Consider the following 118,059-nt stretch of genomic DNA (forward strand, 5'->3'; position numbering starts at 1 on the left):
GATGGATTGATAGATTGATCGATAAGATCAGGCATTAAAAATTACTGGGTAACGTGAAGACAAATATCATTGTTTGGGTTATAACACAATGGCAGCCTTGTCTTTCAAAGCTTTATCTTTCTGGTTGCCATGGTGATACCTCCCTTCTTTCTCTGCAAAAATAAAAGTGCAATTCAGACACTCAATATATTTCCTATAGAAATGAATTTCTTACACATCTGCATTCACTAACACACATACAAAAAATGTCATACTTTGTGTTTATGAACACAAAAATGTAGATTCATAATTTTGTGACTCTTCCGTGAACTGCCACGAGACCAGGCTGGGGTAAACTACATGAAAGTGAGGTAAAGCAAGTTAGAGAGTGTATTGTATCAATACGTTATTAAACTGAAATAATAATTCACACACAGTGGCATTAGTTTGGTATGAATAACAATACAATGTCTGCTGTTGATCATATTGTTCTATTAAGTATGACTGAATCACTATATTATGATGCATACATACATATACTGGGGAACCATGGGGAAAATATTGTGACGTACTTGATTAAACATGAATTATGCAAATGTTAATTCTACATTTCTTAACATAGATGAAACCAAAGAGAAACATCCCCATAAAGATATGAATGTATGTCAAGTATGTCCAACTCAGTCTAAACTCAGTGAAATGAAACCCATGATATTCATGTGTGCCAGTAATCAGCTTGTGCTGCAGCGACTTCTTTTTTTAACCAAGTCATTTACACATTACTAAAGTCTTCCCTACCTGTGGCACTTATTAAACCTGCAATATCTGATTTTTTGCCACTCTTTACAGGCTGTCATCCTAACAGTGATGTGACCTTTTCAGCTGATAATGGCGTGCTTACAAAGATTTCCTTATTTACACACCCAGGGAAACATTGCCTTTGTTTAGAGTGTCTGGACAAAGGTGAATTTCTTTGAGCTTTGTTTTTGGTTTCTAACAGTGCTGAGGGTTAGCATTTGCCTCTTTCTGAGCAGGTAGATTAAACCTGTCTCACAAATATTATTTGTTATACCTGCTGTAAAACAAAAAGTTTGAAACACGGTAAATAAAACTTGAAGTAGTGAAATGAAAAGATGATTTTACAAATAGCTGGTAAAACGCAATCCAGACTGGCCATGTCAGGGTTGGGTTTATCTATATTTTTTGCTGATTTTAAAGACAAAAAGATGCTAGATTGCATCCCCTGAAACACCGGCACCTTACTCCTTCTAACACTGAACTGATCTTAAGATTCTTCCCCTTTTGAACTTAAGCCTTTCTCATTCCTGATACAACGTCTTCCCCTGGAAGGCAAACACATGGGCACATTTTGCAACACCCACAGGTCATCACACAGGATCTATGCCTTTTGCTTGATTTTCTAATACCTCCTGGCTTTATCAAAGTGCACAGATGGTGAGCCTTAGCATCTTTTGTGTGACCTTCTACATTCTAGCCTGATGTGTATTCCTGCCTACAGTGACAAAAAATGGAGATGGATGACTTTTTACTTGTTTGCTGCCGTCTCTGTCTTTTATTAGTTTGACTTGGATCTGAAATAGAACACAAGAACTGCCAGTGCATTTGAGCTTGGTCTCACGAAAGAAGGTCATGGTTTCCTGTCCTGCTTCAAGGTAGGCCTCAAGCAGCTCTACATGCAGTTCCTTGACCCATACACTGACCTTTGGATGCAGCATGCAACAGAATTGTTCAAGAATGAGAATCTCCTCACTTTGTGTCCTCTGTGGTTCTGCTTGGCCACTTCTACTTGTGGTAGAGTTCCCCTTATGCCACAGATCTCCCAGGGGGTCTCGTCTGGTGTGATGTCAAGTTTTTGTGGGTTTCAATCTGAAGTATTTTATGCTTTCCAAACAGGACTGTGTGATATATCTCTTTTTTCACCACATAAAGGTATTTTGATTTTGCAATTACACTAATGTGATATCTTTGGATAATAAATAAACCAACTAATAATAAATAAATGAACTCAGTATTTCAGTATTGTAACAGTATACTGTTCAACCTTTAATTTAAACATTAATATGTAACTTTTTAAAGTTGCAGCAGTCTTCAGCAGTGAAGCAGTTCAGATTCAGGGTTTTGAGCTCATTGGCACGACAGCTGAGAAAGAGTTACCAACCTTGGTTTAAGCAAAGCTTCTAAACCAAATGTTCAATCATATGGGATATGAAGGGAAATATATGTAAATGAAAATCCCTGAAAATCCCTAATATATACACAACTTGATTAACTCTTTTTTTTAACAAAAAAAAGTTCTGCAAGAAAACCTTTGTAGCAACTAGAATGTTAACTAGAAATGGATCTTCAGATATGTTTCCTAGACTTGAGGTAGTATTGCAGACAAATGGTTATGGGGGTTATGTTCACACTTTGCTATCTTTTATGTAATTTATGTTGCAATTAATGGCAGCTTTCTGTGCCAATGCAATAAAAATGAAGTATATATAATGACAAGGAGTTGTTTATAGTGACGATCCCACAGAGACTTAACGCCTTGTTTTGCATCAACAAAACAATTTTTGACTTTAAGCTCATTCTTTGTATTTTCTATTCCCCAAAAGCTCTGAACACTACCCAGCCAGCAACAAACAGAAGAAAGGTAAATATATGGGTGCTTCAAGCTGCTTTAGAATTTCCCATCAAGAGTTTGTGAAATAGTCTTTGCTACCACTCAAACAGACCTTTTTTTAATTGTCAAACCCAAAACCACTGATGATAGAAGGTTATTTTCCATGACCAGTTATTACCTCACATTCATTTACTTTGTTTAAATCATTGGCAATGAATATGTTTGAAGAGGAATGTTTGTCTACTAATGGGCTGCTATAACATACTTTAGTTCTGATTCATCAGAGTATTTATTTTTCATATTATCAAACCTGTTATTAAGCTGTATATTTTAGCCTTAGGGTTGATAACTTACGGTAACAATGTTGACACCAGTTTGTTAGATCAACACTTTTTAAAATAACACTCTATTTAAACTAATGCTTTTGTATTGCAAATATGGCAAGTGCACACAATAAAATACAAGTATTTATGTGTCAAGGTGAAGATGTGTTGAGTGACAGTGATTATGAGTTCAGAGATGAGAGAAGAGTAAATGACAGCCTGCAGAGAAGGAAATGAAGGGGGAAGGAGATTGCCAGTACCTTAAATTACTCAATAGTATCTGATAGGAGACAAGAAATGAGCAGTGGTTAATTCTAACCACAAAATAACAACAATGTGGTGTTTTATTGCAGAACTGGCCCACATATCTCCAGTCTCTGCTCAGCTGCATAAAAAAACTAAGGCATCAGAAATATAATAGTTTCAGTTTTCACACATAGTTCCACAAACACATCCTTTAGAAGCAAATTGTTTTACTCACTGACAGGCAGTTCATCACACTGATGTCAGCGGATGAACAGCGGGGGTCAGGATGGGCAAAAAAACCTACCCTTATCCTTATCACAGGCTGAATGCATTTCTGTGTTCATCTAGTACAGATGTTGTGAAGATGTATGAGACTAATGGCAGTGCTGGAGAGATAAAGCTGTTCTCTTCCCATCAGCTCTCTACCACATCACCATTGTCTGGTTCCTCAAATGAGACTGTGAGGTCCAATTATGATTTGTGATCTTTCAGCACAGCATATAAAAGTCACCTCTGACTGAGGATCCCAGCTTCATAAAGGAATTCATTTTAAGTAAAAGAGCCAGGTCATAAAGTGTGTTGTGTCTCCACAGCTCTGGATTTTTTTTTTTAAGTACACAGTCTTCTCAGAGATTAGAAATGGGAGTTTTATAAAAGCAAACTTTCTTTGCATGTACTACTTTTTTACTAGTATTTTCTCTTAACATTGTTAAGTCCATTGACAATATGTGAACCTGTTTCTGTGTTTAATCTTCTATTTCATTTGTTGAGTCCCTTTCAAAATTGGCCACTGTTCTGTTAACATTTTTTTCTGCTCAGCTTTTAAAACCTTATGGTGTACAGATTTGATCAGATTTGATTGGGGTTGTGACATTTTGGTAGCAAATATTTCGAATCATAGAGCAAGATGTTAATTACAAACTTCATTGTGGATAGAGCCATCTGAATCTCTTTGTCAGCTCCAGTTTTGTCCTAATTGATGAGCTTGGTCTGCCCTTCATTTACTCACAGGTGTGTAGGTGTTCCCCAATGACTGACCCTCAAAGACTGTCTTGTATCTATTTAACCACCCCTCACCCAAAGCTTCTCAAATATGTTGTATTCATTACTTTAATGATACTTCTGCAGCTAGCCATGTAGTGGCAGATATGTCGACTAACTCTTCCTAGTATTTAGTTGTTTCTTTGTTTTAATATTTCATTTTTAACTTCAACTAGCTCGCTAGCTAGCTTAGTGCTAACTAATAATGTTACTCTCTGTTGTAACATCTGCATGACCAGCTGATCACTTTATTTGTGCTGGAAACATTTTGACCATTTCTAATTCTCAGTGGGGCCTTTGCATTTGAGAATCAAAGTTTAATTTGGAAATGGCACATATATGAGACTGGCAAGCGATTACGGTAAAGTTGCAATCTCGGAATATGAATTTTGACAAACTCAAGAACGTATGCCATTTTGCTGTGAGACCACAGTGCAGAAAGCCCTTGTGTACACAGATAAATTAAACCAATATCTCTCTTTTTCAGGATTTTTCTTCACTTCACGTGCACACACGTCTCATCCACCAATATTGTCTGCTGCAATATGTATAAAACCAAATTTGCTTACAAAAGAAAAAGAAATAATAGCATAAAATGTTCTATTTTCTGACACCAGTTACCTACAGCAAGTGAAAATTTCATTATCAATTTACTACTTCATGGTTAAAAAGGGGTCATTTTTGCCTCAATCAGAAAGTGGTCAAAAGATTCTGTGAAGCAACGACACCTCTCACAGAAACAGTATGAAATAACACTTACTGTAATTCCCAATCAAAGACTTACAAGTAAAGCTTATATCTGTGAATACTAGACACCTCATTAGGCAAGCAATGTACAAGAGTCAAGTTCAGCTGCATCAGGTCCCACGCAATGGACCTAATAGTGGTTTAGCATCATTTCCATTTTGACTAATCAACTGAGTAAGGCATCTGCTCTTGCCAGTTTGAAAATGTGTGTGATGAACAGAGTGGACTGAATTACGCCCAGCTTGTAAGTTGCAATTAATCTTGCAACATAATGCAGGCAACATCATGGAATATTCAGTCACACACTAACACACTAGCAGATTTAATGTTGTAGCCCTCAGGAAGAGAAACTGTTGTAAACAAACACATTTTAGAAGAATGGAACCAAAATATATCTGTAACATCTAATAAAGATTTATGGAACGTTGCAGCCTCCTAACGTAAGAGCTAAAGCGTGATCGGGATCAAATAAATTAGCCAATGAATATAATGTAGAATCTGTAAAACAAATTTTTTATTAATTCAGGCTATATAGGTTATATATTCCCTGCTATGCACTGTGTACAACTGTAATAGTGGTATATTAAAGTTGAATACTATTATTAACATGCAAGATATTCATGCAAATATAAGATTAATATTATAATGTTAACTTGGGAGAAGGAAAATATCATAAGGTGCCCGGGGAAAAAGCGATCCAACTTCTCAACAGCTGTAATATTCTTAGTTCAGAGTAAAATATCACATGAAGATTAAAGTGGTTTTAAAAAAAAAAACGTGATTTGCTAGTATATTGTCATCCCAAATTTATCAGGCCAGCCAACATGACAACAGCCCACCAGCAGCCTTTTCGCTGGCCAAGATGAGACATGATCGCTTCTGAAGTGTGAGAACATTTCAGCATCGGCTAATTAATTGTAATAAGGCTGGCTGGCACATACGTTGGCAATGACAACCCTTGGGTGAGAGGCGAGGCTTCCCTACTAAAGCCGGTGTGGAGTTTGAACTGTCAGGCCGCTGTGCTCCAGAGACTTGGTCTGGCACTCACCTAGATACACATCTGCTCTGATAAATCGCCTGCATCACCCAGTGCATACATTTCATTATCAGCTTTAAGTGGGCGAAAACAACAAGAATCGGGGCTTTGAGCAGAACTTGGGTGAGAGGGCGGATGAAAGGGAGGAACAGGAGCAGAATATGCTGGGTGTTTAAAGAAATGCCCTCCTCATTTTCCTGTTAGTCACATTGACCTCTATCAACCTCTATTGACAGCTATGTGCAACTACAGAATCACACAGTTTAATTGTCTTCCATTGCTATGGGTTGATATTAGTGCTAAATTATTTGAAACTGTTACATTAATATGAAAGCATAAAATAACACAGGTTCCATCCCCATTGCAGTGTGCTATATTAACTACTGCTGAGGATTAACAGCCTTGCTCAAGGGTAACTTGACAAAATGTTCTGAGGGTTTGATAAACTCTGCATGGTTTCTAGCTTTCACAGGGTGGGAAAACTGTATTCTGCAAGTAACACAGTTTAAATGAGGAGTCTTTATCCTGCACCACACACCTGATAAGGGATGATCACTCACTCTGGCTACATCCAAAGGCAATTCACCACGACTTTCTTGTCCATCAGCTCTTTCATTGATTTTATGATTGTTCATGTCCTTGCTTGTCAAGAGCAAAGCTCCTCTGAGTTTGGTCTCAAAATGTAAGAAAATCTCAAAAGCGTGTGTAAGAGCCATTTTTATTCACAAACTCTACTGCTTTTCAAGTCTACTCAATATAGAACAACACTGCCATCACTTGGCAGCTTCTGCTCATTACTCTGACTTGAACCCACACCGACAATGCTGCAGAGGGCACCAAACTTGCAAGAAAGAGCAGAGTTATGCAGTCCTGCATGGAACTTGAAATTAAATGGGTCAAGGAGATTTAGATCTAGGCCATTATTGTCAAAGAGAACAATGGGCATGGACGTAGGAGTAATTGGTAGAAAAGGGTAAGCATTTGTCATGTTAGTTCAGACTGAGTTCTGCACATACTTAATAGGGTTTCACATGATTTACAAAGGCATATTTGCTTTATTACAGCCAATGCCATACTTGCTGTCACTGAGTATAATTAATGTGTCACACTTTAGTTGCTTCCTCTTTCTATAGTTTAAAACACCGCAAACTTTAATAGTAAAAGATTTATTTATATAAATATCCAGCACTAGCAATTTCACATGCACTAATTCCATTTCAAAAGAGATTATCAATTAATCAGTCAATCTGGAACTCAATCTTTTTACAATTGCCATAACTATGAGTAATTCTGAATTAAAAATTTTAAGAAAAAATGAATAAATTGCAGTTTTTATTTCTTTCAAAAAGAAGAATGTGACAAAGTTAGATGGTGTTGTACTTCTACCTTAAAGCTCATATTAGCATGCTAACATACTAACTCTGCTAACATGCTATCACTGATATTGCCAAACTAAACAGATTGTTTACCGTGTTCACAATATTTATTTGGCACTATATTGATATATTATTTTTTGTATCCTTTTTTTTCTGTTGTTGTTGTTATACTATTTTAACATGTTCAAAATAAAGATACATTCTAACTATTACCCAGTAAAAACTGACTGAAAGTCACAGGTGTGTAACCACAACTGGGGCTGTCCCCTCAGAAGTGGTCCTGAGAGTAAATGACCCACCCTGTAATCATGTAAACGTTTGCAGTCACATGAGTCAAGTTGTAAGTCAAGGTGTGAGTTGTTAATGTCGCACAGGCCAAGGTGTGAATCCACTGTTAGACATTACCCTACCCCACCCCCATCAGAGGATTGGAGAGTGGATCAACCACTCTCAACACCACCTCCCTGGGGACAAGCCCACTAAGGGTTAAACACTTATAGTGCATCAGAACTGAAAAGCCTCTTGGATGAGAGGTGACATGCCTTCATAAACCAAAAAGAGGTCCAGTTCATTTCAAGTGCTTGAGTTTTCCAGGTCAGAAAACAAAGAAAGCAGCTTAAGAACAGACCATGAAATGCCTCAATGGAAGGAATCATGAGAGGTCATCATCGGGTAATCGAAGCACAATCCATCCAGTTTTTGAGATACTAAAAAAAATCTGTACACTTCAAGCATGCTTCAAATCCTGATGCTCATCCATCACCTTAGAGCCTGAAGTCATTAATATAGTGTCATCAGCCCACAAAACCTTTTCTCAGCAGTGTTGTAGAGGCACAAAGCGCAGTGCTGCTTGTGTTTTTGGAGCTCATACTTAATCTCAGTTGTCCTTTCATGAAAACCTCCCCAGTTTAATGATGTCCCTTTACATTTTTTAACTTAAACCAGGTTCTACAGAGCAGTGTGTACCTTAGCGAGCCCCACCCAGCCACACACACAAACAGAAAGAGAGACAGAGAACAAATAAAACTATAGATTGATTGGGATTCCCTGACTTATGCAGCGTTTCAGAAATAATTAAATGTTCAATCATAATGAATTATTAAATATTAAATATGAGCCATATTCATTTAAGCAAATTAAATTACATAAAAAAGAAATATATTTTCACTGGTGGTCTCAATCATTTTACTTTGCTGTAACCATGACCAATGTCCAACAGACACATGGTGCTTCCTAGATCTGTTCTTTTCCACCCTTGATCATACAAAATAAATCCAGTGAAAAATAGGTTTACTCATTTATTAATATTTGTCATTTAAATTGAAATGTAAGTGCATGATTGATTAAACTTACATTTTTTTGCAATTCAGTATGGTCTGATCCATCCACATAATGTACCATCATGAACTCAGATACAGCCGTGCAAATTTACACTCCAGGCACATCTCTAACTATTTCTCATATTCTGTATCTGTGTATGAGGGTTATACTTCTTTATGCGCTGCAGGTAGGTCCCTTTAGTGGAGGAATAAACCCCTGTGACTTGCACACAGCCCAGCATGGTCACCGCCCTGCACTCTACCCCTCTCTCCTTCATGCTGACAAGTGGGATCCATTCTTCTGTGTCTGGGTTGAAGCACTCACTGAGGGTGGTCTGGCCCCCTACCATGCACAGCCTGCTGTTCAAAGACACCAGGCACATCCCATACTCTGCAGGGAGCAACAGCATGACAATCATAGATTTATTTTAATAAAAAGGTTAAATTAACAGTAATGTGTGTTTTTGCACATACAGTCAAGAGCAGGCACTTAATACTAAACAAATCTCAGATAAGTTTGTCTTTTCTATTTGTTTTTTGTGACTAGATTTGCTAACACAGCTACATGGATGTGGGTAATATTATGGTGGTTGAAATCCACTGTGAAACTTTACACCTTTTCTTAGATATAGTTGCCCTTGAAACCAAAAGATCCATCTGCTACATAATTTCAACACCTGACAAAATGTTAAAGAGAGAAAAGCAGAATAGAGATTTGATCTCTGACCTGCCTGCTAGCAGCCTGTGGGCTTCTTTCACCAGCAGGAGGGTGCGCATAGAGCTGAGAGAATGCTAGCATGTTGAAGCACTTGTCCACAACCAGGAGGGCCTCTCAGGCCCCTTTCACTGCTCAAAACTGCAGTAGGTCAGCAGCCCTTAGCAAGCTTTTCACGTTCAGCAAGGTTATGTTGACTCTGGAGGAGTAGACACGAGTCACCCAAGGCCAACACAAGCGCCGCGTCTGCCCCCAGCAGCTTGGATGAGAGAAGTAAATAACATCTTTACTTTCAAACTAAAACGTTTGTACACATTTGAGAACTTCTTATGAAAGTTAACCTCTAAATGCCAATCTCATGATTACATTTTTGTGAAGAGGACCTGCCCTGTACTTCCACACATTTATATTATTTGTGGGTTTCTTTTTTGTTGTTATTGTTGTTTTTACTGCATGGTAGTTACTTTAACAGCTCCACTGTGTAGCAGTTTGCACATTCCTCTAACAACCAAACGATCCCTGCTTTGATCCTGGGAGGAGAGACTAATTTCTTTGTTTTTTTTGTCAGGAGAGGAATCCTGAAAGGTGTAAAAGGTCTCCCAACTCTAAAACATGCAAGACGACCTACTTTGGTAGTATTGCTGTGAAGGAAGAATGGGAAAGCAGGTCCATTTGCATCCAGTTTCCTTTACTATGCATACCAAATGAGTTACAGATGCAAAAATCATATGTTGGAATGAAACTGACTGCTTCCGAACAATCTTTTGCCAAACTTTCCAAGGAAAATAGTCCAAATTCAGAAAACTTGTACCCAAGTTTGACAGCTTCAGTATTCAAGATGGCTGTTTCTAAGCATCTTCGTTTAATACAAAAATCCTCATCTAAACCCTCTTGCTACTGAAGAGTGAATTCAGAGAGTAAACAAAGCCTGCTGAGTCTTGGACTGTAATACCAGGTTAGATCTTAGACAAGTGCAATTGAGTTGTTGGCCCTGATTCATACTCTAAATCTATGTTCAAACCGTGATGCATTTGTGCCAACCTACTGATGTGTGGGGGGTTTTCAGTCTTAGGAAGGAAAATCTTTGCATCTCCACAGGATGTAACTGCCTCTCTGGATAGAAATGATAAATCAGTCCTTCATTTGCCACTGATTGAAGTCTGGGTGACAACAGCCCATTTGCATTTATTCATTTGGCAGACACTATAATCCGTACTGATGTACCGCTGAGGCACAATCCAAAGCACAGCAGATCAAGAACTGAGGAAAAAAAAAAAAACCTTCCAGGTGCGATGTAATACGCAAGTGTGTTGTAATTTTCTTTTTTTCCTTCTTCTTTCTTCTTCTTCCTTTTTTTTTTTTTTTTTTTGGAGAAACTAGTGAAAAATCAAGCAAGAGAAATAGACAGAGGCAGTGCAAACTAGTCCAGTAAGTCAGAGGCTGGGCTCCAAGCAAAATTTGACAACAGCAGCCTAAATTAAATTTGGTAAATCATTCCACCAAACCAATACAGCTCTACTATGAAGTTCTAAATACCCAAGCAGCAACCTCCAGGGCTGAAAAATGAAGCCAGTGAGCCAGTACCAAACACATTTCCTTTAATTGTAACCTGAGGTTGGCTCCAGAAGTGACTCAGTCCCCATAGAGGCCCATGTTAAGGTGTCCACCTCCAGCAATGAAATGATCATGTTTTTAAAATTACCAAGGCTTATGGCTTTGGCAGTGATGGGAATAACGCCGTTACTAACGGCGTTACTTTTTTCAGTAACGAGTAATCTAACTAATTACTATTTCTATCGTTACAACGCCATTACCGTTACTAACAAGAAAATGCGGTGCAGTCACGTTACTATTTTTCAACAAACAGACGGTTGAAGCTGTGTTCAGCTTACCGTATCTCATATCAGTTGCACGGAAGTAGCTGTAAGTAATCTGGGCGCTACAGCTTTAAGCAGCTGCGTGCTCCCGCAGACGGCAATCACTTTCTGGCAAAACCTAGGGGGCAATCTAGGGGGCAAAACCATCGACTTTTATACAGTCAATGGGCAAAACAATCGCATGAGTGCTGCTGTTTGACTGAGGAACAATAAAGTAGGCATGGTAAGCCAATCACATGACCACTTCAAGATGACAAAGCAACAAGGTGATATATACCAGTTTTTAAATTGTGTTGATAGGCCACGTAAAACCAGATTCATGATAAACAATATATACGCGTGTTTTTTCTGAATAGTTTCGTCACGTTTACTGTCTAAGGACAGCGCTAGCAAGCACTCTCTGCTTATGACCAAACACACACCCCCCCCCCCAAAAAAAAAGAAAAAAAACAAAACAAAAAACTACCCTTTGGTGTTGGTGGAAAAATGCACCATGTCGACCAATCAAAATGATATGGCAGGACCTGATATAGGAGTGACATCGAGAGAGCGAAAGGAAGACAACAGAAAAAGAGAGAGAATGAGTTTCGTGATATTTTTTTGAGATTGTGAGCTTTGTGATGTTTAGCATGTTTGGAGTGTGTGTGGCATCTTATTGAATGCAGAACACCTGATTGTTGTGTAAATAGTTTGAAATGGTTATAAAAAAAGAGTAAAAGGTAAATGGCTGCAAATAACTTTGTTGTTTGCAAAACTTGTGCATATGATTTTAAAATTGATCATTTATATTTGCATTTAAATTTATGAAATATGATTCAATAAACAAGTTTGTGGTTGTTACAGTAAAAAATATAACTTTTTCTACTCGGATTGGATGATTTTTGTCTGATTTTAGATCAATTGTGTTAATACAGTATGTCAAAATGAAAACATAACTGTAAATTCAGACACGTGAGGTTGTGCTGAAAAGAATGATACCAAACAAGGGAAAGTAAATAGTTTTTAAAGGTGAAATGTAGAGGAAACATCAAAAGTAGTGAAAAATGGCCAATTATACCCTGGACTCCAGAGGGTTAAACATTTTTTTAAAGTAACGCAATAGTTACTTTTCAAGTAATTAATTACTTTTAGAATCTTGTAACTCGGTTACTAACTCAGTTACTTTTTTGAAAAGTAACTAGTATCTATAATTAATTACTTTTTCAAAGTAACTTGCCCAACACTGGGCTTTGGCCTTTACAGTTGTTTTTTTGTCTACATAACAACTGTATTTGTATGTTTCAGGTATTGATGAATTTTGGAGTATTTTAATTGAATTATATGATTTTTTTTTTTAAAGTAATAAAATGATTTGCTGACGGGGGATAGTCCATCCAAGAAGATTATGTTTTACACAGGGATCACATCAGATGTACATGTTTGATCTCTCTGATGCAGTTTTGTTCTTGTTCTTTTTTCAGATCAAACCAGGATGGTTTATAAAGTAGGGAATGTAGTCTGAACAAGGTCTTTTATTGTGAAAATAGCAATCCCTGTATGTGACTTCCTGTCCTCTTCATCCCTCCACATTGCTTGATTGAGTTTCATTAAAAAAAATAGCCCTATACACACACACACACACACGCACACACACACACACACACACACATACTTGTACAGTATCTCACAAAAGTGAGTACACCCCTCACATATATTTCATTCATATTCATATTTCAGATATATTTCATTATATCTTTTCATGGGTCAACATATATATCTATATAGATAGTCAGATGGATAGATATGTTGTCCCATGAAAACATATATAGATATGACGCATTCTGATTCAGTAAAAAGGACTAGATGTTACAGTCCCTGATAATGCATTGCTTTAAATGGCGAGAATCTTGAGGGATGGCTGTTATGAGGAAAGGCAGCACAGAAACTTTACCAGCAGCACACATCATTGTGTGCCTCAACTTTCGGTCTTTTACCCAAGCTAATCTGCCATTTTGGGTGGGGGGGGGGATTAGAGATCTGATCTAGATTATCATCGTCAGTAGTGGACCTTGGATTCATTGGGTGTTTCGCCCATTATCACTAGACACCCTCATCCAAGGAGGGTTGATCAGGCCCCGGAGTGTGTCACTGGTTTATGTTAAATTGTTATTTCTCTTCTTCTTTCTTCTGTTTATTTTCTACAGTTTATTTTCTCCTATCTATTCACTGCAACTGAGAAATAATAGAGAAATAGATATGACACTTTGATATAATGTAAAGTAGTCCGTGTACAGCTTGTATTACATATATAGATATAGATATATAGCGATATATATTGTCATTAAAATCAATTCCTTTCATCCTTTCATCTAGAGAGACTACAAGCTAGCTATTATATTTGTCACTGAGTGGTAAAATTACTTTAGATTTTAGGACAATTAATCTTAATTAGAAATAATAAAACTAATTGTCATTCTCATTTAATATTTCTGACGAGAAGCTTGTTTTCATCCATTTATGACAGTCTGTATAGTCAGCACCCCTCAAAAATCTATTGGACTGCATTTAGTATTTTTAGTATAAATGCTCATTGTGAAACATGATTTAAAGCAACACCTCACAATATAATGAAATCTCACCTCACCATCACAGTGTTACAAAACCATCTTAATTACTGCAGTGGAAAATATTTGCACTGCATTAATTTGGAAATATATTGGAGATAATACTTTAAAGAAATGGCCCCAATATTTTATCACTGCTGGTGAGACGTAAGACTTGCCTCTAGAAGGATTTGAGTAAAACCTGAGAAAAAAGAATCAGAGATAATTAATTTGATTTAATCATTGGAATTACACATTAAGAACACACAATATTATTTTATCAAACTGGCTTGTGACAGTGGCAACAGAAAGTCAATCAATGCATATGTCTCCATGAGCATTGCTGTTGAAGTTGTACATAAAAAACTGAATAGTCTATTCAGATAATACATACTGGCTACGAGAAACATGAGCAAAATCCTAAATGAGGCTGTTTGATACTTCAGAGTTAACGTGGTAAAAACAAACATGGAAGTATTGTTCATGCAGCTTATAAGGTAGTGGAGGTTTATGCAAGTCAACAGACATATTATATTTAATGTACTACACACATTAATCCAAACATGCTTTCAAAAATCAATTTAAAAGAAACAGACCTGATCTGTAAAACACAGCTGACAATACTGGAGAACAGAAAGATTCAGAACTGTAGAGCAGCACAGCTCTATTAAATGCTAAATAACATTAAACAAGTACAATCATTTAGGACCAGTTATAATAATGAGTTCATCTGCATTTTCTAACACCCCAAACAAAGAATTGCAACTGTAGAAAAACTGTTCAAACGTATTCAATCTTTCTTAACCAGATATCAGCTGAGGTAAGTTCATGTAAAAATGTTACATTCAAAATGTTGACAAAAGTACCTTATTTAAAGTATGTATTAGTTACATTATAATGTGCCTTTTACAGACGTATTTTTAGTCAGTTTAAACTAAGACAGACAACTTCATGCCATTTGGCAGTTTCAAGTTCCTGGTATTATGCATGCTGTAACACTGTCTGGAACATTTAAATATAACACATCATAATGCCATTAGTAACACCAGTGCTTTTCTTTTCATAAATCAAAATGTCTTAAGCAGAATATAGCAGGGAAGAACTGGTATAGTGTTTTTCTCAGATTCATAAAGAAAAGTTAGTAGGAGTGCTTTAGAAGCTTTCCAACTAACATTTGTAAACTATAAAGCAAATTTAATTAAATGCAATATTCAGAACCCATTGTTTGTTCATTGGTTTGGACATATTAACATATATCCAGTCAGCCAGTTTCCCAAACACAGACCGAGTCTGGTGCTCACAAAATGAATAAAATTTAGAAAAGAAAGAAAAAAATCAGTGAAGGTCTTCACTGAGTAAAGAGTTTAATCACCAGGCTTAATTCAAGGTTGGGAAATTGAGCTAGTGTGTGTTTAGACCAGGGGTGGGCAATCTCAGTCCACGAGGGCCGGTGTCCCTGCAGGTTTTAGATGTGTCCTCGAACCAACACAGCTGATTTAAATGGCTAAATTAGCTCCTCAACATGTCCTGAAGTTCTCCAGAGGCCTGGTAATGAACTAATCATGTGATTCAGGTGTGTTGACCCAAGGTGAGATCTAAAACCTGCAGGGACACCGGCCCTCGTGGACTGAGATTGCCCACCCCTGGTTTAGACCCACAAAACATGAGAATTTTTTTTATTGTTAGTGCAGTTACAAACAACAAAATGAATTGTGCAAAGGTCTTGAGCCACCACTCATTTCTTTATATTTTGCTTCCAAGGAGTCAGACTTCATTTTCATTTGATAATTTAGTCTTTGGTAATAGTTCCCCAGGCTTTCTAAAGATCTTTCAAAGCTTTTCCTTGGACACTGCTTTTTCACTCATTTTAGTTCAGTCCTTGTACCTGATCATTTTCAGAGGAACATTTTTGTTTGTTCAGCTACTTCACACTGACCTATCAATCATTCAAGCAATAAAAAAAACACCTAACTCAAGAGATGAGCAACCAGTGGTGTATCTACAGATATCAGACAATTTAGCAAAGAACGAATTACAATTTTTATCTTTTGGCACATTATTAGCACATTTTTATTAGCAGCCTGTCACAGAAACACAATGATGTCCCCACTTCTTTAGTAAAAAACACCAAAGATGACACAGTTTGACAGGCATAAATTTGTATTATAGTACCAGTGAGCTGATTTCCAAAGTGCTTTTAGAAGAAATCTACATCAGTCAGTGTGTAATACAGGAGGCTCTTTTGTGGTTTGGGGAAAATAAAAAATAAAATAAATTAATAACTTTAAAATTTTGAAAAGTAAAGGTCATATCAAATATTGACTTTTTATCTTTATAACTGTAGAAAAATGCTGTTTCTGTTATATATACTTAATTTCCATACATGTTTCCACATGTTTCAATAAACTGCTGTACCTATTTTCTATCTTTCCACCAAAATATAAAGAAATAAGAGGTGGCTCAATATTTTTGCACAGTACTTTGGCTAGATATAGTGCAGACTGCATAAAGTAGATTGATTTAATGTTTTCAGTTTAACAAAATTCCCCTAACATGAACCTTTCTAGAAACCCTAGTCCAGAAACATTTCAATGGAGACATCTTTTAATTTTTCTTGTTGTATGGGACTAAAATTAATCCATGTCTCAAATCTGCTCAGAAATTTCCCTGACTTCTACTTTGTCAGATCAAGTTAACTTGCTGGTTCATCTCTGCTTCTTGGATCAGCCCCAACAACTAAGATCTTGAATACAATACTAAATATAATCTTAACTAAATTCTTACCTAGTATCCAACATACACTGCACATGTAAAAGCTGCCCTTGTGACACACTGCCTATGTATTGTTAGTGGTTTCAGGCGCCTCTATTTTCAATCACCATGGAAAATTAGAAAAATTGTAAAGATCATGAAGATAAAAGATAAAGGTAAATTTCCCTGCAGACAAATTACCCTTTTTAAAAGACTGGTTTACATGTGCAAGTGCTGTAGTTTTAAATAAGTTAAAATGTTTATAAAATCTTCTAAATTTTTGAATTATAATATGAAAAAAGAATACAGGCAGCACAATGCATCCTGCAGTGCAGGCTCAATATTTGTAATATTTCATGTGCCACGGCTACGACTGCATGCTTGCTTTCAGCTCCCGGAGAATGTCAGCGCCACTGCTCCAGGCAATGTTTTTAGCTCTTAGAGGAAAGTTGCCCTCCTGACCTTCCAGTTTGGCTAGCAGCTTCTCCAGAGTGTATCCCTTTCTTGGCATCACAACATCACGGCCTCTCAGACAGGAAGTAGGGCAGAGATCATTCCCCCCATCCCCCGCGTAAAAGATTTGCTCATACTCCACGCCAGCATCAGATTGCTCATAAAGGTAAAGCTCCAGGACTTTTTTCTTGCAGAGGTTGACAGGGCATCGATCGCAGTCGTGAGAATGATAGCACTGCACTTCAATGTGGCCCAACTCATTGAGCTTAGCTGGGTTGGTAAAAACCTTGTCAACAGCCGCCTGGAGTCCTGCAGCATGGAGAATCCATTCTATAAACAAGGTGTTGGAATCAGAGATGACTATGCAGTCAATGGCACTTTTATTCTCTGCTATAAATGTCAGCAACTCAGTCATTCCAGCTGTAAAGGGGATGGTCTCCATCACACTGCGAACCCTGTCTGTGCTCACCTTCTGCTCCCCTGCGGGCATAGATTAAAAAATGTTGAAGACAGATTTCAGGAAGTACAAAAACAAACAGCATGACAGACTCACCTATGTAGTTCAGCACCCTGCCCATGTACTCAGTCCAGTAGCCTTTTCTGTACGAATTCTCCACAGAGCCAGGAAGTGTCTTATCAGGAAGGCACCTGAGACAAGGAATATATAAATAAGATAAATCAGGATATATCAGCCATAGTGTTTCTCTAATGATGTATTGAGGTCCTAGTATAAAACAGTAATTACAGAGTAGTGAACAGACATGAGGAACTGATATTCTGCTCAAAGAATAGGAAAATCTTTGTCAAGATAATACATACAGATGACAAGAAACCTGGAAAAAGTCCTATATGCTATCTGAACAGCGGTTTCTTGACCTACCTTACCACCCAAGTGTCACTGTTGGCATCGACCACAGTGTGGTCAAAATCAAACACCATCAGAATCTTCATTTGTCACCTTAAAAGCAAAATAGCACAAAAAACTAACTTAAAATAAATTAAGCAAGATAATAGTTACTTTTAAGCTCCACCCTTCTATCATTTCGTCTGATAACGGATACTGTTCTCAACCGGTCTATTTACGTCTTATCAGCTCAAAACACAAGTAACTGAGCCCACACTTTCGCTTCTTAAAAATTACCCTTCCCATTAAAGCCGATTGTTACTTGACATCTCAAATAACATTTATTTAACAACATTTATTACTCTTCTCTCCATCAAGATTACGTTAAAACTAACGAACTTTTAAAAGGAAGTATGGTGTAAACTCGTCCCCTTACAAGTAAACAGCCCACGGGTAGAGCTAGTCAGTCCGCTATAACGGTTCCTAACGTGCTGAAGACAAGTGACTGGGATTACATAGCTTTCTGTAATAAACTGTAGTAAACTATACCCAAGATAAATACACATAAAACACATAATAACTGCAAAATTACCGGTACGAGTCCTCCGTCAAGAATTCACCGGTCTTCCTTATCTTCCTTCTCCTTATCTTGCTTCGCCGCAAAAAGTGGAACAAATCTCAGCTCATTACCGCCACCTGCAGCTTCTTTTGGATGTTGCGTTAAAACGTAGTAGTTCCTCTACTGCCAACAATGAGCACGTAATTTATAAGACATACCATCTTTATACTTTAGGAAAGGTGTAGATCTTTCAACGTGCAACACTTTTGTGATAGTTTTTACTGATAAATACTCTTTGTTTTATTAATATAGTATCAAACCAGACCTCCCATATTTGGCCTCCGGGTGGCAGTATCGCACAACTGCACACACAAGAACGTAGAAGAAGAAGACGTCGGTTTAGTTCCTGGTTGTATAGTCAGGAGAGTCCGTGCAGATTGTTTTTCCGTATCTTTAATCTAATCGATCGGTGTTTTTCCACCAGCATGTTAAAAGGTTTAGGGACGTGGTTGGGTCTGGAGGGCCCGACCGTCACGAAGACGTCGGTTGACAAGGAAAAGCTGAACGTGGGGCAGGAAGAGAAGGTGGTAGAAGCACAAACCGAGGTAAACAAACAGCAGCCAGCTGACCAGGATGGAACACCAGAGGCGGAGCAGGAAAACTTGGAACAGTCCACAGGACTCGGCGGTGAGGAACAGCTCATATCTGGATAATTAACTCTTAATTAACTCTAAGCTACGTGCTCAAAGTTACTCAGCGTGACGTTAGTCTTTCTGTCTGTGTTGAACACTGAAGGCTTTCCTGATCATCTTTTTTGTTTGTTCTTCACTCCCAGCAAGAGCAAATGTGACTGCAGGAGTATCTGTTCTCTCATATATGTATCTTTTATTGCAGTGGCAATGGTTTTATTAACAGACTCTTTCTCCATTTGAAGGTTACATCTTCAGTTTTGCTTCCAATGCCACCAAGAAAATCTCTGAGTCAATGGTGGAGACTGCCCAGAACATCAAGAAGACAGTGGAAGAAGGAAAAATTGATGGCATCATAGACAAGGCATGTTGCTCTCAAATTCTTTTTGACTGGTTTTGCAGATTGGGGTTCATATGTGTATTTGTGGGTTTGTAGGTCAGTTTTCTGTATTTGCATACCCAAACTGGCACACAAAGCAGGTTATCAGTTCGCTAATTTAACCCAGGGTTTCTCCTAGAACTCTGAAACTTAAGATTACTGTCCGACAGTCTAATAAGAAGATGAGCATAACCTGTTCCCAACAGTTTTATTTTTGATATTCTCAGCTGCAAACTCAGTTTAAAGGTTTGAGAGTAAAGTTTTTTGGGGGTTTTTTTAAAATACAAATATAGGCTTAGTCTACATAAGTTTCATATGAGTTCAGCAAGTACAGTGTCGGTGTCCTATTTTAGGATCAGATATTAATACTTATAGAACAGTACAGTTGTTGTAAAATTGTTTATTAAAAAACCAAAAGAATAAAGTTGTGTCTAGAAATCTATAGTATTTATTACTGATTCTTATTAGGGAAACAAAGACAGTAGATGCTATAGAAGAAAACTTTAGACTCTCCTGTTTATGCACAGAAGTTTGAAGGATCTTCCAGGAATAGTGATGCTAATTTCTGGAGAATTGATTAATCAGTAGGCAGTGAGTTCATATCTGCTGATCTCTATTCTGGATCTTAACTTGCTCCGGATGGCGATTTATCCCGAGTAAGAAGTGAACCACCTTCAAAGTATAGAAAACCCAGGGGTTCAACCTGAGCTTACCTGGATAAGCAGTATTGTATTATTATTAAGTAGCATTGGCCTCTGGACTTCAAGGCTTGATTATACACATAAACACATTGTCCTGTATATAGTCTACACACCCTCTTCTTATTTTTGGCAGTTTGATCAATAAAAATATCTGGGGCAAATAAAGCTTGAGTAGATTAAACATTACTTAAAAAAGTTTTCAAAGTATTTTTAAGTCTAAAAGTGTTGAAGTTTAAAATTTGTATCAAAGTTTGCAGATTTTTTATATGCAAGTAAAATCCTGGATTTTGCTTTGTTAACACTTTCCATTTATGCATCAGCTTTTCCAATCTGTGTGTGTGTGTGTGTGTGTGTGTGTGTGTGTGTGTGTGTGTGTGTGTGTGTGTGTGTGTGTGTGTGTGTGTAGACATTTTTAGGGGATTTCCAAAAAGAGCAAGAGAAATTTGTCCAGGAGAAGAAGGCCAAGAAATCAGGTAAACCAGACTTTAAAGCATGAATGTTATTTACTAATGACCTCAAATGATCTGTACAGTCACCACATCTTAATCTGATTACACACCTTTGGGATTACAGTGACAAATCAGCAGCAGCTGTGTGGTGCTATCATGTCAATATGGATCAAAATCACTGCACGATATTTCCAGAATTTTATTGAATCTGAGCAATGAAGAATTAAACTGATGCTACAAGGTGAATGAAGTGTAGTCATAATGTTTTTCAAAGTCAATTATTGAACCACTATGAAAATAAATATATCAATCACAAAGTTCAAATATTAATTTCTGAAAGCAAGACTTACACTTTGAAATTGACACACTTCGTTTAAAATTGGAGTCTTGTGAGACCTGACTGGGATAAACTGTGTAATCTTCATTTTTACATTGCGCCTGTGAGGGGCAGCAGAAATGATGTTATCATGATTTTATCAGCATATGTCACTTACTGGCCAAGCAGCTTCTATTTACAGAGAGCCAGGTGTGTACATGTGTGCATCTGAGAGATAAGGATTGGAACTGATGACTGATGGCACATGACTGAATGTGTGTGTGCACACATGCTCTGATGTTTGTGTAGAAGCAGCAGTGCCACCCTGGGTAGGCTACAATGAAGAGGAGACAATCCAGCAACAGATTCTCGCTCTGTCCGCTGTAAGCAAAGGCATCATGCACAATATATAGTATGAATGTATGAATGGGTAGCTTTTTGTGGCTACTGTCTTACTTATTTAAATTTATAAATTATGCTTTGAGTAGAAACTGAGCTGTTTGGTTGCTGATTCTAGGACAAGAGGAACTTCCTCCGCGACCCTCCCGCTGGTGTTCAGTTCCACTTTGACATGGAACAGATGTATCCTTTAGCTGCAGTCATGCTGGAAGAAGATGAGCTCCTCAACCGCATGCGCTTTGACCTGGTTCCTAAACAGTCAGTGCTCTTCAAACATTTATGTGTGTGTGTTTATGTGTATTTAAGTGTGTGTGTGTGTGTGTGTGTGTGTGTGTGTGTGTGTGTGTGTGTGTGTGTGTGTGTGTGTGTGTGTGTGTGTGTATGCAAATGTACCTGTTTTTGCCTCCATTTATAGCAGAGTCAACCTAAAAACTGATATTTAAAAATGGATGGTGACATGTTTGTGCTTGACAGTGTGAAGGAGGAGATGTTTTGGCGGAACTATTTCTACCGGGTGTCTCTGATCAAGCAGTCGGCTCAGCTCACAGCCCTGGCAGCCCAGCAGCAGCGGAAGGATAGTGTGGACAAAGGAGCCAGTGTTTCACCTGAAGACATCGTCCTAACAGGTCTGAATTTTTAGCTCTGCTAGAGAGGCAGAGATCATCAAGCAAACTTCGTGGTATCACAGCTGCAGGAAGGCAGGGCAGATTTACAACCCCAATTCCACAGTGGAAAAATTAAATGTAGTGATTTGAAAATCTCTTTTCAAAATCTTTGGTCATGGCTTTATAAAAGTGGTTTATACAGTCAAAGACCTTCACAATCCTGCAACTTAGGCTGTGTTATTTTACAGTTTGCAGGCACCTAAACATCATGTAAGAAAGAAAGGGCCACAGCTCTCTTAAAGTTGGAAAGATATCAGTTTAAAATGTAAAAGCAGATACTGTGAAAGGAGCTAAAAGCTATATTTATTTTGCTCTCTAGGAAAAGTTGGCATCCCTCTGCCAGATGGTCTGAGAATTCAAGAGGACTTGTACAATAAAGATTACTCAGTCAGGTCTTTTGTGGTCTAGAGCCACAGAGAGCTTTATATCCAAACAGCAGTACTTTAAATTGTTCTCTGACACACTGGAATCGATGGCAGAAATTGCTGCAATGTGTTCTTTTCTTGGGCTTTATTGATACTCTGGCAACAGCATTCGGAATAAAAGGAAGGTGTCTATTTGATGTGAAATAATAATGAAGGAAATGGAAAAACCCAATCCTCTTAATGCATCGCTGAAATCTCTTTTCCTCCCTTATTTAAATGGGCACATAGAGTGTTTGTTAAGACTGATGTGGAATTCATTGTCCTTGTCTGTTTGAGTAGCTCATTGGCTACAGCGAGAGAGAGATTGTAAGAATCCAGCAAACACAAAGGCTTTCAGAGGCGCTGAGGGCAGTTGTCCAAAAAGCCAAGAACAAGTTACCCAACAGTGATGGTTTATGTAGATAGAATGCTGATTGGTCGATAAGCTAAAGGAACCAGGAAAAGGATGATCACCAGGAAGAAGTATGTTATGTAATGAAGGCTTTCTCTCTAAGCTAAAGGATCAAAACCAGTGGAAACATAAAGAGCAGCCCACATTACCAGTTGCTCCACATATTTTTAACACTACCCCCAAGTCACAGTACTTTGCTACAATGTATAAAATGGAGCTGAGTACTATGTTAGTACTGTTTGGGAAGCTCTGTGGACTTCCAACACAATATCTGAATGTGTGATTCAATTAGTTTAATTAGGGAACGAAATCTGTCTTTTTTAATTATTCAACATAAACATGTAAAACGTCATTTCTTTTTTTATTTTTTGCTTGGTTCAACTGGGAAACAAATTAGATATTTTATTTAAGGACTGAAAGGTAAAGAAGTCATATCATATAGTATTATAGTTACCTAAATGGATCAGGCGGCATCCATGGTAAAAGCTAATAAGAAGGTTTGTGCTCATATTTTGATAAATGACCTCAGACACCGTCCAAAGGTCAGAGGTTAAAGAGTAAGTCCATTGTAATAACAATGTGTTATTTCTTTGTAGACAATGTCAGACCAAAAACGCCGCCAGTTTCCATCAGTGACATACAGAAGGTAAAAGCACTACACACGTTGAACTTTTCCAATCACCTTTTGAGAAGTTAAGAAAAAAAAAAACAAGAGTCGCTCTCCTCTTTCTCTGCTGCCTGTTTTCCTCCTAGCCAACGCATGAGGAAGAGGAGGAGATTTCAACAAGTCCCGGAGTGTCCGAGTTTGTTAGTGATGCTTTTGACTCAACGGCCATAAACCAGGAGGACCTAAGGAAAGAGATGGAGCAGCTGGTGCTGGACAAGAAGGACAGTCCTTCTCCTGATGGTTGGCTTTGGAAGAGTTCCTATCCTTTTTTTTAAGCTCACAGTATTTCTTGTTCTGTAAGAGAATGGCTTTGCTTATAATATTTCCTCCCTTTTATATCCAGACGAATCAGCAGATTGGGAAAAGGAGCTGCAGCAAGAACTTCAGGAGTATGAGGTGGTGACGGAATCGGACAACAAAGATGACCAGTGGGATCAAGAGATCGAGAAGATGCTCCAGTCTGACGACAGCTAGTGTGTTTGATGCATTTACAGTCACTTATCTGGGCTGAAATTAATGAATCGTGACCAGTGATGCACGAGGGGAGGAACTTTACACGACTCTCATTTCTATCTCGTATCTGATGAAGTGTCGTAGATCCAATTATAGCAAGAATGTGTCACCTCTGCTGGAGGCAGCAGTCATTTTCTGCCATATTAGTGAGTTCATTGTTCCCTCCTAAATGAGTTTGCTCTATTTGGTTCTCCTAATCAGCTGTGTTTTTGAAGAGAAATATCACTAGATGATACTCCAGTACAAGTACTATAAATTTTATAATGGAGGGAAATGGTCTTTATTATGTTTTGTTTGTTTGTTTTTTAATCTTTGTTTTTCACTGCTGGTTCCTGGTGGGTTGGATAGTCGTATATACGTCTTGCTGTAATCTTAGTACAGAGAAGTCAAATGTAAAGTAACATGTATGTAAATAAAGAAGACTGTAACACTAAACTGCCAGGTGCATTTCTCTCTAATTATATCTGTCGGTGTGTTTCGCTGCTACTGCTGTGTCATTCTGTTTTATATGTCAGCCTTTAATAAAAATGTATCTGTTATGGATAATTATGCCTCATGTTCAAGGTGGACACAAAGTCAAGGAAAGCTGATAACCTGAAAACCTTCCTCTAACGTGCTACATATAACGTTATTCTACCTTAAAATATTTATGTGTAATGACTATTTTTTTTATTTTTATGTTTTGTGACTGTCTGCACAGTCGGAGGTATGTTTGGTGACTTTCAGTGAGGATTTAGTGCCCCCTCGCCCAGATCGAGCACTGGTGACAGTTTTCAGTGTCAGGTAATGGATTCATTTCTATATACATTCCTACTGCTTTTCACACAAGTGGTCACGCTTTATAATCCAGTTCCAAAATCACTGGTACAGTCTTTAGAATATAAATGAAAGAAAACGGCAATTTGCAAATCATTATCAATATTTAATCCCGTGTGCAGCTTGAAAACGGTAGTTTCAGTACTGTGTGTTGAAACAATGGAATTATATCTCAGAGTTTATCAGGCATCTAAAGTGATATTGTTTGTGGTTGTCATGTGCTACTCTATAAAAAGCTTTGAAATGAGTGCTCATTGAAAAAACAAAGCAGTCCTGCATATTAAACAGTTTTGAAATACCGTATACTCTCAGCACTTTTTGTCTACAGCTGAAGAGTATCCAAAGCAGATAACACAGTTCAGCCTCAGGGTGGAGCCAGAGCTACAACAATGGTGTTAGCAACCATATATCAGTTTATCTCATGCTCATTAACTGAAAGTAAAGTCTAGATATTCTATTGAGACTAATCTCAGGTTGCTGGATTACGAAAAAGGAAAGAAAATACTCAATACATCAAAGGCCAAGGCTTTATCAGTTAACTGCATGAATATTACAGCCATGACAGTCATTCCTGCCTCAACAGTAATTTAATATTCGATGCTTAAAAAAATGCAGTTTTCTTTAAATGTTTGCTTAAAGAAAGTTATGAAACATTAAAAATAATAAATAAACAATAATAATTTTTGGTTAAACTGGGGGGAGGAACACAAGTATTTCAGCAGAAAAAAACAGGCATTCATAATAGTCATCAGTCTAAAACAGCAAGAGATGTATAAAAAACGAGCACACAGACAAATGAAGACAAAGACTGCAGACAGGAAAGTTTTGTAACCGACACAGTCATGTTACCTATGTTGTAAACATCAAACTCACATGATCGGTGTGCTTTACACGTCCTATTATCATTTTCAGCTTTCAGCCTAATTTTTGAAATGTTTCGAAATATTTCATACAGTCATGCCACTTATGAAGTCACTAACATAGAGGTTTTGGGGGGAGTTTTTAAATGATGAGGAATAAAATCCACTAAATCCATTCTGACAAAAATGTGAAAAGTTTTATTTTCTACTGTCAGTGACGGGAAATCTTTTTTGTTTCTTTGTTTTGTTTTGTTTTACTAACAGTTGGCAGTAGAGTCTTAAAAAGTCAAGAGAACCCTCCAGCAAACTAAATGAACATTCAAGTATATCATTACTACTGGAGGCCAGCCTCTGCTTTCATACAGTGTCTGACTTTTCAATCCTATAGTACACTTAATGCTGTATTTGTTGTCACTGATGCCTGTTCTTTTCTATGCTATATTTGTGTAGAAGACAGGGAGTTTCCCAAACAGAAGCATGCCACCAAATATTAATTATTGCAGATGAATGGATTGTTTTCAGTCTCTTGTGAGATCCTAACGAATAATAATTTCATTTGTCTCAAGTACTAAATGTCGTGTGAGAAACATGGCAATTCAATTCAAATTTCTCATCTAACATTTTGGCATCAGGGCAAGCGTATATTCTCAAATGTGCTTTTCTTCCACTTCGATATAATTTCTGGAAAGTCCTGAGGTTTCAGAGGTCCACAGTGTTGACCTTGCAATTATGCCTCATTCTTACATTCTTCCTACAAGAATAAAATGGCAGCTCTGAAGCCCTTTGAATTCCCAGAAATGCCCATACATGTACCACCTCAAAACTGAGTTAAAGTACTTGCAATATAATGTGTTGTTTCTATGTACAAGCAACGCTTGTCCTAGCCAAATGTGAAGTGGAATTCGGAGTAGGGTGCAGATGTGTGAGAAAAGAAAGTCCTTCAAAAGAGTGATTCAGTCAGCATGGAATGATGTCCTGGATGTTTGGTAGTAGAAAGTCTGTAATCATGGGAAATGAGACAAACACATATCTCTGCTTGTGCCAACCAGACAACAGACCTGCCCCAGCACGCTCCTTGCAGTCTATATGAGACTGGAAGGAACAGATGCCACACTGTCTGTAGTGTTAATGCTACTCCTACCACTTTAAGGATACTGAAATGAATTGCAAAATAAATGCTCATTGGGACTAGCAATCAATACAAGAATCAATAAACCGTGTATGTGAGCTGTGCCTTGTGTTTGAGGTGTTTCCAGGCAGTTTTATGGGTAGGCTAATTCTCAGTGCTGCTGTGTGATGTCTTCTCTCTTTGTTCTGTCTCTCATTCTAATTCACATACATGTCACTCATATCACATCATCACAGCTAGACTCCACCAGCTGGCCTCAAGTCAGCTGCACAACCATCACCATGGTGATAAAGCCCAGCAGATGAGGACCCATGTGTGTGGTTTACTGCTTGTGTGCGACGCTGCTTTAATAGTGTTTTAATAATGCATAGGGGCAGACTTGTCTGTGCGTATGTGTGTTGTTGTGTGTCTAGCCCCCATAGCCTGCAGATCTTCTGTCTGACTTCAAGATAAAGAGGATGAAGAAGAAACAGAAATGAAGAAAAATCCCATTGAACTGTCTGAACTGCACTTCACACTTCATGTGCAGCACATAATATGCTGTTATTACGTTTTACTGCTGGTGTTCAGACATCCTAGGTGAGGACTGCAGAAGAAACAAACATAAAGAGGAGAAACTACACCAGATAATTTCAGCATTAATGATGATGAACAGTGGGCTGTAATAAACAAAACAGTGCAGTTCAAAGTGAAATGAGAGAGCAGAAATAAGGTGCTGTACTCCCAATAGTCTGCTAAAGGGTGGAGGCTGCTATCAAACAAAGACAACAAAGAAATTCATGTTAGCATAGAAATATTTCCTATGCATATTTTTCTTTGAAAACCTCACAAATGAATTCCTCAATTTGAATGTTCCAAGTGAATAAGTTAATTTTTATTTTTCATTTATTTGAGTGGTAAGGTGATTTTTTTTGTCTGTTTGTTTTGCTATACATAATACACACTCTAATACACAATACTAATTATCTTGGTACATGTTGTCTATTGTGTCTCTTCTCACACTTCCTTAATCCGTCAACCTCCCCCACCTCTTCTCTAAGCATAATGCATTTCAGCATTGACTTCACCTTCACAGAGTAAAATAAGATGCTTTCATTAATTGATTTGTTTGCTTGCGTTACAAAGACAGTGACCATATTTATTTTGTAATAGGCTGGGGGAGATTAAATCAATAATCAAACATGACTGTTTTAGTTGATAAGGTTAAACTCCTGTTGTTATATGTGGGTCCACATGCAGTTCTGTCTTATCTAGAAGAAACAGTAAGAGGGAGATGGATAACTTTACGAGAAGCATCTTTATTGTTCACACTTCATCTCTACCACCATGTAAATGTCCTCCCTCTGAGCCCTTGTCCATGAACTAACCAATCAGGAGCTAGAGGCTTTTAGAATGAGGTACAGGTGAGAAAACCAGTGACAGACATTTAACACAAATGCCAACCTTTATACATATATGGTGTGAATACCCTTTACCATTATCTGCTTTCATAATTGGACTTGAAGCATCTGGTGCAGCTTCTAATCTAAAATCACTAACACCCCATTCTCATGTCCTAAATGTGTCATACGCACATATGTCAAAGATAAGTCTTCACTCAGAGACACCCAGGGGCCCCAGCGAGGAACGTAGTAAACTGTAAGTTATCTTTTCTAGACACAAGGTTTCCTTTCAGTCATCAGACACACTTGTCTGGTGGTTGGACTGCAGCTGTGTTTGGTTTCACATATGGTGCTACTTATTACAGTTTTTATTTTGCGCAATTCTGAGTTCAAGTTGTTAGAACGATGAGCAAACATTTTCACATTTTGTTGATTGTGCAAACAATTTGTGACTTGTCACTTTGTGACAAGTTATTATGCGCTAAGTAGCTTTATTCTCCAAGAGTTATCATCACAGTATTCGATCGGATATGCAGAGAACATTTTTAAGATATGATTTTTGTTAAACATACTTCCATAACTTGCAAGACAAACCTCTAGATCGTGCATGAAAAAGCGTGCAAACAACAGATGTGACAAACAGCATATTTTCACTTCTTGCATTGCAAGAGGAAGGATTGATGAGAATCTGTTGATCTGGCGCTATGTGAGGTGATTCTCAGCAATATTTTGCTATTGTAAAGAAAAATGTGTAGAATAAGACTTTTAGGAACTAAAAAATGGTAAACACATGCTTACTGACAAATCTAAAGATTTTGACTTTTCTGATTTCCGCAATGTCACCTGAAGTGGATGTTTTAGTACATGTGACTTGTTCCGATTGCCCCCCTGAGTGAGTTAGTGTGTTTTGCAGGTTAACAATAGTGTTTTGTATGAGCTCCTTTGAGTTTCCAGAAATGTGCCCAATGGAGTGAAGTTATACTGCAATATTTTTATTTTATTTTATTTATTTATTTCTCAATATGCTGTGCACACTGGCTTCCTAAGGAAGTTATGCTTACATTATTGTGCACTAGTTGAGAACCACTGGTCCAGCATACAGTTGAGGATAATACTGTTAGTATTGTTGAAACTGCTATCACTGCAAATGATTGCTTGGAAAAACTTTAGGTTGCTATTATATGATTTCACCTGATGTCACATCAGTTGGAGAAGGACCTGCTGCTGCTTCATTCTCTTTGGTTGTTTCTAAAAGGAAGTAAGTGGTTTAAAGTTGTGCTCAGTCATTTTGATAGATATAGTTTCATATCTGACAAGTTTGTTATTTTGTTTTATTCCAGGCTAGCATTCCAGCCAGTGGTACCCTGGGTAGTCTGTTCCACTTTTCCTACAACCAGGAAGCCTGTATGCAGTGCTGATTTCCATTTCCCCCAGAAGTTGGATGTCTGATCTGGGAGTCATTTGCAAGTTGTCCACTTTCCACTCAGTGACTCGATTCTAGCAGTGAAGTGAGAAAAGCAAGAAAAAGTAGAATTTGTTTTGTGCTTTAGCAAGGTAGCGCATTAGAAAGACAGCACAGTGCTTGTTTTTTGTGGTTAAAACCCCCCTGTAGCAAATTCATGGATCATGTCTATAACTTATTTAGCAAGTCACAATAACAGGAAGTACACAAAGGTTGCGGTAGAGAATACAAGTTTTAAAGTTCTACTGCTGTTTATGGATCTGCTGCATTTGATCTCGGAATTTCTGAGTCCCAGTTTCCCTCAAGTTGGACTTGCAGCTCCACCAACCCCAACTTCACAGTCCAAAATGGCAGTCGTGCACATGAACACTACCAAAACTGTAAAAACTTGTACAATGCACTACCACTGTTGCATAGTTGTGACCAAGCTTCTTTTCTGAACTTGTGAGTGACATCACTCTCACCGCCAACATCTGCCTTCAGAGTCAATTGGGACAAAGCAGAGAATTTAAGTGCCTTAGCCCCATTTACACTGCAAAACTAAGTGAAGCCCAATTAGCTAATTATGTGTCAGGAACTAACAGCTTTAAGTTAAACTATCTTTGTTGTATACTCATTTGAATAATTGTTTTTAAAATGGTGTGAAATGTACTGAGGTCAGATGAACTTGTGGCAAGTGTAGAGCTGATTTAGGACCCTGTTGTTTCTGTTGCGAAAGCTAGCTTCTCTTTTATGACAGAGCTATAAAGTAATTATTGAGAACCCCAGAAAGCTTTGACCATTGTTGCTTAATTTAAGAAGAAAGGGGCCCCCGTGAGAAACATCTACCAAGAGATCACAGGCTAACATAGTCTGAGCGAGACTGAAAGTAAGAATTACATTTCAGAACACTTCAGATTTAGATCAAGATGGTCGAACAAGTGAAACGTCACACAAGATGTGAAACAAGAATAAACTTGTCAAGGCCTCGCACGTAGCTAAATGTGTTGTAGTTGTTAAAGCCTTACATTTCTGTGCGCACAATGCAACAAAATGCCTTGGCAAGTGTCTCATTCCAAGGTGGTGTGTGTGTTTCCCCTACCACTGCTGAGTATTTGCACAGTTACTTTTTATTGTGTTGGCAACATGTTTGTTCCAAAATAAGACTTGAGCTTGAAGAGGATTTTCTTTTGGATCTCATTCTTTAGTAGCTGCTGGTGGGAAACCATAATTGCAGTACGATTGACTGAAACACTGTTTTTTGCTTGTTTGTTTTTCCTGTGAAGCTGACATTTGCACAACGTGACATTACCGCGTGCATTGTAAAAGTATTTGTCTTACAGTTCAGCCTAGATTCTGACTGCTTTTAGAGCGTTCCACAGGGGATACTATTACCCACTCAGGAGGCAGAATACGCAGGACATTACTTGATGTTGGCAAACATGATCAAATATTTTCTCCTCTGCTGCACCTTAGCTGTTTAGCACAAAGCCTTTAATAAGTCATGTATTAAGGAAGGACTTCAGCCACTCGAATAGTCTGTTATGGTTTTGCATGGTGATGGAAGATAAGATAGCTAAGTTGCGCAGATGCGTAACTGTCTTACACTGCTGCCTCTCATCAGCATTTTCTTCCTCTTCTCAATTGTCTGTCTGGCACCCATTCACCAACCGGATTTGCACTTTCACCTCTTCTTTCAAAACTGCACTGCACTTCTTCTAGATGACAAAGGTCTCTCACTTTGAGTTCTGTTCCTGTTTGTCCTTTGTGTTTGTCTTTGGGTGTGTGCATGATTCCAAGCACACCTGCCACCGCACACACAGTGAGCCCTTTATTACCTTAACCCACGCAATGCAGCTGACAAACTCAGCTCCAGACAAACACACACACACATGCATGTATTACCAACCAATCATGTAGACAGTTAAACTGAAAAGAGGAGCCAGGTGCTCGACCAAGCCATTTCCTTCTCTCTTTCTCATTTTCTCCCTTCTTTTTCTTCTATATTTGTCTTTTCAGAGGAATACAAAAGCTTAAATTTGATATTTTAAGAGGTTTGCAGTGGAAGATAGGTTTTAAATTGTTGTGTGAGTACAAGAAATGGTATCAGATATCAGTGCTGTGGGTTTAAACATTAACCTGCGGCTCAAGATATTTCCTGGATTTTTCCGTTTTGTGCAATGCAAATCAGAGTCAAGTTCATTCAAACCTAATTTTATTAACAAGGAAACAGCACTGAGAATGAAATGCTGCTTTAACCACAACTTCTTTTTTTGTTTGGGATATTATATAATACTTCCACACAAGACAGTGCACGAAAAAAGATTTTGAACATATACAAGCATACACTTTGTGCATGTGTGCACCTTGAAAAAAGGTTATGTCTATATTTTGTGCAGCTTTGGGGTTTCCTGAAAGTTGCCAGTAGTAAGACACAAGCCTTTGTTGCTCGATATCTTGCAACATAAAATGTATCGCGATTAGGAAGAATTGCCTGCTGAGTCATAAACTCAGCTCAGATATGTAGAGTAATACTTCTCCTAGTCTCATGCAGCTGAAAATTATTTTATAACCTAGTTGATAGAATGTAATCTATCTTGTACACCACAAGGAAGGAACAGTGTTGCAGCTGTTCGTAATGTTACACTTTTTGTTTTTTGCTATTGAGGACATTATTTTTTCAACCCGAGGGCCTTGGTTGTCTGTTGTTCATGCTAAATATCACATTATAACAAAATTTTAGTCTTTTGCACTTCACCTGTGGGGTTTTCTCATTGATTTCTTTGCATCTCTGTTCAAAGCATCTCCAAGGTGAAGCTGTGGTTTGTGGTGATATTTGAAGTCTAAAAGCATGCCAGCTGCTTGTGGCATTGACGTTGTACAGTCATAACTGCCTTCCTGATATCAGTATCACAAAAAATAAGTCACTTTTATGGCATGTTGATCTATTGATACGGTGGAGACAGGCCTGACTTTTCAAGTGTTCAGGCACTTAAGAAGTAGCCTACTTAAATGGCATTTAAGCACGCATGGAATAACTGATTTGCGCTTTAAGCAATGCCTAACTCAGAACAAACCTTCCCACAGTGAACAAAATAAATCGATATGAATCCAATTATACATTTTAGGAGGTTTAGAAGATGTGATAACAAAGCATAATGTAATAAATGTCTATATGCCAATAACAATGACGTTAAGTGGGTAGTTATTAAATAAAGCTATGCAGTGCTGAGGTTTGTCTCCTTGAGAATGTTCTTAGAATTAGAACGAGTAATTGGATTCTCGCCTGTCCTCTTCAGTTCAGCCCTCTCTTTCGCTCTCTTTCTCTCTCGCTCTCTTCTGCTCCCTCTCGATTCTCTCTCTCCCCCCCCCCCCCCCCCCCACGATCCTGGGATAGTCACTCTGTCTGGCTTTCCGTTTAATACCTTGCTGCTCTGACAGCAGTCAAGTGAAACTCGGAATTTTAAAAAGAGAGAGAGAGAGACATACGGACAAAATTGTATGGCTTCAAAATAAAAGCATCAATTTCCAAAGTGTGAAATTGAAACTTAGTGAAACAAGTTCAGTTTCCTAAAAAATATAGGTAACTAAATTACTCTCTGGCTAAATTTAGATCTGACGTAAAAAAAAAAAAAACGTCCATTCAGGTCTAAGCAAAATAAATAAATAAAAAATAATTAAATAATGCAAAAACTCATCTTGTAATCTCAGACAGATTCTATGTGTTTGTTAAAAGTATTTGCATCTTAAAAAACAAACAAACAAACAAAAAAACAAGCAAAGAAACAAAGAAACGAACAAACGTCATTAATTAAAAGGGAATAATTTGGAGGTTGTTCGATTTTGAGGGTTTTATTTTGAAAGTCTAAAGGAAAAGTTCCCTTATTATAGTAAACTCGACAGCTGTCGGCGCGGACACCTTGTTATCTGTGGACAGGCTACGCGGTGGTCGGTTTCAATTATCGTTTTACTGGGACACTTTTTTTAATCGCTCACTTTCCTTAAAAAAAAAAAAAATTCATTGTTTCACGTGTGTCGAACTGCTGCTGCCGAAATTACCGGGAAAAAAAATAGCAGCAAGGGTCCAGGAATGAACTTTTCCTTATCCCGATTAACATTTTTGCTTTCTTTGATTGGAGAATCCCGGGCGGTGTGGAACTACACTTTTCCATTTTTAGTGGGTTCACTGCGAGTGGAACAGTGGGCGAAAGTGTTAGGAGACGACTTTGAACACCAGAAAGCGTGGTGGTGATTCTCACGAGGAGACCTGAAACCTCGAATACTGACGGGAGAAATATTCAAGGTAAGCCTACGCGCTCATGGAAGAATAATACTGCTTACGTTGGTTGGCTTTGGAAACCTAGGCTAAAGTTAAACACATATATATATCACATTATCTCTCTCTCTCTGATAGATAGATAGATAGATAGATAGATAGATAGATAGATAGATAGATAGATAGATAGATGTGTGTGTATCTATTTATGTATGCGTTTGAGTATCTCTGATATACATTTGCACCTCAATCAATTTATGAAAACATTTTGTGAATAAAATATAAACTAAAATAATCTTACTAAATAATCTTTATGCTATAAAGTGATAATTAATTTACAAAAACATTAAAAAGGAGAGAGACTAAGGCTCATTTGTTACATGCCCTGTAAGATAATAATGGTGGTTCAGTGTTAGTATTTATTATAAATGGCTTGGTTAACAGTGGACGACCCATTTTTAATGTGTTATTTTGCCTCGTTTATTTCACATTAATTTCTTTTTTCATTGCTTATATGCGTGCTTGAGCTAGGAATACATCAGTGCGTTGTTTACAGTAAAAAGGTTGTGACATTGGTTACCATTTTCTTCACCTCTCTCAGCCTGTATCTGTACAAAGAGGTGATGTCTGGGTTCATGCTGCTGCCTGAAGGCAGCCATCAAAGGTAGTGACAACAGCTCGAACTTGCTCTCCTTACAGCTGTAGCGTGCGGTTTCCTGTCAGTGATGAGATGCACAATCAAAAGACTTCACTCATGTAGAAAAAAAAGACTCCTGTACAACAGAAGATGGGCAATGGCCCAAATTAAATTAGGTAAAGCAGCACATGCAGATATGAGAACTACTGGAAACTGAAAGTGATAAAGTAACAAATGAGAAGGGTATTTTTTTTTAACCATTCATCTTGAGAAATGCAAATGCTGCTGTGGTTGTGTGACTCATTGCAGAAAGCGCTTCTCCTTTGTGCTGACTTCTTTTTTTTAATAATGAGGAAAAGAAAGCCGTTGATGGCGAACCGAACCCCTTGGTGATCACCTAAGGCCACACTGGGGGCTGATTAAGACTTAATAATATGCAGTCTTCTGTCTGTGCCAGAGTTCGTGTGTGTGTTGTTTTATTGATTTATTCATATCCCCAAAGGAAATGTGTGCAGCATTCCACCTGCTCCTCCAATTTCCTCACAGAATATGGTATGTCAAGATACAGATAAAGGAGCCATGTAAACACATGCGCAGACATGCACCCTGCATCACTGTGGTGCTATGGGAAGGTATGCAAGGTCCAATGCAAATGTACCCTCAGGAACATTCCCCATGACCCATATTCCACCTAACCTTGAAAAACTTCTCTGCATTCCTGCTTTGAGTCAGCTTTCCTGGGGTTTAGTTGAGTGTCTGCTGCATGTGGTGAGATGAGAAAAAACAAACAACTTATTACAAATACTTTCAATTGAGTGTTTTAGAATCTCACTTTGAGACTCATTCAGTAGCTGCTCAGCGTTAGTGCTGTAAATCAACATGACAGCAGCAGCACTGATGAGCCCGTTGCTTCATGTAATGTGCTTCAGAAAAACAATTGCGTCTTATCTTTTAGGAAACGGTTGCACAAAAGTGTAGCCCAGTGAGGTCTCCTCCTAGCGGCACCATTTAAGCCAGTGTTAGAAAAGACTTGAAATTCTTATTAAGGACCCCTTTTTTGTCCCTTAATTGATTCTGTCATTTTTCTTGATGAAAAATCATACAGGGCCATAAAATAAGTAAAGCCAAACACATATATAGATTTCAATGCAATCAGCGAATGTTCTAATTTAAAAGTAAGTGACAGCTTTGTAAGTGTAAGCTGGGTGTGCACAGTTCTTTTAACCACTGGCTTAACCAGCCTCTGAATCAGCCAGTGGTCTTTGACCCTTATTCATGCTCGCTGTCACTTCAGCTCTAAAGCCTGACAACAAAGAGCAGCTTTTGTTCCCTGCCTTACTCTTCTTCCATGCACATTCTTTGCTGCTTCACTCTGCTGCTTGTAGACGAGTGGGGTGAATTTAGATTGAAAACTGCCACAGGAAACAAACTCGGGCTAATTTAAAGGCACATGCAAAATAAATATGTTAATATGTCTATAATTTAAAATGTTAGTTTGTTCCAAGAGTGAGGGGGAAAAGATATGGTGAAACTGGATGGGTCTTTTTTTTCACATATTTAACTCAGGTGAACAGTCAGCAGAATAGAAGGACAGACATGAAAAGCAGTGACAGAAAAGGTTACCCTGAGGTACTTTAAATCTTTGAGAATGACAGGAAATGGTATTTTCAAGGTACTTTTACTGAAACCAGGTCACGTATGTCAAAGGGTTTAATAGGAGGTGCTTATCATTTGTAAGAAAACATTCTTATTAACTCATGAAAGATTAAACTAAGAACAAAGTAAAAATGTAAATGTTGCCCTTTTTCACAAGTGAATTATATAATGTGACACCTAAGTCTTATGAAATGTGTATATGAAATAAACATTTACTTTTGAAGAGAAATGCTAATGTGAGCATCGTAGCATGCCCTCAGTGGCAACGCTGAAATGCTGATCCTAGTAGTTTCATCTACTGTCGTCAGAGCTTGATCTTTTCGTGTTTGGTTGAAAATCAACCCAACTGACAAGTAAAATTGTAATTCACTAGAAGATAAGTCTGTCACACGCATTTACATTAAGATACTTTTGGTATACTTCGTTGCTCAGTTATGGCTATATCTAGCAAATGTGTGTGCTGCACAGATGCCAGAAGTCGTGGCGTGGGCTGTGTGTCCCAAAATAACACAAAACACTTAACATCTAGCCCACATTGCACAGATCTTTGTCTGAAGCGATGCAACGCGTTTCAGTTCATCTGCTAGAGGTGTGAATTACCAAAGACCCAAAGGTTCAATATTATCATAATACCCAACTCAATGATACAATTTTATTGTGATTCTGATAATTTTGCTAAATATTGCAATAAGTTATTGTGATATATTGTGTTTTAATCATCTTTTTTCTGTTGCAAATTATGTCTTCAGTCATTTTATTTACAGCAAAGTGTGATTGTTAACCAGCCAGACTGACCAACACAGTTTATTCAAACTTGTAATTAAAGTTGCATGCACCTAACAATGATTATTTTCAGAGTTTTTACTATCATACAGTACTTTTCACAAATCCATCTACTTTGTCCTGCCCTTGTAAAAAAAAAAAGAAAAAAAAAAAGTCCAAAATAAGTCCATGTGTTTGATTTAGATGTAGATGGAACTTTTCTGGTTTTCTTTCTTTTGCTTTACATCACCCATACCAAAAAGTACCCGAAGCCTAAGGCTGTAACAAGATGAACGCCTGCCTAGAAAGGTAACTACACATTCCTGTCAACGCAGCCCATACAGTTGTAAGCGCTGGCCACAACGTTAATCACTTCCTTGGACTATATTGTAGCACAAGCGTATATAAGGTAGGTTATGTAGGTCAAAGTACAACCACAGCAGGTTTATTGGTACCCTAGCACAGTGTATTTGTGGTAGCACACTGCTACCAAACATACGCCGCAACCATAACTACAACTATAACAACTATAACCCTGCTTGATAATTCAACCGAGCTGTAGTCTTTATTGTAAAGGCATACATAGGACAAATTTACTACTGGATTTTTGAAACAGATTTGTCTCTTGTAAGAGCAATTACCTATCCTCAAGCTTCACAGCCACTTCATTACTGACACCTTGGTAGTTCAAGGTTGGGCCCCCTCGGACCTTCACATTGCCTAAAATTTTCGTGTTAAATATTCAAAAACATTTGAGAAACAATCTTCAGAGATTTTGGTCCATATTGACATAATAGCATAACACATTTGTTGCAGACTTCTCATGTCCACTTCTCAGTGTAGTTTATGTTTGATGAATGAGAATGAAGAACGGCAAAGACAGTAGGCCTTGATGAGCAGAAACGTTTCAAACTTTTGTGGCAAAATATATTAGGTTTGGATAATTTATTAGCAAATATAAAAGTGTTACATATCCATGTATCTTGGAACACAGATTGCGTACTCCGTCTGGTATCATTTTCTGCCGTCTGTGTCACACATTGTTTTGACTTTTGTGCCATAGTGTGAGAACTTGTAAAGATGATTCATATAGGCAGGTGAGTCAGACCCACATATGTCATTACGAGAAAACAGAATCAAACAGACGGGGGAATCACAAGTGTTGTCTCGTTAACACAGTTGTGGGTAGTTTGAATGGATGCATGAGTTCACATAAATGCTTAGGCAAAGGCTCTTATCATATCATCTTATAAATGTGTAGGAGTGACAAATGGAGTGAATTTAGTTTCTGGATGTGTGGAGTCTTTGTGCTGAAAGGTGAGAAATTCTAAGACTGCTACGGTATGCGAGCACTGCGTCTCACTAACACACTTCCACGTATGCCAGGCTTTGGTCATTGCGTCTCTTTCACACCCACATTCACACACAAGCATAGGAAGTGAAAGAAAAGGGGAAATTCTTGTGCTGAATTGATCCCTGGCCAGTGTACATGAACAATAGAGAGTGAGTGCAGAATTAGAGTTAGTTTACACGACAAGCTGAAATATTGTGTAAGACAGTGAATATATTTGTTTAAATTAATTGTGTCATTGCAAACTTTGCAAAGACTCACACCCAATTATATAATTGCACATAAAAGTTTTAATAATAGGCATCATTCCCACCTCAACTAAGCTTACACTGTGTGTTCACTCTTGTAGCTCTGGGTGTGGTGACAGTGGCCATTTATTTTTAATCTCTGATCTCTTCGTAGATATGCTGTCCATAATGAGGAAACTGTAATGAGCAGTTCTTGGGTGATGCTGCTACAAATCATACACTAATGCTGTGTGTGAATTCATCACCACTGCAATGCATCTGATATTTCACCCCAACTCTAAATTTAAAGTTTGGGCGTTGTGTTAAGTACATATGGGGACCATGGACTGTATTATAAAGATGCAAACAAAAAGACATAACAAATTAAGACAAACATTTTAAAGCCTCAAGATTGGCCTTCTTACCTATTTATTTATTTATATATATACATAGGAAATCTCTTTGATGAGAGTTTAGATATGGGGAGTTTGTAAAATGTACTTTCATGAGAAACGGAACAGCTGACAAAGTAACCACACCCATGTTTGTTCACAACTTCAGCTTTTATACCAGTGCCTGAAACTCCCCAATATTAAAAAAAAAATTGGGGGGGAAGTCTTTGTGTAAAGGGGGAATTTATACTCTTTGAAGTGGGGGTGATCAGGGCTGGTTCAGCCTGCTATTTCCGGGTGGGCAATTACAAAAAAAAAAAAAAAAAAAGCTGGGCCGCTTGGCAAGCCACCTAGTTACCCACAGATTGCTGGTTTGAGGCTCTGTTAGGATCGCCTGTATCTAAGATTACTATTGCAGATTATACCTTACAAAAAGAGGGATAATGAAACAAACAAATGACTGAACTAATATTTAGAACATAAAATTATTTCAGTCCATATGTATATATGTAGGAGGAGATCAGCTGACATTTTGAGCCAAACTAAATTAGGGTTTCGTGGAAGGATAATTTTGGGAATTTTAATTCAAAAAAGTCCAAATTGGTGTAGGTAGGTGTAAAGGTCAAATGTAGGACTTTGATGACACTATTGTCATGTTTTTATAACCTTAGAATGAGCCTTTTGTATCTACAGAGGGACTCCTGTTCCACAGAGTCCACCAGGAGAGACAGAGGTGTGTGTTTAGGTTAAGGTACAACAACAGCTCATTTCTACATGCCCTAGCATGCTACCATGGTACAAGAGCCACCAAACAAGTTCATCACTTACTGCTTTTTAAGATTCATCCAAGCTTTGGTCTCTTAGAGCTTTCGTTTCCGTTGTAATAACATACATGAAACAGACCAATGGAATTGATGTTTTTCCTTAACAGATGTCTTTCTCATGAGACATACTCATAACAGCAATTATCCCATGCTTAAGCTTACTTCTTATTAAGCCACTTCATTAAGCACACCTTGGTAGTACAAGGTTGGATCCTTTTTGCCTTCAGAACTGCTGTAACATATTCAACAAAAAACATTCCTCAGATGTGTTGGTGCATATTGACATGATAATATCACACAGTTGTTGCAGACCTATTAGTTGCAAATGCGTGATGTGAATCTCCCATTTTGCATGTGCTTTGTTGGATTAAGATCTAGTGAATGAAGAGGCCATTTGAGTTTGAGTTTGTAAAACGGTGCATCATCTTCCTGAAATCAGTCATAGATGATGGCTGTTCTGTGATTGTAAGGGATGGACAACCATAGCAGCAATACTCAGGGAGGAGGTGGCATTTTGGAAGTTAGAGGGCCAAATATGTACAAAGACCCCTACCACTACCACTCTGACCTGCTGACCTGTTGATACAGGACAGAATGCTTTTATTAACACCAAATTCTGACCCATCAAACTATTGCAACAGTTTATCGTCTACCTTTGGTGAGCATATGTGGATTGTTATTTGAGTAATTGTTGCCTTCTTATCAGTTCAAAGCAAGCTCCTCCTCTGATCTCCTCTGAACAACAAGACATTTTTACACAGAGAACTGCTGCTCAGTGGATATTTTCTCTTTTTCTGACCATTCTCTGTTAACCCTAGAGATAGTTGGGTGGAAAAATTACAGGAAAATAACACCAACAATCACGCCGTGTTCAATATCTCATAAATCACTTTTTTCCTGACATAGAGGCTGATTCGAGCCCCGGCTCCGACAGTCTCGGTTGTTGTGTCCTTGGGCAAGACACTTCACCTACTGCCTACTGGTATTGGCCAGAGGGGCCGATGGCGTGATATGGCAGCCTTGCTTCTGTCAGTCTGCCCCAGGGCAGCTGTGGCTACAACTGTAGCTTACCTCCACCAGTGTGTGAATGTGAGACTGAGTGAATAGTGGAATTGTAAAGCGCTTTGAGGGTCCCGAAAAGCGCTATATAAATGCAATCCATTATTATATCATATTGTATCATGCTATTTAGTAAAAGTTGTAATTCAGATAAATTGAATCAAGTTTTCTATAGATTATTATTGTTATTAGTTTTTATTATTATTCATCCCCACTTGTTTATTTATTTGTGATCCTTGATAAATGAAAAGACAGTAACATATTTTAAACTACAATATCTGTTTAACTGAGGCAGAGAAATACTACTGCACTCCTGCCTGGCAGGTCACTATATTACACATTAGTTCCTTAAGCATGCACCACTTGAAGTTACACCTTAGCACCTTTTGCTTTTGTCACTTTTAAATTATCAGAGAACGAAATGCCAAAACCACACTTTGACACGGAAAATACAAAGGTTTCATTTTCACACGTCTTTGTGTTAGATAACTGAACTGAAAAGTAAACTGTGGGATATTTTGATATTGTCTTCTTGGCTTCATTTCAAGAAGATATCTTATGTCAAACCACAGTTCTGCATCACAAGAAGTGTCGCAGCTGAGAAAACTGGGTGGTGTGACGTGGCATCTTCAGTTATCGCTCTCAAACTAAATGTTTGAGTAACAAATGGTGAGGCTTGTGTGCTGACTGGGATGACCATAGTGAAGATATGTGACACAGATAATGATAGAACAGACAAACTCTAAAATTTAGAGCATTCTCGTGTCGGTATATATAAGAAAATGCATACCAGCCACTTTCACAAGTTAATTCAATATGACTTTATTTACATGGCAGGTTATTATGTCAAGGCAATTTGTACTGTAAGCTAAAAAACCCTGCTATTTTTATAGAGAGAATCCTAACAACAGACATCCTCTATGTAATTTGGTTTTATGAAAATGTATGTTTTATTGTAATATGTATTTATTTAGATTGTAAGCCCAACAAGGGACAATTGTTGAAAATTAGCAGTAGCTATAAACCTATGTGCGGTACATCACTCTCACGTCTTGCACTTGAACTATGTTAAACTGCACTGTCCCTTTTAAATAAATAAATTCAAATTCAAATGAGTAAGTATATGGCAATGGTGGGGGTGAAGAACTCTTGACACGAGGAGACCTCAAGCAGAACCAGGCCTTGGGAGGGGCAGCCAATTGCCTTGACCAATTTGGGTGTGAAGAGAAGGAAAAGGGAGAAAAGAGGAAGATATAGAGGCAAAAAAAACAACAAAGAACTGAGCATGTTAACATCACTGACTTGTCAAACTCTAAAACTGAAGCCCAGCCAATAGAGCATCAGTGAAAGTGCCACATAATGCAAAAAAGTAAGGTAGCATTTTGTGTGTCCATCAAATAAACTTCCTGTTTGTGTGTGTTTGTTTGCTTATTAGTATGTCTCTGTGCATTACTGTGTGGGTTGTGTAAGACTTATATCTTTCTCAAGTATCGAGTGTGGGTGTTATAAATAGCAAGCTGACCTCTCAGGATATGCAGTGTGATATTTCCCTGTCTTTCTCTTGTTCTTTTTTTTGTCTGTCTGCCTGCTTTGTCTGTGGTTCAACAGGTTCCTGTCTGCTTTTTTGATTATTTTCCAGACATTCTCACTGTCACGCATACCATGCAGTAAACCCACGCGACGTGGTCTCAGATCTAGTATTTGTTAGGTTTTAACTTCCACGCTATGAGCTTGTCTGAATGTGGTGATGCTTGAAGCAACACGGGAACCTTATGACACCAGACGAGGATGAGTTTCCGTCTTTGGTTGAAATTGAAAATGACAAAAATGCATTTGTGGTTATTTGAGACATGTCCGTCTGTTGACAGTCATGTGATTCTCTAATATGATGCAAAGTGAATTTTTTTCAAAGAAAATTCCCAGTTGTATATTTTTCTGCTTTAAACACTAACTAGTGCACTGTGTGGACATGGAAACTGTCAGCATAAGCTTGCTTGACTATTCAGCACTTGACCTTGGAGTAAAAGCGGCTCACTGTAGGGTTATGGAAAGACTGAATTGCTGATGCATGTGTATGTGTTCTCATTCCCGTTACAAGGGGAAGACTGTTTCCATTGATAAGAGCTTAGAAAGGTCGCTGTGTTTATTTTGAGGCTGAACTCATTTGTGTTCACTGATATGAAAGGACAGATAACAAACCAGGCGTCCAAATGAGAATGGTATCACTAAAAAAAATGTCATTACATTAAACTGGGGACTTTTTGTTTCGGTTTTTTTATGACTTTGCGTAAAATGAATGTAATTGATATGCTTGTTTTATTTGCTCTAACATTTTCTATATGTGGTTAAAATTGGCTGCAAATGAACACTGTGCTCTTTCATTTAACCATACACACACACACACACACACACACACACACATTTTTAGCCACTAATTTTAATGGTGCTAAATTGCTCTTCTCCTTGCATAAGCATTTACGCAGTTATGAATTTGTTCCTCTTTTAAAACTGTTTCACTTTTTGTATTTCTGCAGAACAGGTATTAGCAACTGAGCCCCAACTGATGGATAATCTGAAGTTTGCGCTCTTCTTAATCATCCTCACCACTGGTAAGATCCTCACAGCTTAGAGACACTTTATCTTGTTCATCATAAAGTAAACTGCATTGATGTTGTGCCACTTCCTACATTATATGTTATGTTGCCCTTTTTATAGATATTCTAGAAGAGACATTAAATGAACATGACAGAATTCTCAAAAATATATTAGATTATCAGTTTTCATAGCATTTACTTTATAGTATTTTTCTCTATGTGACCTCTGTTTGTGAGCATTAGGCAACTAGAGTGCCTCAGATACTAAGGAAATACTTGCTGACACATGAGAGTTAAAGTTTCCACGACCATAAGAACTATCTTTGGTCAGTATCATAAAGCAAGGCAGGACACATGGGCTCCAATAAGAATCAATGCAACGCCAAGCTCATGAACTGGTCGTAAGTTCAAAATTTGTAAATTGTAACTGTGACCTATTACCCAAGTGTTTGCAGACACACATTCATTTACATGTCAGTTTTGTGCCCTGAACCTAAAGTCTAGCCAAAGTAGTGACATTTTAGCAAACAATGCAGGTAGATAGCAGGATTGTGTTACTGAATGCAGAGGTGTGGTATTCATTGCTTTTAGTCATGTAACCAAAGCAAAGCCCTGGAGGAGGAAAAAAATATAGTGACAACATGCTAGGAAACACTCAGTACTATAGAACTGCAATATAACCCACTAAGTTTCCCACTAGCTTCAAACCACAAATATTTAAATCACCTCAGTGAAGAGAAGTGAAAAATATCATTTGAGCACTTGTAGTCCACATTGCAAAGTCCCTGCTAGAGGTCTACTTTAGAAATGTTTAACTTCTCTCTTTTGGATAATCCCTGCCCTTAAACTACCACCAGGATGAAAGCACATACAGTAGAGTGCAGCAAGAGGGTTGTTTTTATCATCTGGACTGGTCACTAATACCATTGTGAAGTAGACGAAATTTTTCATTGTCAGAACAAGTGGGAGAACCAATTAGCTAATGTTAGCTAGCTATCTAATCCATCAGTTGTTAGTTTTAGGATCACTATAATCAAAGTTCTGTACAGTCGTAATGAAGAAGTCATATTTACGAATGTAAATGGTCTGAGCTGTTCTTTCAATGTGAAGGGATTGATGAAATTTGGCTACCATTGTTATATAAAAGGTTTAATGGAGTGTGTTCACATACAGTGTTATATTCTTCAGTTTTCTAAGCAGTTGTAAACAAACTGAGTGGGACTATATTAAAAACCAGCATTTTGGCTAAACAAACCGGCAGCAGAGGAAAGACACAATTACATTTTGAAACATACTGTTTTGCCGTTGAGCTCTTGTGTTTATTTATGAGGACCCAAATGCAGACGCTGAAGGCAGGATGTTTATTGGACGTGGACAGGCAGGCGAGGCAAGTGGCGACCTCTGGCTGGATCAGGGCGTGGCCAGATGGCGCGTCGTGGCAGGGTCAGACATGGTAGGTGCAGGTGGTAAAGCTGAAGGCAGCGTGGCAGGTGACAGCGTGAAAGCCGTAGGTGGCGTGGCTGCAGCAGGTGGCCGAGCTGTGGAGGGCACTACAGCCGCGGAAGGTTGAGCAGGTGGTTGCATGCCATATCAACTTCAATTTCCAGGCAGTAGTTAGTAGTAGTAGTTAGGTAATCTTGGGAATCCTGATGAAATCTCTCAGCAGGATTCCCAAAGTTATATTTTCATATATTGCATATATATTTGCATATATTGATATCAGCACTTGCCTGAGGTTCGTAAAGCCAGAAGAAAAACTATTGGGGAGCATGGTTTTTCTTTTTTGAGCCCCGTCTTTGTGGAACAACCTTCCTCAAGATATTAGGCAGGCATGCTCTGTGGGGCTTTTCAATATATGTCTTAATTTTATGCCTGACATTTTTACTGGTCCTTACTGCTGTCCCCCTTTGTTTTTTCTGTTTTCAAACTGTACTGTTTTTTTGTTTCTTTTTTACCTTTAAATAGCTTTGTTTGAAAGCATTTTATAAATATTATTATTATTATTATCATCATATGGTTGCAAAAACCCTTGACACCATAATTCTCCTCCCGCCCAAAAAACAAAATAGTTAAAATTTTCTTTTTTATTTTTGTGCTCATTATTGTCCATGTGTTACCCTGTGAAATGTGTTAATTATGTTTTAATACTGTGTGCTGTATTTTAACAGTTTCCAGTGACAATGACCTGAACTGGAACTTTTGCGGCACATGGCACCATGGCAACAACCCCCTGAGCCTGAACCTCAACATCTCTACTGGCTGTAAAGGGTTTTCCATTTCAGCCAATGAGAGCTTTCTGTCCATCAACGGGCAGATCACAGCCCAGTGTAGGAGATCTGAAGTGATTTCCTTCAAGCACCTTGGACTTGAGTCAGAGGGCGACATTACGTTCTGTCTGGACTGGGAGCCACTGCTGGACCTGTTAATGCTAACGGTAAGTGATAACAATTTTTTTAATTATGTGTGGGTTCTAAATGCTTTTTTTTTTTTTTTGTTTCATCATTTGACACCCATTATTGTACTCAATAACATTAAAGTTCAGGAGAACTCAACTAAAAAATGAGTGTGATGTAGTTAAATGAAAGATGTGGAAAAAGAACGTGTATAATAATATACCACCACCACATTCTAAAAGCCATATAACAAATAGTAAAATTTATATGATATTCTGTACACTGCATACACTACACTAGCTAAATTCAAGATTATTATGATAATTTCTGTTTTTTGGGGTTTTTTTTCCTGTTGTGATGTTCAGGTAGGAGAAAAGAACCTTATTCTATGCTCACCTGCAAGCCTGCAGAAAAACTGCTGTACTGACCTGAGTAATGGCCCAAACACACAAGAAGCAGACTACGGCATCCTCAATGCAGGGATTAAAAATGATCCCATCACCGACAAAATACGGATGGCGTTCAACTTTCAAGCACATTCCACCAGCTACAGTAAGGAAGATTACACATATTCTGTCAGCATACTCTTGATAGAATATCTGTGAATGAAATATATTTAGCAAAAAATAAAAATTAATGTTCTGTACTATTTTATTTGTTCCAATAAGTCAGTTTGTCTGCATTGTTGTTAATATTTAGCTTTGCTGAACCAACATTTCAGATTTCTGTTATCAAGTGCAGCATGCCAGAATCACAACTTTCTCTTCTTTTCTGTTTTTGCAGAAGAATTATGTGAACAGGCAAAACGGGAATCCGGCCCCAACAAGTAATTTCCTCTCTTTTCCTCAAATGCACCAGTTTATTGCAGGGATATCATGGCAGGATGTTTTTGACTACATCCTTCCTGAAGTACACAAACTTTGATTACAAACTGGGAGTGAAGACATTAGCTGTCTGATGTAATATTGCTCCATTCAAATGAAACATGAGAAACTTATAATCATGGCTGTGCCTGATGTTTGTGTCCAGGTGTGCTGAGCCTCCATTCGCTTACAAATCTGAAGTGGAGATGAAGGACGATTTCAAAGGCCACATCATCACATCACCTGTAAGACAAACACACAAAAGTTAAAGACACTTGTCTTCAGGTTAACCTTTTATTTTTCAAACCAACCAGTGTGAGAAGGCTTTGATGATTTATTTTTAGAGATAGTGTGTCAGCTGTTGTATTGCAGTGTTACTATTCTGAATTTCCTCATCTTACAATTTCATCTAATTATAGCTACATTATAAAAATGATACAATGATCAAAATTATATTTGTAATAAACTATACTGAAACCACATGAAATTTAAAAATAATTAAATTTAATAAAAACTAATGGATAGCTCAAGAAGATGATCATTCTAGCAGGGATAAACTAAAAACAACATTTTGAAGTTCATTGTAATTAATTTATGTCGCCCACTGTGGCACACGGATATGTTTTTATAGGTAAAAAACAACACTTGAGCTCAAAGAGGGCAGAAAACATGCCAGGTTTTGGATTTGTGTACAGTCAGTAGTGTCAGTTATTATTTGGTGTAGTAATGTCCTTGGTTTGAAAACAGGAGGAGTGAAGAATGAAGTTAGCCTTACCTTTGCTTTCTTTAGTGCTAGGACTGTGATGAAATGCAACCTTTCCTCCTTAGACACACACAAAAATGTCCCACTCTGCAGAGTAATATCACCTCTTAAATCCAATTATTAGGTTTCTTTAGGTTTCACCTGAATCACACATCTGCAGAAGTGAGATTTCACTTTCAGTCATACGACTGGGATGAAGATTCATATTTTTAGAGTTTGCCACAGCACTGCTGACATTAGCAAAAAACCTTCTTTGCATCTGAGACTGTGTGCTTCCATTTTTAATCCAGACATACATTAAAGCACATTTTTGAATAACCTAGAGTATTCATTCAAGTTGAAGGAAGTAGTGATTTAGTACAGAAAATAGGGTGGGAAGTTAGTCACATAAAAGTGACTGATAGAAGCATTCTACTGACGATTACAGGATGGATGTTGAAAGCTGACATTTTTTTCTCTAAACGACCCTAAAATAGGGTCATTTGTGTGATTGGTAACCCAGGAATCTCAAAGTAGAGCCACAAGCAGAGCTGCAGAGTGAAACAGGTTTTGCTTACATTGTAAAAACTCACAGTTCTTATATGTGCTCTCTTTTCCAGGCCATTGCTGGTAGACCTGTCAAGTCCAATACCACTGTCCACCTCCCTGCTGCCTTAAAGCAAACTGCAAAAAATGTTAGCAAAGTAGCCTGCACTTTCTTCAAGAACATCTCCGTGTTACAGGTAAGACTGTTTGCCTTCAGTCGATACAGGCACATATGACAGGATTTCAGGTGACCTCATTTAGCTTTCAGCCTGCAATTTTTTCCAGTGTTCACATTTGCGATACTATCTGGAATACTTTTGTTGCTTTGTGTGCAAATATTTATGCTGCATTATGTAAGATGAAGGTCAAGTTGTGTGTGTTTGTTTCAGGAGGCTCACAAAACTGCCAAGCCTATCAATGATGTGGTGGAAATCACGGTGGAGAACGAGATCATCAGAAATCTGTCTGAACCCATTAGGATTGATTTTTACCACGAAGCTGTATCTGTAAGTTTGTTTGTTTCTGTGGCTTTTAGCCTGTGTCAGTGCGATCCCCACCCACTTTATATTACTTAAAGCTACTTCCTTAAATTGGCACTTACTGTACCAAATAGTAACTGCTGAAATTTACTGCAATGTGCTGCAGTACAGATGCCAATAAACACACAGGCTGTCAAATGTGGCTCAGGTGCGGATGCTGTTAAAAGAAAAACAAGACGTTTTTTACTTCCGTGACGTCTGCATTTCTATCTCCACGGTGCAGCAAACACACAGAAACCACTTACAGGTTTCTTTTCTAACCTTCTGTCTGGCAGAAACAGACTGTGTTGTTTATGCAATTTATGAGGCTGTTTATTGCATCTGTGCAATGCACACAACAACACATAAAAGCACCTGTGACGTGGATATTCTTTGACATTGTGGTGACATTGCAGCTCATGTCTCTCCCCTCCTTCTTTATTTCAGAAAAAAAAAACAAGGGCATGTGTTTCTTGGGACACCAGAAAAGGTTGGAACCATTTAGAGATGAAAATTATGTGCTACTTTACATATTTATCTGTATTTTCGTTTATCAGAATTTTCAGTAATGCGGACTGATTTGATATTTCCCTGTTGCAGATTCTCTGCAGGTGAACTGGTTGAAGGATGGATGTAAGACAGAACAGAGGGGTGAAAACCACACTGTGTGTCAGTGTAACCATCTGACGTACTTCACTGTGCTGGTGGTGAGACATGCGGATACACTGCTTTTCATACAGCAAATAAACAACAGACAGAAACCAATAGTGATGAGATTAGTAATGATTTTTAAAAGATACACAGAAATCAACAGTCTTCATTGTACCAGTGTGTCTTGTGAAGGCCATGTTGCTCACTGCACTGTTTCCTATGGCAGGACCTGACTCGTCAACCAGTGCCCCACCTACTGGAGCTTACTGTCATTACATATCTGGGATGTGCCGTATCTCTGATCAGCTGTGTTGCTCTTATAATATATCTCTGCAGGAAAAGGTACAGATGTATTTATGTAATATACAATATATATATATTTTTATTATTTATTTTATTATTTTAACTTTCCACTGTCTTTCAAGGAGGCGATCAAAGGAGCAGTCCTTGCCCATCCATGTGGGCTTAGCTGTGTCCCTCGCCTTCCTCAGTCTGAACTTTTTCTTCAATGGAGTCCTGGCTAACATGGGAGGGGAAAGTGTGTGCACTTGGGTAGGAGCAGTACTTCACTACGCCCTCCTCTGCTCCTTCGCCTGGATGGGCATCGAAGTGTTGCACACTTTCTGGTTGGTCTACATGGTCTTCACCCCCCGCCTGAAGCCCTACATATGGAACCTAGTTGGTTTTGGTGAGTTTCATTTCTGAAATGTACCTCATGACACATAAAGGTAAAGCACATGTAAGACTCTTGATTATTCTTTTCCAGCTCTTCCTGCTGTTCCCGTTGTCATCCTGGCTCCAATAGGTGATATTTATGGGCTCGTAGAGGTGCCACCAAGCGAAGACCCTGAGAATCCATATAAGATGTAAGCCTTTCCTTATCTGATCTAAAATTATTTGGAAAGTGATTAAATACAAGCACATGCTTGTATTTAAAATCATGCTTTCAAGGCAACACCAAAACATTTCAAGGGGATTATGGGAATCTTTAATAAAATGCTGACCATTGTTTTGAACATCATTTGGCCTTTATATTTGCATTTTTATTCTGGATTTTTTTTCTTTCTCTTCTGACTGTTTGATTTTTCCAGGTGTTGGATGAATATAACTGAGAATAAAGGCTGGCTAGCTTTCTGTTTGACCAACATGACGATTCTGGCCCTCCTGGTGTCGTCTGGCCTTGTGATGCTGTTCCTGGTCTACAGGCAGATCCGCACCAGGGATGAATGGAAACAGAACCGAGTGGCGTTTCTCAGCATCTGGGGCCTCAGCTGCTTATATGGGACCACTTGGGGTCTGGCCTTCCTTGAGTTTGAGCCCATTTCTACCTTTATTCTCTTCATCACCTGTATCCTCAACTCATTTCAAGGTCAGTGCTTTTGCTGTACAGTGATTCCAGATTACACTTCAGGTTTAAAATGAGATGTTATACTTAAGGACAAGTACCATAAGGATATTTTGCAGACCATCACGTGATAGATGAGCAGTTCGACAGTCATGATGACTGAGAGATGCTCTCACTCTCATACATCCTCCTACAGCTGTGCGAACACTGAACTGCTCCTGATAGGACAGCTCACATGGACTCTTTGCTTTTCAGACAAAAACCAACATGGCCACTCACTTGTAAATATCCAGCAAAAGAAAAAAAGAAAAAAAAATTTAAACTGAGGCATGAAATGCCATGAATCTTCATCTTTCAAAATCCTTCAGGAGTTTCCAGAGGCATTATATTATGCTGGATGCCCCTAATTAGCATATAGAACCCTACACCTCAACTTTATGCAAATAAGGAATGTGTACCTCAACACCACATAGCCTGTCACACAGTGCAACTTTACCTCAGTGTGTTATGTAGATGTTTTTGTAGCACAGTAGATGGAAAGAATGGAAATGACAGACTCCTTGGACACATGCCATTGGCTTTGCAAACATGATGAGCTCATGTTTATGAACTACTTTGCATTTGTTCTTATTTATGAATACATTCCAGAAAGCTGTCAAAAGAGGATGATGATGCTTCTCAACATTAAATTACATCATTGTCATCTAATAAATACACAGATCCAAAGAAAAAATGACTTGGAATAATCTCCACGTGCTTTTATAGCTTTTAACTATTTATAGTCGGTTGTTGGATGGGAGTATATTCATTGTTGGCTCATACACTGTGACTGTACATGTGGAGCCAGTGGCCTATTGTATCAGTGTGGGAATGAGACAATGGCCATGATTAATCAAGGCCTTCAGTTGCTGTTGCCTATCAGAGACAAAGCTGTTTCCTCTCACATGCAGCATGCTTGTTTTTGATTCAGCACCAAATATGTGATTTATTAACCCCATTATTGCTGCATAGTGGTATATCAGAATGTGTTCTATGCCAGCCATATAACATGCAGTGGCTAAATGCTACATTTATAATTTTATTTCATGACCCTACCTACAGGTGTATTATTTTCTTAAACATAGAAACAATTTAGAGCCCAATCTAGCTGTTTGCTGACATGACATTATCTGCATGTATAATGGCTTCAAGTTTGTATAGAATTGGATTCTCTGCAACTTCCCTGTTGCTAGCACACACGCTTGAAATGGTATGAACACAAAGACCATCTGATCCAAGATAAGGCAGGCAGAATAGAAATGACTAATCTATGACTTGCAACAGTAAAACAAGATTAAAGATTATTTTAAAATAGAATAGAATAGCTCTTTATTGTCACTGTTACAAAATCAGTGAAAGGCAGTTTGGCATCTCTCCATGTGTGTGAAGTACACATGGTATTTACACGGTAACACAGACAAATTTACATTTACACAAGAAAGATATGTACAAGTTATACATACACCTGCATACATACGGATATACTGATAAACTGAATTGTTACAATATCTTTGTAAGAACTACCACATAAATGGTAATCAATGATACCACTGATTATTTATTGTAGAAGACCTGTATTAAATTTTTTCAGCAGAAGTTGTCATAAATAATATGCAAAGGTTTCTTTTTTACAAAACAGAATATAATTTTTCATTTTTGTTCTTAATTTTTAAAGTCATTGTTCAGCTACATCCAGGCAGCTGATAAAAGCATGAGTGTATTGGTTTATATTTCACCTCTATACACTGTAAAGTAATTTAATTTTTAAAAATTCTTTAACTAAAAAAATATAAAAATTATGCAATATCTTTGATTTTAGAAAAAATATTTTAAGGCTTTTGAATCATTTCAGAAACACGTGAAATAAGCTATTCTGCTGGAATGGTGGCATTTACTGCAAATAACAGATATTAAAGGCTCATTTTTATATATAGTATATCTGAGAACTTTTGCCACTGACTTATTCTTACTGCAAATCATGCTCATTTACTGCTAGCATATTTACTGCAAATTTTCGGTCCCTATCACACTAACGTCAAAGATTTTGTAAAACAATCAGATACTGTAACAACTGAGTCAAACTGAGTCACAACAATAAATACATTTTGAATCTTGGTTTCTCGTCTGTCGCTCACAGGTTTCTTCCTGATGCTGCGATTCTGCATGCTGGACTGGATGCAGAAGCAGGCTGGTGGCTCTGGTCTTGGCAGCAGCAGCACCGGATCTACCAGGCAGCACATGCTCCAGGCCCAGGAGAAGAGTTAAATGAACAAAGATGCAGAGCCGGACTTTGAATGGAAAAATAATGCCAGTATACCACCAGTGATGGAGGAGCTGGAGGTTGACCAGGACGTTTCTCCTGGAGGATTGTTCTGATGAAAAGTGTCTGTCAGGTGTGGTAACTGCAGGAGAATATGAGCTACAGCTAAAAAAAAAAGTACAGCAGGTTCTCCATGTATCCTACGTTTCTTAACTCTGTAACTCGGTAGTAACGAGCACAAGTTAGCTGTACGTGCAAACACAAATATGACCTGCTGTGTAACTGTAAAAGTGAAGATCGGTCAGTATTTCTTCCCAAACATAACCCAGCTACTGTAACTTCTCAAATTTTGAGTGTACAAACCTTTTTTATTCACTCTAAATTATTTATTCTTGAGCTTGTGTTCTATTTAGTAATCATTACAACAGGAGAAAAAAGAAACATTTTACAAAATATATTTGCTGTTTATTTATAGCTCTATATGTCACACATTCTGAGTTATAATTAATTTTGGTGGCGATTAGCTAAATATAATATATCAATAATTCACTCAAGTTGCATTACAAAAGGCATTTAATCACTTGATTCTTCTAATTTAGGCCGGTGGCAAAGAAATGACAGTATCACTCAGGAACTCCTTAATCAGGCCTAAAGCCTGCGTTTGCAGAAAAGCTGGACTGGCTCTAGTTATACAGGAGGGGGATGTCAAAGTTCAAACTAACATATGTGAAATTAGAAATTGTAAGTTGGAAATAATTATGAATTATTCCCAACACGGAAATTGCGAGCAGGAATAGATGCAGGTTACTGTTCTATTGTATATAAAAAAAGAAAGCTATATAATACTACTGACGATGTTTTGAACTTTAGATAAGCTTTTTATTTTATATTTTGTATCACGTATGCTTTTTTATAGCTGCTTCCTAAGTTGTTTAAAGTAGCACTTTAGATTTTCGGTCATTTAAACATGTACTTGTTGAGCCTCAGTGAGTTTTCTTTTGTACTGTTTTGATGTTCAGATGATAGATTCCATATTGCATTTGTCTACACTGTAAATTAATAACTGAATATTTTATAAATGAATCCAGAGTGACTGTTTTTCTTTTTTTCAAACCTGATTATCAGACCTTTGTCTTTAAAATGGGCCAAAATGCATTTATTTGGTTGGATGTGTTCCAGTATTAAATAGAAATGTAAAATCTTTATGTATTTCATTGGCATTATAATGTTTCAGTCATGTCCAGCACAACTCACATATGTAAGCTTTTAGATACTGTGATGTTTGCACTTTTTTCAAAAATTTAAAATTAAAATATATGTCACTCAATTTAATGTGTATATTTTGGTTTTCTGGATATATATTGACTTTTAATAAAAAAAATATTTTGGTTAAAAATGTCGAACTGCTGTGTGTTTGTCTAAATGCATGCCACACTGCACAACAAGAACATTTGCAGCTTGTTGTTTTCCTGCTCCCTCCCTCTTATCTGCTTCCTCCCCTGGGTTTTGTTTTGTTTTGTTTTTTCTTAATTGTTGCTTTCTTGCTGCTTGTTTTCCATCTCTTTTGTGATACAGTGCGTACGTACTTGGTGGAAGAAGCGAGCCTGATAGTTCGAAGAAAAACTTCATGGCTTTTCTTAATGCCTCAAAAGACTTTCATTAATAAATTTCATGATACAGTGCTTTACTATTTTTTTTGCACCATAGCAATAAAATACATCCTTGCTCCTAGCATATGGATGTCACATTATTCTGTCTTTTCAGACATGGTGTCTTTCAGAGGACAGGTCTTTGTTCCAAAGGTTCAATGGAAACATTGTTTCATCATCCTTAACATGTAATATATTCATAATAAACTAAATAAAACAGAACACTTCACACTGACTTTCCCTATTGAAAGGAATAATAATACATTATATTAAATATGCAGGGCCTAGCCTGGCAACCCCTATTGGATACAGACACCCTGGTCAGGAGGGAAGTAGTGTTACCACTATGCCATCCAGCTGCTATATATACACACTGTGCCAAAATCAAGTCTTAAAATTATTGTTCAAATTCATAATTGGTTAATTTTAGTGTTTAAAGGATAAAACGATTATTGAAATTGCATGTATAATTCCTTGAAGCTTAAAAGATCACATTTTGAGGTTAATCAAAGAATTTGAAACTAGCACATGGTGAAAATATGCAAACTCCCCAGGACCCTCTTGATGTGAGGCATCAGAGCTCAAAAGGTTACTGTTGCATTACTAAATAACTTATGACTGGTTGTTTTTGGCTGCCAGCGGTTACTTGCTCTGTGGTGAGCCTTTCATGGTTTTTGCTGTTTAGGAAACAAGACCCATCACTTAAAGTTATTTTGTAATACACTACTTTGTTTTTTATGCATTGCACAAAAGGTCTACAGCTATGAATGTGTCCTGGATTTTTGCGGGTGTGCTGACATGGATAAATTTGCTTCATCACCTGACATCTCACTAACAGAATATTGGCACATTCTGTTCAAGTACCCCTCTGCCCCATGCTTCTAACAGGAATGCTCTAATTACACGTGCTTTTTACACACTCACATCAAGTGCCAAGGGGCCAATATAACTGAGGGAAGTGATTAGGAACATGACAGCAACAACTTGATGATACTATTATTTGTAGCATCCTGTGATGACTTTTTGTCATCTTTTTTGCTTCAGTGTAAACACAATTAGTCCCTCTTTGGTAACGGAACAATGATATGTCGATCATGGGTAAAGAAAATTTCCAGGATGGATGCATTGGGGAAAAACCAAGCTGGCAGCAGACGTGTTGCAGGCATCACACAGTGTCTCCAGGCTCTTTCACGTCTGTCACATATATTTAGTGTGAACCTGTCCTCGAAGCATGGTGCACTGATGGTAGATCTGTAAGTTCTAGTATTCTCTAACAAATGCCAATTGAGCTGGATTGTGCTTGTCTGTGAGCAAAAGAACGCTGGGCCCTCATGCAAAGTGTTAGTGTCATCAGAAAAACATGCACCCGAGTAGCCCACTGGAGGACACTTTCTGCTGTTACTCTTTGCACAAAGGAGCAGATAACAGCACTGCTGCTGGGTTGATGTCCTACTACAGACATGTCCAGGTCTTTTTGTCCATTACCTGCCACCTGGTACCTCCTCCACACTCCTGAGACTGTGCTGGGAGACACAGCAAACCTTACATTGGCCTGGATATGCCATCCTGGAGAAACTAGACTACTGTTGTAACCTGAATGAGTTGTCGGTAGCAGCAGTGACAAGGAACCTAGAAAATGGTAGAGAAAGATCAGTCAGAAAGGAGCAATGGTCTGTCACCACTAGCTGCAAAGTCATTCTGTTTTGCATTTATTTGCACTAATGCTGGTCCAGTGGATTTCCAACGATTTATGGTTCCTAACTGGACAAGATGATAACTTAACTAACTTTAACAGAATTTAAGTTATACTGTGAAGATCATGTTTATTTCTTTCTTTCTTTCTTTTTTAGCAATATATTTGATTTTGAGCTCTTAAAATGTTAAAAACATAGCAGAGCATCTGATGTCTTATGTTTAAAATTTCCTTGCTTAGTGCTCAAACCAAACTTACGCCCACGGTGATGATATGACAACATAACGTTCTCTGAATGCCATTTTCTTTTTATTTATCTCATAGTCTTCCTAACAGATATGTTCGTACACGTATACGCAGTTATATACGAAGAGCCAAAAATACTGCAAGATCACGTGACGACGTCTCCTCCTGAGCAGCAGCCGGTTGTTTACGGGGTGATGAGGACACACTGCTGGCCAGCTGTCAAAATCATTAGACAGTAGGAAAACCAGCACAGGTACCACTGGGGAGCACGGCTCTGAACCCGTCATCACTTAACGAGCATAGTTTATGTTAAATGTGTTCGTGTTCGGAAGTTTTAGCACTATCTGAATTTAGACAGAGAAACGGGAGAAAGGGGAAGTCCGTTTGCTACAAGCTAGCCGCAAAGAGCCGAGACGGTACAGGAGGTAAGAAGCTCCGCATTCAAAATTAAAGCCAAAATTACAATTAGCCAATTCAATTCGTGAGAAATTAAAGCTGTGTCGCTTGATAAAAGATGGGGAATTTCTGCTGTTAGGGAAAAACAAAGAAAAAAGCAACTTCATGGTTTTTCTCAAAGAAATCAAAGCTATGATATGCAGTGAGTCGGCTCAAACAATAAGCTAACGGGCTAATATAATTTGGATAGTCTCACGTTCTAACTGTTGTTAACTTTAAGGTAAACTAGACCAATTTTTTCCATTTTATTAATTGTTACACTTTTTTGTTCGTTCATTATATATCACTATTCACCGCGCACGTATTTTCATTTTTGAATTGAGGTAAATGCTTAGTAACGAAAAACCTGATGAACGTGGATTTGACTGATAAAATTGACAACAAAATGTAGCAAGGTTGCCTTGAAAAATAAAGAGAGAATGTGCGAGAAAATAGAGAAAGCCCTTTTCTACCAGAGATGCACAAGATGTTTGTAACGTTATTTTGAAAGTCTTAAGCGGAAGTAAGGTTATTGTTTTAGGAAGAAAACACCGGCTGCTGCTGTTTTGCGTTGACAGATGTTTTATTTTATGTCTTTGTGAGGTAGGCAGGGGACTGGCAAGAGAGCTATTAGATCATATCCGTATATAGAATAATTCTCTAGCCTTAAAAACAACATTTTACAGATTTAATTTAGGAAGAAAAAATTTTCACATCATTATTTATTAGATTTCCAACAAATGTATTTCACAAAGGAGGGAATAACGTGTCATTGAACGTGCTGCTTTTGCTCAGCACAACAGTACCGCGTTATAGAAAACAAAAAACAAAAATTAAAGATTGTTACCGTGGTCCACTCTAATAATTACATAAAACAATAGACAAATTGTAACTACAGCAAACAAAAAAAACCCCAAAAAAGCCCTGCTTGCTTTTGTTACTAGGGACTGTCTGTTATCGTGTTTACCTGCCTGTAGCTCCTCCTGCACTGCTGAACACACATCTTGAATGGAATGCAGGGACAGATAAAACCTTTCTTTCGTTGTAATTGCAGAACATGCTGGCATGCTTGTTGAGACCAGTGGAATACATGATGTGTACAGATAGATTTCAGTATGATTCATTTCACCTACTAATTCCTGGTCATTTTTCTTCTATAAAAACTACCCTCCTTGCCATCACGTCTTTGTTGCGCAATGTACAACTGTAAGCAAAATATAAGAAAGCTTGGAAGCAATTTTGAAATAGTTCTCATGGGAATATTTCTTGATTCTTTTACAAAACAGATCTTCAAAAGCAGGATTCGGCTAACTATTGGATACGGTTTTTTGGGTCTGTTAATCAAAAGAATATGAAGTGAATGAGGATGCAACCACTTGGTTCATGAACACAATTTTCCTCTGAAATGCAGCGATTTTCCTGAACTATAAACATTTTTGTTACCAACCTTATTTTTTAGCCACCGTTTCCAATGTGGAAAACAAAACAATATGTTTATTTTGTTTTTATGTTATACATTGTCTTTGCCTTACATAATTCATCTGTATTTGTTTTTTTTTATTGTTTTCTCATGTTTTTAACTAATTGTGAAGCATTTTGGTCAACTCTGTTGCTTTTAAATGTGCTATAGAAATAAATTTGATGTGATTTGATTTGAATGCTACTGATTTTAAACCAGCTTTGGGGTTGCGGTTACTGAAGCTTGATGTACAGTACTGATTATCTAATGGATAAAAATAACATGGATATGGATTCAGTTCAGTCAAACAATCTAACAGTTAGATATACTGTGCTTGGAAAAATCTTCTGTATATACAGTAGTCAAGTGTTTCTTAACATTGGACAGTTGACCTACTCAGCAGTGTACTTTGTTGTTATTTTTATATTTTAGCCTTCTTCTGAAACCACAGGGAGAAAGTCAGTTGAAATCCAGAATATCACAATTGCATGAAAAGATCTCCAAGGGATGCCTGTTTAGTTTTAACTCTCTTTGAATGCTGAATCCTTCTTGTGTTGTGTAATCTTCAGGATCGTTAGCAGAGTTGCATGATACCTGTTGCACTTCGCACATATGGAGATTCACACCACCGTCACCCTTCGCTTTAATGAGGCACAGGCAGCCTAACGCAGCCATGAAGGCAGCTCTATCTCCTCTGTTGTTGAGTGATGAGTCAACAGCTGTGAGCTTGTTTGACTCATTGATTGTTAAATTATCATGAGGTAAACAGGTGGTGTGCTGGTGAGTTTGTGCGTGAGGAACAGATGCCTAATGATTGAAGTGAAGCATGTACCTCACATGCACACAGAACAAGCAGCTGCCCATTAATGATGATTAATGCAGAATATAATAAGAGTTAATAAGCAGATCATCATATCAAGTTGTGGTCATGTAATTGAGCTGTAAATTGCACATTCCACACTGACAATACAGAAAGCCACTGATATTCTAAACTGCTTCTCCCATATTCAGACTACTTTTGCAGCCTTATAATTTCTAATTTGGTTTTTATTTTCAAATAATTATTTCCCTTTTAACAGAAGTTAAAGGCTGAACAACCTTCAGCATCCTCCATGCACAAAGAAAAATGTCCATGTCATAGCCTTATAAATTATGTTTGCCCACTTGTCTACCTCTGGCAATAAGTGATACACTGAGAATCAATCACTGGTCATTCCTCTGACTGCTGAGAATTTATTTACTCTCTACTACCAATAAGAATTTTCTTCTTCTGGTTCTGTTGGACAGGTTGTTTCAGAGGTTCTCAGAAATTGACAAGGGACTGTAGCACACACAGCCGGTCTTCAGTTTTTGCTGGTTTTGCCCTGTTGCAGCGGCACCATGGCCAACCGTGAAGAGTCCAAGAAGATCAATGGAAATTCTGGCGACTCTTCTACCCTTTTGGAAACACCCAAAGAGAGCATGCAGCTTAAAAAAGAGATCTCATTGCTTAATGGAGTCAGTCTGATCGTAGGAAACATGATAGGCTCCGGGATCTTTGTGTCCCCAAAGGGTGTCCTCATTTACAGTGCCTCTTACGGACTCTCACTAGTCATCTGGGTGATTGGAGGTCTATTCTCAGTAGTTGGGGCCCTTTGTTATGCTGAGCTGGGCACCACAATCACCAAATCAGGAGCCTCTTATGCATACATACTGGAGTCATTTGGTGGTTTTATTGCATTTATTCGTTTGTGGACATCTCTGCTGATTATTGAGCCCACAAGCCAGGCAGTCATAGCCATCACATTTGCAAACTACCTGGTGCAGCCGCTCTTTCCAACATGTGAGCCACCGTATGCGGCATCCAGGCTCATTGCTGCAGCATGTGTTTGTAAGTACTTTAGTTCTGTTTATATCCAACTTCTGTCTGCTCATATCTATCTAGCCTTTTCTGCAGTAGTAAGTGTTCCTCTCTTTCCAGGCCTGCTGACATTCATCAACTCGGCGTATGTAAAGTGGGGCACCCGTGTTCAGGACATTTTCACCTACGCTAAGGTGGCAGCCCTGATCGTCATTATAGTCACTGGCATCGTCAAGCTATGCCAAGGTGAGTGGTGACGACAGTACTCACCTTTTCATGTAGTTTGGAAATTATGATTAAATAACATCCACAGACAGATGATCCCTTGGCTTTAGTGCGTGTTGGAGGTTTTCTAGGTGTCAGGAAAATTAATTTTGTTTTGGACGCATAATTGATGGGATGTCTATTTGTCAGTTAGGAACTTTTTAATCAGGATTTCAGTCCTGAATTATCAGTGCAGCTGAAGAAAGTTAACAGTGTAGCTGTAAACCCATTCTTGAAATAGTACAGAACTTTCATAAAATTGAATGTATCCTCCAGGTCTTAAAGCAAACCCAATGCAAAAGCAGTCTTGGAACTCATTGGATAGTCCTCTAATTTACCTGGTCAGGCCAACAACTATTTATGGAGTCTTCAAGTAAAGTCAAGACATCTTCCTCTTCTCTGTGGTGGTCATCGCCTGCAAATGCACACTATTAAAAAAAACAAAACAAAAAAACAAGTTAAAAAAAATCTAAATCATCAGATGGCAGCCACCAGTCTCAAGTAATCCTTCTTTTGATCAATACAAAGACTGGTTAACTTCATCTACACAAAGTCTACTGTAATGTGTTTGGTGAATAAACTGAAACTATAAACAGAAACCAGAATCCTTCCAGTTCCAAAGATCAAGTCAATTAATGATAAGGTCTGTATAATCATATAGATATGCATTAATCCTGATTAATGGATTGCTTTAGATTGTTATTATTTCTGAAGGTCAGCAGGGCCTTCAGAAATAATAACACTTCTGCTTAGGAGTAAAGCAGAGATCTTTGCATGAAACTTTATGACAAATTGACTCTGGATATATTGCTTCAGTAAACATTTTCCTAAGGACTTTATGGTCTTAATCGCAAGTTCAATATGGTATAAATTTTTGAAAATTACAGGTTCATTTAGAATAAAATGAGTGATAAAGCAGGGGCTACCTGAAGTCAGCTACTAATTACCATACAAATGTGTCCTCAGAATCCTTTTATAACTGCTTGGTGCTACAAACCAAACTGAAATCTCGGGAACCATCAACATACTTCTCGTCAGAACACCTAATGCTGTGTATCTGTGGCATCTTATCACTGTTAATTTGAATGCAATGAAATTTCACCGACTGTTGCTTTGATTGTCATGTTTCCATTTTAGGCTATACAGGCAACTTCGAATCATCCTTTCAGGGGTCATCTACCGACCCTGGTGACATTGCATTGGCGCTGTACTCTGCCCTGTTCTCTTACTCTGGCTGGGACACTCTCAACTTTGTAACTGAGGAGATCAAAAGTCCTGAAAAGTACATTTTCTTTTCAGTGTTTTTTTTTTAAATATTATTATTATTTTCCTCAGTAGAAAAGATGTGACAAAAATACTCAGCCTGATCAAATACCCTGTTTTTCCAGGAACCTGCCCCTGGCGATTGCCATCTCTATGCCTATTGTCACCATTATTTACATCCTCACTAATGTTGCCTATTATGCTGTTCTGGATGTCAGTGCTATACTGGCCAGTGATGCAGTTGCAGTGGTGAGTAAACAAACTGAAGAGAAGTAGCTAATGAAATGGAAAACTATGCATGTGTGTGAGTTTAAGTTGTTGAACCAGTTTCTGTGTACTGCTTAGACGTTTGCTGATCACACGCTTGGTGTAATGAGCTGGACCATTCCCATTGCTGTGGCTTTGTCCTGCTATGGAGGCCTCAATGCATCTATTATAGCTGCATCCAGGTAGAACAAACAAATATGCAATGATTTAAGAAGTGCAATAACTATGCTGTGGTGATTTCTAATTTTTCTGTAAACAGCATGAATGGTATCCATGTTATGTATTATTTTGTGTCCAGGTTGTTCTTTGTGGGATCTCGTGAGGGTCACCTTCCAGATGCTCTGTCCATGATCCATATACAGAGATTCACTCCGATTCCTGCTCTGATCTTCAATGTATGTAAATAGAAATGCAGATTATAGTGGGAATCCACTCATTACTACTGATTGCATTATTGAAAGTCAAAGGTGTCAGATTCATTTCATGTGTGGGGAAATGAAAGGACATAATACAAACTGCTATTGTGGGGAAAAAAGGATCTGGGTGATATATTGCAGTCCTAAGGGAAGGGTTCCCACGGACTGCTAAATTGTTACATTTGCAGTGTTAATATTGTTGCAGACATGCTGTTTTTGGTCCTTGTTGTGTAAGTGCATTGATTTTTATGGCTGAGAACAGTGTTAAGTTCAGCTAACATCAGGCCACCATGGCTGAGGCGATGATTATAGAGACCTTGTTGATATGCATGGATTGTTTAAATATTAAATAATGCCACGTTCATGTAGCAGCAATGCTCAAACATTGAACAGGGCCATAAACCATAAGGAGCCCTTGCCACACTTCTCCCAATGTACTTGCTCAAACTATGAAATAAACTCAGCTTCTGGTGTCATTTTCCCCGTCTGCTGTCCAGTGTGTCATGTCGCTGATCTACCTGACAGTGGAAGACGTCTTCCAGCTTATCAATTACTACAGCTTTAGCTACTGGTTCTTCATGGGGCTGTCCATCGCTGGCCAGATCTACCTGCGCTTGAAGGAGCCAGACAGACCCAGACCTCTTAAGGTATCCTAATGTGAATATGCCTAAGGACAGTACAGAAAAATGCAAAGTATATGCAGTAGCTTTCTTTTTGTTTTACCATTAAATCATTTATTTAAAGACATAATACTAACTGATATTGTAGTGGCGAATTTATTCTTTTTATAATTACTAAAACTCCATGTTCAGTGTGAATATGGGGTGCATGTAATGTTAGAATGTGGTGTCGCTCATTTTAATTATGTGTAATTATAGTATTAAAAAGTAATGGAACAGATTTAATGCTTTAGAAATAAATAAATAAAAAACAGCTTCTAAACACACTTTTCTGCTTTGCCAACATTAGCCTGACTGTTTCACTAATAAGTAAAGTTACAGTAACTGGATGGATGTTACACTGAGGTATGAAGAATGTCACAGTGTAGGTTTACTCATATAAAATCAAAAATAAAGATGATGAAGCAAATATTTTCATACTATGTTTTTATTTAGGAGGGTCTGTTTTTGAACTCGTGACTCTCTCTCTGCAGCTCTCATTATTATACCCAGTGGTGTTCTGCCTCTGTACCATTTTCCTGGTGGCAGTTCCTCTCTACAGCGACACCGTCAACTCCCTGATCGGCATTGCCATTGCCATGTCTGGTGTTCCAGTCTACTTCCTGGGTGTCTACCTGCCAGAGTCCAAACGACCACCTGTCATCACTAAGTTGCTGCGTGAGTGCACCACATGGAAAGCAAGAAGGATTTGTCATTTTCACTTAACTTCACCTGAGTCAACAAACCAACACTGTGTTGTCTGTTTTCTGCAGGTTCTCTGACTGACTTCACCCAGTACACCTGCTTCTGTGTGCTGACTGAGATGGACAAAAGTCAATAGACTCTGTTACACTTTAAAACCCAGGAGTGTGTCCATCCTCACAGCCAACAGATGTGGCCTTCAGCTGGATAAAACAAACACTCCTTTGTTTACCGTCCACTCTCATGCCAGAGTTGTTTACAGCACTGAAGGTGCTGCAACAGATGCACATATTCACCTAAAGATTTTTGTTCTGGGAAAACATTTTGAGGTGGAGTAGAGAGGTTATACAGTTTATTTATTATTAATACTTATTAAGTTTAGCAGGTAATTTTTTATATATACTATATGCCTTTTAAACAGTATATGCCTTTGAGACTTCACTGGTGCTATGAACATGACTGCAGGGACCAGAGCATTATGCAGGCAAATATTCTCTCCTGGGTTCTAACTAAAAGGTGTGAGTGTGTTTAACATTGATCTAAACTATTGGTCCTATTTATTTTCTAATGAAAAAGGGGAGAAAATACTGCTGCTGCTATTTGAGGACAGTGACTCATTCTGTAATGTCATTGCCTTTATTTACTCTTGACCTCATTGCTTGTAGTTTCTTGAGGGTTTTTTTTTTTTTCAACCAACATATTTTCCATGTGTTGAATTCAGTGAGTTTTGAGTGTTTCAAGCTGACCAGCTGAGGTGGGTTTAGTGTAATTCATCCTGTTTCACAGTATGAGATGCTGTAAACCTTTAACACATAACTAATATGCACTATTTCTTTTTGTTCTTAATCATGTCCACACAGACATTTTGTTCATTCCACATCTTCAGTCCAGTTGTGGAACTTCTGCACATCCTGTCTTCTAAAGTAAACTATGCTCCAGACATCTTATATCTCAGAATCTTCATTTCATCTCAAAAGAGAACCTTTTAGTTTTAGATTTGGAGCCTTGGTTTTAGTCCAGTCTGCCAGCTGTTGTTGTATGCACATAGCTGCTTTATTGCTTTTGAAATCTGTCTGTAAAATTCCATAATTATTAGTTTAAATGATCTGTCCTGTCAAAACCTGACTGCAAATGAGAAAAGTTGCAGAAGAAACAGCTAGCCTAGCTGGCCTACAGATATAAACCTGGGACATTCTGAGTAAACATCACAGAGCGATCACTGTTAAAAAGCAACTTTTCAGTTGTGTAAAAGCAGAATAGCCTGTGTTATTCCTTTCTGCTTACTTTAATTGATTTGCTACACAGCAACGGCCAGCATCTTAAGCAAGATGTAGCGAATTGTGGAATTATATGTAGCAATATGTGTGACTTGGCAAGGTAGATGTTTTTATAATAGAGGTTGTTTTGGGGTTTTTGACAGGGAGAGTTAGATAAAAGCAGCTCAACTGATCAGTCTAATTCTGAGTACATCTAATACTGCTGTTTAGTCAAAGCAGTCCCTGTCTCAGAGATATGATCCTGAGACTGGTTTTATCCCAGGAATATAAAGGGTGTGTCTGTGTTATCATTTGCCTGGCTTGAAAAACACCAGGAACATTTCAGAAGCAAAACATTCAGTCTGTTCAGGGTCTTCCATTTTGAAATTAGACTAAATAAAACATTCAGCAGACGTCCTGCCGTTTCATCTGCTCTGTGTAGCTTGAAGTTGGTTTCATTAAGATTGATTAGCATTTTAGCTATTTTTGACTCACTGCATTTTAACATTAAACCACATGTTTTCCAAAATGACTAGCAAATGTAAGTAACTAAAAGCAAAATGAGAAATTGAGTGAAGCTGACTGTGACAGGAAGATGGCGCCTTTGCTCGGCTTGACTTCTACCTGACTACGTTGTATTGTATTTTATGCTTTTATATCAGCCCTGACGTTTAATATATGGAGCTATGCTGCTGTGATTTACGACCGTTCATCCTTGCTCCACATCAAAGAGTCTATGGAAATCTTTATGATGACTGGGACAGTTATAGAAAAACTTTCCCCCCACCATTTGTGCACTCTTCCACCTCACCGGATTACTTTTTGCTACCTGCGAAATGTGCCCTAAGCAATTCCAAGAAGAAATCGAGGAAAAGAGGCTGAAGGGATGGAAGGATGGATTCCCAGAACACCGGCATCCAGGTACACATCAGACGAGCCTACAGATCGGAGATTTCCCGACTCGTCTGGAGGAGTCCCCGGTTTCTGCTGCCAGTTACCCTTCTGGATTTGGTTGGAAACACGTACTTGCAGCCACTACAGCGTGGATCCTGCCCATCTGATGCTCTGGATTTTGCCGATTATCTCCCCACCTCACAGCCTGCATTGCACAACCGGTGGTTGGTCCCGCTGGTTCCGTGGAGCTGCTGGAGACCTTGCGTGCGGACATGGTGAAGTTAAAAACTCATAGACGCATAATAACTGAGACTACTGCTGAGAGGTTCTCCATTATGTTTGACAGTTCTCTACTTTTTACCGGAAACAATGTAAATGCTCTTATTCAGTCTTTTAATAGGGAATGCACATCCATCTTGGATCAAGTGGCACCTATTAAAACAAGCTCGGCTTTACAAAAGAAGACATGCCCTTGGATAAATGAGTCTATCTTAAACTTAAGGAGAATATGCTGCAAAACAGAACGACTATGGAAGAAAACCAAACTTGACGTACACAGGCCCCATCTTCGAGATCTCATGCTCTCCTTAAATGACACGGTGAAAACTGTTAGATCAGAATATTTTTCTAGACTCATATCAAAAAACAAGAGAAATCCCAAGTTAATTTTGACAAAATTAGTGCCATTGTCTCCCCAGATGTGGTACCTTTAGATGTACACTAGTAATAAGCTCCTCCTATTTTTTGTTGATAAGATTAAAGAAATCAGTGCTAAAATCTCCCCAAGCCTTTCTTGTTCTTCGAGTCAGGCACTCCCTTTGTACTCCTGGTCAACTTTTACAACTGTAACTTATGATGAAATAGCAGCCCTGGTGGACAAAATGAAGCCATCCTCGAGCCCCTCAGACATTATCCCCACTAAGCTTTTTTATTAATGCCTTTGACACCATTGGTCCTTGGGTTGTGAACCTTTTTAATGTTTCTCTTCAGACTGGGGTGTTCCCCAGCTTTTTTTTAAACATGCCATTGTGGAGCCAAGGCTCAAAAAACCCGACCTGGACCCAGCACTACTTCAAAATTTAAGACCTATCTCCAAACTCCCATTTATGTCAAAACTCCTTGAGAAGGCAGTAGCTGTCCACCTTAGGGCATACTTGGAGAAATATAACATCCATGACCGTTTTCAATCTGGGTTCCGTAAATTGCATTCCACTGAGACAGCACTACTGAAAGTTACTAATGATATTATGATGTCAGCAGACTCCGGAGAATACACAATCCTAGTCTTGTTAGACCTTACCTCAGCCTTTGATACAGTCAACCATACCATCCTGATAAACAGACTGAGAGACCTGGTTGGGATGTCTGGCTCTGTTCTAGACTGGTTTTCATCTTATATATCTGAAAGGAGTTTTAGTGTGTCTGCAAACCAGATCATGTCGGAATCTACAGAGTTGTTTTGTGGAGTTCCTCAGGGCTCTGTGCTGGGACCTATTCTGTTTTTAATATACATTTTTCCTTTAAGCCAGATAATACAGCAGTTTCCTGAAGTAGCTTATCATCTTTTTGCTGACGATATTCAGCTATATTATTCTTTTAAGCCTGCTGAAGCTCATAAGCTCTCCAATATGATTGGCTGTTTAACCAACATTAAATAATGGTTGAACAATAATTGCTTACAGCTAAACCCGGCCAAAACAGAAACTTTGATTATTGCACCAGGCAGTGCAATACCCGATATTAAACGGCGACTGGGTGACTTAGGTTCCTCACAGAAACATAACCTTAGAAACCTGGGTGTTATTTTTGATGAAGCTTTTTCTTTGGAGGGACATTTAAATCAGATAGTAAGAACCTGCTTTTTTCACTTGAGGAACATTTCTAAACTTAGATCCATCGTGTCAGCAAGTGAACTCGAGATGATAATACATGCTTTTATCTCTACAAGACTTGACTACTGTAACAGCCTGTTTACTTGTCTAAACATGAAAAGGGTAGCCCGCCTACAGGTTGTTCAAAACTCTGCAGCGAGGCTACTGACCCGCTCGAACAAGGGTGCTCATATGACCCCTGTTTTAAAGTTGCTGCACTGGCTACCAATCAGATTCAGGTTCCATTTTAAAATTCTACAGGGTGGGCCATTTATATGGATACACCGTAATAAAATGGGAATGGTTGGTGATATTAAAGTCCTGTTTGTGGCACATTAGTATATGTGAGGGGGCAAACTCCTCAAGATGGGTGGTGACCATGGTGGCCATTTAGAAGTCGGCCATCTTGGATACAACTTTTTTCAATAGGAAGAGGGCCATGTGACACATCAAACTTATTGGTAATGTCACAAGAAAAACAATGGTGTGCTTGGTTTCAACGTAACTTTATTCTTTCATGAGTTATTTACAAGTTTCTCTTTGTTCACAGTCATTGACATGTCGAAGAGGTTAACACGTGAGGAGCGGATCGAAATTGTGTTGATATCTGGTGACAGGGGCGGATCTAGAGAAATTTTCTTAGGGTGGCATGAGGGTGGCAAAGAAATCAAATGGGGTGGCAAATTCAAAGCCTGTTTTTCCCCCAAATATGCAGGTGGTTACATATGGTTAAAATGATTCAAATGCAGTAAGTATACACGTTTTTCATATAAATATAGTCTATAACTTAATTATTCTCTTTAGCCCACATAATTACACACTTTAGTTACATAAAACATGTGAGTTTTGATGTTATGTACTGTATAGCCTGTATAATAAATAAATATGTAGCCCAATAAGTATAAAATCCAGAAAGCTACACAACATGGGGCGGTTCAATTACAAACAGAAGTCTAACTTGAGTTTCACACTGTTTTTTGTTAGAAAACAATCACATTGTTACAGCTTAAATTACACAAAATGTCAGAAATCTGCACTGTCATGAACAAAAATGTAAACCTAATTTTTCATGACTTGTTGGATCAACCTACCTCAGGTCTGAAACACAACTGCCCATTTTTGACTCCTTTTGAGTTTACGTTTGTACCGGTAGTTCACCCTCAGATTGTTTCATATGATTTTTTCCCTCCTGCCTTGTTTGGTATCATTCTTTTCAGCTCAACTGAATTTAGTTGTTTTTTTCACTGACATACTGCATTAGTATTACTGATCTGAAATCACACAAAGAACTTAAAATCCTAGTAGTATTTTTCACTGTAAAAAAACCCACAGATATGTTGAGTACATTTTTATCACTTGAAATGCAAATATAAATTGTACATTTTGTAAGCATATACAACTATTTATCTAAAAATGCAGCCAATACACCTGCCGTTTTTTTTTCATTTTGTACAACCATTTAAAAATATTACTAAAACTAAAATGAGAGAACAATCAGGTGTCGCAATAAGATGCCCCACAAATGATGTGTGCCAGTAAAAAAAAAAAGAAGTTTGTCCACCAAAAGGCAGAGAACAGCACAGGGATAAGCCTGCAGGCCTGACAACAGCTGGTTTTCGTTACAGCGTTTACACTGCAATGTGCCTTTGTGACATTCATTAGTGCCCTCACTGACACACAAAACAAAACGACTACACAACAGAGCAACTACACAAGACAACACAAAACACTAAGTATACACTCCACACTAAACGTCACAAATCTCCCACATCTAAAAACTCTCTCTCTCTCTCACTCACTCACTCGCTCTGTCTCGCTGCTGTTACCGTCACTCCCAAAACTCTCCCCTCTTCCTAAACAACCAAATCCCACGTGTTGACTTTTTTAAAAAAAAAATTGGTCGACATGGTACATTTTTCCACCGATAGGAAAGAGGTGGCTTTTTTCCTTTCTTTACTGTTTTCGCACTGTCATTAGAAAACGCTTAAAACACACACACACACACACACACACACACACACACACACACACACACACACACACACACACACACACACACAAAAACGTGACGACAGTATTTAGAAAAAAGCGTGGCTTATATATATTATCATAACTCTGGATTTACTGGCCTGTAATTAAAATTTAAAAACTTTGAAGTCCGAACTTTGAATGTGGGCTGAAATAAAGACTCAGCGTGGCTGCAGCTTGTTGCTACGTCAGCTTAAATCAGTCATGTGATTTGGAGGTGCAGCGTGTGGGTGGACCACAGAGGGTTAATAACACTCACCTTCCTTCCATTTCCAGAGTGTAACATCCAACCACCTGTGTAAAATCCGAAATTCCCATGGTGTTGTTCAAAATGTGCTCTGGCACAATCATAAGCATCGCTCGCTACTGAAAACAAGAAAAAAAGCCGGTCCTGCTATGGACTGAACCATTTGTTAATGGTGGAGGGGGGGGGACGACACTATGCAATATATTCAGTTTTAGCATTTATATTCACTGTTGACTGTAACTACGCTCAAACTGTTAATGCTATCTTATTTTAATAAACAACACTGTCATATGCAAAACTGGGGTGGCACTTGGGGTGGCAAGGGATCATTTTAGGGTGGCACTTGCCACCCCATGCCACCCTTCTAGATCCGCCCCTGGTCACGGACACCAAAGTAATTCCGTATGAATCTGTGGCTCCCCAGCACCGTCTACTCGTCATGGATACGAAGATTGTCAAGCCAAAGCTGCCCAGATGCCAGACAGGACCAAAACAATTCAAATGGTGGAAGGCGAATGAGCACAAGGAGGAACTGACAACCATGCTCATCTCACTTGCAGCAAACACTGACCAACCTGCCGAGAAGATGTGGACTGAAGCGGTGGAGCGCATCCACAACATTGCGGAGGACACCGTTGGTTCAACTAAACCTGGCAGAAAATACATCGAGAAACAGGTCTGGTTTTGGAATGAGGAGGTACAAAAAGCAATAAAAGGGAAGAAGCTGGCCATAAGACTTGGTGGCGATCGCAACCGCATGAAGATTTCACCCGATACCGGACGCTGAAATCGGCAGCAAAGAGGGCAGTGGCCTCTGCGAAAAGACGACACTACCAAGATCTTTATGACCACCTCCAAACCCCAGAGGGGGCCAATAACATCTACCGACTCGCCAAAGCCCGCCACCGTGTGAAGCAGGACATCGATACGAACCATGTTGTCCAAATCAAGGGAGCCGACGGGCAGGTTCTGTGAGACCCCCGAGACGTCCTTCAGCGCTGGTCAGATTACTTCGCTGGAATCAGCAATGAAGAATTTACACATCCGCCTATCCCACCCGCGGACCCAGTCGCAGGGCCTGTCACACCAATCACCACTGCCGAAGACCGAAACACATTCAAGAAAATGAAAAACGGAAAAGCCACAGGACTGGACGACATCCCAGCTGAAATCTGGAAGATGATGGGCGACCGCGGTACAACATATCTTGCGGCGCTCTTCAACCGTATTATGGCCGAAGACAAAACCCCCCGAGCTTGGACAATGAGCATCACAGTGCCCATCTGGAAGGGCAAGGGAGACATCACAGAGTGCACCAACTATCAACCGATTCATCAACTCTGCCATGCAATGAAGATCTTCGAACGTGTCCTGGAAAATCGGATCCGTCAACTGGTCACAATCACCCTGAACCAGTGCGGCTTTGTTAAGGGCTGTGGAACTATTGATGCCATCCACGTGGCCCATTTGCTGATGGAAAAGCACCGGGAAAAGAACGAGACGGTACATATGGTCTTCCTGGATCTGGAAAAGGCATTCGATCGGGTCCCCCACGAGCTGATTTGGCGATCACTGATCAGCTGCAATCACCACATCCATTGAGCCTCCTGTATGCAGATGATGTGTGCCTATCAGAAATAGAAAACTGCCTAGCCCTGCAAACCCGAACACAAGATTGGCTCTCTGAAAACGGCATGAGCCTGAACATCAAGAAGACTGAGTACCTTGATTGTGGCCCCCAGACCAACAGTACCATCACTATCGACGGCGAGCCGCTAACTAAAGTTGCCCAATTCAAGTACCTCGCTTCCCTTGTCACCTCGGACTGCGAAACTCTACCAGACGCCAGACTCCATGTCAACGCAGTGTGGATGAAGTGGCGTCAGGTCAGTGGAGTCTTATGCGACAAGAGAATGCCAATCTATCTTAAGGCGAGAGTCTATAAGTCGATCATGTGCGCAGTGGCACTTTACGGGTCAGAGTGCTGGCCAGCGACGACCAAACACACCATGGAGATGAAGATGCTGAGGTGGCCACTGGGTCTCACACGACTTGACCGAGCGAGGAACGAAGATGTCAGGAAACGATGGGGAGTGACACCGATCACAGACAAGATGCGAGAGGCAAGGCTCCAATGGCACGGCCATGTTTTCCGTAGCGATAAAAACTCCATTGCAAAGACAGCCCAGCAATTAGATCTGGGTGGCAACAGGCCACGAGGAAGACCAAAAAAGCGCTGGATGGACCGAATCAAAGATGATATGAAGGCTGCGAATGTTACAGCAGAAGAGGCCCTGGATAGGAAGAAGTGGAGGAAGGCATGCAAAATATCGGACCCTGCATCGTGGGATATAAACCGCTAGGAAGAAGAAGAAGATAAAAAGTGTGTCTGTGTATGTGACATCCTTTGTCTGGCTTGAAAAACACTGGGAACATTTCAAAACCAAAGCATTTAGTCTGTTCAGGGCCTTCCCTTTTGAAAGTAGACTAAATAAAACATTCAGCAGACGTCCTGCCGTTTCATCTGCTCTGTGTAGCCTGAAGTTGGTTTCATTAAGATTGATTAGCATTTTTAGTGAAACTGAAAGTATCATTTTCAGTGGGCCTGATCAGCTCCAGCAGCAGGAGTCCAATGCTGTTGTGCCCTGTCTATTCTCATAGCTATTCTTGACTCACCGCAATTTAACATTAAAACACATTTTTTCCCCAAACCCGACGAAAGGACTAGCAAATGTAAGTAACTGAAAGCAAAATGAGAAATTGAGTGAAGCAGGACAAAAATTACAGGATGACCGTTAGATATACATTCTTTTTTAGTATTTTAAACCATCAGTTTCTACTCAATTTCTAATCCAGATGTTTATAATTGCACTATAGTGGCTGTTCATTTGGCGACTTTTGTAAGCAATTGAAATGACTGCTGAGGATTTCCGAAAAAGTTATCATCATAATATATAGTTTTTAATGAGTTGGTTGGTAAAGTGGTTGATTTTATATCAACCACTTTGATTTTATATCAACCACTTTACGTTTATGATGCAGGACAAAAACACTGATGGTCATTTTTATTTTCAAAGCTTCCAGGTGTTATCAGGATACTTTTTCATGAATTTATGAACTGTCATAAAATCTTATGCATGCTACATGTAGTCTGCTACACGCAGCATGCATAAGATGGGATTTCTTGGCTTATATTCCGTCTAGTCTCAGCTACACAGACACACAGAGTAAAAGGTTATTTGTGGAAAGGGAAGTAGAAAGATTTCTAAGCAACTGGGGTAATCAATTTAAGTTATATTTGTCTCCACAATTATATTTGTCATCGTCATCATCATCACCGATGTCATGTTCACCATGGTAGTCCAGCTATTGGAACATTTGCCTCAGGTGGTACTGCATGAGCTGTACAGTTCTGATCTAATGAACTATGGGCATTGTATTGATTCTGTTCTGCTACTGATCTGGTCTTACTGCTGTTTTCTGCACTTTGGTGATAACTACAATGATGTTGTATTGGTGGGTATATTGTTAGCAAACAACAATGTGGTCCAAACCAGCTACGCTCATGGCCATGTTTCATACACTTTGCTGCTTACATTTTTATTCAAGTTGTTTATTTATTTTTAATAAATGTTTCTGTGACATAGTGAAAAGCAGTCATGCGCAATTCATTCATTTGCTTGATTCGTTCATTCATTCAAGACTTTTAATGGCAAATAAATACATTTTTTGGCATTAGTGACACTTAAACCAAAACCTTTGACCACAGCTGTTCAACCTGTGTGCAACAAAAGCTACCTCAGCTGTTCCAGCTAGTATAAAATTGCAGCTCACTTAGATTTGGTCTGCTGAAAACACTGAAGTGACAAGCTAGAATGTGAGACTTCATAAAGATGACACAGTGTACAAGAACATCTACAGGATATGAGATACAAAGTGAAACACAGGTGCAACAGTTGGTAGGAGATAAAGAGAGAGTCATACTGCTGTACATATAAATAAACTGTTTGCCTCCAAAATGCTGCATCATACACAGTTAACCATGAAGTCTGCTTCATAGTTAACTGTGGGAGTACTTGGATTATGATTTGAAGCTGAAGTCTTTCCTGTGGCCAGGTACCTGTTCCTCAAGTAGGATGAAGGGTGCTGCATGATGTCAACAAACAGCATTTCTTGTTCTCCAAACCTGAAAGATTTTAACATGAAAACAGCCAAAATGACAAATGGCAGCATAATCTATGATGAGATGAAACAAAAAAAGCACTATTCTTTCACTTTTTGCAGATTGCAGCTGTACTTGAGATCAAATACCTTTTATTTATATAGCAGGAAAACACAACAACTGTCACCTCAAAGCACTTTATATTGTGAGGTAAAGACATCAGTTGTGTAAACATAGCCAGACCATGCAAAGGTATTTTAATCTGAAAATAAATTTGGTTCACATCTCCAGAATTTGTTAAAAAAAACATAACAAACAAAAGAAAAGAACATTTTTAGTTTTTAAATGACAAAAATGCAGTGAGAAGACAATAATATGATTCTGTTATTAACATCAAGGGTGATACAGCTCACATATTTTAGTACATGAGCTGTATCTCCATTTTGAGCAAGTTAACCACAAGATGGCAGTAATGACACAGAGTTTCTGTTTTTATATGAACTTTTGTGGCTTGCACTTACAATAATTCAGTATTCCTATATTAATATTAATACTTATACTATACTTAAATACCCCAAATGTTCTTCAAATAAGATAAGACAAAAACATTTTATTTATTTCAAAACCTAAGAAAATACCTTGTTACAGCAGCCAGTTTAAGTACAAAGTACAAATAAAGACCTCAATAAATCTATGTATTGTATGTACTGTGTATTTAATTGGATAACAGTGTTGAAATGTAACATCTAGAAGCAGAACCATATAATGCCTGAAATGCTGTTATAATTGTATAATCAGAAAAATACAAAATACAATGCAAACTCCTCGTGTTTGCAGATACTGTATTGGAACATGTCTAATGGAATAGTCATTGCCAGATATTTTCATAGGAGTATTGAAAGGATATAAGCAGATTACCTAATTATAAATAAAATATTTAAAAATAAACTGTTTCCATAGACTGTATGCACACATACCTTTTTTCTGCCGAGATAAATTATAAGAGCAAAACCACTGATCATAGATACAGCACAGCCTGCATATCGAATGGCAGTGAGTTCCAGGGGCTGGCGCACTGGATGAGGCTTCAGGTCCTACAAGTGGACAGTGCAATGAGCAGAAAAAAGTCTTCATATACAAAAAATGCAACACACAAAAAAGACTATTTCATATATCTCTTTAAAATGACTTAGTACTACTAAGCACTATCTCGTACTGTTTTTGTTGTTGTAGGAAAAGCAGAGTCTGCTGTGTGTCTCACCACCAGGACAGTGAAGTAAGTCAGATGGTTACACAGACACACAGTGTGGTTTTCCCCTTTCTGTTGTGTCTCACATCCATCCTTCAACCAGTTCACCTGCAGAGAATCTGCAACAGGAAAATACAAATCAGTTAAACTTCAGTGGTGGAAGTTATGGGAAAGAACAGATAGATAATAATTAAAAATGTCAAATGTGCTCGACGGCTAAAGTATTCCAACCTTTTCTAGTGTCCCAAGAAACACATTTCTTTAAATAGCTTTCCTGAAATAAAGAGGGAAAAAAGATGTGAGCTGCAGAAATCTCCCAATTGGAAAGTGCATATATTTGTTGCACATATGAAAGTTTTAGTTCCTCTAAATTCATTTGCTATTTGCTGCATACATAACCTGGCTTACTGTGTATCACCATAATGCTAAATAATATTTAGATCACAGTTAACATACAAAGAGGGAGTTTCATGTGTCACCGTGACTACTTCATAGAAACTATGCGCATTAGACAGTCCTTTAAGACTGCAATCTATTTTTGCTACACATGGTTTCTGTGCTTGTTGCACCTTTGAAGTAGACAGGCTGATATTACAGAACTTAACAGCATTTTGCTTTTGTTTTCTGCACCTGAACCATATTTGTCAGACTGCGTGTTTATTGATATTTGCACTGCAGCACATTGCAGTAAATTTTAACAGTTACTATTTGGTACAGTACGTGTCAGTTTAAGGAAGTAGTTTTAAGTAATATAAAGTGGGTGGGGTCATACTAATACAGATACGAAAAAGGCAAGAAAACAAACAAACTTACAGATACGGCTTCATGATAAAAATCAATCCTAATGGGTTCAGACAGATCTTTGATGATCTCGTTCTCCACCGTGACTTGCACGACATCATTGATAGGCTTGGCATCTCTGTGAGCCTCCTGAAACAAACATACACATCTTGACCTGCCTCTTACATAATGCAGCATAAACATTTGCACACAAAGCAACAAAAGTATTACAGATAGTATCGCAAATGTGAAGAAAAAATTGCAGGCTGACAGCTAAATGAGGTCACCTGAAATCTTTTCTTATGTGCCTGTATCGACTGAAGGCAAACAGCCTTACCGGTAACACGGAGATGTTCTTGAAGAAAGTGCAGGCTACTTTGCTAACATTTTTCGCAACTTGTTTTAAGGCAGCAGGGAGGTGGACAGTGGTATTGAACTTGACAGATCTACCAGCAATGGCCTGGAAAAGAAAATACACACATATAAAGGAATTTAAAGAGTAGATCTGATGCCAGATTTCTTGGTCACTTATAGAAATGACTAATTTTAGGTTGATTTAGAGAAAAAATGTCAGCTTTCAACATCCTTTAATTGTCAACAAAATGCTGCTGTCAGTCATGCTCATGTGTCTAACCTCTGACCTGTTTTCTGAACTAAATCACCACACCCTTCAGACTGAATGAATACTCTCATGGTTGCTGAGAAACATGCTACACAGTGAGTCACATATTAAGAATGAAAGCACACAGTCTCGGGTGTGAAGTAGGATTGTTGTGGATGTGGAATCAGATCATGAAGAAAACGATATTATTGTTTCATGAGTGGCTATAATACTAATGTTAGATACATGCTGCAAAAATGTCAGTCTTCACCCCAATCATATGACAAAAAATAAAAAAACAGAACAAAAAACAGCCCGTTCGTGTTGGTGAAAAAACGCACCATGTTGACCAATCAAAAATGATATGGCAACATGACATTTGGTTGTTTAGGAAGAGGGGGAAATTTTAGGAGTGACGGCGAGAGAGAGGGAGAAAGAGAGAGCAGGAAAAGAGAGAGAGCGAGTTTTGAGATGTGAGAGATTTGTGACGTTTAGCATGTTTGGAGTGTGTAGTTAATGTGTTGTCTTGTGTAGTTCGTGTGTTGTGGATAGGTTTGTATTGTGTGTCAGAACAACGAGGCGACTGCTGTCTCCAGGTAGAAAACAGGAGTGATACACCTCCTGCTTTCAGACCTGCAGGTATCAGGCTGTGATGTTCTCCTTTATAGTGGACAGAAATTATTGGAGTGGCACAAATAATTTGTGTGGCATCTTATTGAATGCAGAACAGCTGATTTTTATGTAAATAGTTTGAAATGGTTATAAAAATAAAAGGGTAAAAGGTAAATGGCTGCAAATAACTTTGTTGTTTGCAAAACTTGTGCATATGATTTTAAAATTGATCATTTATATTTACATTTAATAAAAAGTAGTTAAAAATGGCCAATTATACCCTGGACCCCAGAGGGTTAAACATTTTTTAAAGTAACGCAATAGTTACTTTTCAAGTAACTAATTACTTTTAGAATCTTGTAACTCAGTTACTAACTCAGTTACTTTTTTGAAGAAGTAACTAGTGACCATAATTAATTACTTTTTCAAAGTAACTTGCCCAACACTGGTGGTGAGGCACATGATCAATAGCGGGTAAACAACCCTCTTAAGGGACAACTCCCACTAAGGATTACAGGTTTTAGAACTGAAGAAGCTTCTCGGATGAGAAGTGAAACATCTTCATGACACTTAAAGAAGTCTGGTCGCTTTCTCTCTAAGCTCCTTAGAAGACAACAATACTCTATTCTCTAAACTCTAAACATGTGCACCAAACCATTCTTAGGTTTGTCGGTTTGAAAGAATTGATCATATAATTTTTAAAAACCCGCCAGCATTGAAGAAACCTTTTTCTATTAATATCTTTTTTATTTTAGTATTTTAGTTATTTTGGTTTTTTTTTAAAACTGTAGAGTGTTGTTTAGATTACAACTATTTGTTTTAGTTTTTTAAATAAACTTTTTCCACTTCAGACACATTTGCTGTTTTGTGAAAACAAGTCCCTTTAACTTGCAGTTTGTCTTACAGGTGATGTGACGCTGTGGCCTTTGAAATCTTCCTTCAGCTCCACGTCAGATCTGTAAGTGTATGGAGGCTCAGCACACCTGGACGCAAACATCAGACACAGCCATTTTTAAACACTCCTGCTTCATAGCTTTTATCTCAGATGTAGTCAAAAACAACCTGTAATAATATGGTAATGCAACAAGTTGGTGTATTTGAGGATTAGAAAGGAAATTACTTGTTGGGGGCGGATTCTCGTTTGGCTTGTTCACATAATTCTTCTGCAGAAAAAGAAAAGAAGTTCTGATTGTAACATGCTGCACCTGATGATGATAATAATGATAATTTGGAATGTTAAGCCCTTTCTTGATTCAGCAAAACTAAATGTTAACAAACACTGTGGGGAAACTGGCTTACGGGGCAGAAAATAGACCAGAATATCAAGTTTTATTTCTTGCTAAATATAATAAAATTACACTTTCTGTAGATATAAATTCCTTCTTACTGTAGCTGGTGGAATGTGCTTGAAAGTTGTAAGCCATCCGTATTTTGTCAGTGATTAAATCATGTTTGATTGTAACACTGTAACATTATTTTTTGCTAAATATATTTCATTCACAGATATTCTATCAAGAGTATGCTGACAGAATATGTGTAATCTTCCTTACTGTAGCTGGTGGAATGTGCTTGAAAGTTGAAGGCCATCCGTATTTTGTCGGTGATGGGATCATTTTTAATTCCTGCATTGAGGATGCCGTAGTCTGCTCCTTCTGTGTTTGGGCCAGCAGCCAGGTCAGTACAGCAGGAATCCTGCAGGCTTGCAGGTGAGCACAGAATAAGGTTTTTCTTTCCTACCTGAATATGAATATAGAAATAAAACAATAAACAAAAAAATGTAATTCTCATAATAATCTTGAGCAAATTAGCTAGTTTAGCATAAATACCATGTACATTTTAAGTTTTGCTATATGCTTTTTAAAATTCTGTGGTGTTATGACTCTTTTACATTTCATTTACCTGTAATTTTGTTAGTTTAGTTTCTTGCTATTGATTATAATATACAGGTTGTGAATGGCAGCTGACGTTGTCTGATTTACCGTCAGAGTTAACAGGTCCAGCAGTGGCTCCCAGTCCAGACAGAACTTGATGTCCCCTCCTGATTCATATCCAAGGTGCTTGAAGGTAATCACTTCAGATCTCCTACACTGGGCTGTGATCTGCCCGTTGATGGACAGAAAGCTCTCATTGGCTGAAATGGAGATTGCTTTACAGCCAGTAGAGATGTTGAGGTTCAGGCTCAGGGGGTTGTTGCCATGGCGCCATGTGCCACAAAAGTTCCAGTCCAGGTCATTGTCACTGGAAACTGTTAAAATACAGCACACAGTATTAAAAAAATATTCAACTTATGTGGCAGTGGTGTGATCTCTGGCTCTGCTGCAGTGGAGGGGCAGTGCTAGGGAGGCTGTGGGCCAGATGGAAGGAATCACACTGCTGAACTCTGTTCCTTCTTTAGTGATGCCGGGGACCTGCAGTGGAGCATGGAGCCAACTGGAAAGCTGGCCATGGAGAAATCAAAGGTGCCGAGCTGGAAGTATTGTGTGTGCCATAATGTTAAATACTAACATTACAATACAAACTAAATAGCGGTTACACAGAGAAAATGTTAATAAATGCTCCTATTTTTTTTTATAATGTTTCTAAGTGAATATTCCTAAACACAGCAACATACAACAACGTATAATGTATGACGCAGCACAGCATGAATACAGCACACATGTATGAACAAACTATCACAAAGTGTGGTTCCAGTGTGGTGATCTTACCAGTGGAGAAGATTATTAAGAAGCGCACTATGTTCTCCATCAGCCAGGGTTCTGTTGCTCACACTTGTTCTGTAGAAATAAAAAAAGTAAAGCAGTTTTTACACAAACCTATAATTCTTTATTTACTACAAGAAAACGTTAATTCAGTATACTCCACCATTAAAAATCAGCAAAACAAATAACCAAACAGAAATAGCTTGAACATATACATCTAAGCTCCCACTGCGGAACTAACAAATACTGCATCTGTGGCCATGCAGAGGGTTGGGTATGAAGTGTGAACATGTGGTAAGAAATGGAGGAACGGAAGACGGAAACCTGCTGAACCACAGACAAAACAAACAGATGACTAAAAAGACCTCTGGGGGTCTGAATGTTTAAATCATACAGAGCAACGAGCACCAGTTCATTTACTGAGCTACCTTACATTTCTGACAATTCAGCACTTTAGCAGGTGGTTTAAGATTATCTTCATGTCTGCTTCTATTTATAATTCATGGTCTCCATTCTCAGGTCTCTCTTGTCTTTTCCCTTAGTCCCAACCAATCAAGGTAGATGGCTAACGCCTCCCTTCCCAATGCCCCTGTGCTTGATTCTGCAGGTCTCTTATCGTAGAAAACAGTTCTTCATCCCCACAGTGGACGTCTGAGGTGTATGATTACTTTGATTTTCTCACTAATATTGTAGGGGGTTTACCTTACAATAAAAAGTAAACTGTATCACAATCTATGATATCAATTTCCTATCTATATGCAATTGATATATTTACATAACAATAACTCTTACAATCAGAACTGTATCATGCTGGTGATGCTCACCACTATTTTTCTTCTGTGAGCAATGAGCTAATTCTGCTCCTGTAATTGCTGTTATAAAGACTATGTCTCATGAGCTTGGAGAAATCTGTAAAAAAAAATAAAATAAAAAATAAAATTCTTCCTGTATTCTATTACAACAGACTCTAAAGTCTAGATGTGTAACTGAGAGTGCTAATTGATGTGCTTGTGTGGTGGGAGTTTACCACCCTAGGGCTCACAGACATCTGTGCTTTTGATTAAAACAATTCATAATCTGTTGTATTTTTGGAAAGGTTATCAAGGAGAAGTATTTGTGTGTGTGTCAGATTTGACATGTAGCAGTGCCACATTGTGGTTAGAGGGGGCATCACACCTTACTAAAAAGGACTACCATTTGAAGTTTACCCACATCAGCAGAATGATCTGTAGATCTCTACTCTGGAGCATATCCAAGAGCTCTGCGGGGGGAGTAGCAGGGTCTGAAATTTTTCAGCTGCTTCTAACTTCTTTGTGTTTCTATGGTCAGTATTAGTAGTAAATAGATTATTAGACACCAATTCATTGGTTTTCCCCCCTTTTGGCAGGAAACAATTAAACATTAATATCTGATCCTAAAACAGGAAGCTACTTGGTAACTACACATCAAGTTAAACTAAGCCTATATATTGGAGTTCGTTCATTCATAACAAAAAGTTCCCATGTCTCCTTTATTAGGCTGTGGGACAGTAAACTTAAAACTAAATGGTAACTGTATCCAGTTTGTAGTTACAGAGCTGTAATGTGCAGCCGTCACCTTAGAAATAAACAGCAGCACTGACAGGGATGCAGCCACTTAAATTAAAATGCTTATTTTATCACTCTCTGCGCTGAACCACCAGATTAACCAGTTTCTGCACTAAAACTTGTGTGTTGCATTTCACCATTTGATAACATTCCTGGAATAAGTGGCACTATCTTTTTAAATTCTGTTAACACCGCCCCTTTCACGTGAACATCCAGGGGAAACCCTGGAATAACTTTATGAGGTGATAACTAGCTTTGTGTGACTATGTGTCCCGATCGCTGAATCCAGATAGTGGAATGATACCCCGGGTATGCCGAACACCCTTCATAGTTCAGGGCCCTGGATAAGCCCAAATCCTGCTTCACAGTACAGGTCTCTGCTCTTAACTGGCTATAGGTTGAGTAGAAGTTACCATGGTGACTTAACCAGGTTGAACAAATAATAAATAAAGAACCTGACATTAGTCCATCTAAGCCTTTGAATTCAAACTAAATTTATAAAGTAATAAGATATTTATACATGTTTTACAAACCAATGATATAGGATATTAATACATTTTAACCTCTTCTTTAGAATGCAGGACAAACTGACACGGAGACATTTCATGTTTATTTTCAAAGCTTTCTTTTTATACACATCTACATATTTACAAAAACCTTAACAGAACACGCATCCAAGGGAAACAATTTAAACTCCAGAGGATATTTTCTGAACCAAACTCACACACCCACAACAGAATTGATGCACCACGCTTTCACATTATGCAAAAAAATCTAACACAGTTATACGTACACGCCCTATCATGCACAAAATGCAAACACCCTAAACTGCAACCACGCGCGGCCCGAGACATCTCACTAACAGAAGGATAAGAGCACAAAGCATACGAGGCATACCACACTAATGTGCAACATTTTCTAACACACATCCACTTTGAACAAACATCCACACATGAATTCACTCCACAATTTAAAAAAACAAAAAAACAAAAACAAAAAAAGGACACACGGGACCCTTCTGCAAATAACTCACCTACTCCATCACCATCTGTGTAGGAAAGTGATCTGATCAGTTAGTGGCCACTGAACTTCATAACTGTGACAAAATACTTTTGGCACGTTTTTAACCAAGGTATTGTTTCCCGGTGTTTTCCAGAAACGTTGTCCATTTGCTGAGTGCTACACATAAACTGCTACACTGTGAAAAGTGATTTCTTTCTTTATAACCTTTTCAGTCTCTGCTACACAGATGTTGCACAGAGTAAGGGGTTACTTGTGGAAAGGTAACTGGAAAGATCCACTAGTGGGGTGAAGAGCAGATCAATCGGAATCATATTTGTCTCCATCGTCATCATCATCATCGCCGTTGTCGTCGTCACCACGGCAGCCCAGCTCATGCACCATTTCCCTCTGGTAGTGCTGCCAGCTCCTCCTGCTGTAGGAGTGTTCCTCCTCCCAGTAACCTGCACAGAAGGCAAATGTAATGCTTAGCAAATAAACACCATTCAACACTTGTTTGCACAAAGTGACACTGAGACTGAAAAATGAAGCAAACACACAGGGAGCAAGAAACAACAGCTTAGTGAACTGAACTTTAGTGAACTGCCATTTGAAATTGGTAAATAATGCGAAATTTGTACTCTAGTTTTAGTAAGTGTTTCATCAGTCTGTTGCTTAGCAACAACTAGCACGTATCTGTGTCTGTCTAGCGAGTTTATAGATGCAATCTACAAACCTCAGCACTGAACCTTCTCACCCACATATGTTAACTTCCTGGTCTGAAAGACCACAAAAACCATTGAGTGACGTGGTGGCTCCATCCATGTCCTACATACAGTCTTAAGCAGAACACTTTTCTTAAAAGTAATGCAGTAGTTTCCTTAATTACAATCAGGAGCAAGTAACATGATACACTACTTGTTACATTACTTTTGAATTTGTCCTTAAAATGAACTGAAATGCACTCTCATAAATATCAATGTAACAATACAAACATACAGGCTACAGTCCCACACACCAACACAAATCTGTATTTTAATGAGGATACGCATATGAGCTTTCTCTTAGTATTTGGGTATGAATGCAAAACTGACAACAAAAAGCAAAAGATGAAAACCAGCACACAGACATTCAAATGGATCGCCACAGTGATTCTACTTTAGAAACATGAACAGGCAGAAACGGACACTGCAGCCTGACTGCTCATCTGTTTTTTACCCTTTGAAGTCGAGTCTGGCAGCTGGGCTGGGGTTGGATTTCACTCAGCTTTAATATCACTCTGGGTTCTTAGCTTAGCATTTGCGTGATGTCTGTGCAGGAGCTTGCAAAGAGCCGAAGTTCTGTTAGCAGCATACTAGCAGTTGTTTCTGTCCTGGATGCAGTTTGAATTCGCCATCGATCTCTCATCCTCTTTTACAATAAAAATAAAAGTATTGTCTATATCCACTCTGTAGACTGCGCCACCATTTTCCTCCTCTGGCACAACAACTGAAATCAGCTAAATGTAGTGCAAGTGCAATCGGTTGGCAAGCAAAGGAAGAAACGAATTGAACTTGGACTTGGAATGAGTTCTTATAGAGAACCAATTCTCAAGTTATGCACACTAAGCTTCGTAATGCAGAAGTCTAGACAATCAAAAGTATAACTAAGACCTCAGGATACTGTGTATGAGTGAAAATGACTAGAATATCACATTAACCTGGTTTGACTAAATAACTTTTGGCATCTTGTCATCAGAGTAAAAGATGAAATGGGAGACATTTGTTTAAATTAACAGGAGTTTAAGTAGAGACTGCAGCACTGAATAACTGACATGTTTCTAAATACATACCACCGTAGCGCTCCTCTCTGTCACTGTCTGTATCACTCTCCTCATCAGGGTAGTCATTCCTCCAGTTGCCTTCCTCGTTCTCATCATCCTCATCTTCATACACTTCCTCTTCATGAACCACAAGGTCAGGAACCTAAGATTAAAAATACCACATTTATCAGAAAAGCTTTTTTTATAAATGATAAAGTCAGTGTTGTGGTTTGATATTAAAAATACCCAGTGAGGTTTGAGTCATCACTGATAAGAAGAAACCCTAACGGTATGCTTTGGCGAATTACTTCTCCAAACATCCAGGGCTAGAAAACTAAACAATCTTCTTGTTTACATTTTTACTTTCAATGCTTTACATTAAACACCATTTAAAAATCATCAGTTAAGTTACAAAAACCCCAACACTTTTCTCATCTTAACCCCTCTTCCACCCTTTTTAGATTATTTTAAACTAGTGCCAAATTGTAATGAACTACCACCACCAGAAGGTGGCAGTAATGCAACAAAATGTTTCTATATTCCCCAGGCACCATTAGGCAACATTACAAAGTGGTGATGCTTGTTTACAAACAAGCGATCATTTTGTAGCAGGCAGGAGTTCAGACGAGGGATGAGGCTGAACTCCTGATTGACAGAATACTCCCATGTAAAGATCAAACATTTCTGCTTTAAAGGCTACCTGTTTACCACCTGACCATCATTTATTTTTCCAAATATAAAATTTGGACCACTTCACCCATTCACTCACTCCAATTTCAGCACTCATTCATCTGTCCGTCCATCCATCCACACACACCAGTTCTCCCTCATCAGCATAGGCCCTGACAGACAGGATGTCCTGGATCCACCCTGGTGTGACCGTTTCCTGGTAGTAAAGATCATAGACGTAGCCATCATCCTGCTCTCGGTGCTCTTCGCCCAGTCTATCTCCAGATATGCTCAGACGCTCCCGCAGCATCTTGGTGTTGTTACAGAGAATCTCATCTGGCTCGGAGGACAGTATCTTTAGAAAAATAAAGCAAGTGATTAGAGATGGAACAAATTAATGAGCTGATAGTCAGTCTAGTTGGGCCTAATGACAAATTAAATGACATTTACATCAATACTGAAAAAAAATCTCACAGCTGTTTACCGGTAACTATCAAAACACATATTGTTAGGAAGAGGCAAGTTGTGAGCTTCATGTGTTTGCCGGTAGGCAGTGTAATAGCAGTGGCTGCAGTAACTCTGACATTCTCACAAAAGTAAGTGATCTTTCCTACAGCACACGACTGAAATTGTGACTGAAACCGTCGAGCCTGAATGCTTCTTAAAAAGAAAAATGAACGTGACTTCGATCAGACACCTTAACACAGCTGTCCTGGCTGGTTGGTATAGTTAAACTAATTATACACGTGCAACACCATTTAACTGTTCTGAGATGTTATGTCACACTCTAGAACTAGCTAGGCCTGCAGTGTGTGTGTCTCTCTCTCTCTCTCTCTCCCTCCCTGTCCATTTGTCAGCTGTGAAAGCTCAACTAATGCAGCGTGGTTCATGCGTGGTTTTTAAACTCAAGGAAAGATGGCTGCTGCTCCTGCTAGCCCTGCTAACACTAGCCACACTTCCAATCCAACATTGCAAGACCAGCGAAAAATGTGATTCGATTGGGGAAGAATGCACTTCCAAAAGGTTCTTAAATAAACATGCACTATTTGTCTAACAATTCTGCCTGTTTGCTGAACAATTTCTTACTTTTTGACCAGTTAATGTTTTTTTTCTCTAATTTCTAATGACTATAGTAAATGAATTACCAGGAACATCCTTACTTAACAGAACAGGAAATGTGCTGGCAGGATGAGACATCAGAAGATTGGATCTGTGAGACCGATCAATGATAATTGTGTCATTAACAGTCGATGACTGTGCCAGCCATGTGGTTGAGCTAAGACTGGATGACTTTCTGCAACTAAATTATATTCATATTTGTAGCATCTGCCTTCTGAAAAGCACTTGTTAAACTGCACAATTGTGTTCAGTAAAAGCTTAATGCCTGGTAAGTTGTGGTAAGCTGATAACCTGTGTTAAATAATCCCAAATACAATCAAGCAGCCCTATGAGGACACCCATTTATGTTTTTTAACAGTTTGAGGCCAGCATGGTATTTTTTTTTTAACTGACTGTTTCTGTAATTTAGCCTTCACTAAGTGAAATAGGTGCAACATATCAGGACCCTAAATTGAGTATAATAACTGATGATTGGGCTGTTCATGAGTATGCTTGCCAAAGAGCACTAGGACAACTGCTGCAAACAAAACCTAGAATCTCCAACTATCAACTTACCTTGCCTGAAGGTTTATCCTGGTCCTCTCCATCCTCATGGATCAGATCCACCACCTGGATTTCACCCAGCCCCCAGCATTTGTCCGTCTCTTTCCCCGTTTCCTCTACACACTCAGAAGCACCCATCTGTGGTGTCTGCTGCTCTGCTGGGGCTGACAGACCAGCACGGTGGCTTGAGAGTATTCTGTAGCGTTCCTCTCTCCGAGTACTCCACTTTGTGCTGCGTAAATCACCAAGTATCCGCTGTGAGCTGGCAGCAGAGGGACGCAGTGCATGTGCCGTGCGAGGCCGAGCCAAAGCCTGTCGAACCTGCGTCTGAACGGGAGCATCCTGGTGATGGGATGACAAAGATAACAACCCATGAGGCTTTAACATAAACATGGATTTCCCTTTTAATTCCCAACTCATAGAAGCTGCCAGAACTTACTCGCGGTTCCACTAATTTAATGCAAATATTAACGAAATCCAACAATTAAAAACCCTACATCCAATTTTCTTCAACGGGGAAACAACCAATTTGTAACAACAGACAATTTAAAACACTAACAATTACCTTTTTACAAAACAAACTAAAAGAACAGTAGCAATAGGACTTGTGCAAAGATGCAAGATTCACATGTTGAAAACACAATGACCAGAATTTTCCCTGCGCATAAAAATGTTTGGTGCCCTCAAAAGACAATTTGGTCTAGCACAAAAATGACAATCAACAGGACTGTGTTCATCAAATGGCAAGAAATAAAAGGAAAATCCAGAGAAATATGTAAGGTAACAAAGACTCTTTGCCTTAACTGTATGTGACTCAATTATGGTTATTTGCTTGGTCACCTCCCAAAGCATAGTTATCACCAGGAAAAACCTACTGTTAAAAAAATAAAAAGACATTACATGCACCTAAAAATGCAGAAAAGCCTGTTAAGGAGTGACTCCTTATCCGCCTGCCAAATGGTTAACTTTGTCATCAGAGCCCAGGAGTGGTGTATTCCTCATTTTGGCTGTGTGATTTTATTCATACCGATTTCACTTCCTAATGACATTAAAAACTTAAAGACTGCATACTTCTGACACAAGACTACACGAGCTACAAAAACCCTATATAAAGGCTCACCAGAATCAATATTGTTATATCAATTTTTCAGTCATTGCGCCCATCACTCACTAAAGGAAGCATTCTCAAAATGTAATGAAGTGGAAAAAGATGCATTAGCCATCTGTCCGTTTTACCGAATCCCACAAAGAAAAACATAGTGGTCGGTGTACACATTACACAAACAAATGCAGTGCTACAACTGTATATAGCAGTGTTTACAGCTAATCTAATTATCTTACGTAATGGGTCTGATTTCGTCTATTGATTTACGCATGTAAATATTTAATTTACTTCAAACGTTAGTCATACCACAGCCTGGATTTTGATTGTCACTTCATTTTCAAGGCCCAAATTACGTCAAAAAACAAGCTAACAGCAGTTTGTGGGGTAGCTAGGGCTAGCAGCTAACATGATTGCTAACAACAATAAGCACAAAGGCGCGTTGTTTTCGGACAGTAAGTGACGCTCTCAGCAGCTTCATTCAGCTTGCTATCAGCCACTCAGCTCTTCGGAGTGGTTTCAACTATCGTGATAACTACCACCCCCCACCACCACTATTTTTCAAAAGCTACCCCTTCCACTAACCGCTGCTCTGACGATAGCATTGGGCCCCTCACCTGTGTTGCTACGGTCGCCACGAGTTTGAAGACAGAGTTTTCCACTTCGGCTTCGTTGGGCTCAGGCACCGTTTCGCCTGAGCTCTGGGACGTTTCGGGACGGATACGTTTGCATGCCAGCAGCAAAGCATCTGCGGGGTCGGTTCCCCTTTTCCTTTTCACTCGGAGAATCGTAGTATTTGGATCCATGTTGTCGCCGTCTCTCTTTAGTGTGTCTGGCAGTTGGAAAGAAAGGAAACGCGAGAGATCGCAATCCTCCTTTATTTCCGGTGACTACGAATGTGTAGAAACTCGTAAAACTATAGTAATTTCTTTGATGTAGTTTACTTGATACGTTCCCTCGCATTATTATATAGTTAAATTAACTAAACTGCCGCCACGAGTTTCCAATGTATCACTGTAATCCACAATGTCAATAAAACATTAAACATTTTATTTCTTAAAACTTCAAAGTAAAAGCACTTCCTGTTAATGTTGTCCAATTAAAAGCTGACTTTGTGCCTTCTGTTATTTTTTTTAGACATTACGTCATTGTGATTGCTGTGTTTTGTTTTGTTTTGTTTTTTCGAATACATAAATAATGTTTTTCTGTTTTTGTTTTTGTGATGATGGAGCTGCAAAGTTCTACAATGTTTTATCTCCGGACAAAAGAGTCGCAAGTGGTTCTCAAACGTCTTGCCAAACTTAAAAATGCTTTCAAACATAGTTATCAAAAATAGTCCAACCCCCCAATCTATGTTTTAATCAGTTAATAAAATAATAATAAAAAAATAATAAAATGATCAGTGTTGATATATATTTTTTATTTTTAAAACTTTACTTATTTTATTACAAAAATTGTATTATACATAATATTATACATAATATAACATTTGATCATAAAATCAACATAAAAATAAATTCTGTTATCACACAAAGATGGTGCTGCACTAACCTGAAAATTGTTTCGGATGGAATAACTGTTTTGCAAAGACCTTTTACTTGTGAAATTTCATAATCCTGCTTGTATTGCCTAATAGTGCAACGATTTTGTCCACAAAATAGACTTAAGCTGCCCAAAGTAAAACAATGGTTATGCAAAATAATATAGATTATTACTTTTCACATTCCCTACAATGATGACAGTCACGCAGACCTTTGTCAACATGTTGCAGGCGTTTACTGTCACCAGGGGGCAGTGTCAAAAACAGCCTATCCGTTATTTACTCCTGCAGTTATTTTCTGTCTCTTTATTACAATTTGAATCACCCCTACAGTGAGTCAGCTAAGATAACAAGCATTTTAGTGAGTGTATACTTGATGAAACAATGCAGAAATATTAAAATACCACAGAGTGCATAACTGAACTGATTAGTCTGCAGTGAAGTCACCTGCTTTATGAAGATAAATATCTACCAATAACAGTAATAATAACTAATAACATTCTGTAGTATATAGGTTAAGTTTGTAGGACAGATACATTACCTGACCTATACATATGATACAGTGTAAAGAATATGGATGATCTTCACAGTAACTGCTTTTTAAATTAAATGATTCACAAGTTAATTGTTGAATATGCTAACAAAAATCATATTTGTATTTGATTCCAAAATAAGAAAGAGAAAAAAACATCAACAAATAAAATGAGTCTTCATTACCATATATGAATGTCAACGGTAAAATGTTAGAAAATGCTGTGTAAATGTAACTAAAAACTGAATGCAATGGTTTCCAAATCTCATAAAGCCATATTTTATTCACAGTGGAACATAGATAATATAAAAATATTTAAAAGTTATTTAAATAAAAAAATTTAGTAGATGGAGAGGACTGCCAGCTGCTCTCGGCCAAAGCTAATTTAGAATGGACAGAGGCACGTTTTACAACAGCATAATAGGAATAGGAGAGTGGAGGTGTTGAACTGCCCAGTCTGCAGTCCGGACCTTTCACAAATTAAAAACATTTGGCACAGCCAATCCAGCAGCTGGTCTCTGCGTCCTAAAATTCAGTTAAATTCAATTTTATTCATATAGTGCCAAATCACAAGAACAGTCACCTCAAGACACTTTATACTGTAAATTATTGCATATTTATACCTTGTATATTGCAGTGATAGAGACTGTAGCTTCCTCTCTAATAAAAGAAGAGAGGATCCTATACACTGGCAAATATGGCCCTGTCCGAACTTTTTTCAGATGTTTTCCTGGCGTCTAATTTAAGCTGGGAGTTTTCTTAGAATGGTACATTTTTATCAGATTTTAAAACTAGATATATTTTCCATGTTCTGCTGTGAATAAAATATGAGGTTTTAATTATTTAATTTGTTTGCATTCTGATTTCAGTTACCTTTTACACACCATGTCAACATTTTTGGAATTGGGTTTGCAAGTCAGGATAATTCACTTGTCTTGGCTGTTATTTAAACTGGTGGTCAGCTTTTTCTGACAGGTGTCTGTTGATGAGTTATTGTTTGATTGAGGCTTCCTGGTCAAAGCCAAAGACCACAGGAACATGAAGACACCTGATAAGAGAGAAAAAAAAATGCAACTTTTCTCACAAATGATCAAAATCCAGTGCATACTTTATACAAGAATTAGTCACATACTAACCTTGAAAGGAGTTGAATATTGTGAATACATAGATACCAGTGAGTGAAACATATGTGATGCTGGTTAACCCCCAAGGTAACCCCAGCACAAGGCTGAGGCCCAGCACTTTAACAGAGTCCTTCCATAAATTCCAGCCTTTGTTTTTGTTTGTCTTTTTCCAGCCAGTGTTGCTTCCAAAGCCTCCAGTACCCCTTCTTATCCCCCAGAGCTTAAACACAACTAGTCCCATAACACAGGCATTAAACAGCACCACCAAGGAAGGAAAGGCCACTGTAGTGATGTAACTGGTTATAAGGTGCTTCTTGGGAAACTCGCTGTTCATCCAGCATCTGCTCATTATTGAAAAATAAATATGTATTAAATAAATATAAAACATTTTGGAGGCAGCATATAAATGTCACCAATGTTAACATCAAAGTATGATTTTTTTGTCTTAAGAAATCAAATCTCATGGGTCACTGCATGCATAAAAATCCTACTGATGATATTTTCTTACATGTGTGCTGTTGTATTGGAGAGTTTGGCGTCCCGCATGTGCAGGGTGTATTTACCATAAACACCTGAAATCGCACAAATCACTGCGACTAGTGTCGGGAAGCCTAAAGAAGTAAAAATAGAATGATTTTCAAGTGAAGCATTAAATGCATATACAAAGATAAAATAAAATAAAATTTGTATGTGCTACAGCTTGAAGTGCAAATGTTAACAAACATGACTTCACTGCAGTCTTCTATTGAAAAAGAAGTTGCTCTACATGAAAAAATAATTAAAAACAAAACGTGAGTGTGGATCTAGACCACTCACCAACCTTTCAAGATTATCCATCCTTGAGGCTTTATTATGACACTGATTGCTGGACTTTTTTTTTGCCACGCTCATTGTAATCACTCGACATTTGTGCACATGCTACAATTTCATATAGTATTATTGGACACTCTCAGCAAATCACTGAAGTATTTGTAGTAAAAAAAAGTTGTAGAAAATGGAAAAAATACTGTATACATACCATACGGACAAACCAATCTCATTCAGCCATTTACCTGGATTTTAATCACCAAATTTATGATGTTTTCTCAACTTTGTAGTATCAAACAACAACAACAACAACAACAACAACAAACCTATACTATCCATTTCCATTTGGCCTGTTTGACAGCATCTGACAAAATTGTGTTTTAACCTTACTTTACTCACCCCATCCAACTAAGCTGAGTTTGAGAAGATATTTCCTGAAAGTGATGTTAAAAACCCGGCTTAGTAGAAGGTAGAGATGGAACCCCTCCAGAGCAGTCCAGCTGAAGGTGGCCAGCAGAGACCAGTGTAAAATCAGACTCAGAACCAGACAAACTGGGCTGTCCTCATTCAGCAGCCATACCGAGAAACAGGACAGCAGGAAGCTGAGGTGGAGGCAGAGCATTGCTCCTGTTAGCTGCATGTGCAGATTAGTTGTCTTCTCAGGACGCCGACGACTAAAGAGAGAAACAGCATTACAATTTTTTAAACAATGGAAGAAATTTGGCCTTTTTTTAACCTTTCGCTTTGAACCCTCAATTTTAATAACACTAACAATAGTAACTCCACACAGATGAAACTGAGAAGCTTGTGGTTTCCCATAATTATTGTCAGACTAAATATGCCAGATAATGTATCCTGTTCTATATGTAACCAAGAGTACGGGAACCAAGACTGCCAAAAATGGGAAGAAGATGATGAAGCTGAAGGAAGAAAGAAGCAAACCCTTTCAAAGTAATATCAGAGATAAATGAAGTAAATTTAAATAAATAAATGTAGCAATTTAGAGTATGACCCATATATTGATATTTCTTCATAATTTGCTACTATATTTATTTATTTGAAGACTATAACCCTTTTTTATTAATGTATAGGTTTTATGTAAAATAATGATTATCTTTGCATCCTAACTGCCTTTAATCCAAGGAGATAAGTGTCAGAGGATCCAGCGCTCCTTTTTCTGTTTCGTCTTCCAGCTGCTTCCTTTATGGCAGTGGTTCCCAAAGTGGAGGGTGCAAAGCCATTGGCGGAGGGGGGTGGGGTATGAATAAAAAAAGATCACACTGCCAAACCAATTCACTGGACAATTATATCCACGCTCTTTGGTTCTGTCCACCAGTTCAGAAGTTTTGGCGTGAGATATGTGAAGACTTATCGAATGTAACATTCCAACTTCTCCTTTAGTGTGTTTGTTGGGCAGCTTAGATAATGTCACTTCAGAAAAGAATATAGCCCACATGGTTTTCACTGCCCTATGCATAGCCAAGAAAACAGTCCTCATGAACTGGAAAAATAAAAATAATCTTAATTCTAACCAGTATAGAAATTATCTATTAGATTACATTAGTCTTGATACAGCCTCTGCCACCACATCAGATCAATTGCTCTGGGCTCCTTTGATCAGCTCCATCACCTAGTGGGGGTGGGGGGTCATAGTTTGGTCCCACCTTTACTGTTGTGATTGGTGTGGGGGTAGGGACAGGCTTAGGGCGTCGGGGGGTTCCCCAGGAGCATCTTCCTTGGGGGGCTCAACCCGGGGTAGCGGTCATGGCCAATTAAGGGCTCTGTTGGCTCTTAGGTGACGGTTTCCTCGTGGCTGCGTGCAGCGGGGCTAGGGGAGGGTCTGTGCTGACGGACGTGGGTTACTGACCTGGTAGCCTGGCTGCCCCTGGGTGGGTCCGGGACGGGCGTGAGGTTCTGGGGGCGCTCCGTCTCTGGGCTGGGGCCCTGGCCGGGCCTCGGGGGCTCGGGTCCTGGTTGGTGTGTTGCTGGGGTTGTGGGCGGGTGGGTATATGGGGGCCCGGTCCTGGCGCAGGGCGCCGCCAGTGCATCGAGCCACCTGGGGGACTCTTCAACTGGTGGGGGAGGTTGTCACATCTTGCAGGAGCTTTCCTCTCCTCAGGAGTTCTCTCTGCAGGAGGGGGAGATATAGGAGAGGTGGAGGAAGATCTCAGCCTGGGCGTCTATTGTCTTGTGTAGTCTGGAAGATGAGTGGATGATGGGGTGGGTGCAGTTTTCTCTGTAGTGGGGTCGGGTGGGCTGTCCCGGGCTCTGTGGGGCCGGGCGGCGCTGCTGCACTGGGCCCTGGTCCGGATGGGCCTGGGCCCCCTTTCCCTGGCGGGTTGCAGAGCATGGGGGTACCTACTGGGGTCAGCGGGGGAGCTGGCCCCAGGGAGGGGTCACTTGCCCCTCCCTTTCTTCCCTCCCCATCTCCAGCTGCCTCCCTCTTCCCGCTCCACCACAATCACCCACACATGCAGGGCCTTGGGGTAGGGGTGTGTCACCAGGGTGCAGAGGAGGCATCCCCCCCCTCTGTCCCCTTCTGGCTGCCTCTGCCTCAATTTTATCTCACAACTTAGACATTCACATTACTCACACTCTCATAACACATACATATAGGATCTTGGGGGTGGGCTCACAACACGGACTCCAAATTACCATCAGGGTGTACACCTCACCCCTGGCGTCGTTGCCCACCTCTCAATTTTAAATACACGTAGACATTGAGGGCTATCAGGAGGGGCTATGCGCTTACCTGCTGCTCTCTGGCAGGTAGCTCCATGCCCTCCTGGGTTTTAATTGCACCTTAGAACACATATACATCAACACTACATATGAGCGGGTAGAGGGAGGTTTGGAGTCTTCTCACACCCCCGGTCTCTGCGGCCTGCTGGAGCGGGGGGGCTAGGAGGAGGAGTTGGCCGTCCGACTGGGGTCTGGGGTGTGGGGCCTCCCTGCTGCTGCGGAGTCGGGGCAGTCTGCTTCTCCCCACTGCAGGGAAAAGGGTAACACCACCTGGGTCTGGGTGCAGTTTCCCCCTCCAGGGGCAAGGGTACCTAGACCCGGTTCTTAGAGTACGCTTGGGGAGTGTGATTGTGTGTACAGCGTCTCTTTATGTCTGTCTCCACGTTGGTTGAGTGTGGAGTAATTGCCTATGAGAGCATGAGGGTGGGAATGGATGTTTGTATCTGTGTGTGCCTGTATGTCTGTGTCTATATGTCAGGTTGGGTATCAGACGCCACCTCTCTGGGGACATCTCAGGCCCTCCAAGGTTTGGAGGCCTATCTCCCACCACCACTTCCCCTGCCGGTGGCAGACGCCCTCAGACATCGATGCGTTGGTGGTTCTTTGTGTCCGGGGGTGGGCGTCCGGGTACACACCGGCTCACTCCTTGGTGGCTGCTTATCGGGGCCTGGAACCTGGGGCTCGCTCGGGCCACTTCGGGGTTGGGGTGCCCTCGGCCTCTCGGCCTGGGGCTCGGTCACTCAGGCACAGCTGGCTGCCGGCGGAGCTCACGGGCACGTCACTGCAACCCCCCCTGGCTTCTGCTCCGCGGCTGCTGAGTGATCCCTCATCTGGGACTCTCCTCAGCTCTTTCTGGGACAGTGGCGCGGCTGCCCCTCTGTTGGTCTTCCTTGGTCTCTTGTGTTCTGGGGGCCTCTGGATGTCTGGAGTTTTGATCTCCTCCATACCTGCTTCATGCCCTGGAGGATGGGACTGTGGCCCCCCACACCCTCTAGCAGATCATTACATTAAGGAACCTTTTAAATACAAGCGTGCTCATGCTCACAGGTGTACACACAGGTGATCACACACACAAACTACACCCTTTTTGGCTCCTACCTCAAAGCACACTGTGCGCTGTCGATCTTACGTGCTGCACAATAATGTTTAATATTAAGTATGTAGTGTTATATTCCCATATATCATTGTGATGTTGTTTATTCTATTACTCTCGTTTTCTTCTGCTTGTTTTCTTTTTTCTTTCTCAACAGGTGATCCAGGTGATCGATATATGTATTTTTTGTCTGCTTATTTTGTTGGTTTTTGTTTTTTGCCCTTTATCCCCGTCCCTCTTCTCCGCTGTTTTTTTTTTTTGTTTGTTTTGTTTTTTCCCCCCTCTTTCTTTCTCCCTTTTCTTTTCCCCTGTCCCGTATCTAGCAGTAAAAAAAAAAAAATAAATAAAATAAACAATAAAAGGTAAATCAAATGGACCATTACGGCAAGGCTGGGATGGTCCATTTGGTAAAGTAAATCCGTTGGGCATCTTTCTTCGCCTTTAGACAATAATTCTGATGGCAAAAGAACCAAACGGGACAGGTTTACAAAAAAAAAAAAAAAAAAAAAAAAAAAAAAAAAAAAAAAAAGAAACAGGAAAATAAACATCAAAGACTTGACTTGCATCCTGAAAAAAAAAAAAAAAAAAAAAAAAGAATAAAAAAAGATGACTTGGACACTGCTATGGACAGGTTTTTTGACGGAGCTCCCACACAAACACAAAGCAGAAGATGAAGCATCGCCAAATATGCTTCCGAACCAACTTCCAAGCCAAAGACTAGAACATGTGATGAAGCATATCTTGCCATTGGCTTCACCTGTACAACAGTGGTGCCAAGTAGGGGTGGGTTTCAAAACTCGATTTTCCAATCATTTATTTAATCCTGAATCGATTATTAAATATAAATGTATTTTGCCAAAAATGCCAGGATCTCGGGTTAAAACTCATGAAACTATATCAACAACCACCAAACAGCTAAAATAGTAAATGATAGCAGGAAAAAGGATTCCACACAAAGATGTGAACACAAAGCGCGGACCCGACGCATCAGAATCTGTGAGATGTCGGCTTTCTCACCCGACGGCACGTACACAGGCACACTGTCCGTACTGAAAGTTGACACCTCACAGCTTCTGATGCTGCAGGTTTCGTCACTCTCTGACCTAAATTCACTGAAACAGCAGCAAAAGATCAAAATTACACTTCACATTTGATAAACATCATCATTACTTCCCTCTTACTTTTATTGTTTTGTGTCCACTACGATAAAATCACACTTCCTGCACAGCTCTCTCTCTCAGTGTATTTTCAAGAACAGTTCCCCATCTGTATTTTATCCTCAGTTACTTTGACACAAAGGTATCTGCTGTGAGGCTCACACCTCTGATGAAGTCTCACAAGTGTCAGTACTGATAAATGATCAGAATTATAATATTTCTGACTGTCTGAGGCAAAATTTAATCAAATCGAATCTGAATCCAATTGATTAGAAATCAGTGACGATACCCAGCCCTTGTGCCAAGGTAGGTTTCCCCTGCGTCAGGAGCATGCACTGGGCTCACTGTCCAAATAACGGACAAACAGCATCCCACATTCTTGATTTTTAGTACATAAACCTTTCTTATAATTACTGAAATTTTGGAGATGTTAGCTCTTTATACAGTAAAGTTACAGTGGGATTCTTGTAAAACAAAGGGGGCCTAGCAAAAAACGTTTGGGAACCAGTCCTTTAGGGGAAGTCGTTTTCTTCAAACTTTCCACTTTAGCTTTGTTTCCAAACTGCTCAACCTGAGCTGTTCCTCTGATATGTTTTGATATTTCAAATTTTGCTCATCCTGTTTACTCCTCGTGTGATTCAGCCCTATATGCATGCAATGACTACCTGCCAGCTTTCAGTAATCCAACATGTATGCAGAGGGCTTCAGGACTGTTCACACTTGACTGAGGAACATGACAGAAAATCTCTCACCTTTTTGGAAAAGTTTTTGACTGACGACTGTGGGGTGCCACACTTTAAGAAAGATTATGTGCAAGTGTTTGTTTCCCACCAGATGTGACACAGTACATTTAAACTGGTCTGACTGATGCAATAAACCAATCTTCCACAACATAACTTCTGTCAGTGGTTGACCTTTAGCATTTTTTTTCTATGAACTAAGCCAACAATAATATATTTCTTTATCAACACATCGCCTCTTTAAAATGTAATACTAGAGAAAATATCAATAAAACATATGTACTCACTGTAGACAAATATAGATGATCAAGCTGATGAATGTGAAGACGACGGAGAGTGCTGATCCAATGTAAGTGATGTAGCTGAGTGTCTCCGAATGAGATTTACTCACTGATAATTGTGGGTTCTGGAACATAAAAAGACACTGTTGAAATGCAGTCTATGTTAAGATGTTTAATGGAGGCCTATTCATGAGCCTTGGTCAAATTGTTTTGGTATTATAATTTAAAATCACTCCACCTCTTCTTATAACAACTTTTCCACTTTTTTCACTCTAGTTTTGACCCATAGAAGACCGCTGCACTCCTGCTTCAAGTTCACATATGGCATGGTGAACCGTTTTTATAGACAAAGATTTCTGGATGTGTTCCTCAGCCCATTCAGTGACTTCCATGACAGAATCATGTAAGTTCCACCGGAAATCATGAGTATCCAGTATTGATTTTCTGCCTTTTTTTGTGAACAGAAATTTATTCAAGACAAATCTGTTGGGAATATATATAATGAGTGGTAAAATGTTATTCTAGCTGTCTTTTTATTTCTCCAGCCTTTTATAGCCCCTGTCCCAACCTTTTTGAGATTTGTTGCTGCCAACAAATTCAAATTAAGGGTTTTTTTCCACGTGCATTCATAAGATTTGCAAATCATTGAATTCAGTTTTTTTTTTAAATTGAGGTGCTAAATCAAAACTCCTTCAATCAAATGTTATTTAAAAATTGAATGCATGGGTTAGCTAAGCTCTGAAAAGCATCTCTTACTTTGTTAGAAATATGGTATCTAACCAGATTCTTACTCTGGATGGCATTACCTTGGCCTCCAGTAACACTGTGAGGAACCTTGGAGTCATTTTTGACCAAGACATGGCCTTCAATGCACATATTAAACAAATATGTAAGACTGCTTTCTTCTATTTGCGCAACATCTCTAAAATTAGTCTCTAAAAAAGTCTCAGAGTGACGCTGAAAAACTAGTTCATGCTTTTATTACTTCTAGGCTAGACTACTGTAATTCATTATTATCAGGAAGTCCTAAAAACTCCCTGAAAAGTCTTCAGCTAATCCAAAATGCTGCAGCAAGAGTCCTGACAGGGACTAGAAAGAGAGAGCAGATTTCTCCTGTATTGGCTTCCCTTCATTGGCTTCCTGTTAAATCCAGAATTGAATTCAAAATCCTGCTCCTCACATACAAGGTCTTAAATAATCAGGCCCCATCTTATCTTAATGACCTTGTAGTACCATATCACCCTATTAGAGCACTTCGCTCTTGCTCTGCAGGCTTACTTGTTGTTCCTACAGTATTTAAAAGTAGAATGGGAGGGAGAGCCTTCAGTTTTCAGGCCCCTCTTCTGTGGAACCAGCTTCCAGTTTGGATTCAGGAGACAGACACTATCTCTACTTTTAAGATTAGGCTTAAAACTTTCCTTTTTGCTAAAGCATATAGTTAGGGCTGGACCAGGTGACCCTGAATCCTCCCTTAGTTATGCTGCAATAGACGTAGGCTGCCGGGGAATTCCCATGATGGACTGAGTTTTTCCTTTCCAGTCACCTTTCTCACTCACTATGTGTTAATAGACCTCTCTGCATTGAATCATATCTGTTATTAATCTCTGTCTCTCTTCCACAGCATGTCTTTATCCTGTCTTCCTTCTCTCAACCCAACCGGTCCCAGCAGATGGCCCCGCCCCTCCCTAAACCTGGTTCTGCCGGAGGTTTCTTTCTGTTAAAAGGGAGTTTTACCTTCCCACTGTCGCCAAAGTGCTTGCTCATAGGGGGTCATATGATTGTTGGGTTTTTCTCTGTATCTATTATTGTACGATCTACTGTACAATATTAAGTGCCTTGAGGTGACTGCTGTTGTAATTTGGCACTATATAAATAAAATTGAATTGAATTGAATTGAATTTGTTAGAAACTGTAAAAATAACACTTTATTACATGTGGGAACTTCCAAGAGAAAATGGCTTTGTGACTAAAATTTGTTGCTTGCATTGAAGTTGAAGACATCACCCTTCAAGCTCTTTAAAGACTCAATTCATATGCTGTTCCTAATTAAAGTTGCTATACACTGTTTAGACAAGCACAGGTTTTATCACAAGGCTTTATTACATTCTGTAGAAAGAGGTTATCATTTTACCACAAGCACAGCAAAGAAGCTCAGGTGGTTGCAGCTGCAAATAAATTCATTTCCTGTGTTATTGGTTTCACAGCCTTCAGTGCTCCAATAACCTAATAAAATAAATAAGTACAAATACATTAAGTAGATGTGATTCTTCTTTACATTTAGAAATGACTATACTGGAGGTTGACATCTGTAATAATACCTGTTCCATTTCCCATCGCTGATTCCTCCCAAAATACACAAGTCCCATTTTCCACCTGTGAAAAAAATGAATAGAAATACTATGAAAACAGGTTATTAGATTTTCAAAGCAAGATGCTGTTGCAACCATTTTGATGTCTTCTTACCTCTTTGTCGTGTCTGAAGATTAATTTGATGGGTTGCTGGAGGTTTTTCACTGAAAGAGTTCCTGCCTTCACCGATAGGACTGAGCCCCTAAACACAGTGCCTTCTCTGCGGTGAAACTGTATTTGCCTGCCTTTTGAACGAGGACTTGGCTGCAATGTGTGGGACACATGAACAAAGTGCTGGGATGAGACTGACTGAAAAAAACTCTCCTCTTAACACGAAGACCCACAGGCCAAATCTAGCCCTTCACTAATTTAAATTCAGCCCACATACTAACACATTTGTTAGTATGTGGTTTACACAACTACACACACCCACGCACTAAACAGCCTAAACAGACCGGTGGAACTCAACACCACCTGAAAGCTTACAAGCTAGAAAAAACAGAATACAACAAACAGGAAAGCAGATGCAAGCAAAGATGGAAGTCTGAGTATGTTTTTAGCAGGAGACGTTTGTATAACAGATCGCCATATATCTGTTTTTAAAGAACATAATTTACATTGTGATTGTGATGTTTGAATCCACACACCAGCATGACAAGAGACATGGAGTTACAGATGGACACCAGCAACTTTAGGAAGTTGCCAAATTTACAAGAGACATGAAAATACAGCCCAGTATGTTTCTGTGACTGAGCTGTAAAGGCACGTTTATGTGCACTAATTCGAGGGAAGAAGGGAGGCTGAAGGCTGAACTACATGCTCAAACATGTTTTTACTCTTGTTTATGAAACTTCCCACACAACTGATTTGTCATTTTCAGGAATGTGAAACAAAACTGGTGAGATTTCTGGGTATATGTACATGGAAATTTAAGATTTTATTAAATATACTACCAGACGTACATATTTGACATGATATAAAGGACAGTATTTCTCATTTCCTACTGTGGCCTTCAGTGAAACTGAACCTGCGACCCCCACAGATCAGCATTTTTTCAGTGAATGACATTAAAGTTCTCTTTCTAGAGTCACTGACCTTAAAATGACTGCTGTTAATTACAGAGGTCACCACCAGGACCTCCACCTCAGGCACATTTCCTCTGCTTCTCTGGAGAGCTGATGATGGGATGTGAACCCTATGTTCATGTGTAGGACTCACATCAACCTGAAAAGTATACACAAAAACAAAATTTTAAATATTCTGTTTTTGTTATTTATTGAGTTCATTAATACAAAATTAAAGCAATTCAGATAAAATGTCATTTTTTTCACTTCCAAAAAGCACTTCAGCTCCAAATGACCTCACCTCTTGAAGTGAGTCTACTTTGAGTTGTTTGATGCCTCCCATGAAGCGACCTCTTGGCTTGCAGGTCATAATTTTGTCCTCATAACAACTACCAACAGAAATTTAACATAGTTCAGATATACAAATGGGTATTAGTGATATAACTGAAGACAGAGACAATAAACTAATAGAAATAATTAATAAATAAGAAAAAACAATTATTTCACAGTCTGCTATGGTGTGATTTGAATTTATTGATTTCATTTGTTCACAGTTATACTTTATAAAACTAAAAATTAAGCTGCAAGATCTTGAGTTGAAGTCCATATGTTCATATGTTCTGCATAGCTCAGTATTCTTAATTAATCCACACTGTAGCCCAAAAATATATTTTGGCCAAAAAAAGAAAAGTGCAAAATAATAAAATAAAATAAAATAAAATAAACCAATATGTCAATTTTTATTCAGGGAAAACCCTGATTATAATTATATTTACTTGCTTCAAAAAGTATCAGTTATTTAGGGGAGTGCAACCAACACCCTTCCCAGTTAGACAGATTATAGTACTGATCTTTGAAAACCCCTGACAGTAATTTAAAAATAATGTCCTACGCTTCCAGAGTGTCAAATGCATCTCAAAATGTGACAATGTGTCCTTTCATGTCATAAATATTTATTTATACACAGACACTTTGCCAGGAGCCCTCAGTGTCACATTTGATGACTGAGATTACGGTATAAATTAAAAAGATTATACACTTAGTATGTTTTTATGATGAAACCATGTTAAAACACTGAAAAGCAGCCTATGTAGAGATAAAAACATTTTAACAGGCAGTAACTTCTTTTATATGGAGTGAATGCATAAACAGTGATCATATCTCTCCTTCAGGTTGTATCAATTATGTTAAACTAGCATTTATCAACAGCAAGTTTATTTATTCATGAGAAAGATGATATAACCTTTCAAAAGCAGGAATGTGAGATGTACAGAATAAAATGAATTACCGTGTCCATGCAGTGGGCCTTTTTATGCACTCTTCGAGAACATTTTCACAGTAGTCTGCCATAGTGATACACACCAGAAGTGAAGGGATCAAAATTAGCATCATTAATACATTTAAACAAGACTGAAAGGTGATAAAACATCAAAGTGACATTTAACTCCAGAGGCAAGTGAGAAGCAGCTGTTTGATCAACACTCTAGGAACTTAGCGTTCCTGCTACTTGATAGCTGAGATGCTAGTCAGTGATTTTACTTTTCTCGTGGTTTGAGAAAATCCACAACCTTTAGATACTAACAGTTAGAGTGGTATTTCCCTCACAAGCACACAACTTTAAACATCATAGGAATGACATGGTAAATTTACTCACCCACAGCTTGGGACATAGAAAAACAGAAGATTGTAACTAAAAAAAATGTAATCCACATCATGGCTCACTCAGCCATAAACACAGGTATGCTCTACGAGGTCCACAGGGTGTTGCTCTGCTTGGCTGAGGCTTGCTAACTGAGACAAAGTGGGAGTTTCACATCTGTATATATCACATGTTCTTGGCAGAGGCAGGGATGACCCCTGATTGGACGAGGTGATTCATGACAACGTTTTTTCCAGAGGTATCACAAAGCTCAAGTAGTGAGTTGTTGCTCTGAGTTATGATAGAAATATTTACACAGACAGTATATAACCACACTGAATACACAGGCAGTGAATCAGTTTGAGAGTCGTCTGCCGGAGACCCTGCTGCTATGGTTACATGAAGGAAAATTATCAGTTGTTTTATCAAGGCTTTATCATTTGAATTAATGGTATGACCTTAATCCTTTCTATGCTGTGCTTCTTGGTTGACAGAGAGAGCCAGAGAAAGATAAAGAAACATTCATAAACACAAGATAACTTGATGAGATCATAACTTGGGCAAAGAACTTCAATAAATTAATGTTAAAACAAGTCTGACAGAAATCTTAAAATCCACCCTAAAGAAAAAAAGAGAGTTAGGAAATAAGTTAAAAAAAAAATAAAAGACATTTCCAAAGTAAAGAAATCCAACACAGAGTACTGTTGCACCCTGTTTCAAACCTTGCTGATAGTTACAGCTATCAGTACCTTTACAAAAGCCTCAGTTAAATAAGGTTTCATTACTAAGTCATAGAAACCATTTAAAATTAATCTATTATGCTTATTTCCAGCTTATTTCTGCTACTCCTTCACTATATTTTGTATGTAAATATTGTATTTTGTACTTCATATCTTTATAATATATCTACGGGTTTATTTTGATGCTGCCTTCCTGAGTTCCTGAAGGCTCTGGATGTTGTAGGGCTGTCCTGGTTAACACACCTCTGAAACGTTCAGTGGAGATCTCAGGGGGTGCCTTTGGAATGGCAGACTGGGGTGGTGGTTCCCCTGTTAAAGAAGAGCTCCAACAATAGGGGATCACACTTTTCAGCCTCCTTAGGAAAGTGTATGCCAGGGTACAAGAGAGTCTGCCAGTTAGTCAAACCTTGGATTCTGGAGGAATGATGACTTTTTTGTTCTGACTGTGGAACACTAGACCACATCTTAAACCTCTCAAGGATATTCAAAGGTGGGTAGGAGTTTGCTCAACCAGTATACATGTGTTTTGTGGACTTGGAGAAGGCATTTGACAGGGTCCCTCAGGATATCCTGTTGAGGGTGCTTCGGGAGAATGGGGTGCCTGGTCCATTTTTACAGACCATTCAGTCCCTGTACAAATAAAGCCAGAGCTCGGTTTGTATCACTGGAAGTAAGTTGTACTTGTTTCCGGTTGGTGTTGGACAGAATATCTAAGCATGGCAAGGTGGTGGAGGGTCTTTGTTTGGTTTTTTTTTTGAGATGATGTGTTCATCATGCGGTAACCTTCTCCTTTGAATGGAGCAGTTTGTGGCTGAGTGTGAAGCAGCAGGAATGAGAACCAGCACTTCCCATTCCAAGACCATGATCCTACCGGGAGGAGGCCCCAGGGCAGACCCTGGACTCACTAGAGATTGTATCTCTCAGCTGGCCTGGGAACGTGAGTTAGAGGAGGTAGGTGGGGTGTGGGAAGTCTAGGCTTCTCTGCTCAGATTGTTACCCCTGGGCCCAAGTTTGGATGCGAGGCAGGAAAATGGATGGATGAATGGATATTTTGATATTTGTATTTACTTGTTACTTACTATTTTAATTATTATTACACATTTAAAAAAAAAAAATAGAATTACTTTTTTAAATATTTTATTCTCATAGATAAAGCCACACAGCAGTATATTAGTAATTAGAACACTCTCCAGCTACAACATTAAAATAATTATATTAATTATAAAGCCCTATAAAGCTACCATGCCACTATATGACTATACTACACAGTGTAGAGTCACCCCCAAATTTCCTAGATGTTCAAAGTTCAAATTTTATTTGGCCACACCAAAAAGAACAGTGAAAGTACACACATCAGGGACAAGAGGAGAAAAAAAAAGAAATCTACTCGAACTGGGCTCCTAACTGGGAGCCAGTTTGAGGACAGTAAAGAAAACAAAAAAGCACATGAATATTCACATCTTACTCCATGTAAAAGGACGTGACATGCAAAGGGGGGAGGGTATGGGGTAAGGAATGATCCAGTGTAGACAGCAGCCATGTTGTCCTGCAGCCATTTCCAGTGCTGGACAGACCCACCATCTGCATCAGGTGGGTAGCAAGCATCGGAGGCTTTGGAATGGGGGAGTGGGGTGAGTGTACATCTGCATCAGTGTACATGCATATGTGTGCATGTGTGTGTCTGCGTATCCTGTGTTCAGCTTGAGAGTGAGTGTGTCCTTTCACCCGGTTAAGCAAAAGTCAACAGTCCTCGGCTGATGCAGGTGTCCTTGAAGGATAGGGGCAGAGAGTCAAAACACAGTCCTGTTATCAAGGAGAAGAATTTGTTGTTCCAGAGTTGAATGAGTGAAGGAGATGATTATGGACTGATTCTTATATAGCGCTTTTCTACTCTCCCAGAGTACTCAAAGCACTGTATACAACATGCCTCATCCACCCATTCACACCCAGTCATACAAGCACTTCTAAACACAAGTTAAATAAAAACTGCCTCTGTCAGTGCGCCTGTGGCTACAACGTAGCTTGCCATCACCAGTGTGTGAATGTGTGTGTGAATGGGTGGATGACTGGATATGTAAAGTGCTTTGGAGTCCTTAGGGACTAGTAAAGCGCTATATAAATACAGGCCATTTACCATTTACAAGTGCAAACACACATTCACACTCTGATGAGTGAATGCATCATGTTGCCCCCAGTCTGCATATCTGACATGCAGACTGGGGAAGCCAAGGATCGAACCACCAACCTTCCAGTCAGTAGCTGATCTGCTTTGCCGCCTGAGCCACAGCCACCTGCATGAATAAATAAACTTGCTGTTGTTTGGGTTAATGTGAACAACTGCATCCAATTTTGCAGTTGGCCTAATGTCCCTCACTGGTCATCAGGTCTATCAATTCCCCGTTGCAGAGCCATGAGGTTCTACAAGATGTCATCCATATTGCGTTCAGTAAACACAGTCTGAGTACTCACGGCTTGCCCATCGCAAACATGTCAGCCAGCCTCGTGGGGTTTTGAACAGCTGTAACCGCGAGTTGTTTGACAGATGTGATGGGACTTCATATGATGCACAAAAGAATTCTTCTCTGTTAAACTCTTTTCACTCTTGATGTGTTTTACGGCACTACTGCATGCCACAAAATGTTGCCTTCTTCTCATAGTTTGTGCCCTCCTTATCTTTGTGTGCTCTTCTTATTTATCTTCTATTTCCCCTCACCTGGAACCACAAAAGCAGATGGCTTCTGTTGAAGATCTGTTCCTGTCTGTTTCCTTTATGGCCAAGTGCTGCTTATAGAGGATCACCATATGGTTGTGGTTTTCCTTCCTGGGGTCTTTGGCTTATTATGTAAGGTGCCTTGAGACTAATGTTCTTATGAACTGGATGTATAACTACAGCTTAATTGAATTAAATGCTACTCTGGTTGCACATGTGTATTGGAGGATCTGTCACATTATGTGCTGTTGTAAATCAACCAGTCTATGAGTAAAACCGCGAGTAAAACAAAAAAAGGCTGAAATTATTGTGCACAAGGGGTCACTCTAGAGCGACTCTGTTGTTGAGTTTCATAGTTCAATACTCAGTTTCAATTCCTGTCAGATAACATCAGAGGATGTCTGCAGCCCCATTTCACCGAAAAGTCAGTTCAGTCCAAAGCAATAAAAGTATTTTTTCATGTTAAACACTCCATCAGTAACAGTGCTAACCATGAAAATCAAGATGGCTTCCACTGAGCTATGTTGCAACATTCATGCTTCACAATCATCTGTACAGTAGCGTAAAGTCATGGCGTGTCTGCATAGCCTCCTCATTCTTAGGTGACTAATACACATTGAGTCAGCTGCTGAGAGGGTATGTGGGCTCTGTGATAGGCTGGCTTGTGTTTCAGGATGTACTGTTGATTAAAACAGAAGGACTGACAGCAATCTTTGTACCTAAACCACTAAAGCAAAAGGTTATGGTCAATTTTAGCTCATGAAACTAACATGAAACCTCAAACCTTATGACAGTCTCCAGAAATGATTTAAGTGTGCAGAACTAATGCTGTGCATTACAATATTTTAATCATAGTTTTCCTACTTGACTCATACAGGAGAAAGCCAGAAGAAAATATCTGAAAGTGTATAGTTCACTGAGAGACTGACCTGCAGTGAAACCAAATGTTTTTATGAAAGTGCAAAAGTTTCCATCTACAGTAACTTACCTAAGTCATAACACATGAATTTTCTTTTATGAATCAGTAAATTGTTGAGAATCTTTGCCTTCTCTACTAAAAATAATGCAACCATAAGAATCATAGCTGCATTTTTTAAAAATAGACATTTGCACATAAAAGAAGAAACAAAACAGCAACCCCCCCCCCCCCCCCAAAAAAACAAAAAACAAACAAAAAAAACTCATTCAACAGTCAACACCTAATATGCATCATAGATAATACATCTTGGCTGTTACTGGCTATTGGCTGCTGCAACTGGTGTTCATCATTTTCTGAAGAGTCTCTGACTAATGAAACATAGCCTGATCAAGACTTCCGGGCCAAACCCACAGACCAAAGAAATATAAATACACCTGAGAAGAGAAGAAAAATGAGTGTTAATTCTTCTTGCAAGTGATCAAAGTCCAGTGCATATTCGATATAAGAATCATTCACATACTAACCTTGAAGGGAGTTCAAAATGGTGAATATGTAGATCCCAGCGAGTGAAACGTATGTAGTGCTGGCCAACCCCCAAGGTAACCCCAGCACAAAGCTGAGACCCAGCACTGTGACACAGTCCCTCCATAACCTCTTTCTTTTCTCTTTGTTTATCTCCTTCCAGTCACTGCTGCTTCCAAAGCTCATCTTCTTATCATCACTTCTTAATTTCCACATCTTACACACAACCAGCCCCAGCATGCAGGCATTGAACAGGACCACCAACAAAGGAAAGGCCACGGTAGTGATGTAGCTGACTAGAGGACGCTTTGATTGGAAGTCGCTGCTAATCCAGCACCTGCCCATTATAAAAGATAAAATAAAATAAAATAAAAAATACAGTGAACTCCTTTAACATAACAGCATGTATCTATGCATAGTCAAACTACCATGCTAATTACATATTTAAAATCAAAACCACTGAGTTTCTTACATTTGTGCTGTTGAATTGCCATTTTTGGCTTCCCTTAGTTGTAGAGTGTACTTGCCATAAACACCTGAAATCCCACAAATTGTTGCGACAAATGTGGGAAAACCTGGACAAGGGAATGATAAATTACCTTTAATTGAATCATTAGATACAAAGACCAAGATAAGATCAAATGTAACATTTTTTTTTTTGAAATTTGCAATATCCACTGCAGTTTCTCAAACATAAAATAAAAGATATACAGAGAATGTTAGATTATCACCAAGTTCCGGGCTTCAGTGTAATAACCTTGCCAGTGTCTGTGTGTGTGCGTGTAAAACGCAAACACTGGAATGTGGCTTCTCTTAATTCCATTTACTCAAAAAGAAATTGCTCTACATGAAAAAAAAAATACAAACAAATAAAAAAACAATAATATGAGTCTACACAAATCACCAACCTTGAGAAATTTTGAGATGGAGCCCCCATCTACATATTTCTCCTATCTCTAAACTGCCAGACTTTGTCAGTTTGTTCAGTTGACTAGAAGCTGAACTGAGAGAGGAAGTGATTTGCAACACAATGGCAACCACAGACTGAAAAAAGTCAATAACATTCAGCAGCTTTAGTAGATAATGTGTGAAAAAGTCCCACTATAAATTTTTCTCAATTTAAAGGCGAGCGATTCAAACAACAGCCAGGATACTCTGGCTTCTAAATTTTTCTTTGTATAATTTTGCTTGTTTTTAAGGTTATTTGTCAGTTTTTTGGTTTCTTGATTCTTGGTGTTCTTTATTGTCAGGTCTCAATTGTTATGAGTTTCACCCCCCACTTGTGCTCAGTATTTCCGTTTAGGTAGTTTCTCATTTCTGATAGAAGGATAACAATAGAAGTGCATGCTTCCTCCTGCATTATTGTCCAGATTAGATTCAGCTGTCTTGTTACCCTCTTGTTTTCAAATCATTAATTACCTTGCCTATATTAATTGCACTCAGTCTTGTCTTGGAACTGTTGCTTCGTTAGTGTTTTTCTTTTTCTTTTTTGCCGTATTTGACAGAAACACTGTCCCAACAAAACTTCACTAACCCCATCCAACCAGGCAGAGTTTGAGCAGGTATCTCCTGATATAGATATTAAAGACCCGAATGAGCAAAAGGTAGATTTGAAACCCCTCCAGAGCACTCCAGGTCAAGGTGGCCAGCAGAGACCAATGTAGAAAGAGACCAAGAACCAGGCAAATTGAGCTGTCCTCATTTTTCTTCAGCAATTCCCAGAAACTGCACAGCAGGAAGCTGAGGTGGAGGCAGAACATTGCCCCTGTAAGTTGCATGTGCAGACCTATGGCCTTCTCAGGACACCGCCGACTACAAGAGAAACAGGATTATTTATCACCAGTTTGCAGATAGTAGACATTATCTAGCATTTTTAGATGTTTAATTTAAAAATCAGTTTCAATATCTATTCATACTTTCCATGCTTTTCCATACTTTACACTAATAGAGATGATAAGCTTGTTGTTTGTTTATAATGGCTATAAGACTAAATATACAAGATAAAATGTCTTGTCTATGTGTAAGTGAGGCTCGTGGTCCTGTGGATTAAACAATAAAAGACAAAAAACTGAAGCTGGCTGCAGTGATGATAGGGTCTTCACACTTTGTCAAAGTGTGCTACAGCTGATGCCAACTGTTGCTACTGTCAAGCTATTTCCTGTTGCCACATGAATACCTTACACATCTCTTCATGGTAGTTGCATGAAGGAGTTGCTTGTAATATCATGTTCCTTTGTAGAACCCACAATGAAAATTTCCTGTACATCTCATGAACATTGTATGATGTTTACAACCTAAGTACCCAATTTCCTGTTTCTATGCCTATGCAGTAGTTCGTTCATCTGTGACCAACAGACATACAGACGTCTCCACACTTGGACTGTTATCAAACATGTGAAGTTTGGAGCAGATTGGGTAACCATGCCATTTTGGCACCGTCACATGCAAGAGCCATTAAATATAAACATTTTCACAACAACTGAGATAGTTGTCAGGATTCACAATGTTTCCAAGCTTTCCAACCCCGTGAAATATTTTAAGGCAAATTGAGATTTGCCCAAAGTTCAACGTAAATTTAAAATTTTCAGGCTAAAGTATCTAGCTATAGCTATAGCTACTGCGCAATACTGACATATAGGTGTGTTGAAACTGGACTGGGACTGAAGTGGTTTACTATCAGCAGGGTGCAGTGTCACAGACAACAAGTCAAACTATAGAAGAGAGAACCATAATTTATTTATAAGGAACTAAAACCTACTCTCTGCAAATGGCAAAAACCCAGGCATTCATTTAGGTTTATAAACTAACTAGGTTTTGTAAAAAAGCATTCATGCAGGGAAGTTGAAACATTATTTTTAAAAAGTTTCAAAAATTGGAGCAACAACTGAGGTCCTATGAAGCAACATGTGGTGAGAGGCGCTGTAACCTCTGACATCTATTAAAGGAATATTACAAATGTTCATGCTTCTTTTAGTGGAATCCAGCCTGACAAAAGTGCATGCCAATACTGAAAGTTCTGTCGTGCCTCAATACTAACATGGTAGTCTTCTTAGAAACAGGCAAGACATCTACTTAGCCACCAAACACTGTGGTGGGCTTCCTGGCTATTTGTGTGACCTGGGTTTTTGCCACTCACCAGAATGCAATGCTTGATGCGACACCTTTCACATTGAATGTTATCTTAAGTGTTTGGGACAAGTTACCTTTGTGATGCTTAATAACTAATGCCTAATCTTTCAGAACATAGTAAAAAACAAAACAAAATTTAATTTTTCTATGAAATGAGCCTGGCAGTAATTCACTTTGTATCAACACATTACTTTAGGTACTTGATGAAAGGATGAAAAAAATGTCTTGTCTGCTAAACTAAAGAGATATTCTACAATATTTAAAAATGACACATCACGGGACATGAGGACACTCACTGTAACCAAATGAAGACGATCAGGCTGATGAATGTGAAGACGACTGAAAGTGCTGATCCAATGTAAGTGATGTAGCTTAGCTTCTCCGCTTCCAAGTTTGTGACTGATATCTCAGGGTTCTGAAACGTAAGACAATACGTACGTATGTAAAAATAAGGGAATTACCAGTGTGACCATAAAGCTGGTGTAGACATGCTAAACACTGCAGTTCCTCCAAAAGCAAGTTAATTACTAAGGTTAAAATTGCCATAATGATATTAACAATCAAGTTTACAGCTTAGTACAAAAATAGTTTTGAGGTTCTATAGATAATTTCATCCTATTTATTACAATTGTAATAGAGTTATAATCCTTCACTAATGTTAAAGGAAGGCTCAAAGTAAGGCATGCGCCAGCTTTGAGTAACATGTTTGCTAGCATAAACAGCTCTGGCTAAATACTGTCAGCTAACCTTTAGATTAGTGATATTATTTAACAAATACTATGTGGTGTGACACAACCCAGCCAAACAATTTGTACTTCAGTTTTAGTGAGAGAATACAAGTATTCCAGTATCTTATTAGCTTGTTTCGTAAGTCATCAAAAGCAGATATCTGTATCTGTACAATGTACCAATACAGATTATTGATGAAGATTCCTAACATCTGTTGTCCTCTCTTCCTCAAGGCAGCTAACACTGAGGCTTCTAAATGCTGATTCCAAAACTAACGAGTGACATTGCAGGTTGCGTCCTGCTTTTTTACAGTCTATATGTAATGCACTAGTTAGCTTATGCTGGCATCAAAAAATCTATTCCTCATATTTATTCTGGTATATTTAATTATACAAAATATGTCACCCTTCAAATGCTATACAAATGGCATTTTGTCTCCTAATTGATATGCTGTGCCGAGTTACAGCTGCTAAACAATAATGAGACAAAAAATGTATATTTTATGACCAACTTTGATCATTTTCTGTTAAATTATATTACCACAAGAACAGCAAAGAAACTGAGATGGTCGCAGCTGCAAATAAATTCATCTCCAGTTTTATTGGTTTTGCAGCCTTCAATACTCCAATAACCTACACAGTAAAAAAAAAAAAAAATCAGAGCAAGTAAGTGTGCGTCGCCTTTTTACTTAGAAATAAAAATACCAAACAATGACATCAATAACAGCACCTGTTCCATTGTCTGATTCCTGCCAAAATACACACGTTCCATCTGTAATCTGTGAAGACTAAATCAAAATAAGAGGGAAACAGGTTATTCCATTTTCTAAATATGATGTTAGCCCAACTATGTTTGTATTTTTACCTTTTTGTTGTGTTTGAAGAATAACATGATGGGTTGTAAGAGATTTCTGATGATTTCACCATTTTCTGTCATGTTAACTGCCTTCATGGCCAGGACTAATCCTCCGAGCACAGTGCCTTCTCTGCGGTGGAATTGTAATCTATTTCTCTGTGGAGGACTCAGCTGCAATGAGGCAGACACATGACAATAATGTTAATGTTGAAAATGGGATTTGTGTTGTGTGTGGGACTTTAGGCTGTAGGTTTATATTGTGAAATGGTAATTATGAAAGAGTGAATTTTGGGCCATTTTACAGAGAAAGGCAAAAGTAATGTAAGGAGTAGTATAACGAATTATGTTGCCCTAGATGTAACTAAGTAGCGTACTGCGTTACTTTGAAGAAAAGTATCCTGTGCAATGTGTAATACATTACTTTTTAAAAGACCCCAATACTGATAACAACAAAGAGGGGAAATAGCTCACAGCATGCAATTCATTTGCATGAATGTTATATCTTTGATATGCTGCTTGGAGCTGGTGGTGACTCTCAAAGCAAAGCCCACGAGAACCTAATGAGCATCGATAAGCAATCGAGTGGGTAAAAATTATTGATAATGGAATCAGCATTGCTAAATTCTTATCAGTTCCCATTCCTACTGATACGTGGGAAAAGAATAAAGCCCTCTGAAAAGTGAGGACTCTTAAAGAGAATGCAACAAGGATGCCATGGAAAGATGATTCGTTTTGCAGGGCAGTGTCCTGTTGAGAATCCAAATCCTACAACTTTAGCGCCCTAGCTTGCAAAGCCATAATGGACTTTTGGATGTCGTCATTTTGCCCCTGCTCAGGCTTTTCAAAAGCTGCCATCCTCCATCTGAACTTTCACCTTTGTGTCTCTAACGTCTGGCTTTCTTCCACATCACCTTCTGACAGCTATAAATAAACTTCTACAGCTCTGAGTAAAATCCTTTCTGCCTCACTCAGCCATTATATCATTCTGCAATCAAACAAGACCTGATCTCCACTTCAAGGGACAGAGGATATAAAGTAAATAAACAAAATTTTTGGGAAAAAAAGTTGATGCAAAATGTTTCTATGAAAAACAATACTTAAATTATGCATTCTTACTGTATGATGGGACTAAGGTTCTCTCTTAAGGTTCTACTTACCTTAAAATAAGTGCTGTTGATAACAGAAGCCATCACTGTGGTGGCAGCTCCTTTGAAAGCTGAGGATGGGATGTGAACTCTGTGGTGAGATGTAGGGTTCATATCACCCTGAAAAGCACAAACAAGAGCATGAAAAAAGATCTGAATGCATACATCCTCTACAGTATATCAATACAAATATATATAACACAGTTAATAATTTATAAAAGTTACCTTTGCTTGCATCTTGTTCCTTGTCTCAGGTATTTATAGATCTTTCAGGAAAAGATATTATAAAAACAAACTCACCCCCCAAAAATGTGCTCACCTCTAGTGATGAGTTCACGGTTTGACGATTGAAGCCGAATATACGTCTTTTGAGTTCACAGGCTACAATTCTTTCCTCATAACACCTGCAAAGATATATTCACTATATAAGTATTCACTGATCTGAAACAAATGGCACAACTAAATCTATGAATATATACTGAAGGTGACGTTTCCATTACAATAATGAGATAATATGTTACCTGCAAATATTGATAAACACTACAAGTCAAAAGTTGGGACATACCTTCACATTTAATGGTTTGTTTTAATTTTCATGACTATTTATGTTGCAGATTCTCACTGAAGGCATCAAAACTATAAATGAGCACACATGGAATTATGTAGAAAACAAAAAAGTGTGAAAAAAGTCAATACATGTTTTATATTTTACATTCTTAAAAATAGCCACCCTTTGCTTTGATTACTGCTTTGCACACTCTTGGCATTCTCTCACTGAGCTTCATGAGGTCGTCACCTGAAATGGTTTTCCAACAGACTTGAAAGAATTCCCAGAGATGCTGAGCACTTGTTGGCCCTTTCGCTTTACCTCTGCGGTCCATCTCATTCTAAAACATCTCGACTGGGTTTAGATCAGGTGACTGTGGAGGCCAGGTCATCTGGCGCAGCACTCCATCACTTTCATTCTTGGTCAGCCTGGAGGTGTGTTTGGGGTCATTGTCGAGTTGAAAAATAAATGATGGTCCAACTGCAGGATGCTGTGGTAGCTATGCTGATTCAGTGTTCCTTCAGTTTTGAATAAATCCCCAACTGTGTCACCAGCAAAGCACCCCCACACCATTACATCTCCTCTTCCATGCTTCATGGTGAGAACCATGCATGCAAATACCATCTTTTCATCTTTTCTGCATCGCACAAAGTCACAACAGGTGGAACCAAAGATCTCAAATTTGGACTCATCAGATCAAAGCACAGATTTCCACTGGTCTACTGTCCATTCCTTGCATTTCTTGGCCCAAACAAATCTCTTCTGCTTGTTGCTTTTCCTTAGTCGTGGTTTCCTCTGAACAGTTGACGCAGAGATGTGTCTGCTACTGGAACTCTGTGTGGCATTTATCTGGGCTCTAATCAGAGGTGCTGTTAATTTCTGAGGTTGGTGACTGGATGAATTTATCCTCAGCAGCAGAGGTAACTCTTGGTCTTCGTTACCTGTGGCAGTCCTCAATTTCATGGTAGCACTCCATGGTTTTCATGACTGCACTTGGACACGTTCAAAGTTTTAGCAATTTCCCGGACTGACTGACCTTCAGTTCTTAAAGCAATGATGGACTGTTGTTTCTCTTAGCTGTTTGTTTCTTGCCATCATATGAATTCTAACATATGTTGTGAAACAGGGTGTCAGCTGTGTACCAACCTGACTTCTGCATAACACAACTGATGGTCCCATCCCAATTAAGAAGGCAAGAAATTCCACAAATGAACCCTGACAAAGCACACCTGTGAAGTGAAAACCATTTCAGGTGACTACATCATTAAGATCATTAACAGAAGGCCAAGGGTTTGCGGCGCTGTCAACAAAGCAAAAGGTGGCTACCTTATAAAATATAAGACATATTTAGAGTCATTTTGTCATTTTGTTCTTTGCTGCATAATTCCATATATCTTGCTTTATATATTTCAATTCAATTCAATTCAATTCAATAAACTTTATTGATCCCGAAGGTTGGCCCCGAAGGAAATTGGGTATTTGATATCTTCAGTATGTATCTACAATGTAAAAGTAACTTTTTACATTGTAGACTGGTACAGACTGGTAGTGTATATATGATAAACATAAACATGGATCTACTAAGTTGACCGAACACATTGTTTAATGGAACATGTTCCGAATTCCAACAGTTCAAGAAAAAAAAAATCATGAAGTTCTCTAAAAGCACACAAACCCCATTTTCCTGCATGACAGTCTGGTGATTTAAGCCGTGCACTGACACTGAATGACACTGTCAGCTTTTAGTAAAAGGCAGTGTCATGGGCTGTGTGTGGCAGGCAGATTTGGGGACTTAATATGCAGACTCACGGAGGCGGAAGTAAACTCAAACTTAGCTTTATTGTTGGACAAACAGTGGGTCGACGACCCAGGTACCCTAACAGGCAGTTGGATAGCATCATTTATGACTCTGTAAGGCACTAACACTCTCAGGAGTACTCTTTGGCTACGTCCACACTAGCCCGGATAGATTTGAAAACGGCATTTTTGTCTGAAAACGCTCCGCGTCCACACTAGTGTTTTCAGTCGTTTTCACAGAGTTGCGTGTCCACATTGAAACGGCCGAAAGCGCTTATGTTCCAGTACTGAGCATGCGTGAAACAAGAAGATTTGACCTGCCTCACTTCTGTCTGCCGTTATATTTAGTTTCAGGCTCTTTGAAATGTCGCGGCAAAAAGTTGAGGAAAAGCACAGAGTTTTTTAAATGGACTAACAATGAGGTGGAGTTGTTGCTGCAAGTAACACAAAAGTACAAAGATGCAAAAGCGAGTGAGAATTAAAGAATTTGAAGAAAAGCTATCTCGAGCATGTACAAACTGATATTAATCTTTAATAGGGCTGTCAAAATTGAGAGCAAACAAAACAACTGCTCTAAAATTACCCTCCGCTATCTTAATTTAATTGGTAACATGCTAGTCATGAATTAATGTTAATTAATGCTAGTCATCATATGACTAGCATGTGTCATCGTTTAGAAAGTCTGCGTTTTTGCTGTCCACACTGCAACGTGAAAGCACCGTTTTCAAATATATGCATTTTCAAGAGCTTTTTGAAAACGCTGCGTTTTCCATCAGTGAAAACACCGTCTCAGTGTGGACGGGAGGCCAAAATGGAGAGAAAACGATGCATTTTCAAACGAAAATGCATTTGAAAATGCATTTGACATTTGACAGTCACGCTAAGTCAAATCCAGCATTCATCCACAGCAAGTAGTGACATTAATTCATTCATGTAGTACAACAATGCAAATTATCCAAAACAGTAGTGTTTAGATGTCCATCATTTAAATTACCGTGTCCAAGAAAGACTACTTTGTGTACAGTGAAGCAGGACATCTTCACACCCTGCCAAAGTGAAGCAAACAGAAAGTGAAGGAATCAGAAAATAACAGTCAAACAAGATTTGAAGTTGATACAGTTTTGAAGTCTGAATTCAGAGACAAATGAAAGGCAAGATGTTCGGCTGTTTGGTCAGTACTTACTCAGTGGCTTCTGCGTTGGGAAACTGTTGTTGCCACCTGGTAGTAGAGAAGTGTTTTAAGGGGCTGTTAACAGTTAGTGTTACTCGTCTCATAAGCAAACAACTGTAAACATAACAGCAATTACATCGTAAGTTTACTCACCAACAGCTTGGGACATAGAAAAACAGATGATTTTGAAGAGAAAAAGTGTAATCCACATCGTGTCTCACTCGTCCACAAATACCTCTATGCTGTAAGAGGACCATTCAATGTGCTGCCCTGCCAGGTTGAAGTGTGCTTAACCAAGTGAGCTGAGAATTTCACATATTCTTAGCAGAGCTGAGGTTAAGAGGTCAGAGGAGGAAGTGATTCTTGGCTAATGTTTTTTTTTTTTTCAAAGATGTCATGACTGAGCAATTTTAAGCTGCTCGTTTAAATTTCCACTGAAAATTTCATTGTAAACATAGACTGACACACTGTGAAAAAGCATTAGAACATGACAAACCAGCCAAGACCATGATGTGGTCTGGTTTGCGTTAACCAAAACAAGCTTCAGAGCTTTAACCGGTTTGAAGCTAGTCTTAACCATTTAAAAAAATTAAATGACAGTTACACAGAAACAAAAAATGTAACTGAATAATGAATATTAGTCTTTTTTGAAGAAAAGGAATTACTCTAATGTTACTGCTTTACATATACGCAGATAGGAAGACGTTAAACCATAATTGTCAAGAACTGTTGAGAAATATAAGTTATCAAGGAAGTGAAACCTGAACCTGCATCTTGTCATT

The 118,059-nt window shown here is 38.8% G+C and overlaps 8 protein-coding genes and 1 pseudogene across 9 annotated transcripts; 4 read left to right on the top strand and 5 right to left on the bottom strand.

The window, feature by feature from the left end:
* Window positions 1-14,091: 14,091 nt before the first annotated feature.
* On the bottom strand, window positions 14,092-18,596 carry phospho2 (phosphatase, orphan 2). The gene is made up of 4 exons (XM_063468780.1): window positions 18,511-18,596; window positions 17,955-18,032; window positions 17,628-17,722; window positions 14,092-17,554 (listed from the first exon to the last, which is right to left on the bottom strand). The coding sequence occupies exons 2-4, from the start codon at window positions 18,023-18,025 to the stop codon at window positions 16,989-16,991; spliced, it is 732 nt and encodes a 243-aa protein (XP_063324850.1). The 5' UTR covers window positions 18,026-18,032; window positions 18,511-18,596; the 3' UTR covers window positions 14,092-16,988.
* Window positions 18,597-18,863: 267 nt separating this feature from the next.
* On the top strand, window positions 18,864-24,506 carry syap1 (synapse associated protein 1). Its single transcript, XM_063468787.1, has 9 exons — window positions 18,864-19,164; window positions 19,412-19,530; window positions 20,653-20,719; window positions 21,321-21,394; window positions 21,529-21,668; window positions 21,885-22,036; window positions 23,488-23,537; window positions 23,645-23,798; window positions 23,902-24,506. The coding sequence occupies exons 1-9, from the start codon at window positions 18,963-18,965 to the stop codon at window positions 24,030-24,032; spliced, it is 1,089 nt and encodes a 362-aa protein (XP_063324857.1). The 5' UTR covers window positions 18,864-18,962; the 3' UTR covers window positions 24,033-24,506.
* A 9,149-nt stretch (window positions 24,507-33,655) lies between these two features.
* On the top strand, window positions 33,656-54,210 carry adgrg1 (adhesion G protein-coupled receptor G1). 2 transcript variants are annotated; one of them, XM_063468796.1, is made up of 15 exons: window positions 33,656-34,002; window positions 43,418-43,492; window positions 45,646-45,911; window positions 46,236-46,422; window positions 46,654-46,696; window positions 46,900-46,978; window positions 48,096-48,218; window positions 48,411-48,527; window positions 48,987-49,029; window positions 49,140-49,246; window positions 49,417-49,532; window positions 49,616-49,878; window positions 49,957-50,056; window positions 50,282-50,559; window positions 52,712-54,210. In XM_063468796.1, exons 2-15 carry the CDS (start codon window positions 43,447-43,449, stop codon window positions 52,837-52,839), a joined length of 1,896 nt encoding a protein of 631 aa, XP_063324866.1. In that variant the 5' UTR covers window positions 33,656-34,002; window positions 43,418-43,446; the 3' UTR covers window positions 52,840-54,210. The 2 variants fall into 2 exon arrangements, with proteins under 2 accessions (XP_063324866.1, XP_063324872.1); XM_063468802.1 differs by having other exon boundaries at window positions 43,423-43,492.
* Window positions 54,211-56,665: 2,455 nt separating this feature from the next.
* slc7a6 (solute carrier family 7 member 6) lies at window positions 56,666-64,705 on the top strand. Its single transcript, XM_063468810.1, has 10 exons — window positions 56,666-56,847; window positions 59,604-60,186; window positions 60,277-60,402; window positions 61,558-61,702; window positions 61,809-61,932; window positions 62,029-62,132; window positions 62,249-62,345; window positions 62,864-63,013; window positions 63,520-63,703; window positions 63,799-64,705. The coding sequence occupies exons 2-10, from the start codon at window positions 59,697-59,699 to the stop codon at window positions 63,864-63,866; spliced, it is 1,488 nt and encodes a 495-aa protein (XP_063324880.1). The 5' UTR covers window positions 56,666-56,847; window positions 59,604-59,696; the 3' UTR covers window positions 63,867-64,705.
* A 1,114-nt stretch (window positions 64,706-65,819) lies between these two features.
* On the top strand, window positions 65,820-72,750 carry LOC134626908 (uncharacterized; annotated as a pseudogene).
* A 1,008-nt stretch (window positions 72,751-73,758) lies between these two features.
* On the bottom strand, window positions 73,759-80,767 carry LOC134623799 (uncharacterized). The gene is made up of 11 exons (XM_063468819.1): window positions 80,133-80,767; window positions 79,407-79,672; window positions 78,978-79,164; window positions 78,548-78,590; window positions 78,332-78,410; window positions 76,552-76,674; window positions 76,248-76,364; window positions 75,666-75,708; window positions 75,402-75,553; window positions 75,163-75,279; window positions 73,759-74,209 (listed from the first exon to the last, which is right to left on the bottom strand). Exons 1-11 carry the CDS (start codon window positions 80,170-80,172, stop codon window positions 74,180-74,182), a joined length of 1,197 nt encoding a protein of 398 aa, XP_063324889.1. The 5' UTR covers window positions 80,173-80,767; the 3' UTR covers window positions 73,759-74,179.
* A 1,547-nt stretch (window positions 80,768-82,314) lies between these two features.
* Window positions 82,315-88,817, bottom strand: slc7a6os (solute carrier family 7 member 6 opposite strand). The gene is made up of 5 exons (XM_063480270.1): window positions 88,563-88,817; window positions 86,856-87,185; window positions 85,330-85,536; window positions 84,543-84,675; window positions 82,315-83,175 (listed from the first exon to the last, which is right to left on the bottom strand). The coding sequence occupies exons 1-5, from the start codon at window positions 88,749-88,751 to the stop codon at window positions 83,033-83,035; spliced, it is 1,002 nt and encodes a 333-aa protein (XP_063336340.1). The 5' UTR covers window positions 88,752-88,817; the 3' UTR covers window positions 82,315-83,032.
* A 2,111-nt stretch (window positions 88,818-90,928) lies between these two features.
* LOC134627003 (adhesion G-protein coupled receptor G1-like) lies at window positions 90,929-102,724 on the bottom strand. Its single transcript, XM_063472948.1, has 11 exons — window positions 102,663-102,724; window positions 101,676-101,763; window positions 101,406-101,534; window positions 100,425-100,574; window positions 100,280-100,334; window positions 100,093-100,184; window positions 97,968-98,086; window positions 92,348-92,622; window positions 91,650-91,752; window positions 91,154-91,482; window positions 90,929-91,065 (listed from the first exon to the last, which is right to left on the bottom strand). The coding sequence occupies exons 1-11, from the start codon at window positions 102,722-102,724 to the stop codon at window positions 90,944-90,946; spliced, it is 1,524 nt and encodes a 507-aa protein (XP_063329018.1). The 3' UTR covers window positions 90,929-90,943.
* A 4,928-nt stretch (window positions 102,725-107,652) lies between these two features.
* On the bottom strand, window positions 107,653-115,285 carry LOC134627096 (adhesion G-protein coupled receptor G1-like). The gene is made up of 11 exons (XM_063473057.1): window positions 115,251-115,285; window positions 114,082-114,166; window positions 113,775-113,882; window positions 112,627-112,788; window positions 112,492-112,540; window positions 112,303-112,394; window positions 111,330-111,448; window positions 109,439-109,716; window positions 108,377-108,479; window positions 107,907-108,241; window positions 107,653-107,816 (listed from the first exon to the last, which is right to left on the bottom strand). The coding sequence occupies exons 1-11, from the start codon at window positions 115,283-115,285 to the stop codon at window positions 107,770-107,772; spliced, it is 1,413 nt and encodes a 470-aa protein (XP_063329127.1). The 3' UTR covers window positions 107,653-107,769.
* Window positions 115,286-118,059: the final 2,774 nt, after the last annotated feature.

This window comes from Pelmatolapia mariae, linkage group LG1 (genome assembly GCF_036321145.2).
Source record: "Pelmatolapia mariae isolate MD_Pm_ZW linkage group LG1, Pm_UMD_F_2, whole genome shotgun sequence".
Taxonomy (NCBI): Eukaryota; Metazoa; Chordata; class Actinopteri; order Cichliformes; family Cichlidae; genus Pelmatolapia; species Pelmatolapia mariae.

Bases quoted from the DNA above. Each gene is read 5' to 3' on its own strand.
- phospho2 (XM_063468780.1), bottom strand. From the start codon at position 18,025: ATGAAGATTCTGATGGTGTTTGATTTTGACCACACTGTGGTCGATGCC. The intron at 17,723-17,954 runs GTAGGTCAAGAA...TCCTTGTCTCAG, and splicing joins AGTGACACTTGGGTGGTAAG to GTGCCTTCCTGATAAGACAC. The intron at 17,555-17,627 runs GTGAGTCTGTCA...CTATGCCCGCAG, and splicing joins CAGGGTGCTGAACTACATAG to GGGAGCAGAAGGTGAGCACA.
- syap1 (XM_063468787.1), top strand. From the start codon at position 18,963: ATGTTAAAAGGTTTAGGGACGTGGTTGGGTCTGGAGGGCCCGACCGTC. The intron at 19,531-20,652 runs GCATGTTGCTCT...GTGTGTGTGTAG, and splicing joins TTGATGGCATCATAGACAAG to ACATTTTTAGGGGATTTCCA. The intron at 21,669-21,884 runs GTCAGTGCTCTT...TGTGCTTGACAG, and splicing joins TTTGACCTGGTTCCTAAACA to TGTGAAGGAGGAGATGTTTT.
- adgrg1 (XM_063468796.1), top strand. From the start codon at position 43,447: ATGGATAATCTGAAGTTTGCGCTCTTCTTAATCATCCTCACCACTG. The intron at 49,030-49,139 runs GTTGGAACCATT...TCCCTGTTGCAG, and splicing joins TTCTTGGGACACCAGAAAAG to ATTCTCTGCAGGTGAACTGG. The intron at 49,247-49,416 runs GTGAGACATGCG...TTCCTATGGCAG, and splicing joins CGTACTTCACTGTGCTGGTG to GACCTGACTCGTCAACCAGT.
- slc7a6 (XM_063468810.1), top strand. From the start codon at position 59,697: ATGGCCAACCGTGAAGAGTCCAAGAAGATCAATGGAAATTCTGGCGAC. The intron at 62,346-62,863 runs GTATGTAAATAG...TCTGCTGTCCAG, and splicing joins TTCCTGCTCTGATCTTCAAT to TGTGTCATGTCGCTGATCTA. The intron at 63,014-63,519 runs GTATCCTAATGT...CTCTCTCTGCAG, and splicing joins ACAGACCCAGACCTCTTAAG to CTCTCATTATTATACCCAGT.
- LOC134623799 (XM_063468819.1), bottom strand. From the start codon at position 80,172: ATGGAGAACATAGTGCGCTTCTTAATAATCTTCTCCACTG. The intron at 75,554-75,665 runs GTTGGAATACTT...TTCCTGTTGCAG, and splicing joins TTCTTGGGACACTAGAAAAG to ATTCTCTGCAGGTGAACTGG. The intron at 74,210-75,162 runs GTATGTGTGCAT...AAAATCTTTCAG, and splicing joins TTTATCTCGGCAGAAAAAAG to GTTTGGAGAACAAGAAATGC.
- slc7a6os (XM_063480270.1), bottom strand. From the start codon at position 88,751: ATGGATCCAAATACTACGATTCTCCGAGTGAAAAGGAAAAGGGGAACC. The intron at 87,186-88,562 runs GTGAGGGGCCCA...TCCCATCACCAG, and splicing joins TGGCGACCGTAGCAACACAG to GATGCTCCCGTTCAGACGCA. The intron at 83,176-84,542 runs GTATGTATTTAG...CCTTCTGTGCAG, and splicing joins CAGAGAGGAGCGCTACGGTG to GTTACTGGGAGGAGGAACAC.
- LOC134627003 (XM_063472948.1), bottom strand. From the start codon at position 102,724: ATGGCAGACTACTGTGAAAATGTTCTCGAAGAGTGCATAAAAAGGCCC. The intron at 100,575-101,405 runs GTCAGTGACTCT...CACACATTGCAG, and splicing joins TTAACAGCAGTCATTTTAAG to CCAAGTCCTCGTTCAAAAGG. The intron at 100,185-100,279 runs GTATTATTACAG...TTATTTTATTAG, and splicing joins AGCGATGGGAAATGGAACAG to GTTATTGGAGCACTGAAGGC.
- LOC134627096 (XM_063473057.1), bottom strand. From the start codon at position 115,285: ATGGAGTGCTACCATGAAATTGAGGACTGCCACAG. The intron at 111,449-112,302 runs GTAATATAATTT...CTTACGTTTCAG, and splicing joins GTTTCTTTGCTGTTCTTGTG to AACCCTGAGATATCAGTCAC. The intron at 109,717-111,329 runs GTGAGTGTCCTC...TTTCTCTTGTAG, and splicing joins ATCGTCTTCATTTGGTTACA to TCGGCGGTGTCCTGAGAAGG.